The sequence below is a fragment of the Centroberyx gerrardi genome, chromosome 13 (genome assembly GCF_048128805.1).
Source record: "Centroberyx gerrardi isolate f3 chromosome 13, fCenGer3.hap1.cur.20231027, whole genome shotgun sequence".
Taxonomy (NCBI): domain Eukaryota; kingdom Metazoa; phylum Chordata; class Actinopteri; order Beryciformes; family Berycidae; genus Centroberyx; species Centroberyx gerrardi.
Genome location: NC_136009.1, coordinates 27,065,184 through 27,209,362, shown reverse-complemented (window position 1 = coordinate 27,209,362; position 144,179 = coordinate 27,065,184). Strand labels below are relative to the sequence as shown.

At 41.7% G+C, this 144,179-nt stretch overlaps 8 protein-coding genes across 9 annotated transcripts in view; 3 read left to right on the top strand and 5 right to left on the bottom strand.

The window, feature by feature from the left end:
* Positions 1–27,822, top strand: part of LOC139910177 (solute carrier organic anion transporter family member 5A1-like) — a 37,243-nt gene extending 9,421 nt beyond the window's left edge. The window contains exons 2-9 of the mRNA XM_071897399.2: positions 12,202–12,334; positions 12,632–12,852; positions 13,375–13,539; positions 16,788–16,986; positions 20,875–21,034; positions 22,058–22,302; positions 24,054–24,118; positions 27,284–27,822. Coding sequence (XP_071753500.1) covers positions 12,202–12,334; positions 12,632–12,852; positions 13,375–13,539; positions 16,788–16,986; positions 20,875–21,034; positions 22,058–22,302; positions 24,054–24,118; positions 27,284–27,822 — 1,727 coding nt within the window. The remainder of the gene's footprint in view (positions 1–12,201; positions 12,335–12,631; positions 12,853–13,374; positions 13,540–16,787; positions 16,987–20,874; positions 21,035–22,057; positions 22,303–24,053; positions 24,119–27,283) is intronic.
* An 8,227-nt stretch (positions 27,823–36,049) lies between these two features.
* Positions 36,050–50,866, bottom strand: stard3nl (STARD3 N-terminal like). Its single transcript, XM_071897403.2, has 9 exons — positions 50,739–50,866; positions 46,282–46,671; positions 43,440–43,517; positions 42,192–42,269; positions 40,680–40,733; positions 39,986–40,103; positions 38,611–38,709; positions 38,295–38,350; positions 36,050–37,253 (listed from the first exon to the last, which is right to left on the bottom strand). The coding sequence occupies exons 2-8, from the start codon at positions 46,483–46,485 to the stop codon at positions 38,298–38,300; spliced, it is 684 nt and encodes a 227-aa protein (XP_071753504.1). The 5' UTR covers positions 46,486–46,671; positions 50,739–50,866; the 3' UTR covers positions 36,050–37,253; positions 38,295–38,297.
* A 2,199-nt stretch (positions 50,867–53,065) lies between these two features.
* epdr1 (ependymin related 1) lies at positions 53,066–56,722 on the bottom strand. Its single transcript, XM_071897408.2, has 3 exons — positions 56,474–56,722; positions 54,466–54,674; positions 53,066–53,259 (listed from the first exon to the last, which is right to left on the bottom strand). The coding sequence occupies exons 1-3, from the start codon at positions 56,707–56,709 to the stop codon at positions 53,066–53,068; spliced, it is 639 nt and encodes a 212-aa protein (XP_071753509.1). The 5' UTR covers positions 56,710–56,722.
* Positions 56,723–57,830: 1,108 nt separating this feature from the next.
* nol7 (nucleolar protein 7) lies at positions 57,831–64,351 on the top strand. 2 transcript variants are annotated; one of them, XM_078287568.1, is made up of 8 exons: positions 57,831–58,018; positions 58,645–58,705; positions 59,887–59,942; positions 60,039–60,064; positions 60,206–60,314; positions 60,880–61,001; positions 62,502–62,579; positions 63,393–64,351. In XM_078287568.1, the coding sequence occupies exons 1-8, from the start codon at positions 57,834–57,836 to the stop codon at positions 63,464–63,466; spliced, it is 711 nt and encodes a 236-aa protein (XP_078143694.1). In that variant the 5' UTR covers positions 57,831–57,833; the 3' UTR covers positions 63,467–64,351. The 2 variants fall into 2 exon arrangements, with proteins under 2 accessions (XP_078143694.1, XP_071753507.2); XM_071897406.2 differs by lacking the exons at positions 62,502–62,579; positions 63,393–64,351 and adding an exon at positions 61,201–61,332 and having other exon boundaries at positions 60,880–61,013.
* Positions 64,352–64,861: 510 nt separating this feature from the next.
* Positions 64,862–94,116, bottom strand: ranbp9 (RAN binding protein 9). The gene is made up of 14 exons (XM_071897400.2): positions 93,522–94,116; positions 90,391–90,502; positions 87,729–87,781; positions 82,996–83,163; positions 82,348–82,370; positions 78,037–78,221; positions 75,422–75,534; positions 73,900–74,008; positions 72,927–73,081; positions 71,906–72,059; positions 71,429–71,550; positions 70,894–71,045; positions 68,869–68,980; positions 64,862–68,013 (listed from the first exon to the last, which is right to left on the bottom strand). Exons 1-14 carry the CDS (start codon positions 93,736–93,738, stop codon positions 67,883–67,885), a joined length of 1,806 nt encoding a protein of 601 aa, XP_071753501.1. The 5' UTR covers positions 93,739–94,116; the 3' UTR covers positions 64,862–67,882.
* An 8,815-nt stretch (positions 94,117–102,931) lies between these two features.
* rnf182 (ring finger protein 182) lies at positions 102,932–103,816 on the bottom strand. Its single transcript, XM_071897407.2, has one exon. It carries the CDS (start codon positions 103,814–103,816, stop codon positions 102,932–102,934), a length of 885 nt encoding a protein of 294 aa, XP_071753508.2.
* A 4,828-nt stretch (positions 103,817–108,644) lies between these two features.
* retreg1 (reticulophagy regulator 1) lies at positions 108,645–134,231 on the top strand. The gene is made up of 9 exons (XM_071897402.2): positions 108,645–108,841; positions 111,109–111,215; positions 113,041–113,071; positions 129,410–129,527; positions 130,105–130,189; positions 131,345–131,467; positions 131,914–131,984; positions 132,706–132,829; positions 133,705–134,231. The coding sequence occupies exons 1-9, from the start codon at positions 108,645–108,647 to the stop codon at positions 134,229–134,231; spliced, it is 1,383 nt and encodes a 460-aa protein (XP_071753503.2).
* An 8,167-nt stretch (positions 134,232–142,398) lies between these two features.
* LOC139924064 (disco-interacting protein 2 homolog C) overlaps positions 142,399–144,179 on the bottom strand; it is a 241,252-nt gene continuing 239,471 nt past the window's right edge. Inside the window, exons 33-34 of the mRNA XM_078287890.1 lie at positions 143,876–143,999; positions 142,399–142,651 (exon numbers count right to left, since the gene is read on the bottom strand). Of these exons, the coding sequence (XP_078144016.1) occupies positions 142,399–142,651; positions 143,876–143,999 (377 nt within the window). The remainder of the gene's footprint in view (positions 142,652–143,875; positions 144,000–144,179) is intronic.

Genomic DNA, 144,179 nt, shown 5'->3' with positions numbered 1-144,179 from the left:
TTTATGCCTCAGGTTGTCCGTCCGTCCGTCCGTCCGTCCCATTCTCGTGAACGCGATATCTCAGGAACGCCTTGAGGGAATTTCTTCAAATTTGGCACAAACGTCCACTTGGACTCAAGGATGAACTGATTAGATTTTGGTGGTCAAAGGTCAAAGGTCAGGGTCACTGTGACCTCACGTCCGTCCCATTCTCATGAACAACGATATCTCAGGAACGCCTGGAGGTAATTTCATTACATCTGGCACAAACGTCCACTTGGACTCAAGGATGAACTGATTAGAATTTGGTGGTCAAAGGTCAAGGTCAAGGTCACTGTGACCTCACAAAAGACGACAACCAGGACAGGGGGCCTCCTGTTCCTCTGGTAGTCCACCACAAGCTCATTGGTTTTGCTGATCTTGAGCTTCAGGTGATTGTCGTTGCACCATGTGACGAAGCTCTCTATCAGTCCTCTGTACTCCTCTGTAAAAATAGTCTCTAAGTGAAGACAGCATGTTTCTCACTGGAAATTATTCTTCCAACTTCCATTTTGCCAAAAAATACACTTAATACCTTTTTATTAAATTCCTTCAAAGTCTTCACTACATATATTTTATGAGTCTGGACAGACATGGATGTAAACTGCAACTTGACTTGTTGGCGGAGGCATTCAATCGCGAGGCGGTTATTTCTAGTTTGTTTTTTACTCTTTGCTCGTTTTATATTTACTGTGAACACCTCAAATGTGTTACACCACAACCCAAATTTCCCCATGGGGACAGTAAAGTTGCTATTCTAATCTATTCTAAAACCCTAAAAGTGTCTGGTCAATTTTCAGAAAGGGAAAAAAAAAAAAAATCAACCAGCAGCCACTGTGTATAAATAGTCGGTTTCCTGCCCCGCTCCATAGTACCATATTAGTTTCTATTGGTTCTGAAGGTAAAAATGTGTTTAAAAGGAAAGACTGGATGGGTCTGATGTGGTTTGTGATGTTTTTTTACACCTGTACCTCTCTGCCTGTGTCTCGGAGGTCTTGGTGTTTTAGATTTTAGCAGGTCGGGTCGCATCGGGTTTCCTGTTTGTGTGTTGTTGAACAAATAAAGAATTCGCAGCAGCGGCTTACACAGTCATTATGCCCGCTGTTTGCTCATTTGAGTTTATTTTTTCACCGAGATAATGATAGACTGACAGGCGAGCCTAAACCACACACACACACACACGCACACACACACACCACACACTCAGACAGAGACATGAAAACCCATTAGCAAGCTGAAACAGATGCTATATTCTGTCTTTCTGTCTGTTTGTGTTCTGCTTCTTGCTGTTTGTTGTTGGAAATGAACTTTTTCTGGCGTTTATTAGCTGCCATGAACTAGTTATAGGAGACATTTTTCAGGATTTTCAAGGCAATTTCATTAAGCCCGTGGCCTTCTGTATCCATAAAGACACTCACACTTCCATGAATATGTCAGGAGATAATTGTGACGCTCCATTGAACAATCAACAGCAGTCTTTTCTGTCTTTCTCTTATGTGTTAATTTTGTTGTTTTTTTAGTTTTTACCAGCTGTTATTCCTCTTCTGGGGCAAGTTATTAACTTTCATGAACCTATTTCGCCCCGTAGATCCAGCAAATTCCAAACAAACATAACCGCTCAAAAGCCGGGCCAAATAAATATGCACTCGGCGTATAAAATAGCACGGTAATAACAGGGAAACAGACTGAGCAGGTGGATCCAGTGATTTTAAATCCATTTCATAATGAAGCAGCGGAGGTGTGACCAAGTCAACTTCGCTCGAGTCCCAAGTCAGTCTCAAGTCTTGAGGCACAAGTCAAGTCCCAAGTCTAAATGTAGAACACCAAGTCAAGTCAGAACAAATCAGGAGTCCAGTATCAACTTAAGACTTGAGACTTGACTTGACTTGGGTTCTGGTGACTTGGGACTTGACTCTGACTTGTACTTTGATGACTTGAAAAGGTTTCTAAAGTCTTGACTTGAGATCTTGTGTTTGTGTAAATGACTCAGATTGAAAGTGATGAGATTTGTTCCAGCGGACGACTGAATTTAAATTCTGTTTTCTGAATTTGTATGGAATGATTGAATTTATTGAAGTTGAAACTGATTATAGAAATCAAACTCATGATGCTCTTACCAAGTTTTTATCCTATTAAAACATTGAAAAGCATTGAAAAGTCCTAGATATTTAGTTTTATTGAAGATATTAAATTGATACTGGACTCTTGATTTGTTCTGACTTGACTTGCTGTTCTACATTTAGACTTGGGACTTGACTTGAGACTTGTGCCTCAAGACTTTGGACTGAATTGGGACTCGAGCAGAATTGACTTGGTCACACCTCTGGTCTATGACTGTCCAACTATCAACAGTACAACATTGTTTAGCCTATTATCTATAATACATCTATAGTACATTAGTGAGAACATTGACATGGGCTAGGTTGGTTACATAGTAATTGGAAAACAGTGCATAGTCCATGGGAATAGATATCAGAAATATATTGCGATCATCCTAGATATTACTTTGCAGCCTTATAACACTGCTAGTATATTGACAGAACAAGGTAAAGTACACTATTGGTAAAAATATATATATATATTACAGTATAGTATTTTGAAGTGGGAAACATGTAGGAACTCTGTCCACAGAGCGTTGGAGGCAGGAGATATAATGTTGGAGCTGGCAGCTGGTTGGGAAGTTGTAACGAGACAGCGCTGTGTCAGCAGGTTGCCATGGCGATGCTGCCGTCCCATAACGTTTCATTGTGTCCCCCCCCCACCCCCCGTCTCGTCCTGGCCTGCCCTCCACTGCCTCTGTGTCTGGCTCTCTGTGTGTCTGACTGTTTCTCTCTCTCTGTCTCGTCCACCTCAAGGCCGCATGGGGAAAAAAATAACTGCAGTCTCGCATTTTTTAAAAACATCACAAAAAAGGTTTATTTATTTTTATTTTATTTTATCTGTGCAATTTGGAAAAAGGCTAAAAATATGAACAAATACATACAGTAATATAAAATGCACAGGTGGTATAAAAAAAACAACCTTAAGGGCTTATAGTAGAAGCACCCAACATACAGTGCATGCATTATATACATTCACATACATATGTCATACATGTACAAAAACATCCACAGATACAGTGCACTAGGACACACACACAAATACATAAACTACACAAACAGAACTTTAGGAAATTAACAATCAGTAATAATGCATCTTACATAAAAAGATTTAAAAAGAATCAATAGTACTGTACATAACTAGTATAAATAGGTATATATATATAACTATTAAAAACCCCATTGTGTAAATTCAAGCAACCATTCTTTCCTTCCGTCCTGAAACTCATCCTTTCTTTTCCGACAGCGTTTTGCCGGCAGCTGCAGCCGCTCCTCCAACACGCGGCCTCCGTCCGTCTGTTTTACCGGCCGCCGGTCTAGACTCACGTGATCCGGGGTTGTAGAGACCCGGGCTTGGAGATGCAACATTTGTTAGTGCAGCGGTAACACCAGAGAAGCCGTTCTGTGGTGTGATTGTGTGGATGATGGTGATGCAATACTTTGGCAGCACCAGAAGTACCCAGAATCACAGTTAAGGAGCATCCTCATCGCCGTTATGGCTTTTGTACAGCAGCATGAATATAAGTTTCCTCAAAGTAGTATATGTAGATTTTGTTTTTGAGAAAATGAGAAAGATTGCCAATTACCTGCCTGTTTGCCAAGGTTATATTGTGCTTTAAAAAACAAAAAAACAAGTTTGTACCAAAGTGCTTTATAGAAATTGGTTCTAAAAGATGAGAATAAAAATGAAACGAATAAAACAAAACAAGACAAGAATAAAAATGCAGAAGATTAAAAACGCATAAGAGCAGAAAAATAAAATAAGTAGACACACACCACACACACACACACATAAGCACACAGGTATGAGTATACACACCTGAACACCTGATCAATCAAAACAAAAAGCTAATAAAAGCTAGTAAAATCTTATCTGTTATAAAACAGGAAACATATTAAAGGCCCAGTGTGTAACATGTAAAAACTGTCATGCTGAACTTCAGCAAACTGGATGACGATTAGTGAATTGATCAGCAGTTGTTGTAGTTGGCATTATTTGGTGGGGTTGTACATCAGGATTTTCTTAAATACAGCAGTGATTAAATTAGTTGTGTGACACATAGCAAGCAGAGGCAGAATCACTTTATTCACCCTCTGCAATAAATGTCCAGGAGTTTGATTTCTGCGGAGAGATATCGACCGCTGACCGAGAGTTACGGTCCGCACCGGTGTTTCCCCCGGAGGTTTCTTCCTGTCAGCGTGGAAAAAAAGCCTCTGAAACGGCATTTAGACCTCCATGGGACGCTAAAACTCCCCATTGAAGCGACGATGATGTATGGAAAAGTGTTATTTTATCATTTGAAAATTAATTTTACGATAATGAAATGATGATGATGATGTTCCAGCATCCAGCTCCTTCCCCTCCCCACCAATTCAGTGGGGAAACTCTGGTACAGGGATACAGTACAAGGGGACAGTGCAAGACATATGATGGACAGTAGACGATACATATCTCTCTATATATAGACATTTCTCATTCAGTCACAAGTTCATAACCAGCAGATGGAAAAACACTCTTATGATTATTTTCATTATCGATTAATCTTTTTTCGATCAATCATTTAGTCTATAAAATGGCACAAATAATGATAAATGCCCATCACAATTCACCAGAGCCCAAAGCGATTCTTCAAACGTCTCGCTTAGTCTGACCAGCAGCCAAATAAAACCCAAAGTGTTCATTTTATAATGATAGCATAATGAAACAGAAAAGCAAATCTTAGCATTTGTGAAGCCGAAACCAGAAAATGTTTGGTATTTTTACTTGATGAAAGACTAAAACGATTAATCAAAATTATAATCTATTAATTTTCTGTCAGTCGACTAATCGTTTCAGCTAGGTATGCCCCGATAACGTTTTTTGGCCATAGATCGTTTTTTTGTTTTGTTATAGCAGCTGGTATAGCAGTATTATAGGTCAGTTTCCATTTTACATACATTTCATCCATCAAATTGAGTCCTGGTTAAAAAGTATCCACATTTTCTTTTTTTCTACCTCCAATATTTACTTGATCATTATGTAAACAAAACCATGAGCGTTCTAGGTAGCCAACATGATTTAGTGAGATAACCGAAGCACAAGACTCAGACTGTTGCTGCTCGCCTGTGTTGTTGAGTCGAGTTAAATAAATGGAGACGCCCTCCGAAGACATATATCCGTTTCAGTCTTTGTTTTTGTATAAGTGAATGTTCTTAAGAGAGAAATGAGACTTTTCAGTTGCCTCTCCGCTGTTAGGGTCTCCGGACAGCGGTGCAGAGTGCAGACCGTCATGTAAACAAACGCACGTGGCATGCGATGAACTGATGCATTAAATAAGCAGAGAATTAAATGAGGGGAAGTAGCGGGCGTGACGGACTGTGACGTTACCGGTTGTCCATGAAGATTCGTGTTTTTAATTAACTTGTAGCCTAAAGAAATATGAATTCAAGAAGTTCAAGAAGAGAAATGGCTCATGTGTTTTGCGTCATCGATCGGTTTTTGCAATCAGCGTCTATAAAGAATTATCGTAATTCTCCGATCTCATATTTATACTGAATATCGGCCGATTCCGATTGCTGGCCGATCGATCGCGACATCCCTAGTTTCAGCAGTAATTCCTTGTTTTGACGCAGAAGACCATGTACCAAGTGCCATGTAGCGGCAATGTCCTGGGTTCAAACGCGACCCAGACTGTCTCTCTCTCCTTTGAACTATCAAATCAAGGCGAAAATGCCAAAAAAAAAAAAAAAAGATCTTTAGAAGCCATTTGTCTTATCTCCATGTCAGACTGTAACAGGGTTTAGCATCTGGCCTGAAATAAAAATTGGAAGTAATCAAAGAAAAGCTTGGTGTTTTTTTTTTTTGCAAACACGCTGAACTGCAGTGCAGTGACAGACAGGAGTGATGAGGCTTTCCCTCCATCAGCACAAACACTGCTCTCTCTCTCTCTCTCTCTCTCTCTCTCTCTGTCTCTCTCTCCATCTTTTCCCCGTTTCTATTTGCCTTGCTTTCTCTCTCCCTTTCTCTTCCTCTCTCCCCCTCCCTTTTTGCTTTGTCTTTCTCCACATCTTTCCCTTTTTCTGCCTCCCTTACTCTTTTACACTTCTCTCTCTCTCTCTCTCTCTCTCTCTCTCTCTCTCTCTCTCTCTCTCTCTCTCTCACTATCTGTCTCTCTCTCCCCCTGTCTCTTTCTCATTGTCTCTCCACCTCCCTCCCTCTCTCCCCTTCTCCTGTTTCTCTTTCCCCTCTCTCTCTTTCTGCCCCACCCCTTTCTCATTGTTTCTCACCCCGTTTCTCTCTCTCTCTCCATCTCGCTCTGTCTCTCTCCCCCTCTTTCCCATCTCTTCCTCTTCCTCTGTCCCCCTTTGTCTCTCTACCTCACCCTGTCTTTCATTATCTGTACCCCTCTCTCTCTTTCTTTCACTATCTGTCTCTCTCTCCCCCTGTCTCTTTCTCATTGTCTCTCTACCTCCCTCCCTCTCTCCCCTTCTTTTATCTGTTTCTCTTTCCCCCCTTTCTCCTCTCTCTCTTTCTGCCCCACCCCTTTCTCATTGTTTCTCACCCCGTTTCTCTCTCTCTCTCATCTCGCTCTGTCTCTCTCCCCCTCTTTCCCATCTCTTTCTCTTCCTCTGTCCCCCTTTGTCTCTCTACCTCACCCTGTCTTTCATTATCTGTATCTCTCTTTCTTTCACTGTCTCTCTCTCTCCCTGTCTCTTTCTCATTGTCTCTCTACCTCCCTCCCTCTCTCCCCTTCTCCTATCTGTTTCTCTTGCTCCCTCTTTCCCGTCTCTCTCTTTCTGCCCCACCCCTTTCTCATTGTTTCTCACCCCGTTTCTCTCTCTCTCTCCCCCTCTTTCCCATCTCTTTCTCTTCCTCTGTCCCCCTTTATCTCTCTACCTCACCCTGTCTTTCATTATCTGTATCTCTCTCTCTGTCTCTCTCTCCATCTTTTCCCCTGTTTCTATTTGCCTTGCTTTCTCTCTCCCTCTCTCTTTCTCTCTCTCCCCCTCCCCTTTTGCTTTGTCTTTCTCCACATCTTTCCCTTTTTTCTGCCTCCCTTACTCTCTTATACACTTCTCTCTCTCTGTCTCTCTCTCTCCCTGTCTCTTTCTCATTGTCTCTCTACCTCCCTCCCTCTCTCCCCTTCTCCTGTTTCTCTTTCCCCTCTCTCTCTTTCTGCCCCACCCCTTTCTCATTGTTTCTCACCCCGTTTCTCTCTCTCTCTCCATCTCGCTCTGTCTCTCTCCCCCTCTTTCCCATCGCTTTCTCTTCTTCTGTCCCCCTTTGTCTCTCTACCTCACCCTGTCTTTCATTATCTGTACCTTCCTCTCTCTCTCTCTCTCTCTCTCTCTCTCACTATCTGTCTCTCTCTCCCCTGTCTCTTTCTCATTGTCTCTCCACCTCCCTCCCTCTCTCCCCTTCTCCTGTTTCTCTTTCCCCTCTCTCTCTTTCTGCCCCACCCCTTTCTCATTGTATCTCACCCCGTTTCTCTCTCTCTCTCCATCTCGCTGTTTCTCTCCCCCTCTTTCCCATCTCTTTCTCTTCCTCTGTCCCCCTTTGTCTCTCTACCTCACCTTGTCTTTCATTATCTGTATCTCTCTCTCTCTCTCTCACTCTCACTATCTGTCTCTCTCTCTCTCCCTGTCTCTTTCTCATCGTCTCTCTACCTCCCTCCCTCTCTCCCCTTCTCCTATCTGTTTCTCTTTCCCCCTCTTTCCCCTCTCTCTCTTTCTGCCCTACCCCTTTCTCATTGTTTCTCACCCTGTTTCTCTCTCTCTCTCTCTCCATCTCGCTCTGTCTCTCTCCCCCTCTTTCCCATCTCTTTCTCTTCCTCTGTCCTCCTTTGTCTTTCTACCTCACCCTGTCTTTCATTATCTGTACCTCCCTCTCTCTCTCTCGCTCTCTTTCTTTCACTCACTATCTGTCTCTCTCTCCCCCTGTCTCTTTCTCTACCTCTCTCTCCTTCTCCTATCTGTTTCTCTTGCTCCCTCTTTCCCCTCTCTCTCTTTCTGCCCCACCCTTTCTCATTGTTTCTCACCCCGTTTCTCTCTCTCTCTCATCTCGCTCTGTCTCTCTCCCCCTCTTTCCCATCTCTTTCTCTTCCTCTGTCCCCCTTTGTCTCTCTACCTCACCCTGTCTTTCATTATCTGTACCTCCCTCTGTCTCTCTCTCTCTCTTTTTCTTTCACTATCTGTCTCTCTCTCCCCGTCTCTTTCTCATTGTCTCTCTACCTCCCTCCCTCTCTCCCCTTCTCCTGTTTCTCTTTCCCCCTCTTTCCCATCTCTTTCTCTTCCTCTGTCCCCCTTTGTCTATCTACCTCACCCTGTCTTTCATTATCTGTATCTCTCTCTCTCTCTCTCTTTCTTTCACTATCTGTCTCTTTCTCATTGTCTCTCTACCTCCCTCCCTCCCTCCCTCCTTCTCTCCCCTTCTCCTATCTGTTTCTCTTTCCCCTCTCTCTCTCTCTCTCACTATCTGTCTCTCTCTCCCCTGTCTCTTTCTCATTGTCTCTCTACCTCCCTCCCTCTCTCCCCTTCTCCTGTTTCTCTTTCCCCCTCTTTCCCCTCTCTCTCTTTCTGCCCCACCCCTTTCTCATTGTTTCTCACCCCGTTTCTCTCTCTCTCTCCATCTCGCTGTTTCTCTCCCCCTCTTTCCCATCTCTTTCTCTTCCTCTGTCCCCCTTTGTCTCTCTACCTCACCTTGTCTTTCATTATCTGTATCTCTCTCTCTCTCTCTTTCACTATCTGTCTCTCTCTCTCTCCCTGTCTCTTTCTCATTGTCTCTCTACCTCCCTCCCTCTCTCCCCTTCTCCTATCTGTTTCTCTTGCTCCCTCTTTCCCCTCTCTCTCTTTCTGCCCCACCCTTTCTCATTGTTTCTCACCCCGTTTCTCTCTCTCATCTCGCTCTGTCTCTCTCCCCCTCTTTCCCATCTCTTTCTCTTCCTCTGTCCCCCTTTGTCTCTCTACCTCACCCTGTCTTTCATTATCTGTACCTCCCTCTGTCTCTCTCTCTCTCTTTTTCTTTCACTATCTGTCTCTCTCTCCCCCTGTCTCTTTCTCATTGTCTCTCTACCTCCCTCCCTCTCTCCCCTTCTCCTGTTTCTCTTTCCCCCTCTTTCCCGTCTCGTTCTCTTCCTCTGTCCCCTTGTCTATCTACCTCACCCTGTCTTTCATTATCTGTATCTCTCTCTCTCTCTCTCTCTCTCTCTCTCTCTTTCTTTCTTTCACTATCTGTCTCTTTCTCATTGTCTCTCTACCTCCCTCCCTCTCTCCCCTTCTCCTATCTGTTTCTCTTTCCCCTCTCTCTCTTTCTGCCCCACCCCTTTCTCATTGTTTCTCACCCCGTTTCTCTCTCTCTCTCTCTCTCTCTCTCCATCTCACTCTGTCTCTCTCCCCCTTTTCCCATCTCTTTCTCTTCCTCTATCCCCCTTTGTCTCTCTACCTCACCCTCTCTTTCATTACTCTCTTTTACACTTCTCTCTCTCTCTCTCTCTCTCTCTCCCCCCCCCCCCTCCATTCTCAGTGGTGCCCGCACGCCCGTCTTTCCAGCATCCTGCTCGTCTTTTATCCCTGTGCCTCTGGTCTGCACGGTGTTGCGTAACGCGGCAGCCGGCCAGCCGAGGGGTTTTCCTCTCCTCCGGTTAGATACGGGATAATCCACGATGCCGCTGGGCCCCCCGCGGAAAAGCCCAAGCCCTCAATCCCATCCCCATGCTTTATCATCCGAGGCTCTGGCCGTCCCGGGCAGATGATGTAATCGTCATGGGAGGGTGGAGGGAGGGGACACTCAGAAAATGTGCTGTTTTGAAGATGCTGTGTGGTACGATCAATCGATTCCACCGGTCGTGGAATTTCTGTAATATCATGGAGTTTTGGTATTTGGGATTAGAGATAGGTGAAGTCAGGGAATATCAGGGAATTTTAGGAAGGGGTCAATTTATAAGAATATAGCAGAATGGATTTTCCAACTTGTTTCACACACTGATTGCCTTATCTGGTGGTTTTCAGCTGGTTTTTTTTTCCAGACTGTTCAGCCCTTTAGAAAAACAAGACAAGACCGATTATGGAAGTTTCATACTACGATTATCTTGGCCAAAATTGTCTCTATATGATATTATCTTGATAATTATGAATAAGATGAAAACCTTAGGAGTATTTGACTGGGACGGTGACGTTGATTTATGGCTCGCAGCCTGATTATCCCCGGCTTCAGACGTGTTTATGACGCCATTTCCTCTATGACGCTGGTCCTTGCAGTGGTTAATGTGTCCATCAGCAGCCACGTGTCCCAGCAAAGTGTCCCCTGAGCAAGACACTGACCGAACCCGTACTCGCTCCCTTCTAGTAAGTCTAGTTTCCGAGGGGAGTGAAACTGATGTGCCACGGGTCGGTTTTGGCGGGGGAATCTGCTGGATCGCTTTACGGCACAAAACAGGAAGAGGTTCTGTTCTTCCAGAGCAAACGGGGCTACAGCTTTCAGAGTTTCTGGCAGCAGATGGTGGAAGGAGGGAAAGGACCGATGGAAAAAATCACTTCCAACATGTTGATCCTCTTTAATAAACCCAAAGACCCCAGGAAGGCGAAGGGGGAAACAATAGGATTTCTGGGAAAATGTAGTCTTAATATGGAGAAACACAAGCAGCAACAATACCACTGGTGTGAGATGGAGGCGACCAATCGTCTGTTTACTAATTAATTTGGAAAATGCTGCATGTCGAACTTTTAAAACCAACATTGACGTGGACTGAGGTCCTGCTGTGTTCCCATGGCTCGGGCGCTGACGGTACTAAAGCCTTCATTAGATAACACTCGGCCCGGTCCAGTGCCTGGCTGTGCCTGGAGTTTTTAAGTCACGCCACTGGATTTTTGTGTTTGCTTTCTACTTCGGCCAAAGGAATTTAAAATGTTAATCCCCCCTAATTGGAGAAATCTTATTCCCAGCCTCATGTTTGGCCCCTTCATAGTGCGGTCATATGATCCGCACACATAACCCACACATGACCTTTTGTACTCCGTTGTTAATACTAGATTAGTTTGATTTCAAGTAGGGTTAAAGAGTTTAAGCAAATGTTATTTAATTAGGATAATAACATTATCATTTGGGATGGTGGTTGACTGAATAACGTTTTGGTCCAACTTTGTACTTCCCCTGACTGTCAGTATCTGGTGGATTGTGTAATGTCCAGAATTTGACACAGTTTACTATATTTAGCTAAATCAGATGTTGCCAATCACGTGCTTAAGCTGCATAGCTCCATATCAGGACACAAAGGGCTGAATTGTTGAGGAAAAAGGCAGAGAAAGAGTGACTGCCAGGTAGACAGGGTGGGAAATGATCACCCGCTAGATACTGATACTGATTGGCTGGTTGGCTGTTGATCATTCCCCACACTGTCTCTACTGGCTAGTCAGTCTTTCTCCTGTCGTTTTCCTCAAGAATTCAGTCATTTTGTGTTTTTTTTGTGTGACCAGATCCCTGCAGTCTGTGTAGGAAAAAGGCAGGGCAACACAAAAAAGACTGAATTATTCCTGGAAAATGACATAAATATTTGCTGTTGTGGCTCTCAGATTGGCTCAAGCGGCTACTTTGGCAGGTAACCAACCATCATTTGGAGTCCTACTCTATTCTAGTCACCTAGTTGAAATAGTGAAAGTTTGCAGTGGATGAACAAGGTGGTTTCTTGCCCTGAGTATGAATGAGGGTGTTAAAAAGACTAAAATCCTGCAAAATGAGAAAAACTGAAACAAATCTTTCTACTCCTCGTATCCCTGTCAGACATCTGGGTATCTATGAAATGTTGGTAACAAGACAAATATGCTGCTTACCCCCTTGACATTATTGTATTACCTGTAGTGCTATCTATTTCTATATCCTAGATCCTACCTTTGATTTGCTTTTTTGATTTTGTTGCTGCGATGATGCAATTTCCACATGGAGATCATTAAAGTTTCAACTCTCCTCTGCTCTCCTTTGTCCTTTCCTCTTCTTTATTCCTCCTATCCTCCATCTCTTCTGCTCTTCTGCTCTTCATATCTCCTTTTCCTCCTCTCCTTTTCTTCTTCTCCTCCTCCTCCTCTTCTCTTTTCTCCTCCCTTCCCCTCCCAGCCATCATGTATGTGATGGGCGCTCTGGGCCCGGCGGCTGGTTATCTACTGGGAGGAGTTCTCATCGGCTTCTACGTCGACCCGAAGACCGTCGTCAACATCGACCAGAGCGACCCGCGCTTCGTCGGCAACTGGTGAGACCAACCAGCCTGCTTGTGTGTGTGTGTGTGTGTGTGTGTGTTAAGTGTATAATATGCACATTTGCACTTGAGGATATCTTTCTGTACAGATCATATTTCCATCTGTAAATCCGGTAATGTGTGTGAGATGCAATTATTAATCGATACACAGCTCCCAATGATGCCATCCTAAGATATGAGAGTCTTGACAGTGCTGTGATAAAAACAAAATCATTCAGCGCGGTGATAATTGCGTTCGTTAAGCTGTGTATTTAACCCCACCCCACCCCCCCCCCCCTCCTCGTCTGCCAGGTGGAGTGGCTTCCTGCTGTGCGCCGTGGCGATGCTGCTCGTCATCTTCCCCATGTTCACCTTCCCCAAGAAGCTGCCGCCCCGACACAAGAAGAAGAAGAGGAGGAAAAAGGTGAGCCTGGACGACCTGTCGAGCGACGACGACGTCCTGAAGGAGAAGAGCAACAACAACAAGAGCCAGGCGGTCAGCTCGTCCATGGGCTTCGGCAAGGACATCAAAGGTAACGGCTGGCGGTTACTGAGGGATGCTGGGATATTTCAGTTAGGGCTGCAAGGATTAGTCTGTGCCGCTGACGATGTTGACTGTAAATTAAAAGAACAAAAATCCCTTATATCTCTGCACTTAGGTCTCATTTTGTTTCCTTTACTTTAAATAGTAAGTAAGTAATAGGCTTGGTCCGATATTCGGCAATATTGAATATCGCGATATTTCAGGAATATCGCAGTATTTTCCGCAATATCAAATGGTAATTGCAGAATTTAAGCTTAATCTATCTAAGTTGCTCTGGATAAAAGTGTCAGCTAAATGCCTAAAATGTAAATGTAATATGTAAATTTTGGTTTTTCAATTTGCCTATTCACAATTGACAGGTCTTTCTTTCTTTCTTTCTCTTCTTTTACTTTTTTCTTTGCTCTTTTATTGTTGTTTTTCTCTCACCATTTGTCTTTCTTTCTTTGCTCAGCCAACTTTTCTTGGATCAACAGGGTTAAAAACAATAATAAATTCTCTCCCCGTCCTCCAGACTTGCCCAAGGCGGCGGTGAGGATCCTCAGCAACGTGACCTTCCTGTTCGTCAGTCTGTCCTACACGGCGGAGAGCGCCATCGTCACCGCCTTCATCACCTTCATCCCCAAGTTCATCGAGTCGCAGTTCGGCATCCCGGCCTCCAACGCCAGCATCTACACCGGTGAGGCCAGACGCACGCCAGTTACCTCGTCACTCAGTTTAAGGCTCTTATCCTCTCTGAAACCAGTCTGTCTGTAACAGCGGTGTACAGTTCTCTCCACCAATCATCAGTCCCACAGCAAATAAGGTTTATTCAATTCAATTCAATTCAATTCAAAATACTTTATTCATCCCTCAAGGGGCAAGTCAAGGCAGCGAGTTCATAAACAACTAGAGACCACAATATACAATCATTCATACACATAAAGACAAGAAGAAGACAAGATATAAAATAGATAAATGTAAAAACAAAACAAAAAAACGGCTTAGGTAGAGAATTGGGAAAATGCAAGACATTTAGAAAATAAGCAGTCTTTTCATCATTACCAAAAATTGTATTCCATGAAGATTTATGTTTTTTTTACACAGATTGAATAAGGAAAGGGCTCAAGCTAGATACTGCTACTACTATTACTACTACCATTTCTACTGATATTACAATTACCACTACTACCTCTACCACTACTATTAGTACTACTACTACGAGTACTACTGCTACCACAACTACCACCACAACTACTACTACTACTACTAAAACATCTACTACTGATAATAGTAATTCAAGGTTTTATTTTCATGCACAGATACATTTTTCCAGAGTATGTGTTGAATTTTCCCCAAAATACTATGACTGGTACTATGGTTAATATGGTTGAAATCAATATCACAAATAATCAATAATAAGGATTTTTTTCAATATCGATATATATCGCGATATGGCTCACGTATGCAAAATGACGTTAAATATTCAAATTAATGTTCATCCCATTGAACTGAATGGTAATGTTAGGTGTGATGTCAAACAAAACTGACATTTTCAAATAATATTCCTACCATACCTCATTTTTAATCAGAGTTTTTAAACAAAATATGCTTGTTATCATCAGTTTGGACAACAGAATTGCGTGTCACGATATCCCAAAATCACCATATTCCACTGAAAGATGATAAGCAATAATACTGAATTATCGCCCAGCCACACCGCAGACAGGCTCCAGACACCGGAGCATCACACCACACCCAGGCCGTTATTTCTGCCGCTTCAGCTCCGCTCCGCTGGTTTGATCCAGAGCAGCAGAGGCTCAGCCAGCAGCGACGGAGCTGCAAGCCAACACACATTAATAATAAAGAGAACACTGGTCTTCAAATGAAGGGGGCACCTGGGACTCCAAGCCGGAGTGCTGAGTGTGTTACACAAACACACACACACACACACACACAAACATACGCTCTCAAACACATGCTTAAACACATGCAAGCACTCAAGCACACACACGCACACATACACATACATGCACGCACACAAACACACACAAAATGCCAACAGAAGCACATGCACAAACGAACGTAAGTAAACATTCATACACATGCGAGCGCACAAACACACTTGCAAGGCATGCGTGCACGTGCATACTCACACACACACACACACACACGTTGAAACACGTACACGAAATCCACCATTTGAAAAAGTGACACCTGCTCTTGCAAAATGATTGATAGCACACAATCGAAATATATCAGGCACTTTTTAAAGGACAGTAGGTAACCAAAGTACTTGGTTAACAAAATTATAACACTTTTCCAGACTAGCTTATTTGTATGTTATAAATATTGAATGATGAACCTGAGCTGATGATTGTTTTTCCTAAATTGGAATATAATAATAAAACTATTTATAGAGCACTTTTCAAAGTGCTTCACAAAGGATAAGACAATAAAATTCATTAAAAGACAATAAAAGGCATTAAAGTATATTAAAAACACACACACACACACACACACACACGCACACACACACACACACACACACACACACACACACACACACACACACCTCCTCCTCCACTCATTCACAGTGTGATATCTTAAAGATACGGAGCCACTCGGAGCCGTCTCACCGCTGTCACTGATTGGCTGAGCAGCTCAGAGGAATGTGAGGCTCTTCTCACCCTGATGGCTTTTTTTAGTGACACAGGTTATTTTGGTATGAGCCAGTAGCTGCTGATAGCAGAAGTATTTCCAGAATTGGAAGTTACACTGTACCATTTGCTTTTGTTTCTTTTGGTTTGATGGTTATATTTGTTGATATTGCTAAAATAATATGGAAGAGTTTGGTTCCAGAAAGAGGTAGCTACTATTTGGAAAGAAAGTGACGCCTACTCCATTTATTTAAGGCAAATTCAATGTGCTTCACATAAAACACAAAAATAAATCATTTATCTATATAGTAAAAAAGAAAGAAAGCAAGATAAAATAGGTAAGTAAGCATAATGATCAACAATCAACTCATAAAATGACAAAACGAAAGAAAGAAAGATAAAATAGGTAAAACAAATAGCACAAAACCAAAATGAAGAGTAATAAAGTAATGAAGTATTTTGGAAATTTACTCTTCAAATAGAGAGTTTGTTATCCGACCTGAAACATGACGCATCTTTGAGCTTTTTGCCTCTCACACTGCTGCTCACAATGCTTATACATAAATTCAGACCTGAAGAGTTTCATTCCAAAATGAGACGCCCACCATCGGGGAAAAAACAAAATTGACGCCTACTCTGAAAAACAGTGCAGTGCATTATTAGGTACAGTCATGAGTCATAAGACCTTTTCATACAAAATAGCTCAGTTTCTGAGGATTGAATCATAAGATTTTTGAAATACTGAGGTCATTTTCTTTCTGAATTATAAAAATATATATACTGTATATATGTAGTGTTTTGGAAACCCTTACTGGAACTTACTGGAAGTGAGTCGTTCACAAAGGTTTTCATTTCAGTAAGCCCCAAATAGATAGACAGGAGAAATAAAAAGCAGATCACGATAATTATCTGACGTCATCTTTGTTGTTGTTGGGGGAAACGGCCCAGCCTCTCCTTCATCGTGATTGGTTGGCTGAGAAAAAACAGTTCACGTCACTCTGCGCTATTCTGTAAAGTTGGACATTTTTCAACGTCTGAAAGCGCAAAAAAAGCCGCTGGGTGCAGCGCTTTTTCGGGAGCAGCCACTTTTTGTACACTTCCCATTTGTTTTTATGCAAAAAAAACGCTATGTGTGAACGCAGCCTCAGACCAGGGAACTTGTTAACTGTACTGTAAGGTGCTTTGAATAAAAGCCTCCACCAAATGCCTTTATGTTAGATCACCAAAGGGAATACATAAGATAAGAGCGTTCTCTAAATGCTTAAAACGCCCCTCTCTTCCCTCCCAGGTGTGATCATCGTGCCCAGCGCCGGCGTGGGCATCGTCCTGGGCGGCTACATCATCAAGAAGCTGAAGCTGGGGGCGAGGGAGTCGGCCAAGCTGGCCATGATCTGCAGCGGAGTCTCCCTGCTCTGCTTCTCCACGCTCTTCATCGTGGGCTGCGAGAGCATCAACCTGGGAGGCATCAACATCCCCTATACCACCGGGTGAGGAGGGGGGAGGGGTGGGGAGTGTGGGGGTGATGTCACTGCAGTTTTGGTGTTTTTCTGTTATTTGTCTAATCTGAATTGAAAATGTTCAGCGGTGGTTTAGAGTGTTGTGCAGCCGGTGTGCTGTTTCCACAGTGATGTGATCGTGGAGGATGGAGGGAGACAGCTGGTCACATTCAGAGGATGAGAGAGAGAGAGAGGGAGAGAGAGAGAAAGAGAGTAAGACTAGGCAGAGAGGAAAAGAGAAGAGAACAAGCAGACAGACAGAGAGAGAGAGAAACTGAAAGAGAGGCTTGGTAAAGGGAGAGAGAAACGGAGAGGTTTGTACAGCAGGTGGTTCAGGGCAAAGTCATGGAGGGACATTTTGACCTCATTTCCACCTTGTTTTAAAATGAGATCTGCATCTAGATACGCCTTCCAGATAATTAACAATCCGATCACAGCCTTGCATTCACACCTGGCATTTATAAACGTTTCTAAAAGCACGACGTTTCTACCGGCGGTGGGGGGGAAGCCATGATGTTTCTATCCGCTGCGGCAACGCCATGATGTTTCTACTCTGTGTGGCTGTGATGTTGTTTCCACCCACAGCAGTTATGATCTTTGTACCTTGTGGGTGGATACTTTCTCACTAATGCAAACACACTGTACAGATTGAATTTCCACCCGGGTGTCTCTGGCAGAGATACGATCGCCTCCGGAGACGGTCCGGTAGATCCTGTCCCATTCCCGCCCCATCGCAACGTGTCCTGTGTGCTCTTGCACCTTGCATTGAAGCCCCCGGACGTATCTTTTCTTTTCTGACACCACTTGTTCACTCTGCAACACAAGAGTTAAAACAGGAGGACTGGACGACATTCACCTCAGAGATGCCAGGAAACAGGAGCATCCCGGTGGCTTAGTGGTCTAAGATGTGTACCATGTAACCGCGATGTCCTGGATCTGAATCCGGCCCAGGACCTTTGTCGCATGTCATTCCCCTCTCTCTCTCTCTCTCTCTCTCTCTCTCTCTCCTAATCTTTCCTGTCTATCTCTACTGTAAAAACTATCATAATAAAGGCAAAAGTCCAGAAAAATAATCTTTAAAAATCTGTTCCCACAGCAAAATTTAACCGAATTTTGAGCTACGTTAAACTTAACGCCTCTGGTGTACCTGCAGCTAGGGATGCACCGATGCCACTTTTCCAATGCCGATACCGATTACGAGTATGAAAGTTTAAGTATCGGCCGATACAGAGTACCGATCCGATCCATTACTTTTACTGAACAGTGCAGGCTTACTTCCTTAGTTTGGGGTCAATGGACAAAATTATTGAGATAAAATCCTTGTTTTTCCCACTGTTTGAGAAATACAGGCTTCTGTGTGCCACAAATGCATAAAATCAAGACAGTTTGCTTTTATTTCTTACATGTTACTCATGGCTTTCGGTATCAGATTTTAGTCTTGGGTAAAATCTCTGATACCGATATTCCATTTTAGCCTGGTATCAGCACCGATACCGATACCAGTATCCCTACCTGCAGCCACTGAGAACAACTGGATTATTTGACGCTTTCTATCTGTCCAGGGCTTAAGGTCTGTTATGTAGCACATAAATACACAACTACAAACAAACTAGTAGTCGTTTCCAATGTAAACACACACCAACAGCCATCACAGTGGGCAGCAGCGTCTGTTATCTGATCCTGGTGTCTGTGTTCCTCTGTGTGACAGACAGACAGACAGACAGACAGACAGACAGAGAGACAGACAGACAGACAGACGGACAGACAGAGAGACAGACAGAGAGACAGACAGAGAGACAGAGAGACAGACAGACAGACAGACAGACAGACAGACAGACAGACAGACAGACAGACAGACAGACAGACAGACAGACAGACGGACAGACAGAGAGACAGACAGAGAGACAGACAGAGAGACAGACAGAGAGACAGACAGAGAGACAGACAGACAGACAGACAGACAGACAGACAGACTCCACTGGCTCTTGTCAAGGCCGAAGTATTACAATGAAGGAGGTTATCAAATTTTGCTTACATCAGAAAATATCTCTTCATCTAATGGGCAAAAGAGGAGAATAATATTTCCCATCTTTCATTCTCGACCTTTTTAAAGGACGCACGTGCCATCTTTGTTCTTGTAGCGGTGATTGAAGATGTATTTAAGTCGACGTCATTCCGCAGCGGCCATTTTTTAAATCGGGGTCACGCAGCACAGGTCGCATTTTAATAGCGGGCGTGTACCGGGGTCATCGGAAAGCTTTAACTTCTAAAACTCCAGACAGCCGTCAGCCGACTGCAGCTTGGCCTTTCCGGTGTTAAATCGTTTCCCGGCATGACGAGGGAATCGTAGTTTTTTTAATTTATTTTTTTTTTTATCGCTCCATCTGGTCTGTGTCGGGGAGGAAGTGAGTGTTCAGATGGGCGCGGGATAACGGAGCGACGGAGCCGGTGAACGGAGGCGTCTTCTTCTTCTGGACGGCGAGTTCCTGAGAGCGATTACATGGCAACCGTGGAAAATATCCAAGGACAGCTTGGAAGAGAGGATCTGTTGGCCGACCGCCCTCTCTCACTCTCCCCTCTTTTTTTCCTGTCCTCTTTCTCTTGTCTTTTCTCTCTCGCTCTCCTTTCTTTTCTCTCTCTCTTTCTGTCTTGCTGTCACTCTTTTTCTCTCTGTCTCTCTCTCTTTATTTGCTATACAGTGTATTTTCTATCTTGTCTTCTCTGTTTTCTATCTCTTTCTTTCTTACTCTTTTCCTCTTTGTGTCTCTCTTCCCTCTCTCTTCTGTCTCTCTCTCTGTCCTCTCTCTCCCTGACACTTTTTCTCTTTCTTTTTTCCTCGCTCTTATCTCTCTTCTGTCTTTTTCTCATCTTTTTTCTCTTTTTCTCTTACTCTTTTCCTCTTTGTGTCTCTCTTCCCTCTCTCTTCTGTCTCTCTCTCTGTCCTCTCTCTCCCTGACACTTTTTCTCTTTCTTTTTTCCTCGCTCTTATCTCTCTTCCTGCTCTCTTCTGTCTTTTTCTCATCTTCTTTTTTCTCTTTTTCTCTTACTCTTTTCCTCTTTGTGTCTCTCTTCCCCCTCTCTTCTGTCTCTCTCTCTGTCCTCTCTCTCCCTGACACTTTCTCTTTCTTTTTTCCTCGCTCTTATCTCTCTTCTGTCTTTTTCTCATTTTCTTTTTCTCTTACTCTTTTCCTCTTTGTCTCTCTTCCCCCCTCTCTCTCTCTCCTTGTCTCACTCTCTGTCCTCTCTTTCTCTGACACTTTCTCCCTTTTTTCCTCACTCTCATCTCTCTTCCCGTCTTTCTCTCTCTCTCACTCCTTCTCTCCATCCTCCCCACCATCCTTCTCTTCTCCTCTGTTAAGCTGCCCTTCTCCATCGTCCTCTCCTCATTCGGCCCTTTTATCTTCCTTCCTCCCCTCTTTCCCCACCCTGTCTTTTCTCCTCTTCCCCTCATCCTTCTTGCCCCCCCCACACACCCCATTTTCTTTCATAAATATACTGTACATCCAATATATACAGTATATATACAGGTCTTGAGTGTGGATGATTTCCAGGTCTTGAAAAAGTTTGGTTGTTGCACAGAAATGTAGGGAAAAGTATGGAAAAATAAATGTTGTGGTTCAGTTCATATAGCTTTATATAGCTGTAGACTCCACTATCATTTCACATATTGTGATATTAGATGTAATGCAGGTTAGCGTTCAACTATAGAGAAATATGGTTTAGTTGACAGTCATATCGCCCAGCTACCATCAGAAATCTTCAAGAAGTTAAGCTCTGGAATTAAAGTATGGAATTTTAAAATGCAAAACCTGAAGAAACCTTATGTGTATCTCTAACCCTAACATATCTAACCCTGTATATTTCTCTTTCTCTCTGCAGGCCAACCCTGACCATGACCCAGAGGAACCTGACTGGAGGCTGTAATGTGAACTGTGGGTGTAAAATCCACGAGTACGCTCCGGTCTGCGGCTCCGACGGCATCACCTACTTCAACCCCTGCCTGGCCGGCTGCAGCAGCGTGGCCAACGACAGCACCGGGGTGAGATGGAGGGCTTCTGGTTTAAAATAGAGTTGTAAAACGATGATTTCAACACCTAAAAGTCCAAAATACCAGGCTCTTCCAAAAGTTTGCCCATCCAGTGAACACTGGATGGGCAAACTTGAGCTTTGTGCAGGTCTGTAAAAGTCTGTAAAGACTGAAAAAGCATGGAAAATACTTTTGATAATTTGAAAAGTTTGAGATGTTCATCACATCTCTGGGGTAATGCACAGGATTTGTGAAAATGTGGAGAAGTGGGGGTCTTCAGTAGAGTCGAAAAACTGATTTCAAGGCCTGGAGATGTTAAGGAAAATGATATATATTCCAAAATTTGAGTTAAAGTTAAGGCCAGTGAGTGTAGAGGCTGCCAATCTTCTTGGCAATGGTTTCGTTTGTTTACAGAGGTGGGGACTCGAGTCACATGACTTGGACTCGAGTCAGACTCAAGTCACAATTTGTATTGCTTGAGACTTGATTTGATGCATGAAGAGAAGACTTGAGACTTGACTTGACTTGGGTTCTGGTGACTTGGGACTTGACTCTGACTTGTACTCTGATGACTTGAAAAGGTTTCTAAAGTCTTGACTTGAGATCTTGTGTTTGTGTAAATGACTTAGATTGAAAGTGATGAGATTTGTTCCAGCAGACGACTGAATTTAAATTCTGTTTTCTGAATTTGTATGGAATGATTGAATTTATTGAAGTTGAAACTGATTATAGAAATCAAACTCATGATGCTCTTACCAAGTTTTTATCCTATTAAAACCATATTGCATTGAAAAGTCCTAGATATTTAGTTTTCTTTAAGATATTAAATTGATACTGGACTCTTGATTTGTTCTGACTTGACTTGCTGTTCTACATTTAGACTTGAGACTTGACATTAATGACTTGGACTTGACTTGGACTTAGACAAAATACCAACAAATAAATAATTTATTGTTGTTAAAATGCTACATGTAGCAGCTTTAAGAGTGTCAGCTAAAAGCCTAAAATGCGACATCCACCATGTCCGCCCTGCAGATCCGTAACTACTCGGACTGCGCCTGCGTCCAGAGCCGGCAGGTCATCACGCCGTCGTCCAGCGGTCAGGGCAGCAACCAGCTGCAGCTCGTCATCGTCAAGACCTACCTGAACGAGAACGGATACGCCGTGTCGGGGAAGTGCGACCGCACCTGCAGCACGCTCATCCCCTTCCTCATCTTCCTCTTCATCGTCACGCTCATCACCGCCTGCGCCCAGCCCTCCGCCATCATCGTCACCCTCAGGTACAAGCGGCGTAGACTCTGTTGGGGGTTAGCGTGATGTTATGGGTTGAGAGGGTTTTCTTATTTATACACTAAGAAACTATTGGTCCAAATCACGTTTTTGGTGCCTGGGAGGGTTCTCTAGAGCAGTGATGCTCAAACTTTTTCATATCAAGGACCCTAATTTAGTCCACATTAGAGCCACAGACCCCATTTGATGAGATTTTGTCCCTTAAACCCAAATCTGAAAATATTGTTATTGTTAAATACAATTTTGTCCAGACTTCCAAGACTATCTGTATCGTAGGCAGAGAGATAACAGAGAAACTATGATCAAAAATAGTCATTCTTCTACATTTCTCTAATTGTGTTAACATAACGGTGAAGTTTAAGAGTTCATCAATTTGCTGGGGACCCCCTGGAACCCCCTGAAGGACCCCCCGGCGGTCCCCGGACCCCACGCTGAGAACCACTGCTCTAGAGAATCCATCAGCAGCCACAATCATAGATGAAGAGACAGCGGCAGAGAGCTTGAGAAACACAAATTTCAAATCAACCGTACATGAACTGCAGAAGATAGTGCTCGCTTTTTGTCAGTTGAATTAATTGTGTTAGTGTGAATATTTGTGATTAAATTGATTTTTATTACCTTGGACTAGCGACATCGGTGGATTTGCTGCCATGTTTGCTGCCTGTGTTGACACAATTGATGATGCCAAGTGGGAGATGCAGTATCTGAGCCTGCAAAAAAATCCCACGTCCTACTTGTAATTGCCACTAGGAGACTGAATGTGAATGGGTTTCCCCTGTCTGCAGCTTGTATTTACAGTAAATCTGATATGACGTGAACGCGGCATAAAAATCCATGGTTTAGATGAAGCTCCTTTAGCTCCTTCGCTAAAAAACATGTCATCCTGTTTCTTTGTTTCTGAGGTGGTTAAGAAGTTAAGAAACACACTTAAATGTTCTTTGGTGGAGTAACATAAATACTAGGGCTGCCCCCGACCAAAGATTTTCCTAGTCGACTAGTAGTCGTTAGTTCAAGCCATTAGTCGACTAGTCGTCGCACGTTTATGATATTAATTTAATTATTTTTAAAAAAAAATTTTTTTAAAAACACACCCAAGTCGCGGCTTCTCGCGGTCAGAAACACCAGTGAAATACACTCTGGTTCACCCCAAAAAAAGCACACAATAGGCGTAGGCTATCAGTCGCTTGCTTTGAGCCCCGCTGTTTATTCAAAGTTTATTAATATTGAACGTGTTGTGTGTCCAAATTGCACCAAATCCGACACTGCACGTCCTTGGGTCCCCAGCAATACACCCGCCAAGTGCAACCCTGGTCTAATAACTTTTTAACTTTTTAATGACAAGGATGGAGTTTGAGGGTTTTTTTTTTTTTTTTTTTTCCTGCGACTAACTGATCAATGAAAACTTGGTCGACTAAGACTCTTCTCATCGACTAACGTTTGGTCGACTATTAGGGGGCAGCCCTAATAAATACCTTTCTCTTCCTCCATCTTGAAACATGCTAACATAACAAGGGGACTGTAGGCTGGCTTAGAGCTGGAGAGGAAAACATATTGAATCAACTTTCACTTACCCTAAACTTTCTGGCACTCATTTTATTGTCCTATGCGGTAAATCTGACCCACCTGGTACTCTGCACAGTTTAAAACAACAAACTACTATCTGACCCAAATCTGGTTCATATGGTCTTCTAGTATCGTCTTTCTCAGTCTCCACCCGTCTGTGTGATTTCATGTGCTGCAGGTCTGTGGCGGAGCAGGAAAGGCCGTTCGCTCTGGGAATGCAGTTCGTTCTCCTCAGGACTCTCGGTGAGTAGAAAAACTACCGGACAGAACAGAGAAGCGTACCGCCTGGCTCTGATTTCTTTACCTAGCACTCCTCTATCATGTGTGAATACTGTGGAGACAAAGGAGTGTTTGAATGGTGTCATGATGATCCCAAAACACTGTGTATCCATTTTGAGAAAAAAACGTTGGCTGAAATTGATGACGCAGCTCCTCAGTCCTCAATAACATTACTAGTTTTTATATAAATGTAAAAAAAAAAAGAGAATAACTTGAGTTTTCGTGCCAGTAATCACTTTGTCAGAGTAACTGTCTCATTTTTCAAATTTCTGACGTTTCATTTTGGGAAGAAACTTACTGTCAGGGCAGTATGGCTCTGACCTTTGACCTCCTTATTATTGGTTGTAATTTTGGCAATTAAGGAATTTAAGATTATTCTGCTGTTGCAGTGTGATGGATATGATGTACCTTTTGATTACTGTTTATTGTGGATTTGATCAATACTACATTGGTTGTCTATGGGAAGCCCTGAACTGATGGTAGTGCAACATTTTGATCGGATTATGCATGATGATCATGATTATTACTATTATTATTATCCTGGGTTTCAATGGAGAGCTTATAAAATGTACTTTAATACTTAAAATGAACTTTAACTCTTTAATTATTTTTTGCATGAAAAGGTCAGATTTAGAGCCACCTTATCCCAAAATACCGGCGTCGACCTTTAGAAGCCCGTATCAGCGTGACCCTGCGCTGGATAAGAGCGTCAGCTAAACGCCTTCATTGTAAATGGAAATGCTCTGCAGATTCTGTAATTGCCGAGCGACGGCTGATTTAGCGTTGGGAAATGAGATCCGCTCTATCTGGTGGCCGACATCTCTGTTCTCCTGAATAAGGACTAACGAAGCTAATTAGATGTGATAGATGGGACGTCTCGGACATTCGGAAAGCCGCTGTCACTAAGAATCACTCAGTCAGAAAGCAATCAGTCGTCTGTCCGGAGATGGTTTATTAGGTAAGACGCTCCACTCTGGAGCCTCATTTAACCCCGCTGGGCTACGACTTTATTAGCAATTATCAATAATTAGCTTTTTTTGATAGATAAATATCTCACTCTTATATAATTCCTTTTGTTAAACTTGTATATTAACAATAACATGGGATCGGGACCTTTATTATTACATGCTGGTGCTCAACAAATATATTGTGAATGCAAGTAACAATAACTGACTAAACCCAAATCCGTGTAAAGCCTGACATTTAATGATAAAAAGCATGCTACTCAAATTGCCATCTGCTATTGGCTGATCTTTGGTGCCAGGTGATGTCATCTTCTATAGACTACAGCAGGTGGTGACATCACCTGGCACCAAAGATCAGCCAATAGCAGATGTCATATGGAGCCGCCAATGCACCAAGTTGCCTAGTGCAGCTTAAAGTATAATTCTGCTTATTTTCAACCTGGTTGTTATTTTCCTAGTTTATACCATCATGAGTCATGATGATTAATTGTGTTCAAAATGTCATCACTTACTTCACTGTAGAGAAGACGTAGCTTCAGTTAGCAGAGGCAAACACACTCTCCAACAGCTGAACCCAAAAAACGATTAAAACACCAAAGCACAATCGTCATGATGGCAAAAACTGGGAAAATACGGCCATTTTTTCTATTTGAAAATAACCAGATTTATCCTTTAATATAATTACAATTATACACACAGGTTCCTACACAGGTCTAGAAAGTCTGGAAATGTATGGGGAAAGAATTGGGTATTTTCCAGGTCTTGAAAAGTTTGGAAATCGCACAAAAAAGTTAGGAAAATTGTGGAAAAATATTGTTATAATGTCACAAGAACTGTCACATTTTCTGTTGTTTAGACCCCTGTCATCTCAAATATTCTGGTTGTTTGTCACTGTGAAGAATAATCTTCATCATGTGGCAGTCAGTCGGGACAAGAAGACTTTCCACGTGAACTGTATCCAAGACCCAAAATCATCAAATCAAGAAAATCCGGTCTGGATAAAGTGTGGAATTGTGAAACTGAAGTAAAGAAGGAGCTGACTGCACTGCTGACATACATCTATCCTTCTTTTTTTCTTTCTTTCTCCATCTCTTCTTTTTCTCTCTTGCCTCTTTGTCTCTTCTCTTTTTTCTCCGTCTCTTCACCCTCACCTTTCTTCTCTCCCTCTCCTCTTTCCACTCTCTCTCCCTCTTCTCTCCCCTCTCTCTCTTTCTTGTCTCTCTTGTCTCTCTCTCTTTCAACCGTCCATCTCTTTTCTCTCCTCTTCTCTCATCTCTCTCTCCCTCTCTCCTCTTGCTATTTACGTTCTCCGTCTTCTTTCTCCTCTTTCCCTTCACACTCCCTCTTCCCTTTGCTTCTTCCCTTCCTCTCTCTTCTGCCTATTTTCTGTCTTGTCTCTCTTCTCTCCTCTCTGCTCTTTCTTCCCGCTCTCTCTTTTCTCTCTCCTCTTCCTCTTTTTTCTTCCCTTCTTCCTCTTCCCATCCACTCCTACTTTTCTCTCTCCTCTCTTCTTTCTTCTCTCTTCTCCCTCTTTTCTGTCCTGTCTCTCTTCTCTCCCCCCTCTCTCGCCTCTCTCGCTGTCCTGCTTTCTTCCCCCTCTCTCTTCTCCCTCTTTTCATTCCCTTTCTCCTCTTTCCATCCACTCCAACTTTTCTCTCTCCTCCCTCTCTCTTCTTTCTCCTCTCTTCTCCCTCTTTTCTCTGTCCTGTCTCTCTTCTCTCGCCTCTCTCTTCACTCTCCCACTTTCTTCCCCCTCTCTCTTCTCTCCCTCTTTTCCTTCCCTTTCTCCTCTTTCCATCCACTCCTCCTTTTCTCTCTCCTTCCCTTTCTCCTCTTTCCATCCACTCCAACTTTTCTCTCTCCTGCCTCTCTCTTCTTTCTCCTCTCTTCTCCCTCTTTTCTCTGTCCTGTCTCTCTTCTCTCGCCTCTCTCTCCACTCTCCCACTTTCTTCCCCCTCTCTCTTCTCTCCCTCTTTTCCTTCCCTTATCCTCTTTCCATCCACTCCTCCTTCTCTCTCTCCTTCCCTTTCTCCTCTCTCTTCTCTCGCCTCTCTCTTCACTCTCCCACTTTCTTCCCCCTCTCTCTTCTCTCCCTCTTTTCCTTCCCTTATCCTCTTTCCATCCACTCCTCCTTCTCTCTCTCTTCCCTCTCTCCTCTCCTCAGCCTACATCCCGACGCCCATCTACTTCGGCGCGGTGATCGACACGACCTGCATGCTGTGGCAGCAGGACTGCGGCGTGCACGGCTCCTGCTGGGAGTACGACGTCACCTCGCTGCGCTTCGTCTACTTCGGCCTCGCCGCCAGCCTCAAGTTCCTGGGCTTCTTCTTCATCTTCCTCACCTGGTACTCCATCAAGTACAAGGAGGAGCGGGTGGAGCGCTGGCTGAAGCGCCACCTGTCGCCCGCCGACACGGTGGGCAGCCTGGTGTGCCACCCGGGCGGCCACAAGGGCCACGCCCGCACCCGCTCCTGCCCCGTCAACATCCCCTGCACCAACCCCGCCGCCCTCGCCGCCGCCGCCCCGCTGCCCGCCGGCGCCCTCAACCGCGGCGTCAGCACCCAGAGTTGCCCCGGCAACGAGCTGAAAGCAATAACTCCGCCTCCCGCGACCGCGACGGCGCCCGCGCCGCCGCCGCCCGCCGCGCCGCCGCCGGCCCCCGCCCCGGCCCGATCGCTGGAACACGTCACGGTCCGAGCCTGAGCTTCGGAGGGGGGAGACGGACAGAGGCGAGGCCGGGGAGCGACCGCCAGCCGGAACACAAACACTGGGTGTGACTGGTAAGTTCGTCTGCTTTACCAGCCGCCATGATCTGGAGCTGCTCCTCTATTCTGAAACACAGTCGGCTGCGGCTGGTGTGTTAGTCTGCTCTACCGGACGCTTTTCAGCTCCAACCGTCATGTGGAGCTCCCGCTCTCATCTGCTCCTGTTGGCTGGTAAAATAGCGAGACGGCTGGTAAGTTTTGTCAACACCACCAAACACTCTGGGAAGCCACCAACCCTCACCTGGACGTCCCGCTTCATTCTAAACATCTAGTCGACTGGTAAAATAGTTCAAATGGCTGGTAGGTTTGTCTCCTCCGCCAGCCGCCATCTTGAGATCCTCCTCCAACGTGAAAAATCCACTCGGCTGGTGAAAATACGGAAAGCGGCCCGGTGGTTTTTGTGATTTTTACCGGCGGACCGACGCTCAGCTTCCCCGCTCCGGACGAGAGGAGAGTCCACGGCTCATCGACCCCGCCGCCCGCCCCGACCTCGGCAACGTGTGCCTTTTCTCACCACGCTCCTCACGTGTAAAATGTACAGACACACACCGGGACACACACTGGGACGTCCCGCAGACAGACTGCGTCACCCCGTAGAGAATAGATTCACCAGAACAGATACCTCAGCTTAGCCCAATCCTCCTGCTTCCCCTTCACCTCCCGTCTGCGTCTGTGTGTGTCCGCGCATCTTCTTGTTTTTTTTTTATTTCTTCAGCATCATGTGAGTGCTTCTGTTTCCTGACTGACACTGCATATCATCTCTCTCACGGAACAAAAAAAAAGAAAAAAGAAAAAAAAAAAAACCCTATGGAAATGTGATACACTGCAAATAAGTGTTAAGAACTGGAAACCGATGGCATGGTGCTATGTGAAAAATGATGTTAAGCGTTCATTACTTTTTTTTGTCTTTCGTTACGTTTTTTGTCGTGTTTAAAAAAAAAACTGGAAAAGAACCCAACCGGAGAACAGGTCACTGGGCTAAGCAGCTTGGCATGCACAAAACGCATTCCTGTCCCGATGCAAGGCCTTTTGTCGCCCCCCGCCCCCCCCCCGCCCCCCAACACAATGGCACGTAGTATTACCGTTTGGAAGTCCAGCGACCGGATTGTTTGGCCTTTGCCGGCTCCATGCAACGTGTCCCACCCGTTCCCCCCCCCCACACACCGGCACCTTTTTTTTAACAAGTGGTTTACCTATTGGCGTTTTCCTCCTGACCGCATTACCAGGCTAGAGAAGACACCGGGGTTGGAAAAAAGTGTGGTGATGGGGAAAATGAATTTGATCTTTTCCGGGGTCTGCAGAAATGTTGGGATTGGACTTTTAAAGTATTCCGGTCCTCTAAATATGTGATTTTATCAGAGAGAATAGGAATTAGACTACTTACCAGGCTTAACGAGAGATACGGTCAACTAATGAATTAACATTTTCCTTTGTACTTTACACTACCAGTCAAAACTTTGGACACACGCATTTTTCTTTATTTTTTTACTATTTTCCACATTTTAGAATAACAGTAAAGACTTCAAAACTATGAAATAACACAAATGGAATTATGCAGCGACCAAAAAAAGTGTTAAATCAAAACTATCTTATATTTTAGATTCTTTAAAGTAGCCGCCCTTTGCCTTGATGGAAAGACATAGGATCAACTTCACTATTTATATTTGTCTAAAAGACAAATTTCAAGCGTTTAAGCAGAAGCCTTTAGATCAAAATGGCTTTAAGAGAATTAAAAACTTAGAAGATTCAGTCAGGTGTGTCCAGACTTGTGACTGGTAGTGTAAATGTAGGCAGGTGAGTAATCGACCGTCATTTAGGAGTCATAGTCTATTCTAAAAAACCTAGTTGGCTCATAGTGTGGGCAGCGGATAAAAAGTTAGTTTCCTGCCCTGTGTACATGTAGGTAGTGTTTTGAGCGGTAGATTTATGGGGTGCAACAACCTTTTTGCCTTTCTGAAACAAGACGATCTGCAGTTTTCCAGACTAGACAACAGATCAAGTTTCACACACAAGCTTGGAAAAGTATTAAATGTAAAAAAAAAAACAGTTTCCAGGTCCTGAAAAGTTTTGGAATCGGGCAAAATCTCTGGAAAAGTGAGGAAAACATCTGCTGTTCAGTCCCCAAGACACATTTTACACACAGTAGTTGTAGAGCCACTGTCGTTTCATATGTTGTGGTGTTTGCTGTTGTGACGATGAGTCTTCACGGTCTAAGTTAACCGCCATGTTACCGGACCGGTCATCAGAAGATTTCGGTCGGATCTGGTCAAGAAATGAACATCTGGAGGAAGTATTTTGAAATGGAAACTATAGGAATCCGGTGAGAGAGGATCTTTGTTTCGTGTGTTTTCCAGGAGGGACGACACGCAGGGTGGGAAATTAACACCGACCACCAGCCGGTCGGTGCTCAATTTTGGAGATTTGGTGTCTTTATTCTATTTTAAAAAATCTAGTTGGCTGGTAAAATAGTGAGCTGGAGAACTTTGGGATTTAGTTGGATTAAAAAATGAGGTTTAAAGTGTAGTTCCAAGGGATTTCTGAGGTCCGGTGTTTTCCCTGGAAGAACAGGATCGACATTTCTCCGGGGTTAAATCCAGCTCGCATTTCCCAACAGCGCTCCTTGCAGTAGGTGACGTTTTGTCCGGTATTCCCACTTATTTCCTAAAGAGCAAACTTGTTACGATGTGAATCGCCAATGCCGAGATCGTATTATGTTGCCTTTTCTTACAATTCCCTCCTTTTGTTTCTGTTTTTTTTTTTAGCCTAAATCGAATCTTTAGACCTCATGATGACACTGTATATGATTTGTGGACTGTCACGCTGCCTGTGGGGTTCAATGTTTCATGTATATACACATACAAAGATGCAATAGTCATGTCAAGTCACTGGCAGTGCTGTGATGACACCTGCTGGTGAGATGTGGAACAGCGTGTAAAAAGACAAGAAGATAGAGACGGTGATTCAACACAAAGATCTCTCAGGTTCTCGGTTAAGTGGGATCTAAAACAAGAGAAAGAGTAGAACTTGAATTATTTTGCTCCAACACACCTTTTATTTAATAGAAATGAAAATATGTGTGCAGTATGGAAGACCAGCTCTTTAAAACTAGAGTGAAAACAGTGTTAAATGTATACAAAAAGATGCTTTTCTGACAAAAAAAGCAGCCAAAACAGAAAATAAGAAAAGCATGCTGGTTTTTCCACAGGTTTCAAAGCCCCAAGGATCATGAAACTCACTCAACACATAAATGAACATGTCAACTCTCAATTCAAGTAAGAAAAAAAATCTAAACACAAAAATTGCATTAATGAGATTGACAGTGAAAAGGTGTTTTTTTGGAGCAAAATGTTGAGCGTTCTGCGTTTTCTCAAGACAGTGGGAGATGCAAATTTGGCATTTTGTGTTCAGCAAAACTGGAGATTTTGTCGAATTTTGTCTGACCGTAACTAAGCTGAATGTTTTAAGATGAAAGTTAACAGAAAAGTGAGTTGTCAAAGCTTTGAGAGATAAAGGAACCATAGCTTCTCTTTCTTTTCCCCACAAACTGAATGATTGCAGTGAACTTTTCTATATCGGGAGGGGGGGAATTCAGCTGTCGGAAGGCGGGTCGTCTTTTGAGAATAACACACGCAATACACCTGCCGAAAAATATGAGATGAAGAAAACTTGACGCATGGTTTCAGTAGCTAGTCAGTAAACGACACGGTAGAGACAGTAGAGTAGAAATCACGTAACAACATTCCATTTTCATGTATAGGAAAGCGTAGACGACGAGAATAATCAAACAAAATCACATCGAGACACTCAAGAACACTAATGTGTGTTGAACTGAAACACACACACACACACACACACACACACACACACACACACACCGACCTTCTGTTTCTCTGTGCCTGCTGTACGTTTCCCCATTCGTTTAAACTGCTGTTTTAATTTCTCTGTTCACCTGGTGTCGCAATCTCAGATCATTTGCCAAATTCGTGGAAATCGCAAACACTGAGCGTACGAAATGTAAAGACCACCTCGCACTCGTCTTTCTCATCTTCTCGAGGCTTAAAGGAAAAATCCACCCGGAAACTTTCAACTGTTCAAAAAAAAAAACAATCGGCAACAACTAGCTCTGGGTCCATTTAGTCAGCGGTAAACGTCAGGTTTTGGCGTCAGTCCCTCAGAATCAAAGAGCGAGGTGCTTCTTTCTAGAGCCGCCATTTTGCACCGAGAGACGTTCAACAATCATACAGGGAGGAATCCATCGTAGAAGAAGAGAGAGACCAGTTTCTCCACCCACAGGAGCAGGAGAGAGACCAGAATGCACTGCAGCAGAGAGACAGGTTGGGGTTTGAGGAAGAGCCGCGATCATAAGCCGCTTTTCCACCGCATGGTACCGGCTCAACTCGACTCGACTCTACTCACTTTTGATAGTACCACTTGGTTTTCCACTGCAGATAGTACCCCGTCAATGTGCCGCCCCCCCGCCCCCAACTGGTCGTCATAGCGACGCCGCGACGCCACATGAAACTCAACCGCCCCAAAATGCATTGCGTCTCTTCAGGCTGCGGGATGGCGGACTGTCCTGGTCCCAAATCTCCGAAAACGTCGCAGCAGATTTACAAACAGGCGTTATTTGGATAAACTGACCACAGATTGGGAATCTACATGGTTTTCTTTCTCGCCTGAAAGAATATTAAACAGTCGTAGAGCCAAAATTACAACAGCTTTTAGCCTGTTTTAAAATCCCCGCTATCGCTGCCGGCAATGATGACGATTCTCTCTGACCAATCAGGAGTCTGCAGTGTTTTCACGTCACCTTTTGGTATCGCCTCAGCTCGCTTGGAACCTCGACGGAGGTGCTGCCAAAAAAAGTACCAGGTAACATGGGACCAGGTAATATGGGTAATATGGTACCTGGTACCTGGTACTTGCCCAATGGAAAACCTAAAAAGGCGAGTAGAGTCGAGTTGAGCCGGTTCCATGCGGTGGAAAAGCGGCAATAGACTCGCCCCAATGTTCATGAACTATATATCTTTACACCCAAACACCCTCCTTTGATTGAAAGCAACCAGTTCACGTCCTACAAAAGGCATTCTGGGAAACGTAGGAAATCGCTAACTGCAGTAGAAGTAGACGAGGCAGGTTGAGGGAAAAGTGAAAAAAATAACACTTCATCATAAAATAACTCTAGAAATGCTTCACAGATTGATGAGATCTGACTATCTGACGGTGGATTTTTCCTTTAACCCTTCCCTCCCCCCCCTTTCATCCACACCTCCGCTTCACCATTAAAGTGGTTTTAAGTGGTGAAATCAGTGTTTTTTTCACCTGATGTTTCCTACACTCAGTTCATTTTCTCTGTGAATCCACAAAACCTCGTTAGCATTTCTGTTCACCTGCTGTTCACCAGTTCCAGGATTTTACCTCATCTACTTTTTGTCCTCTGGTGTCCCACAAATAAATTCCTCCTCTCTCTCTCTTTTACACCGAGGTTGAGTCCTTTTATCTCCTTTTATGTGTCCTGCTGCACACTGTTCTGCGGCATCATCAGACAAAAACCACACATCTCCAAAAAAAACTACACGTTTTTCAGAAAATTGGGGGGGGGGGGAACGATGCTTATTTGCAAATCGAGGGCCGTTTATTTTTTGAGATTTATTCGTGTTTGCGACCGGTTTCGAGGCCTCGAGCGTCATGACACTAACCCGCCACATAAATAACTGTTTCAACTGTTTAATTGAAAGAAAAAGAAGAAAAAATGACAGTGAGATTTTGGTTTTGGAGGCAGCAGGCGGTGTCGGACAGCGTTCTGGTTTTCTCTAACTTGTTCGTTTGTTCACCTGCTGCCGCCGACTCCAGGATTTCACTGCGTTTGGGTTTCATCCTCCTCGTTTTTCCTCCTCTTTTTGAGTGAAGGATGAGTCTTTCACCTCCGTTACATACAGTACTGTGGCTTCATCTCTGTGACTACACACACACACACAAACTGAACCTGGCTGCTCTCAGTAGAAGCTCCTTCAGGCAGATGTAGATTAGAGTATTTGAGTTTACCTTCTTTCTTTTTTTTTTTTTATCAGTATTGTATTTATTTCAGAAGGACAGTGTTTCTGACTGGTTGAGATGCCACACCGATGAGAAGCAAAATGTAGATTATTTGTGGACACACTGTTTACAAATGCCTTGAATACTTGACTTCTGTCAATAAAAATGTGAAAAATAATAAAACAGTATTACTGAAGCTGGTGGTTGGTTGATTTAATTCTGAATTGTGACTTTTTTATTTTGTTTTTTTCCACCATGTTGCCCTCTGGTGGTGCACAGTACTGTGAGAAAGGTTTCTTCTCCATGGGAATTTATTTAAAAAATTATATTCCAAAGTACATCAAATTTAAATATGAGGGATTCAATTTACATATTTAAAAAAACAAAACCAAACCTTATTATTATACTTGCGGACTGATGAGACTAACTGGAGTTTTCATAATGTTTTACTGGGATGAACTGCATTGCGGGTCGTAGTTTATGATCTGTCCGTTCAAAAACAAATGCTCTGGCAAATTGGAAAATTTGTGAGTTTTCTATTTATTGTTTATCAAAATTAAGAGGGAGAAGAGAGAGAGGGAAGAAAGCAGGACAGTGAGAGAGGGGGGAGAGAAGAGAGACAGGACAGAAAAGAGGGAGAAGAGAGACGAAAGAAGAGAGGAGAGAGAAAAGTAGGAGTGGATGGGAAGAGGAAGAAGGGAAGAAAAAAGGAAGAGGAGAGAAGAGACAAGACAGAGAAAATAGGGAGAAGAGAAGAAAGAAGAGAGAGGAAGGGAAGAAGCAAAGGGAAGAGGGAGTGTGAAGGGAAACAGGAGAAAGAAGATGGAGAATGTAAATAGCAAGAGGAGAGAGATGAGAGAAGAGAGCGACAAGAAAGAGGAGAGAGAAAAGAGATGGACGGTTGAAAGAGAGAGAGAGACAGGGAAGACAGAGAGGGGAGAAGAGGGAGAGAAGAAAGGTGAGGGTGAAGAGATGGAGAAAAAAGAAGAGAAAGAGGCAAGGGCATCTTCTCAGGAATGAACAAAGTGGGCGGGGCTAGCTGTTCTTTCCCTCCCTGCAGCTCAGAATAAGACTGATTACACTCCTGCATTCTGTTTTCTCTGAGCTGAACCGCAGCGGAAAAGTTGACTTTGCTGCAATTTTGTATTTGGTTCGTTTAGGTTCACACACCGTCCAATTACAAGTGAACCAGGGCTTCTAAACAAAAGTCACATGACATTTGGGAAACCTGTCATCCTGCCAGGTTAGAGATTTTAGCGGTGTTGTCAGCTGACAAAGTCAAATTCCTACTGGTCACCAATAGAGGTCAATAAAGATCACAGATGACTTGATGCCTCTTTAAAGGGTAACTCTGGTATTTTTCAACCTGGACCCTATTTTCCCATCTTTTTGTGTCTTAAGTGACTAATGGGGATGTGTGTAACTTCCTGCAACAACCCAACTCTCGCGAGACTTGGTTACACACAGACCGGATCAAGCGAAAGGTAAAGAAAAACGTTTCATTTCTCTGTAGGGTCCTTTCCATAATGTTGTCAGACACTTATAATAACAATCTGAGCCTGTCAGTGGCAAAAACAAGAACTTTTAGTGGACGTACGTTGACGGTGCGATTTGCCCCGTCGGATTACATCGCAGCTCGTTTTCGCGGCTGCCGGCTGAAGCGATCTCGCTCAATACTGGACCGATTTCAAAAAGTGTTGTCCCCTTTAGTCACTTAGACACAAAAAGATGGGAAAATAGGGTCCAGGTTGAAAAATACCGAAGTTACCCTTTAAATTGTAGATGAGGTAAACTCAGTATTTGATCAGCGTTTTCTACACTTGAGCAAGAACCCGGCTAAATACTGGGCTAAAATTAATCGTTTTGGAAAATAACTCAAATTCAAATAAAGCCAACCTATAAAAGTCAGTGATGGAAAAACAGAATAAAAAATAGAAAACAGACAGACTCTTACTAAGAATGATGATGGTCGTCCAAAAACCCGAAGGCTGACTGTATCGATAATTTACAAAATATGGTTAACACACTGAACATGCTACTGGAAACACTTTGAGCAGTTTTTAAAACGCACTGCAACAACGTCCATGAACTGATAACATCTGCAGAGGAAGAGAGACGACCACACTCAGTCAGATTTCACATTTTAATGATTCTATTTTACAGACAAGCTCATCATAAAAACACTTAAATCATCGGGCTTGCGGGTCATGCATTAAGATACTGTACACAGGGGTTTTTTTCTATTCATCTGAAGGTCCAACTGTGTGTTTTCTCCCTCATCAAGCAGCATTTTAAAGCGGTTTACAGGTGAAACGGTGAACAGGGCTCCTACACATTTTAAATTTTACATTTCTTTTACATCTTTATGGGCCGAGAATATCAGATAATACTCCACACTCTTTTAGAAGCGAGCGATTCGCAGTGCGGTGGGTAATTTCTTTTATACTTTTACACAAGACTTTTATATCTTTCCATACTTTTAAAGTAAAGCATGGAAAAAAAATACCATTTTCTCCATGTGCAGGAGCCCTAAGTGTAGTTTGATTCAATAAAGCAGCCCAAGTGCCATTTTCTTAACACAGATCCTTCTTCCCATCTGCTACAAACATGATCCATATTTAATAATACTGGCCAAAATCCTTCCTTTCAGTGTCTTTTTATACAAAGTCCATGGAGCTGGTCCTTTTCCCCCTTGCCAGTTATTTCAATCGCAAGCATGTGAGAGTGAGTGACAAATCTTTTAAAAAAAAAACAAAGTAAACATTGAAAACATTAGACAGCGTGGGTTAAAATGCCATTTAACGCCACAGAGATGGATTATACGACGGTGAAGTTTCTCTAAAATCTTCTTGTACGAACACTTAAACATGCCAAGTGGAGGAATATGAATTAGAGCCCGATAGCTGGGGAAGACTTTTACCACTTTCTGATAAATTTATTGATTCATTTCTGATTTATTCAATGGAATTCTTCCTTATAATCCATCTGTAAACCCAATTCTTCAGACACAATGTGGGATTTTGTGTAGAAACATCCACTAATATGCCCTCAAAGGCCAAAAGTTCAGTAAAGGTGAAATATACTAAAAAAATAATCAGAAGTAATCGCTTTTTTTATTTTTTTATGCGGCACTTTTTCAACACCGGTATATCTGTGAAAGGCCAGTATCAGAGAAGTGATAGATCCGTCTGAATATGTGTTAAACGGAGAGAAAGTTGAAGAACACTGATCTTCTCTGAGAATAATAAAGGATCAGACGGCAGAATACGTAAGGCAGAGTTTTCCTTCATGAAAACACCCGGAGCAGGAGGACGACTTCTAAGACCGGAGATCCTTAGGAGACAAAAAGAAGAAATATAAAATGATTTTGAGGTTCGTGTTTCAACAAGTCTGTGTCATGTGGAATTTAGTTTTTTGGCAAAGGAAGGATTGGATTGAAGGAAACATCAGTGGAGTCCATTTTTTTAACAAGATCAAGGAGAAATATTTGTCAGTAGTGCATTATTTTCGCATAGAACATCTTCAATATGAATACAGATGAGAAAAAATACACCTGCTTTATAGTTTTTCTAGCCTGTTCTGGTATTTGTCATGTCAAATTCAACATATTTGTCTCAGTTTTCAACAGACTGTAAAACGGTAAGAACTGATACTTTTGTAACGATAACAGGCATTAATCATGGGATCAACAGTAGAATCAGGAAGGACAGGGGAAAAGAAAATTAAAGAAAAACATATGGACTCACTCACAATGTGCATCTAAAAGTGGGAGTATTTGTTGTGTTCTTTTATCTTTCTATTTTACTTGATTTGATTGTTTTAATGCAATGCATCTTGCTTGTTCTTTTATATGAATTTTATCTTTTTATCTGTCTCTTATCTGCCTTTTATTGATGTAAAGCACTTTGAGCTGCATGTTGTGTATGAAAGGTGCTATACAAATAAAGGTTATTATTATTATTATTATTAAAAGAAATATACACGCCACATGTTTGCATTCTAGAGACAAGCTTATAATAAAAACACAAAATCATTGGACTTGCAAGACTACATAAGATACTACACACCGATTTTTGTTTTTTTTACTCATTTGATGTCTTTTCCCCTCGTCAAGCAGCATTTTAAAGCAGTTTACAGTCAATTTGTCAGTACTTGTGATCATGATAATACATAACTCTTCACTACTGTATGAATACAGATGGAACATGGTTGCTGAGTGGGAGAAACATGCCTCCTTTCTATTGTTTCTAGTCTAATATGATGTTTTTCATGTCAACTCCAACATATTTGTCTCCACTGTCTGACTGATTTTTGTAATGTTACCAGGCACAAAAGGAATATTATAACGTTTATACACACTGATGTATCTGTTACCTGTTAAATGAGCCCTTTTTCTGGATCGTGTTTATCGTCAAGTTCCTCATCAGAGTCTGAAAATGGAAGAAAAACATAAATCAACATGAAAATAAGAAAACACCAAAAACAGAAAACTATCAAAATCAGGTGAAATATTTTTTTGGAAATATTTCACCTGATTTTGATAGTTTGATTGTATTTATGCTCATGTACGTTATGTGTGTTGTTTTATTTTATTGGTCTGCAACTTTCATGTTTGTCATGATGCTGCTTTCAAAAAGTGACATGTAACAGGATGTAGCCGGTTAAATAAAGATTGATTTGAAGAGCCGACCTGCCACAGACTCGGGCGGAGAGTAGAACTGTCCGTCAGATAAAGGGCCGGGGTGGATGAGAGGAGCTCGCTCTGTGGCGTCCATGAAGGACTGGAACCCTGAAACAAGCACCGCAAACACGGAGGGGACATGAAGGCAGCAGTGGAGGTACACAAACCAAAACATGTGTACTGACTGCAAAGTGCAGCTGACTAAGTGGCAGAATAGAATAAGAATTAGAGGTAGAAGTAATAGTACTAATAGTAGTAGAAGTAGCTATAGTAGCAGTAGTAGTAGTATTAGTAGTAGTAGTAGTAGTAATAGTAGTAGTAGTAGCAGTATTAGTAGTAGTAGTAGTAGTAGCAGTATTAGTAGTAGTAGTAGCAGTATTAGTAGTAGTAGTAGTAGTAGTAGCAGTATTAGTAGCAGCAGTATTAGTAGTAGTAGTAGCAGCAGTAGTAGTAGTAGCAGTATTAGTAGTAGTAGTATTAGTAACAGCAGTATTAGTAGTAGTAGTAGCAGCAGTAGTAGTAGTAGCAGTATTAGTAGTAGTAGTATTAGTAACAGCAGTATTAGTAGTAGTAGTAGTAATAGTAGTAGTAGCAGCAGTATTAGTAGTAGCAGTATTAGTAGTAGTAGTAGTAGTAGCAGTATTAGTAGTAGTAGTATTAGTAACAGCAGTATTAGTAGTAGTAGTAGTAATAGTAGTAGTAGCAGCAGTATTAGTAGTAGCAGTATTAGTAGTAGTAGTAGTAGTAGCAGTATTAGTAGTAGTAGTATTAGTAACAGCAGTATTAGTAGTAGTAGTAGTAATAGTAGTAGTAGCAGCAGTATTAGTAGTAGCAGTATTAGTAGTAGTAGTAGTAGTAGCAGTATTAGTAGTAGTAGTATTAGTAACAGCAGTATTAGTAGTAGTAGTAGTAATAGTAGTAGTAGCAGCAGTATTAGTAGTAGTAGTAGCAGCAGTAGTAGTAGTAGCAGTATTAGTAGTAGTAGTATTAGTAACAGCAGTATTAGTAGTAGTAGTAAGTAGTAGTAGTAGCAGTATTAGTAGCAGCAGTATTAGTAGTAGTAGTATTAGTAGTAGTAGTAGTAGCAGTATTATTAGTAGTTAGTAGCAGCAGTATTAGTAGCAGCAGTAGTAGCAGTAGTAGTAGTAGCAGTATTAGTAGTAGTAGTAGTAGTAGCAGTAGTATTAGTAGTTAGTAGTAGTAGCAGTAGTATTAGTAGTTAGTAGTAGTAGCAGTAGTATTAGTAGTTAGTAGTAGTAGCAGTAGTATTAGTAGTTAGTAGTAGTAGCAGTAGTATTAGTAGTTAGTAGTAGTAGCAGTAGTATTAGTAGTTAGTAGTAGTAGCAGTAGTATTAGCAGTAGAAGAAGAGCTGTGTTGACTCACTGTTGTCGTCTTCGGCCTCCTGAGGCAGAACCTTGAAGTCCAGCAGCCAGGTTTCTATCCAGGCCAGAACGAAGGAGATGATGGGCAGCAGGTACCCAAAGGCCCCCTGGGACAGCAGCTGAGCACACACACACACACACACACACACACACACACACACACACACACACACACACACACACACGAAGTTTCATTTTGCTCTTTTCATTCTGATGAAAGCATGTTTCCTTCATAATTTACTTCATCATTACTAAATACACAATACTGCAGTTTAGAGCAATATTTCACTTGCAACACACTTACTCAGGTTGACTCAGCAGTGGGGTTTTTTTTTCTAAACACCTTTATTGATCATTTCAGATGATTTGCAGATTATGAAAAGGGAAAACCAAATTCATAATTCAGCTAAAGTTGGTGCTTGACTGTTAGAAACTCCTATCAGTGGATGTCAGTTCTCATTTTGAGCAGCAGGTGGCGCAGTGAGGAAGCATCCACCTGCTGCAGTGCTGTAGAGCAACGCAGTGAATCCTGTAGCCACGACCCCTGACCCCTGACCCCTGACCTCTGACCTCTGACAGAAGGAGAACGTCCCTACTGGGATCAATAAAGCCTCCCACTGATTTTATCATCATCACTATCAAAACCAAAGTGAATTATTGCTTTAAATCAAATTAAAGCAGTTTTTGTTTCTTACCTTTGATACAATGACTTTCACGATCAGGAAAGCGCTGCTGACTGCAGTGGTGATCTGTAGAGACGATCAATCAGATCAATCACTCATTACAGATCAAACACTCATTACAGATCAATCACTCATTACAGATCAATCACTCATTACAGATCACTCATTATAGATCAAACACTCATTACAGATCACTCATTATAGATCAATCACTCATTATAGATCAAACACTCATTATAGATCAAACACTCATTACAGATCAATCACTCATTACAGATCACTCATTATAGATCAATCACTCATTACAGATCAATCACTCATTACAGATCACTCATTACAGATCAATCACTCATTACAGATCAATCACTCATTACAGATCACTCATTATAGATCAAACACTCATTACAGATCACTCATTATAGATCAATCACTCATTATAGATCAAACACTCATTATAGATCAAACACTCATTACAGATCAATCACTCATTACAGATCACTCATTATAGATCAATCACTCATTACAGATCAATCACTCATTACAGATCACTCATTACAGATCAATCACTCATTACAGATCAAACACTCATTACAGATCACTCATTATAGATCAATCACTCATTATAGATCAAACACTCATTATAGATCACTCATTACAGATCAAACACTCATTATAGATCACTCATTATAGATCAATCACTCATTATAGATCAAACACTCATTACAGATCACTCATTATAGATCAAACACTCATTACAGATCAATCACTCATTACAGATCACTCATTATAGATCAATCACTCATTACAGATCACTCATTACAGATCAATCACTCATTACAGATCACTCATTACAGATCAATCACTCATCACAGATCACTCATCACAGATCAATCACTCTTTACAGACGCTCACACTGCAGAAGTGAATACAGGATGGAAAACATGTTGTGTGGATACCAGTTTAAACAATATGAACTCCTCTTGTGAATAAAATACATCTCAGTTTATTCAGTATACAGTAGTAGCCGTTGTAGAAGTATCTTTCCTAAATGTATTTATCCCAGTGGCCCTGATGCAATATTCCAGGACTTTTCCAGGACTTTCCATAACCAAGTGAGAGTGAGACTTCATGAGCTAAAGCTGTTCATCCTTCCTGGTTTGTTCATGTTGTTTTTCAGTCTGGTTTCCACTGCAGCTGGGCTGAAAACCAGCTAATGCAGTGAATGTATGAAACAAGTTGAAAAATTAATTCTGGTGTTTTCCTGTAAAGTGACTCATTTATCAAACTCCTGAATTTCCCTGAAAAGACTATTTGAAGAAATGAAGGTGCTCTTTGTTTGGGAAAAACTCTAATGGATCAGGTAACAGACAATCAACAGCGAGGCAATATGGAGGCTGGATATTCTTTTCTTGTCATTGTTTTGGCATTAATTGTCAAAGAAGTGCATGCTGTGATAGTTAGAATGAGCTAAAAGGCAAAAAAAAAAGAGGTAATTTTTCATGTCAGTGTGACTTTAAAACTTACTGCGATGGCCCACCAGTGACGAAGCTTACAGACGGCGTAGGCCAGGATGAGAGCTGCAAACCTGAATACAGCCAGGAGCTGGAGGAGGGAGGGAGGAGAGAGGGAGGGAGGAGGAGAGAGGGAGGAGGGAGGGAGGGAGGGAGGGAGGAGGGAGGTGGGAGGAGAGAGGGAGGAGAGAGGGAGGAGGGAGGGAGGGAGGAGAGAGGGGGGAGGAGGGAGGAGAGAGGGGGGGGGGGAGGAGGGAGGTGGGAGGAGAGAGGGAGGGAGGGAGGGAGGAGGGAGGGAGGGAGGATGGAGGAGGGAGGAGAGAGGAGGGAGGGAGGGAGGGAGGAGGGAGGGAGGGAGGAGAGAGGGGGGAGGAGGGAGGAGAGAGGGGGGGGGGAGGAGGGAGGTGGGAGGAGAGAGGGAGGAGAGAGGGAGGAGGGAGGGAGGGAGGGAGGAGAGAGGGGGGAGGGAGGAGAGGGGGGGAGGAGGGAGGTGGGAGGAGAGAGGGAGGAGGGAGGGAGGAGAGAGGAGAGAGGGGGGAGGGAGGAGGGAGGTGGGAGGAGGGAGGAGAGGAGAGAGGGAGGAGGGAGGGAGGGAGGAGAGAGGGGGGAGGGAGGAGAGGGGGGGGAGGGAGGAGGGGGGGGAGGAGGGAGGTGGGAGGAGAGAGGGAGGAGGGAGGGAGGAGAGAGGAGAGAGGGAGGAGGGAGGGAGGGAGGAGAGAGGGGGGAGGGAGGAGAGAGGGGGGGAGGAGGAGAGAGGAGGGAGGGAGGGAGGGAGGATGGAGGAGGGAGGAGAGAGGGAGGAGGGAGGAGAGAGGGAGGAGGGAGGAGAGAGGGAGGAGGGAGGGAGGGAGGGAGGAGGGAGGGAGGAGAGAGGGAGGGAGGGGGGATGAGGGAGGGAGGAACAAACAAACGAAAGTAACACGGGAACAGAAAGAGAGGAAGGAAAGAAACAAAGGAAGAAATGGAGGAAGGAAGGAAGGAAGGAAGAAAAGGAGACAAGGAAGAGGGAAGGAAGAAAAGAAAGGCAAGAAGCAATGAGGGAGGGAATAAGGAAAGAATGAGAAAGGAGGAAAGGAAGGAAGGAAGGAGTGAAGGACAGAGGGGAATGGAAGAAAGGAGGGAGGAAAGGAAAGAAGGAAGGAAAGGAAGTTAGAATATAAGAGCGAACAAAAGACCAAAACAGAGAAATCAAAGAGCGTCGGTCACATGTGGAACGTGACGGTTCTGCGTGGGAACGGTGAAAAAACAGAGAACTCCTTACAAAGATGTCGAAGAAGGAGGCGCGGTAGTTGTAGTGCAGCACTTCCTGATCCAGCTGCTGCGGGATGCCGCCGTTCACCTGAACACACACACACACACACACACACACACACACACACACAAACACAAACACTCCTCAGTATGGGAAAGAAGAGTTTGGCCTTTTCAAATCTGAAGCCATATGACTAAAATAACCAGAATCACACTACACAACTTCCTCAACAGAGCTTTGTCTTTTATACAGTCATACCAAACCAAAACATGTTTACTGACTGCACAGTTCAACCGCCTAAAATGAAGAAGAAGAAGAACAAAAAGAACTTCTTCCTCAGGGGAATTTTGGCCTTTGTACAAGCAAACCAAACCAAAACACAACATGTGTACTGACTGCAAAGTGCAACTGACTAAACTGAAGAAGAGGTGGTAGTGGAATAGAATAAGTAGTAGAGGTAAAAGTATTAGTAGTAATAGCAATAGTAGTAGTAGTAGTAGTAGTAGTAGTAGTAGTAGCAGTAGTATTAGTAGTAGCAGAAGTAGTAATACCAGTGGTTGCAGTAATAGTAGTAGTAAAAGCAGTAGTAGCAGTAGTAGTAGCAGTCATAGTAGTAATAGTAGTAGTATAGTAGTAGTAGTAGTAATAGTAGTAATAGTAGTAGTATAGTAGTAGTAGTAGTAATAGTAGTAATAGTACTAATGGTAATAGTAGCAGACAGTAGAAGCAGTAGTATCAAAATGACAACCACTCTTACAAAATGATTGATAGTACAACATTTTAACTTATGATGGTACTTTTTAAAGAATAGTAGGTAACTTAAGACTTTATATATTTTACAGATATTGAATAATAAACTTCAGGTGATGATTTGTCAAAATGGATATACAGCATTTTGGCAAAAGAACTCTTCAACTGTTGAAATAAAGCAGCGATGGCTTCGCTGCACTGGGGTCAGTTTTCGGCTCCACTGGAATCATCAGCACGGTTGGAATGAAACGTTGGGCTGAAACCTCCACTGGTAGAAAATGGTGTTGGTGACTCAGCTGTGAATGCAAACCATCACCGCTGGAATTTCCCACTCCAACAGTGATATATTGTGTGATCTGTTAACTCTTTATCTGACGGTTTTATTGATGCAACAGTTATTCTGGCATGGCGAGGCAGGACGGTTATTGTGTTCGTGTTCACAGCTGCAGAACTTTTGAGCAAGAAAACTGCAGGTTTCTTGCAGCACTTAAGCACTTGTAGACTGACTTGAGGTCATTTTAGGGTTAGGGTTACAGTTAGTATTAGCTTAATGCAGAGCTGTAGTCAAGATCACCTTAGTTAAACCCTAGTTCATTTCAAGACCAAGTCAAATCAAGTCCTATTCAAGACCAAAACCAAAAGAGGCAATAAACACTGTACATATTCTTCCAAATGTAAAAATAATGTTTAAGGAGTTTTTTAAGGCTCAACAGAGATGGAGATCAATCTGTAAATCCACTCTGTACTACACCAGCCAACTCATCAATATGTAGGAATTGACTAATCAATGCATACAAGTTGAGGATCATTACATACATAAGTTTGACTTCAGGTTACTTAAGGTTGACTCGACTCACCCTGACTTAATGTTAGAGTGAGAATTCAACTTTACTGGTTATGCAGTGAGTGGATTTAGTGTTTAGGGAGTGGATGTGAGTGAATGCAATGTCCTTCCAAATACAGTAATATAAAAAGTGTGTGGGTGTGTGTGTGAGTGTGTGTGTGTGTCCCTCTGTTTGCACATAGCTATTAGAGTGCTCAAGGGTCACTTTGCCGAAACTGCAGCATTCTGGGAATGTCTCTTATGGTAAAAACACTTCCTCATTCAGGGCGAAGCGTTTTGTTTCTCCATAACCTCGATTCATTCCTGCAGACCTCAGAAAAGCACCTGCCCTGCTTTTCTGGCCTTAACCCAGTTAAAACAAGGCCAGTTTGACAGAGAAATAACTTCTAATCTTAAAGACACCATGCTGGATCAAATGAAACCTGCGGCTCCCAGTTTTACACACATTACATTTACATTTTAGGCATTTAGCTCACAAAATAAAAAACAGCTCAAAACTGCTTGTATGACTTGAACTCTTAACAGTAATTTTCCACCACCAGACACTTCAAAAAGTTACATATTTGGCTTTCAGTTTTCTGTAATAATGGCTTGTTGGCAACAAGCCATTATTCCTCACCGAAACCAAGAGGCACCACAAGCCGCAAGTATTACTGATGCAATATTTTTGCAATATTGAAGTATTGTGAAGCCCCGATAAAGACTGTTTCACAGCATGTGTGCATGCAGAGTTTATATTCTGAATCAACTATGACTTTCTGAAAAGCACTGTGTAAACTTCAAGCTTTTAGATAAGACTTGTATAAAGTTAAGAAGAAGAGGAAGTAGTGGTAGTCATATATATGTAGTAGATAGTAGTAGTAGTAGTAGTAATAGTAGTATTTGTATTAGTAGTAGTAGCAGTAGTAGCAGTAGTAATAGCAGCAGCAGTAGTAGTAGTAATAGTAGTATTTGTATTAGCAGTAGTAGTAGTAGTAGTAGTAGTAATAGTAGTATTTGTATTAGCAGTAGTAGTAGTAGCAGTACTAGTACTAGTAGTAGTAGTAGTAGAAGCTGCAGCAGTAATGGATCAGATCTATCAGTGGTGAAATGATGAATTCTCAGTCAAAAACAGAAATGAACAGAAATGTCTATTCGAGACAAAAGTTGTCAGTTGTTCTCTGCCGCCACAGGAAGCGTTACATCACCTGAACGCTCTGTAAACTCAACACCAAGCACTCAGTGTCTCAACATCCTCAACACACACACACTTCTTACATTGAGCTCTATGATCCAGAGCAAGGTGACGAACAAGAGGTCGAAGGTGACGAAGAGGCAGAAGGTCCTCCGCACGTCCGAGATGCACTTCTTCTCCCCGGCCTCGTACGACTCCACCCTGGCGGAGAAGGGCGTGGCGTTGACAGACCCCGCCCCCCTGCCGGCCAGCCGCGAGTCGGCGCTGCTGCTGCATCGGCTGTCCATCGCTGGCCGCGCCCCCCCCGGGCCGGGCCGGGCCCGCTGCTGCACGCTCACACGCTCCGGCGGGTAGACGGTCCCCTCGCAGTCAAAGGTGGCGGGTCATCTGTCGCTAGGCAGGCAACTGAACGAAGCCCCGCCTCTTTTAACGGATCCAGTGTCGCTCTGCAGAGGCAGGCTGCATCACCGCATCTGCAGAGAGGAGGAGGCACAGGGTCAAAGGTCAAAACATACAGGAAGACAAAATAATCAATAGCAAAACAATTGAAACATATTATGGTACTAATTATGGGTAGGCGATAATTCAATATTATTGTTTATCGTCTTTTAGTGGAATCGTATCGTGATGATATGGTGATTTGGGGATATCGTGACACACAACTGTCTAAACTTATGAAAGCAGGCAAATTTTATTTAAAAACTTTATAAACATTTTAAGGAATATTATTTGAAAATCAGTAGTAAAATCAGTTTTGTTTGACGTCATACCTAACATTACCATTCAGTTCAATGGGATGAACATCAATTTGATTATTCAGTGTAATCTTACATGCATAAGCGATATAGTGATATATATCGTTACAAAAAAAAATCCCCCCAATCTTTCCTGTCTATGTCAACTGTTAACTATCAAATAAAGGCGAAAATGCACAAAAATTAATCCTTAAAAAAAAGACTTAAATTTGAGCAAACAGGGTGAATCCACAGCGTCTAAATTAGCAGAGACGGGACGCTCTTCTCCATCACAGCCTGATCAGACGAGTGTCTTTTCACACAGAAATCCTGCTTAGTGCAGCTTTAAGTTTGTGATTGACAGCAGTAACACTTTCACAGGCTGAACTGTTGTTAACGTACTGTATATCTAAATCTAGTTCTGGATTGAACCAAGCAGAGTAAAACATGAACATCCCAGTGTGACCCAGTAGAGTCTGCACACTTGGAACATCACACACTGGTGTTAATTAAATCATAAAGCCTGGGAGCAGCTGTCAGGGCGTGGGCTCTATTGTTCTATTTATTCGACTGAAGATATTTTTTTCCACTCTGAAATATATTGTCTGTTTGATACGTCGACTGACAGATAAGGTGAACTGGATTCTGAGGCTGTGAAAGGTCGAGTTAGACGTGTGATGTTTGTAAATCAGACCTGTATAACCAGTCACGACAGTTCCCAAAAGCCTATTTTCCATCTTCAAGTCAAACTGTTCAACGTGTGAACATACTCAAAACTTAAATGGTCAAATGAAGGAGGTTTTTTAACTCAATGATGCATTTAGATACTTGAGTTCGAGTGGGAAATTTGCCTTCTAAACAGCTCCATGGCCATAACACCATGTTTTTCACCTTGATAAAATCTTAAATGCAATTAAGAGACAGTTTGCATTAGTTCTTTGAGACATTTCTTCAAACGACTTGGTGTAATTAGATTAGACTGTACTCATAATAAGGAAGTATCTGTGTTGCTTCCAGTAAATCAAACACAGCAGCGCAGTAAAAAGGCTGTTTCCTTATGGCTGCAGCTGATTGTGACTAAACATTAACAGGCTCAGAGCGACTGAAGCCTGACTGAGTGATGCCTTTACACATTCAGCTTATACATTATATATCCATATGATATACAGTATGTTATTGTTACCAGATGTTTATGGCTAAAATATACAAAGATGGAAGAAAAAACGGATTATAACATCTGTTAGAATATGACTTTTACTGTTGAGTCGGTGCACAGCGCCTTAACTTCTGTTTTGAAGGGCGCTTTATAAATAATAATAAATAAAGGTATTATTATCATTTTGTAACAGTTGGTGTCGCATTTTGAAAAAGGTTGGAATCGCATTTTGGTGTGAAACTTCGTATATTCTGATTTTTTTTGTTGTGTGGATCTGTTCACTGTTTCATTTAAAACAAAAAAATCCTCAAAATACACTTATTTTTTCAGCATCACATTACCTTAAATCCATCAAAACAGAACACACAGAGGTTGTAACTAGGAATTTCCGACTTCTGACTTTGAATGGAACGCAGCATTAGTATACATCAGGATTTTAAAATTCAAGCCCGGAGCTGAATTTTGCATATGATTACATAACCCCAAGCTTACTAGTCAATGTCAGTGAAATCTATGCGAAAACAGCTCTTGTTGTTTTTTGTTATTTTATTATTACAACATGGTTCATCATGCAGTTTCCCTTTAACATAAAACATTTCACCCTGTCCAGCTTCCTCTTCACAGTCAGACAGCTGAAGATCACAGCCACAGAGTGCAGAGCTGAACAACTTCTATAACTACAACACAGTTAATATTCAACAACATATAAAGAGACTTGTTCCAAAGTGAGATATTCAACATGTGACAGAAGTGGCAGCTCCTCTCACAAAACAAGTGAAACATAATGCTGGTGCTTTTGATAGGAAAGGAGGTCATTTAAGTTCTTGCTTGACAAAAATGACACTTAAAACACTTTTATAGATCAGCTTCTCTCTGTTTTCAAGATTTTGAATGGACATTAGGGCCGGGCAATAATTCAATATTATCGCTCATTGTCTTCAATAGACTCACATCGTACAAAAAATGATATCAAGTTATCGGGATACACACACACACACACACACACACACACACACACACAGCCATATCTCTCTCCCTCACTCTTTCCTTCTTTTCCTCCCTCCCCTTCTTTGTTCACCATTTTAAACTGTACTGCATTTTATACTTTGTGTTTTTCATATTGCAGCATTATTTTGTTCTGTCTGTCTAACTTTTTGTGCTGCTGTCGTCTTGGCACTAGCCTGGTTAAATATATATTTTTTGGATATTTTTTTCTGAATAAAGACAAAATGCACATCAACAAAGCTGTGGTAAATGTTTTTTTCTGTCTTCACCAAGGAAGAAAGTGAAAGCTGTTTCCCACAGAGTTGTTTTCTTGGTTGTCTGACAGCACTGAGACATTCTGACACAGAAACTCTCCATTGAAACCAACATAAATCCAGTTCTGTTCCTGCTGGAGCGGTGTCAGCTGCAGTAAGAGAGAGAGGCCGGTGAACTGTTCTGGTTTAACTGGTTTACCAGAACAGGAACTGGAATGTCGGGCTTACAGCAGAAACATTAACTGTAACAGCCAGACAGAGCCGGACGGCGAGGAGTTCAAGGTTTACAGGAGGAAGTGGCAGAGCGACGAGTTCATTCTCACATCTAGAGCTGAGGCAGCAATGACCAGCACTCTGAGATATCGTTTCCCTTGTAAAGATAACATGTCTGTAACTGGGGGGTTTTCAGCTACTAGGTGAAATACAAGGCCTACATTTATGATGACTCTGTGCAGCTCCCTGGTTGGGGTTAGTGCTGAAACGATTAGTCAGCTAGTCAGTTATTCAATCGATAGAGATGGGATGATATATATCAAAATTCAATATATTGTGATACAAAAATGTGACAATACGTATCGTGGGGCAGAAAAATGAATCATGATATCAGCTCCATGTTATTCTGCTGTAGTTTTAGTGTCCCATGATGGTCTAAATTCTGTTTCAGAGGCTTTTCCACCCTGACAAGAGTCATTTTATTGCAGAAACACTGAATACTTGGATTTTTTTTGGCATGAAAATGGCAAAATTTGAAGACATTGAACATCAGCACCGGCTTTCAACACAACCATATGGGTCAAAGCCAGTTCACAGTGAATTAAAAGGTGTGTGAGCTCTGCGTGTGTGTGTGTGTGTGTGTGTGTGTGTGTGTGTGTGTGTGTGTGTGTGTGTTGACCTGCAGCTATCTGTCCCACCACGCAGCCATATCAATGCAGCAGATGATGTCACTGATGCTACACTGTAATTGAGTTACATTAGAAACGGGACAGATGCAGCGGAGGCGGCTTCCTTTGCAACATTGTTACAACTTAACAACAATGACCGATCAAACAGAAAGTGAAAGTGTTTGTGTTTAAGGAATAGAGATACAAAGAGAGGCTGCTTTTACAAAATGTCACTGGTTTCCTACGGAGGAGAGGAGGCCAACCACAACAACGTAGGAGCCTTACATGGAATGTGAATTAATTAAAGCGATACCGGCAAATACTTAAGGAACGGGCGTTTTTGCAGCAGTTTTAACAACAAAAATCATGCTGAAATAAACGCAGTGCAGAATTGCAATGGGGGTAATGCACAATTCAGATGTTTACCAGCATCGTTCAGTTCATTTGACAGCTAGTTTTTAGAAAGCCGTGCAGTAAAACCGGGTGTAATGTCTCCATAACCGTCCTTACCTTCCAGAAACACGCGCTCTGTCGGTTTAATCTGCCCCGGGTCTCTGAATCAGTCCTCGGGAAGGCGAACTGCTGCCGCGGCGGTGGTCTGTCGGCGGATTTTAACGCACCAGACAAGTGATCTGTTTTCCCGTCGGACAGGATGGAGGTAACAGGGAAAAAAAACAGACGCAGAGGATTCTGGGATATGTATTTCATGCTCAAGAGGGCTTTCGGATGACACAGCACGCCCTCTGGTGGCCATGTTGGAGGGCAGCAGCTCTTGGGCTTTTTTTTAATCTGTGCATTTCAGACTTTAAAACAGTAAAGTCAGGAGTAGAGCTCGTGTTATGTCTGTGCTGCTTTTGTTCATGTTGTAGTGGGAGACTCGTGCTGCATTCAGGTCGCATGGGAAAGATGGGAGATGCCAGCTTCCACTCAGCTTTCAGATGGTAAATACTGTTTGGCAACTCAATGTTTTGCAGTGGACCCCAATTTCTCAAGAGATACTGAATTCTGACGTCTCATTCAATTTAATTAACAGTTATTTTTTAATTCTGAATGGCCTATAATACTGGTTGACTGAAATCTGTGTTAAGTGTGAAGGCATAAATAAATAAATGAATTACACATTTATGTGAAATGAAATACTCTGCAACAATGTTGATTATTAGATATTTTAGAATTTGACTCCTATTTTAACTCAGTATCTTTGAAGAAAATAGGGAATTTTAAATGTGAAAAATCTGGAGGTAATCATAAGCAAAAAAAAAAAATGCAGGTTCAAATGATACTTTCATGTTGCTTCAGGTAAGTAAATTGTTTCTACAGTAATTCCCACAGGACCTGAATGCAGCATCAGACCAACTGCCTCTGCAGTGAATTTGGTGATGAATTTGGTTACTGATGACCAGAACGTGATGGTTAACATAACAAAACATAATAACATAATACTAACATAACAAAGACGCCAAAAGCAAAGCCTCTTCGCTTCTACATTTATATAATATTGTGATTACGATCTGGAAAAAAACTTTTTTTTTATTTAAGAAATTGATGAATGAAATCCTTTCAGTTTGTCCCAAAAAATGCTGATATCATCATATCAGTAAAGTATTCAAGCTTTATTGATCAGTGTCAGGACTTCAGGACAGTTCTTCACTTAAAATCATCAATACAAAAACAGCCTTCTCTCTCTCTCACACAACCCAAAACAATCACACCATATTCAACCTGAATTTCAGAAGTAACTAAAATTAGTGCAAAATAAATCACAACACTGCTTAAAAAAAACTATCTTAAATGCAGATAATTTTCAAATTAAAAGGAGCGGTGATGTAGTAGTGAATAAAGACGAGGGTTATGACCTCCAGTCGGTGATCATCATAAGGCAAACAACCACCAAAAGCATTCATTTATGCTTTTTTACATTAATGATGACAGTTTGACCCTAAAACTGACAGTTTGACATGACAGAAACAAAGCTGCATTTCCTTAAAAACCACTCATCGCAAAAACTTAAATCTTAGCGCTGAATGTTACTCATATTTGGGCTTGAATGTTGTTTACTCTAAATAAACCTGAGGCCCGCTTCACACTTGGCCTCCTGGGTGACTGGACTGCAATCAGTTACAGCAGAAACACATCAGATCCAGGTAAATGCACCCAAGACTTGAAGATCTGATGTGAAATCACCCAAACCTGCTGAGGTTCAGAGACGCACCTGGACACAGTAAAGGATCCCTGGACCTTTTGAATATTAGTCTGGTATTTTTACTCACCACACACTTGTAAGAAAGTGCGGCAAAAGGTTTCTGTAATCACACTTCAGTGGACTGAAATGAGCTTTAGCTAAGTGGCTATTTATTAGCATTTCTCATTGATACCAATCAGTACCACTTGCTGTAAGCTAGCTAGTAGCTAGCAGTATCCATTGATTGCAATGAGGTACGCTATCACTGTATACAAAAAAACAGTTGAGCATGAAGTTAGCATTCTTCACTGAAACCAACTGGTATCATTAGCTGTAAGCTAGCTTGGTAGCATGCAGGTAGCAGTTCCCATTGGTTGGAATGAGGAAGGCTAACAATGCTAAAAAGTAGTTTTCTCCATGTAGATCGTCAGTTAGCATTCCTAATGAAACTGATACCACTAGCCGTTAGCTAGTTTGTTAGTTTGCAGCTAGCAGGGCTCATTGGTTTCCAATAAGGAATGCTAACAATGCTAACAAAACAGTTTTTAGCAAATGTAGTGACAAACAGATCTAAAACACCAGACTAACAACGTCTAAGAATCCCTTTTAGAAGTCAAGATGGAAGGTCAGAGGTCAGCGGCGGGACGGAGCGGCCTCAGCAGTCGACCTCGGCCATCCTGTCGGGCCGGGCCGACTGACAGGTGTCGGGCGGGGTGAAGACGTTGGGGTCGCTGATGCCCAGCTGCAGGTCGAAGAAGCGGGTGGAGGTGGTGACGCTGCTGTTCCTGGTGTAGGTCTCCTGCACCGGGTAACAGTCCTTCAGGGTGTAGACCCCCACCCAGGTCTCATCTGGGGAGAGACGGGACGTTACACTGGAGCTGGGACGACAAACTGAAGGGTTCGGCTCTAAAGTGAGACGTCAACCAACATCTGCTCTGATAAACTGAGAACATGTCGGGGCTTCGGTCCTCGATTGACAAAATTACACAACTTTTACAGACTTGGATCATGCATATTTTAGAGATACTGAATGATGAAGTTAAAGAGGAACTAAACCCACCCATGTGATGTCACCACCTGCTGTAGTCTATAGAAGGTGACATCACCTGGCACCAAAGATCAGCCAATAGCAGATGGCCATTTCAGCAGCGTGCTTTTTACCATTAGATGTCAGGCTTGACACAGATTTGGGTTCGGGGTTTAGTTCCTCTTTAGGGTAAGTACATTTTTCCCAGTAGATATTGGATTTTGGAATAGAACTCTTACATAAATTAGACAGTAACATACAATCTGCTGGCGTTTTGTGTGTGTAATGGCGAACCCAACTTCTCCTGCAATCTTTCACAGTCTTTCTACTGTTATGCGAGTAATCCATGTGAAGCAGCAGCCTGTTGCTGACCTCAGTTAAATTGTAAGTCAGACTCACAGAGAAGAGATACAAGCATGCATCCTGTAAGACGTCATCCTACAATTACATGAACCTAAAGTTGATCCAGTGCAATTTCTCTTGAATATAGCTATTGAATCATAAGGCGAAATATGCAAGCTGCAGAGTCTAGAAACAAGGGACATATGTAACAGAGTCAGTATAAGTGAACCCAGTCAACCACCTTATAATAATGTGATGAAGGATAAATGACGGTAATAACAGAGATTATTGGACTGGCCGGTGGATGGCAGTAATAGTAAAATAGGCAAAAAAATGTGAGAGACTCATTTTTTTAATATATTATCAGAATCTGCTTTGTCCAAGTCCTGTCTCCCACTTTTTTTCAACTATTTTTTCAACTTACTAAACTGAAAGGTTTAATAAACATAAAAAAAGAGATTCACTTTTAATTCAGCAGCATGACTAGTTTTTTATATATTGTCAGAATCTGCTTTATTTGCGTTTGTTTATGTGCTAGAAGTGATTTTCAGACTGTTCCTCCATACAATGACAGTGAATGGAGAGAAAAAAAACCCACAATTCTCCAGTCTGCTCTACCAGAGCAACAGATTTTGGGGTTTTATCATGGAGGAAGATACACAACCCGAGGTACTACTCAGACTCACGTTGGCGCGCCGGCTTCCTGTCGGACCACTCCTGCACCTCCACCATGTCCCCCGGCCCGCCGATGAAGTACTGGTCCTCGAAGGTGGAGTTGTCGGGGATGTCGAAGGGGTCCCAGGCCTCGGTCAGGGCGATCTTGGAGCACTGCTTGGTCTTCTGGTCGATCTGGAACATCACCATGCTCTGGAACAGGTAGATGTACTCAAAGAACCTGCGGCGGGACGAGAGGGGACAAGATCATGTGAGGCGGGAATGTCCAGCGATGACGGAGCGGTGAAGTCGGCCATCTTTGATAAGGCTGAGTATCGTTCGAAGGTTTTCAGTACCGGTACCCAGAGGTGGGGACTCGAGTAACATGAGTTGGACTCGAGTCACCATTTTAATTGCTTGAGACTCGGCTTGATGCATGAAGAGAAGACTTGAGACTTGACTTGACTTGGGTTCTGGTGACTTGGGACTTGACTCTGACTTGTACTCTGATGACTTGAAAAGGTTTCTAAAGTCTTGACTTGAGATCTTGTGTTTGTGTAAATGACTTAGAATTTCAATTCAGTCGTCTGCTGGAACAAATCTCATCACTTTCAATCTGTTTTCTGAATTTGTATGGAATGATTGAATTTATTGAAGTTGAAACTGATTATAGAAATCAAACTCATGATGCTCTTACCAAGTTTTTATCCTATTAAAACCATATTGCATTGAAAAGTCCTAGATATTTAGTTTTCTTTAAGATATTAAATTGATACTGGACTCTTGATTTGTTCTGACTTGACTTATCTATCTGACTAATCTACATTTAGACTTGAGACTTGACATTAATGACATGGATTTGACTTGGACTTGACTTGTAATCTACATTTAGACTTGGTACTTGACTTGAGACTTGTGCCTCAAGACTTGAGTCACACCTCTGCCGATACCGATATTTTTTTCAGTTTGTTTTCCCAACTAAAAGAAAAAACATTTGAATGCCTATTTTTTAACACTATAAAACAAGCCTTTATGAATAAAGTATTTATATATAATAATGCACTATCAAAGCACACAAAACATTTGCACACAAAAAGATGAATTACTGACTGTATCAGTTTATTTATTAATATTATTCCAATCAATCGTTTGTTTGAAAACTCCTCTTAGCAGGCCTCAAATCTGCTGAGTCATTGATCAGTATATTGGCCTGTGGTATTGTTTATCTAATACTGAATCCCACCTCACACTCTAATATCACACACGCACCTATTCTCCTACTGGTTCATACAGTGTAAGTGAGGTAGACTATGATGGTTCTGTGATAGCCAAAGCCGATAAACAGGCTTCATCTTTGTTTACTGACGACTATTTCCCAACCTCGCTTTTCAGAACTGGCCGTGCCTCTAACGCAGGGTCACTGCGGCATAAATACACTTCATTATGTACAATCAATAGTGGAGGGTCAATCCACCTAAAGGTCACACGCTTTTTTATGCTGATGTAAAACTTTATGAGGGGAATCCACTGTGTACAGCATATTAAGAGGGTATCAAACTGGTTTAAGTTGTAGGTCTTTGAAAAAGGGAAAAGCATAAATTATTTATTTTTCTGACAATACAATTGATTTCTGTTTATAATGATGGTTGAAGGCTATATGCCTTATGATGAAGATAGGGTCTTTTAATGGGGGAAAAGTCATAAACTAATGCTTTTCTGAAAATGTAACTGATTTTGTATATGCTGTAATGAATATAGGGTAATTTAATGGAGGATACAGCATAAATGTATGCTTTTCTGAAAATAGAACTGATTTTTGTATAGTGTATACTTTGATAGGGTATTTTAATGGAAGGTAAGGCATAAATTAATGCTTTTCTGAAAACGTAATTGATTTTTCCTACTGGTTGTTTACCTCATGATAAGGCAGGGCATTGTTTACACCACTGGTTATAATAAATATGAGCAATAATGCAAGGGCAGCAAAGCCTATAAATACATGTATAAATGCACAATACAGACAAACCGAGCACCGCTTACTTCTGACACGGGGTGTGTTTCTTGTTCTGCTGCAGGAGCCGGATCCTCTGGTTCGGGGCGTCGTAGGAAACGGCGGCCCGGCTGTTCCTGCCGGTGCTGTGGTCGTACTGCACCGACCTGCCCTCCCACTGCCGCGGGGCGAGGCACGGCTGCCCGGCCGGGGCGACGCCCGGCCCGGGGAGGCCGAGGACAGGCGCACCGGCCGCGGCGAGGAATATAAACACGAGTCGGTGCATGAGGATGACGGTGGAGAGACTGGATGGAGAAAACTGAACCCCGGGAAGGCCCGTTTGTTGTTGATAACGGGACACACTGGTGGCTATAACGACCAGCGACAAGCTAGCTAGGTTTAAACATGGAAGCACTTCCGGTGATCGTTTTCAAAATATTAGCCGCTCTAACGGAGACGTTGACTCCGGTCAAAATTGCCAGAAATTTTAAACTTGCTGACGAACATATACATTTTAATATTAAAAGCCCTGACATTCACGGCGCTTCTTGACGAACTATCAAAATAAAAGTCTTGTGCTAGAAAGCATAATGTTGAGTCCAGTCACAATTTTCAAAATAAAAGCCTTGGACGAAATTTCAGAATAAAAGCCTTAGCGGAGAACATATTACTTCCCGTCAAGTTTTCAAAATAAAAGCCTTGTTGACGAGCAGATTTTGTTGCAGCTGTTAGAATGAATTAGCGTGAATATAAAGCATTTATTTAAGGAGGAAACTGCAGTGAATTATGTGAAAGTCATGTGATCAGTGTCAAGCCAGCCCGAATGAAAAACTGAAAGGAGTTCCAGTCAAAATTTTCAGAATAAAACCCTTGTTGACAAACGTGTTGCAACGTTTTCGGAGTAATACAAAGCACCAAAGTGAAGATAAAGAATAGTTTTCAGGAAGAATTTGTGGTAAATGAAAACTCATTTGCTGTACTTTTTCCTACAGCTTATGCAGGACGCAATCTCATTATCAGACAGTAGTAGTCAGATAGTCAGATCCACCAGAAACTACAGCTGAGAGACTGAAAGATGAAGAGGTTTGTCCCAAGAAAATATTTTTCTATATGAGCCCACTGGAAGATAAGAATGTACAATTTTTGCATTTTAATTTTGTATAACCCTGACAATCAAATTCAGACATTTTTGTCATACTGTGGAATTCTGGACTCAGTTGTCGTGTAATTATATTGAATTTCACAGCATGGTTCTTCACATCACAATAATCTTATTCTAGTAGTCCGTTATTTGACGAGTGTAACAGGTGCCGCTGTGTTTCATTTCTCTGCCAGTAGATGGCAGACTTTCCCCAACGGTCGCATCCCAAGAGCGTCACGTCGCTAAATAATGACGTCTCACTAGCCAACATGGTGAAGAAACAGCGTGGGAAAGCGTCTTCGTCTTCAAGGACAGCGCGTAGTGAAGAAATGACGGATCATTTTAGCATGGCGCTTGACTCCAGCGACGATGAAGCGCCAGAAGAAGTGACTTTTGAAGACTCGAAGGATTCCGCTCTACGGACTATGAAACAGGCGCTGGAGAGAGCCAGAAGGTAGCTAACACAGCTAGCTAGCCCCGAAACGTGCCGTTCTCACGTAGCTATAGAGCCTCGCTCCAAACTCTATTCAAAAGTCTGTCGTTAAATGTTCTCTTGCTTGTCCGCAACAGTACATACCTCGTAAAATCTGAATCAACACCTTTTTCTGAATGGTTAAGACCCACTCTTCAATTCGGCATACCCATAAACCACCAAGCAGTACTCTTTGGGAAAAAATCTCAATTTGTAGACCTGGTTCTCACCGCTCGCTACCCGCCACAGTGTATTTTTGTTGGGGGAAGCTTGAATGAATCCAGGCGATCCAGTTTCAAAAGTTGAAATTGGTCGATTGTATGGATGCCGATATGAAGTGTGGCTCCTAAATTTTCAGGAAATGCATTGAATCATATTTTGAGGTATATACGCTTGCCTAATACGCAAGGTAACGCTGCAGTGGTAGATTTTTGAATAGAGTTTGGCATGTGGTTCTCTTTATAGGGTACATAGCGGGGGCTGGCAGCTGTTACACAGTACAAGACAACGTTAGTACTGCGGCTAACCAGAGTCAAGTTACCTGTCTTTTAGTCGCTTCTGTAGGTTTGTTGATGAAGGTAATGAAACAACACTCATTTTGTTTGCAGGGAAAAGGAACTGTTGAAAGAAAAGAGGAGGAAGAGGCAGGAGCTGTTTCAGGAACAGAAGGTATGTTTGTGCGTAAAAAATGTGTAATAAGACCATGGACTGTTCTAGACAATCTGGTAACCCCAATACTCTCCATTCTCTCCTGTATGGAGAAAACGGCACGCCAAACTCCATTCCAAAATCTGTCAGTCTACTGCTGCCTTGCTTATTGGCACACGTTGCCTGTCTGGTTTAGCATGACTTACGGCCTTTAACGAATCGTTAGGATGCACTCTTTAATTCGGCACTCATCCAGTACACCAAGCAGCATTTATATCAATAACATTTCACCAGTTACAGTTGATCTGCCAGTTAGTCCCATGATCTTCCACTAAATATAACACCAAGGTGATATATTTAGGTGTAAGTGCTGCTTGGTAGATCAAATGTATGCCAAATTGCTCCAAGTGATTTGTAAAGCGTCTTAAATCCTAAATGTTCTACTGAATTTTTCAAGGCCCAGTCTTTATTTAACCATGAGTCCATTTTTAAAACTTTATGAACTGGTTGGTGTACTTGCAAATGTGCAGTCAATCCAAGTTATCCAAGTTATTTGGAGTGTGAACTTAATACATCACCGGAAAGTGAACAACCTGTACTGTCTTAAACTATGAACGAACACAACACTTCAACTTACTGTCTTCAAGATAAGATTTGGAAACATCACTCCTCTGGAAACCTCACATGGACTCATGGTTATTTGGCTGAGGGCGTCATCTGGTCTAAATACTGTGTGAACCAAGGGTTTTGTTTGTGAAAAATGTCAACAAAATAAAGCGTCTGCAGGCTACACTCTGTGGCAGTAGTCTTCAGGACGATGATCTGTCTCAATTTGAGCTTTGCTACAGTGAAGTCCGTCTCTCCGCTGAGGATTCCTCTCAGCTGGGTCTCTGCTGCGGAGACGACGCCTACATCGCTTTCTGTCTTTTTTTCAAGACCCGATCTGTATTTGCTCATGTTGCAGCCCCTCACTGGATTTGTTTACATAATGATTTATTGTGATTTTCCCACCCTGAAATGTATTGTCTGAGCTTTCAGTGCAACTTTTTCACTTTGAAATTTATCATCTGAACTTTTGATGCAAGGACTGACGCTATGCAGCAGCCAAACCGGGTTTTCCATGTATGTTGAGGCTTGTTGTTTTCTTGGTATAAAGCCACTGTGTGCGGTCTAGCTTCATTACTTTGCTTTTTTTCCCACAGAAAAGACGACTCCTGCCCGCTGACGTCTTGGAGGAAATCGGTACAGCTCCTTCAAAGTAAGTTTACTGGACTGAGTCAGTCTGCAGCCCTTTATTCTCTTCAGTCTCTTCATAAGAACGATTTGTCAGTGTTTTCATTCTGCTTTTTTACAGGAAGCAGAAACTGTCTGAAGACCAAGGTAAAGACGCTTCCCTTCCCTAGTTAATTTTGAACATTGAGCTCAGTAGAATAAGCTTCAGCTCCTAGATAAAGAACATCATATTGATTCAGTTGTCATGGCGCTAATGCTTTTTCCTAAATCAACCCGTTTGTCACGCAGATGAAGAGGCAGGCGGCTCCGAGGAGGAAGAGGAGGAGGAGGGAGCCGGATCAGACGAAGAAGACGATGGGAGGGAGGACAAGACCGGGGAAATGGCGAACGTCCAGAAGTACGTGAATCCACTTTTTCATTTTAGTTTTGCCAGTGAATCATAATCCATAATTCAAACAGGAATTCATCTGGTTGTTTGACCTATGACGATCCAATTGATCAGCCAGCGATCAATATCAGCAAACATTCACTCGAGATATGAAATCTGTCGTCAGCCTGCTGGCAACCGGCCGTCTTCAAAAGTAGAAAATTGCGAGCCTGTTGCATCATCGGTCCATTTCATCTGCAACAAGCCTCACATTCACCGACATACAAGTCAAAGTTTTGATTTATTTACTGACACATTTGGGCATTTTTTTCCCCTGAATGAACTGCAGTACTTTAGTATTAAGATCTTATTTTTGAAGATGCTGACTTGATGTATTTATTATGTGGGGAAAATATTTAAAAACATGCCGTTTGCTTACAAGTCAGTTCAAAATCAGTCTGCTTGAAGGAGTTTAATGCTACATAGTTAACTTGTAAAGTATTTCTGGGCACAAACTACGTCCATTTTCACCCAAATGGTGACTAAACCTCGATGTGAGCCCCTGACTGAACCGTAAACCCGGCTCCTCTGTCAGTCTGAAGGGAAACTACACGGTGACGACGGTGAAGGAGCGGCCGGCGGCTTCCTCCCAGCAGCAGGCGGCCGTGGATTTCCTCCAGTCCAGACTCTACGGGGCGGGAAGCGGCAGAACCACAAGTAAGAAGGACGGTCCGCTCACAGAGGGTCCCACAGGCTGCGTCCACACCGCGGCCCAGAGTGTCCCACAGGCTGCGTCCACACCGCGGCCCAGAGTGTCCCACAGGCGGCGTCCACACCGCGGCTCAGAGTGTCCCACAGGCTGCGTCCACACCGCGGCCCAGAGTGTCCCACAGGCGGCGTCCACACCGCGGCTCAGAGTGTCCCACAGGCTGCGTCCACACCGCGGCCCAGAGTGTCCCGATTCAGAATATTTAAGCGTTCAAATCCGCCTCGATTCGGTCAAAACTGGAAGGCGCATACCGTAACTGAAATATGTTGAAACAAGCAGGAGAAGTGCAGGTACAAAAACAGATAGAAACGGTCATACAAAAAAAAAAAAAAGAGATATGAGCGATAGATATATCTTATTGTCTTCAAGATAAGATTTGGAAACATCCCTCTGGAAACCTAACAGACTGATGGTTCTTTGGCTGAAGGCGAAAACAAGAAAAAGTAATATTATATTACAATATTCTTTATTTGATGACGTTTCCACTTCCATCTTGAAAGAAGGCTGTTGGGCCGAAACGTCATCAAATAAAGAATATTTTCTATAGAGCTAGAGCAGTGATTCTCCACCTTTTTCATATCAGGGACCCCGAATTTAGTCCACATTAGGGCCACAGACCCCCATTTGATGAGATTTTGTCTCTCGGACCCAAATCTGAGAATATTTTTATATCTTTTACTATCTGTACTGTAGGCAGAGAGATAACAGAGAAACTATGATCAAAACAGTCATTCTACATTCTCTAATTGTGTTAACCTCTTGTAAATGAAATAATGGAAGGTGCATACCGTAACTGAAATATGTTGAAACAAGCAGGGGATCAGATATCAGCAGCAGTTCAGAAAAGAGCATGAAGTCGGCGGTGTGAACGGTGCCTCAGATAAGACGCAACATACAGGCAGCCATGTTTTGGTCCTTCATTAGTCACTTTTCGACCAGGCTTCAGTTCCCAGTTGGCACTTCAGCTTATTGTGTTCAAGATAATGAGATTTAGAAACATCGCTCCTCTGGAAACTTCAAGTAGACTTATGGTTCTTTGGCTGACGGTGTAAAAACAAGAAAAAGTAATATTATATCACAATATTCTTTATTTGATGACGTTTCCACTCTTGAGCTTGACCTCGCAAACCTCTCTATTATATCTTTGTCTGAAGGTGTCATCCGGTCTGAATACTGAAAAACATTTTGTTTTTGAAAAATGTCAACAAAATAAAAGCGTCTGCAGGCTACACTCTGTGGCAGTAGTCTTCAGGACGATGATCTGTCTCAATTTGAGCTTTGCTACAGTGAAGTCCGTCTCTCCGCTGAGGATTCCTCTCAGCTGGGTCTCTGCTGCGGAGACGACGCCTACATCGTCACTCTGTCTGTCCCGTAGGAGACGTGGATCTGTTGAACTGTAGTCATCGGGCCGAACAGGAGCCACTGATCATTCTTTCCTCTGCTTTCAGGTAACGAGCTTCTTTCCCTTGACAACAAGAGGGGGAAGAATAAAAGCGCGGCGGTGCAGTTTGTCAAGAAAGACTGGGGTGAGTGAAACGGTTTGAGCTTTCTGACTGGAGACTTTAACTCTGCAGACTGTGGTGTCGCATCCTGGAGTTTATCTGTAAAGGAAAAGACTGGAGTCAAGTTTTTGGGTTCATCTTTAGCATTTCTTCAATGAAAAATGGCCTCTTTTTTGGGGGGCCTTTTTTCTTTTTAGCTCATTCAATACCATACACCTATATGTCAATTTTATGGCAAAGTTTTTAAATGTTATTTTATTGTTTTGATATCCAAATCTCATTACTTTTACTTCCTGGAAAACATCAAATCTTTAGTGGTTACATCATCGTGTACCAGGAGGCGTAAATAAAAACTGATCTCCCATTGGTTTAGACTTTTGAATGATCTCTCCCTGCGTTATGTCCCGCCCCAACATCCTGTTTCAACAGGAAATACATCACATTAAGGAAGAAGGATGCTCCCAGAATGCCATTTTGTTGTGACTTTTAACACTCAGACACCTCCGTTTAAACTACACACCTTTTAAGATGATGTAAAATTAAACACACCTTGTGCCGCATCACAAGGGGAAAACCTGAATATTTGTAAATGTTTGGCACGACAATAGTCAAATTTAAAGATATTGAATATCGGCAGCTTCAATCCAGAAAATATCAGTATCGGCCTTCAAAAATCTAAACCCTAGTTTCTAATATAGCCATACCAGGGGAAACGTCATGGTGTAGCTAATCTAAAACGGATGTGAAATGAAGGAAACGTATCTAGTCTTCTTCTAGTCTTTCTTCATTTGTTACCCGAGTGATTTCCAACGCTGCCTCTGCTGTCCGACCCTCCAGCCTCCAAGGAAAAAGCCAAAGCAGAGAAGCTGAAGAAGAGGTGGATCCACAAACAGCAGATTCCCTCCAGCTGACGGGACGGACAGAAGGGTCCGACTCCGAACCCTCGACCCGGGCCGGTGTGAACGCGGCTCGCTCACAGCTCGGCCTGCACACTGAACTTACATGGAGCGAGTATCAGAAACACGCTGCTTATCTTACCAGGCTGATTTATGGTATCAGGATCGATTGAAAACCTCGAAAATGTTAAGTTTTCTGTAATGGGATCTCAAGCTTTCTGTTCGCTGAAGGGCATTTTCACTAAGATAATCAGTTCAGTGTGGTCAGGGTCTATGTAGAAAAACAAATGTTACACAGAGAAGAATTTCACCTGTTGTTTGATGAAATGTGCTTTGATTCAACTAAGAAAGGTAATTAAAGTACTGGTTTATAATCAGTGCTGTGTAACTTCCACTTATCCAGACCTGGGAGGTTTTTTGGGGATATTTGTCTCATCAGAGGAGAAAGTACGATCTACCTGGACTCTACAGACTGTAAATCTGTTATCAATGATGGTGTAAAAATTAAATATGAATGAAACTTTCCAATGTAAAGTTTCTTACTAACAACCGTACGTGGTTGAATTTACACAAGAACATTTATTTTGATGCCATGTGACTTCGATCAGGGGTTCCCATACGTTTTTCATGACGAAGAGCCCCTAATTCGATTTTTATTGATGCATGTGATGTAATGCAGAGTTTATACTGTAGGTGGGGAGAACAGATATTCTTAGTCATCCATATTCTGGTCTTTCAGATGGCCAACTTCTATTAAATTCAATATAAAGTTTAACCATTACTTTTCTTACTCTGGGACTGCTGACCCAGATCTTTTTAATTGCAGGAAGCAATTTTCTTCTTGTGTAAATCCAGCCGATGAACATTTTATAAACCAGATGCATCTTGGGCCATTAAAGGGCCACTCGTGTTGTTTACTTGGTGAAAGTACTGTATGAATAAATGCTTTTACTGGTACCTCTACTTTGTTTTATCCTCAATTTACTCACAAAAGACTGAGCATGCATGAGCCTTTAGCAGCACTGCTTCAAATATACAGTTAAACACATTCACCTCCTAAACTTTCCTCTCTCTATACTTTGATCTGTTAAAGGCAAAGGTACATCCTCAATATATATATATATATTTTTTTAAACAATGTTAAATGTTTAAGTGTAGATTTTTCCTTTAAAGTTTAAGATGTGCCAAGTTGTTTGGCGTGTTCTGAATGAGAAAGAAAAACACTTTTAGATTAATTAGAATTAAATCTTGTTAAACTCTGTGCTACAGCCTCAGCTGGTTACTGATCGCTTTACAAATTGATAAGCGTGACAAACTTTGCATTGATTCCATATTGTCAGTGGAGTGCGTTCTCTCTGATGGAGGAGACAGATTCAGCCCCAGGCCGTACGCAGCATCCAGACACGTGGCATCATTTGTTGTTTTTAATATAAATCTTTTCACCCTCACACAAATTGCACATCTTTTTTTTTCTCCAAAAAGGACACACAGTCAGCAGTGGACAACTTACTGGTTGACATCTTCCTTATACACCGTGAACTGGCTAAAAGGAAAAAAAAAAAAAAAAAGAAATAAAATAAGAGACATCTAACTTGATCTTACCACCACTTTACTATGGCATGCATAGGTTTCAGACCTTACTCATAAAGAGACAACAGACACTTGTCTAAGAAGTTTTCTAAACGATGCCGTGACTGCTTGTGATCAAAAACCAAAAAGGTACAGAAAAGCTCAGTTCCACCAAGAGACTCCAGACCGCCGGGGAAACTAGAGGAAGATGATCGGCGTCGAGCGTAACGCTTCGCCTCGGCGTTCCTGCTCCTCTGCGAGTGGCAAGCACGAACACACAGGCGTAAAACACACAGCTGCGATGTTGTCTTCCTAAAGTATTTGGTTCTTTATTTTGTAAATGTGGTAGCCACAGTGCAGTTGACAATACTGGATGTTTTTTTGTTTTTTTTAATTCCTTTTCCCCCCCGTCGATGCATTGAGCTCTAAGAAGTAGGAGGCCAGAGAAGGATCCGGTAAACAGAACAGTAACAAGTGAGCGGAGGAGGCCTTCCTCCGCGGGACGCCTTCCTCCGCGGGACGCCGTCGTTTCTTAGCTAGTTAAGGACAAGCAGACTTGAGGACTTTTCATACCTGAATGCCATTTCAACAGCAGCATTAGAAGATAGACAGCAAGATGCTACCAAAGAGCAAAACAGAGTCAAGGCTGGGCTTTAAAGGAGAGCTAGCTTCTGACCCGGGTTCGGGCCAACGTTAATTATACAAGTGTAACCCAAGGCTAGCAATAAATCTGGGTTATGCCACCCAATAATAAATCAAATGCAACACTAATTTAGAGAGGCGTCGCTGGCCTGATGTCAGCTCAACGCCGCCTTGCTATCACTTGTTTCTGGTCCAAGTTCAAGTCTGAAAAGCCCGCCGTTGCGCCACTCAGAAACGCGTTCGCTCGAAAGTCGAGGCCCGGGTTCGGCCGCTCGGTCCGATCTTAGCATTCTAAACCAAAGAGGGGGGGAAAAAAAAGAAGGGACATTTGGCTCCTGAGTTGTTTGTGGATTAAAGATTAGCATAGACATCGATACGAAAATAAAAATAATGTTTGCATCAAACCTGCTGTGCAGCTGGGGGTTTCCAAAGGGGGGGGGGGGGGGGGGGGGGGGGACAAGTAAAACGGGGTCAGAGGTCATCGCAGGGTTCCTACACATTTCCTATTTCAAATTCCAGACTCTTCATTTCTTGACTGGATTTGAAGGTTTTGGTTGGTATTCAACATGATGTCTGCTGACTGGCTGAGCGTCAGCCAGGCCACATCAGGTACAGCTGAGGATTATTCTTCACAGCAAACACCTCGATATGTGAAATGAACGTAGGTCTACAACTACTTCAAATGTGAACTCCTGTGTTTCGGAACTGAAGAACAGTTTTTTTTCCATATTTTTTTTTTACAGACTTGAGAAATTCAAACTGATTTTCCCGTCCTGTGTAGGAACCCTGGAATCAACAGAAAGGGGAACTTAAAAACTTGTACAGACTAAGAACAACCAGCACACATTCGGGGGTCACTGGTGTCGGTACAAAGCATTAAGGATTGGGTTGTTTTTTTGTTTTTTTTTCAATCATTTCCTTTCTTTTGATAACTAAATATCTTGCTCTATTGATATAATTCCTTTTTGTTAAATTCATATATAAACGTTAACATGTACACACACTTGTCACTGGTAATGATCGGTGGGATCGGGACCTTTATTATATGTTGGTGGAACTTGCTCTCGCTGGCGCTCAACAAATATACTGTGAATGCAAGTAACAATAATTAATATAATGATAATTAGAATAATAATAATAATAATAATCATCTGCACCATGCCGTGTAAACCCGGAAAAACTAAAAACAAAAAACAAGAGCCAGGTAACCACCCCTCCCCCTTCCCCCGCTCCCCGCACTCCGCCAAAAAACAAAGATTAAAAACAGGGGAGGAAAAGAAAGACGTTAAGTCGAGACTGTAGATTCTCTCTGGCTTCTTCGAAGTCAGTCCACATGCGTCACACAAAATCTCCGCCGGTGTCCTGAAGTCGGGGGGGGGGTGGGGGGGGCGGGGGGGGCGGGCCGTCTCTTCGCGCCGGGAGTCTTGCGTGGGCCGGAGTTCGCGCGCTCGGCAAGCCTCGGTGGAAATGGACTCAGAATGCGTCGGAAATGTTTGCAATCCTGTTTTCGGTATCAGCCTGCCGCGCGTGTTCGCTTGTCTGGGTGTGTGTGTGTGTGTGTGTGTGTGTGTGTGTGTGTTTACAGGGACCACGTTAAAGGGTGGTCGGCCACGGCGGTCGCTAGGCTTTTTTTTTTTTTTTTTTTGCTTGCTTGACCAGGGTGTCGCCGGTCCATCCGCCCCAAAATGCTTAGGGCTGGGGATTTGTGGCGAGTCCACATGAGTTCTGCGCTCTAAGTTTGGGGGCAAAGTATTTTCAAGTTGGCTACTCTTGGCTCTAGCTTCCCCGCTGTCAATCAGAATGATGCAGAATAGCCTTTACTGGCTGCAGAGGGGGTTTGTGAGACGAGCCAAGGTGGAGGCGTAATCCATGTTTAGGATGGATAGGGAGGTGGGGTGTGTGTGTGTGTGTGTGTATGCTTATGTGGTGTGTGTTTGCACTCTAAGGCTCCACCCAAAAACCGCCCCAAGCCCCCACTACTGCTGTGGGTTTCATGTCGGACTGTAAAAGCTGAACAGTAAACTAGTGAGATAATTAACTTTCTAAATCATCTTTCAGAGAAGCGTCTCCTCAGCTGACATCACCACACACACGGAGCAGGTGGCAGGGCTATTTCTGGGCAGGGCCTAAGAGTGTGAGAGAGTGCGTGTGTGTGTGTGTGTGTGTGTGTGTGTGTGTGTGTGTGTGTGTGTGTGTGTGTGTGTGTGTGTGTACACGGGGCTAGTGCAGGTAATCGTCCACAGAGGCGAAGGCGCAGGAGCCGCTGCCAGATCGAGCCATGATAGCGAGGCACTGGGCGGCCTGGCCCACGGCCTGGGCCAGGGGCGGCTGCTTCGGCAGGTTGTGAGTCTCTGGAGGGGGGGGGGGGGGGGGGGGGGGGGGGGGGGAAGAGGAGGAGCGTCAGGACAGACTGCAGGGACAGGACCCAACCTCTCAATACGTTTCATTTATATTTCACAGTCTACAAACAAACACAATCTGACGACAAAAAGTCTGAGCCAATTATATATTCAGTGTTTCCTCTGGATTCATTCAGCTGTGGCGTGTCACCGCCGCTGCTGCTGGAGAAAAATGATAATTTGAAGGTGCAGCGTGTAGCATTTTTTAACATCAACAGATCATTGTTAAATTAATTGTGATAACTTGGTATAATTACCATAAACAAATGAGACCAACTGTCAGTATGATTGGTCGCCTCTATCTCACACCAGTGGTATTGTTTGTGTGTGTTTCTCCAAATCAAGATCACATTTCCCATTAATCTTATTGCTTGGTTGCACTATTGTGTGTGATATAACTGATTATTGCCAATATTTTGGGCCTGTATTGGACCTTTATTAATTATTACATGACATGGGATTTTATTTTCTTTGCACATTTATTCATGTAATTTTTTGATCATATTTTCTGTAAATGTAAACATCATTTACAGGCTGTAATCTATCCCAGAGTTCCCCCTGCTATCGAATACACATCATGTGTCACCCTGCCTTAAAGAGCTGCTAGCAAAAGAATCTCATCAGTCTGGGTTTCAGTGGAGAGTTTTAATGTCCCATGATGCTCTAAATGCTGTTTCAGAGGCTTTTACACACTGGCAAGAATACAATTCAGAGGGAAACACTGAATATTTGCCTGAAAACGGTCAGATTTAATGAATATCGGCAGCTTCAAAAATCCATATCAGTCAAACCCTACAGCCGACCTACCTAATATTGCACTGTTGAGAGTGGAGCAGACCGGCTCTCTCTGAATGGAGTCCAGCTGGTAGCCGACCGGGCTGCTCCAGGGGTCCGAGTAGGCCAGCAGGCTGAACGCATCCTGCAGCGGGAGAGGAGAACGTCAACACTTACACATGATATCAAGGGTTACTAACGTCACTGCATCTTACATGTTTGCACTGTCCACCTGCACAATGCACTTTCTGGAATCTATGGAGATACTTTGAGGAGATCAGGCATGCCAGTACTGTGTCCTCTTTTAAAAATCTCACTCTTAAAAACTCACTTTTTCAGGATTGCTTTTAATTTGATTGTTTTTAATTTACTTATGATGAATGTCTTTTGCTTGGTGTGTTACAACTTTTTATCATTTATTTTTTTCTTTGCTTTACAAGAAAAGATAAAATCTGTACAGCTCTTTGTAACCTTATTTTGAAAAGTGCTCTATAAATACAACTATTATTATTTCGATATATTTTTATAGGCTCATTCTATTTTTACATGATGTAACCACATTGTTATAAATTGCTCAAGCTCCATACTATATAGTACACTCTGTTATTTGTTTAAGGAGATATGTAATATTTCCTTAATTGCACTCCAACAATATTCTGCAATTAGGGAACGAGAACCCAGGACCACTGCACTATTGTAGACAGTACGATGTCTGCATGTAATGATGCAACACCCACTGTGCACCAACATGTGCACCAACATTACATACTAGATGCACTGTTTAGTATCACTGCATACTAGACAGTCCTGGACTTTTTCTTCTTTGCTCTGCAATGTTAACACAGCCCGACCTCCAGTGGGAACCTCTCCAACATCTGAAGCCAAGGCAGCGTTCCTTCTCTGCTATTTGTAATGGGAAATAATGTCTGCAATGTAAAGACGTGCTCACAGTGAAGCGCAGCCTCGAGGCTTTCAGAGATTTGTGTTGGCACAGAGGAGCAAACTCCTCATTTCTCCTCCGAGCGAGCAGCGGTCAGCAGGGAGGGGGGGAGGAGGGTGGGGTGGGGGGGTGGGGGCTTCTTCCAGTTTCTCTATAAAAACCAGGAGAAACTGCTTCCTCTGTGAGTGTGTGTGTGTGCTGCCATAGTGCTATATAACTATAATGCCAGGATCACACTTAATCTGTAATGCATTTCTGTTGCTGCATCATGAGGAGTTGTACACAAGCATCCTGTGGCTCCAGAGTATTGAGATCAAACTAATTAGGAGTGCGTTTTTTTGTAGTATTGCAACATAAAATTTTTCATTGGAACTTATTTTCATCAATGAAATGTTTTCCATCAAGAAAACAAAGTAAAAAAATGGCAAAACATTAGCTTTACTTAACACATGCATCATCGACATAAAAGTAGAATAAATCTTAACTCAAGGAATGCCTGCATTAGAGCACAATTCATCTGCAGTGGAATGATCGGTTTTTAACAGATTTCCTCATTTGAATTTAATGAACCTCAGAGTTCGGAGAGCGCCGCATCCGAGGTTTTAAGTGTGATCTCGGGGTAATGATTAGATGTGGCCAGAATATGGGCCGTAACACCGCACCCAAAGTGATTCTCAGTAGTATGCATAATTCATTTTGTAATACACCCATCCAAACTCTTATACTGCCCTTCTGACAGCCGCTCTGGAAAATTAATAGCAAAACATTTCTGCAGAGGGACCGGCCTAGACTAATTTACATAATACAGAATCACGCTGCTTACCACTACTGGGGGGGGGGGGAAAGGAGAAACCCTGGTATAATCAATTTACCGTTTATTCTAGTCTTTGTATAGACTATCATCAGAGTTATTATAGAGTTTTAAAGTACAAAAGCCAGGGCAGAAAATTAAGTTTTTCTCCATAAACCACAGTGGCTGGTGGATTCTTAAACTGCGGAAACTGAGACATTTATCTCATTATCTCAGGAATGTCTTCAAAGGGCTTCCGCACTTTTAGGCTGCTGGCTGGTGTTAATGTAGCACAGCATCAGCAGTTAGAGGTCTGGTTGCACGTTACCTTGAGCATTTTCTTGTTGGCCGAGTTCTTGCCACACTCGCGGCGGAGGTGTTCGCTCATGCTCTGCAGCTCCCTGCCGAAGTGGATCATCCTCTCGATGGCCGCCTGGCTCCCTCCGCACAGCTGTCTCTTGGACTGGGCCGACTCCACCTCTGCAGAGCGACAGCCAATCAGATGACAGACAGGTGAACATACCAAATTGGCCCGTCAGAGGGGTTGTTCCCACCATTAACACCTTCAAATCTCGCCTCAAAAACCATTTGTTTTATCCATTTTTTAAATTGTACAGCACTTTGGTCAATGGTAGTTGTTTTTAAATGTGCTTTATAGATAAAGTTGACTTGACATGACTTGTTTTAATGTACTAGGGATGTAAATGACGAGTAATTTAGTACAGAGTACTTTCTTAAAAATATACCTGCAGGTAGTTGGTGGTGATTTGTCACTCTGATAAATGCCCAAATGAACTCACCAGTACTCTCTCTCTCTCACACACACACACACACACACACACACACACACACACACTACCCACCCATGTCTGCATCGCAGTCGTCGGGCTCGGCTGTGTGTTTGGAGCTGCCATTGAGGAAGCCATTGGAGGACGACTCTGTCACTCCGTTGGTGAAGTGGTCCACCTCCATGTCCACATCATTACTGAGGGAAGAGAGAAAATAAAAAAATGAAAAACCTTCACTAATGCCTCCTGGGGGAAACCTGGATCTTCTCCCATGGCGTAGCTATGGTGACACTTTGACACTATCAATGTCAATAAAGCTCATAAATGACTTTATGCCTCTTTAAGGTTGAGTTTACACTTTTGAAGCTATAACTTGTGCTTTGGAGTAGAGGCTAAATATAGGACACTTCTATGTCATATTAAGCTAAATTTAGAAGCAAATCTACATCATCAGACCATCTACTTTCACTGAATTCTCTTTGTATTTACAGCTGATTGAATGTAAAGAAAACAGTGCTTGTGTTAGTGTGGAGCTGGTCAGGTGTTCAGTACCTGGTTATGGGCTGTTGGCTGCGGTTCCCATTGAGGCTGATGTCAGACACTGGGAGGGCGGAGCCAGAGCCAGGGGGGCAGGGCTTATGACTGTGGGGGGAGGAGCTGTGGCTCTTATTGGACGTCACACCATTACAGCAGTTGCTGTCGAACCCTAGAGCAAACACAGCGATAAAAACGTTTTTAAACTGCTGACAAGTGATACACCCAATATGCTAATGCTAGTGCTAGAGTGATCTTCAACTATTATGGTCAATAAAAAGAGCTTCTCTCTCATTCCTATGAAAACGATGTTACTTTCTGGCCAAGCCGCAAAGCCAGAACTCTTAAACTGATTATAACCTCAACTTGACTGGAGATCTGATGCCTAAAAAAAAAAAGGATGTAAAAGCATTTTTGATCTTCAGTTTTTGAAGATACAGCGATTTTTTACTTTGCGGCTTGGCAAGCAAGCAAAAAGCTCATTTAAAGCCCAATCCCTAATAGCAGCATGGCATCTGCAAAAAGTCTGGAGTCACAGGGATTAGTGACACCATATATTGTTTTGTTTTCAAGTATAGATTGATATACGTCATTAACATCAGTTTTGCTTTCCGAGGCTACCTGAAGAAAAAGGTTTATTCTGTGAAAATCCCAAACCAGCACTATCTGCAGCAATGTGATTCAAGACTTACTGGACACCCTACAGAAACACTGCTGCCCTACATTTGGTTTTATTTACACTCAGATTCATCTGACTGAGGATACTTCTTCACTGAAATATATTGTCTCAGGTTTTCATAAAAAGGACTGACAGTATGTGGCAGCTAAACAGCAGTTTTATATATTATGAGGCTGTAAAGAAATCATATTTGTAAAGTCACTGGAGTACAACAGAGCTGTATTTTGAGTTAGGACAGGCTAATAAAGTTCTGAAAAGCGCATTTTCCCATTGGCAGGTCAAAATATTCAAGATGGGAACATGCTAAACATGGATGACTATAGCCTAATTTTAGAGGGTTAAATAATCGGTGGACTGTACCTGTGAGGTAGGGCTGGGAGCCGCTGGCTTTGTGGCTGGGGCTGCTGAAGGGCCGGGGGGAGCCGGGGTAACTGTCCTGAGACTTGGGGCTCCGACCGCCCAGACACCTGACCTCACTGTCCGTCCCGTTCACCATCTCTATGAACTGTCTCACCCTGAGGACAGAGGGAGGGGGGGAGGAGAGACAAGTAAACCTTTATTTATGTGGCACCTTTCAAAACACTGAGTTACAGAGTGCTTCACAAAGTTAAAAGCATAGAAAACAGACAACGACAAGGGTACAAAGTTCGTCGCCAACAGTATAAAACAGATGGATAGAATAACAAACAATGTGCAGTGGAGCCACAAATAAAAGTATAATGACGTAATAACACATATACAAAAATATAGTAAAAGAAAATTAAATGAAAAGGCCAGTGAAAATAAATGAGTTAAAATGTACAAGGAAAAAATAAAGCATGCAAGCAAAGACAGAAAGTAAGGAAAGTAAAACAGCAAGAAAAGGAAAGAAAGGAGGGAAAGAAATCAAGCATGGAAGGAAAGAAAAGAAAGATGGGAAGAAGGGAGACAGAAAAGAAAGAGGGAAGGGAGCAAAGAACATCAGGGAAAGGAAGGGAGGAAGAAAAGAAAAACAAAGAATGGAAGGAAAGAAATACAAAATGAGGCAGACAGGAAGGAATGACAGAAAGAGTAAGAAAGGAAGGAAACAGAAGGAAAAATACAAAAAGGGAAGGAAGGGAGGGAGGGAGGGGTGAGGAACAAAAGAAAGGATGGAAGAAAAACAGAAAGGAGAAGAGACAAAAGTGGAAAAACAAAAGAAAGACGGAAAGAAGATGAGGGAAATAAGAGAGAATGAGGAAGAGAGACAGAAATAAAGCAGGCAAGGAAGAAAGGGGGTTTGGGACGAATAGGGAATGAAGACAAATGAACGGACCGATGAAGAATCCGTCTCCAAACCCGGCCCGGGACTCACTTGAGCATGAAGAGCAGGTCTGGGTTCCTCTCCAGGAGGCTGGGGTAGAGCTGCTGGGTCGTCTCGATGGCCTCGCCCATTCTACCTGACAACACCAGCTTCTGGATCTCTGGAAACACGCCAGTAAAAACATTTCTAAGCAGCACATTTACTGTCATCCATCTGCCAATACCGGATAGGGACTGACACCAATAACACTTTCAACTGTCGATGTTTGTTTCCATACAGACTTGGGACAAACAGTAGCTCCAAGTGACTCTTAGCATTTGTTTGGAGCAATAATGCGCCATATTTTAATATGAATAGATGTTTGTTTTGCTACTCTCTCTATTGATATAACATAATAGCGATTCAATCCATACCCAGTTCATGAAAGCTTTTACATTTGCCGTTCTAAACACCCGGTGGCGGGAAGCTCTTTCCTGGTGTTGTGCCAAAAATTTGTTTCCCCCGAAAAAATGCGTTTCCCCCGCCGGTGCATCTTCGTCTCAATTTCACGCCAGGGAATAATGTAACATAATTTCCATTTTTGTGTATTGTTTTCCTATTGCTGGCTTTTCAAATGGTAAAACGACATTTTAGAAACATTTCATGGGATTAGAAAGAATGAAAGCAGCCTAGGAATATAGTTTCCTCATAATGAATAAGATAATGAAATAATGCTTGTTTGTGATCTTACTATATCAAACCACATGCATCCACTGATTCAACAAAGAAGGTGTCAGACTATACGCTAGTCTACTTATCATTTATTAAGCGCATTTCCCCACAATAATTTCCTGAGTAGACACAAATATCGGCAAAACACTGCCAATATTTGGTGCACTGGAAGTGATGTGTTTTATATTTCCGGTTTGTTTGGAATCAACAGAAGAAGAAGAACTGGGTAGTTAGCATGAGCAGTGATAGCCGCCATGGCTGAACAGACAAAGAAAAGAGAAACTCAAACTGCAGCAACAGAAAATCCAAGCTCCGCCCACACTGTTTGATTGACAGGTGATCTCTGGGAAGTGCAGTGCAGAAACACCACAGCGATGAGCGCTTAGCACCCAAGACGGAAACAAGATTAAAAAAAAAAACTCTCAGATTATCACTTTAAATCTGCTTGGAGTGACAGCCAGCATACATTTCTGTGACTGACACTATCTGAATTGAGATTAACCCCGCCCCTCTGGTACTTCAAGCAGGGTAAAACAAACACTAAGGACTGTTTGCAAATACTATGATTGAGACATAATCAATTCTTCTCCATTAAAAGATCTCTCTCAGTATATTATCTATGTGCAGATAATCAAGTCTTATTGCTTTGATTTCTGCAAGCACAGCGGATGTACACTTACATATGACTTTTGGTATCAGATTTATACTGTTGAGGAAACGCTTTGATACACACCTAATTTTAGCCTGGTATCAGCATATCTCATACCAGTATCAGTAAATTCCTGTTCCTGTATTGAATGAAAAGGATGAGAGACGCAGCATCTTCTTTTAGAAATGTGCCGACCGACACTGAAGTACTCACTCTGTCGGTTTTTGATGGAGGCCAGCTCCTCGTGCACGGCCTGGTCGGTGGATTTGGCAAAAGCTTCAGCCGTGGCGCAGTAGCTGTGGTGCACCAGGTAGGAAGCCACCATCCTGACGAGATGAGACAGAGAAAAACCCACAACACACAGTGATTAGACACAGCAGGAAGAAAGAGTTTTGGAGATCTTCACAATGAGCAGGTGTTAAGAAGTGCTTTCTTTTCATCTGGTCAGATTACGCTCTTTAGCAATCCCAGTAGGAGCCAGAGAACATCAGGCAAAACTGCAAGCTTCTGGCAATCTTTGTCCTATGCCTCAAATCCTGCCCAGCTGACACCTTAGTAAACAATAAAAATATCTGTAAATACCATCTGATCGAGGTATGGTGTAAAATTTGGTCTGAGCGTATTTGAATTTCCCATAGCGGGCTTTCAGGTGATGCAACAAACCCTCTGGCGGCCATATTGGAGGTCTTCAGCTCTTGTGCAACAATGGCTGTGAACAGCTGCACACGTTTCAAAACTCGTCTGTCTCAAGAGAATTAAATAGACCTGATTTCTGTGCTGTTTTTGACTGGGAACTGATCATTTCATCACTGATCCATCTGATTTTGTGTTTAATGTCAGCTTGTTAGCTAGCTTACCATAATATCTGGTCAGCTAACCATCACCGTCTTGTTGGTAACACATGTGAGTTGCACACTAGTTAACATATCTAGTAGAAGTTAGTGTTAGTAGCGGCTAGTAGTAGTAGTAGTAATTAGCCTGCTGGTTATTTAGTTAGCTAACAAAGCCAAAAACCAAATGTTTGTTCATGTTAACTGAGCTGTTAAGTGTTTTGGAGTCGAGACTAGGACTGAAGACAAGACAGTTCACTGTGTCAAACAAATCTACAGCATCAGACTACTCAGTTTTATTTCTAACGTTACTGAAATGACCTACAGCCACAGCACAACAATCTTTTTCAGGTATCTCTCTTATTCGTGCCTGGTTGTTATATATATCTAGAGATTATTTGCAGACAGCCAATTCTCCAATGAACCTCCATGATGGTGCCAGCCGTGGTTGCTGGGAGATTTATGATCCAATTGCAAAGCCTCTGTTCTTGTTTATCATCATGTAACTGGTGCTCTACAAAGACAATCGCACTTCCCATCCACCAATCTGACGTGAGCTTAAAAACTTCCTGCTTTCAATCCCGGGCCATGAGGCGACTTTCTCCGGATAAAGGCAGTAACTCTCTCCCCCCTCAACCCCAATCCCCATCAAATGGAGATTAAATCCATTCAGAACAAGTAATCATAGCAACAGAGAGCTAATCCCATCAGGGCATGGCATGAAGAGAAACCGAGTCCCAGAGCTCTTACTTCTGGATCACGGCTCTGCTCTCTGATGGGGAAGTGCTCCATCTGGGCCTGAAGCCTATTCATATTTTAGCAGCACATTTATTGTCACATATCTTTCAATAGCACCCATTTTGAGCACTAAACTTGGAACTAATGTCTGATACTGCGTACTGATCTGATCTGATAATGAACAATATGAAAAGTTCTACTCCAAAACTCTTAACATCCATTTTGAGATTAAAAAAAAAAAAAAATCTTCACCTGAGGTTCCTTGAATTGTATAATATGACGTATGAAAGGCTGAGATATGGCAGGCGAGGTAGTTATAATATGAAAAGCAAACTGTATTTTTATGAATTACTAAAATTCTAATGAACATAAAATCATTTTACTTAACGCATTTTGCAGCATTTTTGCAATTCTGCGTAGCAACATCACCATAGCAACATGACGCCATGCTTGTGTTGTTGTCATGACATCCTACTCCCTTGCTCCTGTGCCTTTTCCCACAGCCATCCCAAAAATGTTTTGCCATCTGCGGTCTACCATGTCCCATGTGAATGCAGCATTAGTTTTGGGGCAATTGGACAAAAACTGAGATGTCTTCTATTTGTCTTCCTCAGAGAAATCAACCTCCTTCTAGGTGTCAAAGAGGTAGAAAGCAAAGTAGCTGGTACATGGATTTCTGACATGTTACACTTGGTTCCTACCTAATTTTAGCACAGTATGAGCCTGGAAATTGTTGCATTCTCACCATTGTATTAAATTAGCAAGACAAACATTATCTTCAATACATCTTCTATTTTGATTTATATCGTATTCCTTTATCCATAAGGAATATTAAAGTTTCATCTATGTTAAGTTTTCACATTTGAACAGTTTTTCAATCACAGAAAAGTAATAATAGGTGTCAACAAGGTAGAAAAAGTTTCTGGTATATGGATTTCTGATATTACACTTGTGTCTTGGTATCAGATTTCAGTATTGGGGAAATTCTCATTAAAGACCAATTTAGCCCGGTGTAAGCCTGAAATTGGTGCATTCTTACTACTTTATTAAATTAGCCTGACAAACATATTTTGTGTATATATATGTTATATATGTTGTATCATCTTTAACACGTCTATTCTGATCTATATACTATTCCTATATCGACAAGGAGCATTAAAGTTTCATCTAATCTTACAAGGTTACAAATTTGAACAATGCAAAGTTCCAGGTACGTTTTCCGATCACAGAACAGTACGTTAAACCCCCAAATCCTCTTACTTCTGGATCATGGACTGCCACTCGCCCTCGCGCTCTCCGATGGGGAAGCGGTCGATCTGGGCCTGGATCTTGGTCCTCCACTCCCGCATGTAGTCCTCGATGTCAAACACGAAGGGGTGCTGGCCGAAGTTGGCGTCCACCACCTCCCCCGGAGTCTGCAGGCCCACGGTCGGGTACAAGTTGGGCTGGGAGAGAGAAAGAAAAAAAAAAGAGAAGTATTAGGACGATAGAGGAAAGGGAGTTTGGGAATGTAATCTGGACAGTAAATCAAAACAGGAAACAATCAGAGAAAAACAGGAAAACAGAAAATCTCAGGAAATCAGGAAATAAAGCTTTTGTCTTCAAGCCACAGTGGCTGATTACCCCTCAAGATTCATCAGCCGCTTTCACCATTTTACCAGCCGACACGATTTCTGGAACAGAATTGGGGCAGCAGGCTGGCAGGATGATTAGGGAGAGCATCCTTCAACCAGAAAGCCCTGGCTCAATCTCCCATGACATTAAAAGGGGGCAATAAGTAAGATATTTATTGCCCCATAGCACAGAATGAGCATAATATATCTGCAGGGGCTGATGGGGCTGTTGATCAATACCACTGACCCAACGATTTCATTGCCAGGTGCTGAGATTTCTGGCTTTCATGACTCACTTTCTGCCCCATACTCCATACTACAAGAACTGAGTGTCTATTGGAGTTTCACACACTCCCAATCCCCAGCAGCTCCAGCAGGACTACTCTGTATCCAATAGAGATGGGATGATCTGCTTATCTCACGATTCGATACGCAATATGGGATTTACGATTCAACACAACCACGATACGATGTAATAAATAAAAGTTAAATGACAACAAAGTCTGACTGTGCTGAATTATGTTTATTTCTGAGACACAAATTTTTCTAGCGATGCCATTGGCTTGCAAGAATGTAAACAACAACTTAAAAATGGCATTACAAAGTGACAATAATATAATTTGGATGGAGAGCTTGTGAAATTGTGACGGTCAAGCGTCTCATTTGTGATTACTACAGCAGAATAAAACGGAGCTAATGTCATGATTCATTTTTCTGCCGCACAATACGCATTGTCACATTTTTGTATTGCGATATACTGAATTCGATATATTGTCCCATCCCTAGTATCTGACCTGACCTCCCTGTGGAAGTAAAAAGACACATTTCTCCATTAGGGATCAATACAATATCACAAATATGTCTCCAAACTACAATAGGATCTCCAGGCTGGTTACCTGCTATAGTGGATGGTACAGCAGACAAAACAATAAGACTAGTTTTCATTCCCCACCCCTGCCTGCAGCTGCTTAACGCTCCTGAATGCAAAGACGGTGTTTAAAAAAGGTAGGCAGCATCAGACCAAATCCAAAACAAAGCCACTCTGCCTCAGCTAGAGCAGCAGCCAGACTCTTGGTAATAACACCACAATAGAACAAAGACCTGGCACCATCAACTCCAAAACTTTCAAATCCAGGCAGGCGGGCTACAGACTCAGACATTTTGGAACAAAAAAGGGATTGTCTGCACTCTCACATCAAAGAAATACCCAAATTCATTTTCAGGGGCATTTCTGTGACAGATTTAGCGGCAGGCATATTTAGTTGGGACTTTTATCTTCAATTTTTATCATTGATCTCTTTCAGTTAACAATTCACCTTTTGTATTCTTCTGCCTGTTCTTAGAAGTTGTGGTCAATTACAGACTGGACATGAAAAAATATGTAGTACAGGAATTTGATATTGCAGTTGTTTTTTTTCAGGATTTTTTGGACACACTCCTCAAAACTCCCCTTCATTTTCCTTGTTGAGTGTGTAAGTGAGGTCCTGTTGTATCACTATGTACTGCGTTGCTACGCAAGTGTTGTGACACCGACGCCACCAAAACAAATTCATGCCAATTTATTGTGCTTGGCGAACAAGAGATTCTGCTTTCTACCTTTTTGTGTCCCTGATGACATCGCTGACAACAGGATGAGGAGATAAACAGAAAAAAAAATGGAGATAAGGAAGCTCATAGGGGTTTATTGTTTGGTATCCTACAATTCTCATCGCAGTGTGACCAGCCTTGATTTGATCAGGAGGAGAGGTGACAGACACGAGGAGTTCACCCCTGTGGCACTGTGTGTGTGTGTGTGTGTGTGTGTGTGTGTGTGTGTGTGTGTGTGTGTGTGTGTGTGTAGGTGTGTGTGTGTGTGTGTTTGCTCTTGTATTTCTATACTTATGAAGACCAAGTGTCCTCATGAGAAAGAAAGATGAGGAAAATCATGCAGCGTGAGGACATTTTGGTCGGCCCTCACTTCCTCAAGGGGCTAATTTAGGGTTAGGATTTGGGTTTAGGGTTAAAACAATTTGGATTAAATCGGGGTAAGAGTTAAGGTTCAATTCGTTTGGGGCTAAGTTTAGAATTAGGATTAGGTTAGGATTGGGACTAGGTGGGTTATAGTAAGGGTTAATGGTTATTTTGGGGTTAGGGTTTGGGATTAGGAAATTAGGATTAGTTTAGGATTGGGACTATGTTTACGGTTATAGTAAGGGTTAAGGGTTATTTTTGGGTTAGGGTTTGGGATTATGAAATTAGAATTAGGATTAGGTGAAGGCGAGGCATGAAGTGGAGAGGGTTATGGATAGGGTTAGGGATTAGGGAATGAATGTAGTCAATGGAAGTCCTCACAAGTATAATAATACAAATGTGTGTGTGTGTATGAGTGTGTGTGTGTCTGTATCTCGGAGTTGCCTTTGTCACGGCCCAATAACCAGAAAGGTCAGCTGTGCCGAGGTGACGCACTTCACCGCACAACTCTGGAGGAACATAAATGCCTGGCCGACAGCCAAGCCTGCTCCGCTGCTCAATGGATTATTGTTTAGACCAAGACTCTCTTAGCTTCTTCCCCTCCAAAACAGACGGCCCTGTTTTCATTCCCTTTCTCCGCTACCCAGCGAGAGTAACGGTAAAAACAACCGTCTCCCTCACATCTCGGTGCAGTTAATACATGCATGGATTCCATCTGAATTAATGTCCGTTTGGTGGCGCTGCCTGTGGGAGTCGCTCATGTAATTAAGCGTGAGAGCCGACAGGAGCGAGACTCGCCTGACAACGAGCTGAAACGGCACAAATCAACTGTCCTGTCAAAAAGTTTTTTTGTTCTTGAGTGACAGTACAATGGTGGCAATCAAGGCTGAAATGATAGTCACGATTATTTTGTTATATATTGTGATAATTATTATTCCAGTGTCCCATTAACCAACAGTGATTAGCCACAATGTCTAAACTATCACTCCTTAGCTGTAGATTATTCTTAACAACAAAATCACAACACGTGAAATGGCAGCGGGTGTTGAGCAGAAAATGTGTATTGATATGAACAATGGAACTGAGCAATGTTTTCTCATCTGTTTCAGGATGATTTTGTGTCACTCCCAAACTTTTCAAGATCTGGAAATGATCAAACTCATTTTCCCAAACTTTTCTTGGCTTTCCAGACCTGTGGAAGAACTCTGTTGATCACTAATTATTTGTCTTGCTAATTTGAGGAACACAATGTGGGACAAAGAGATCCAAGGCATTCCAAAAATAGTTTAAAAGCCTCTATTCTATTAGGCTAGTCATAATTGCAAGTGAAAAAAACAGAATGAGTAGAATGTGAGCAGGGTATTTGCAGGTTTCAGAAAGCTACCTGAAATTTAATTTAAGACCAATTTAAAAACTAAAATAAAGAAACAAAGCAAAACTAGCCTATTTCTGACTGAACATAGCTAATAAAAGTTGTGAAACTATAAATGGGCAGAATAAGAAAAAAAAGAAATTATTTGTTTAGAGACATGAATCCAACCGTGTTTAGTAAAGCAGATAGGATGCAGATTGTACTGCCAACTGATCTGTGGAAATGCAGCAAACAAGACCTCTAGTAATGGATTTAAGACATTTTAAGGTCTCAAATGTAGGTATTTTAAGACTTAAAGGATCCGCAGCAACCCTGTAAAGACTTTTGAACTGACTTCTGGAGTGCCTTGGAGCTTTCTTTTTTCCCCCTCATGATTACTAGATGACCCATTTTTAATCCAAGGAGCACCCGACCGCACAATCCTTAACATTAGAAACATTCCAGCCTCCAATCACTTTTCCAAAACGTATCATTTTGAATTTTCTCACCAATTTACAGTGGACATTCTAAAAGGAAAAGAAACATTTGAATATTATAGATTTCCAATATGCTACAATGATTAATTATGTAAACTAAAATCAAGATATACGATGACAAGGACACCGGAGAGAACAAAATGTGGATATTGATACTCACCGGTAGGTCTGTGAAGGCAATACCTGGAGAACAACAGAGAATCAGAGAAAATGTCAGCATGGAGGAGAAGAGACTCTGTGTTACAGCACACACCACTCAGCCATGGTGTCCCACAATCCTGTGCTCCGTTTTGATTTTATGCTCTGTTCTCTAATGCAAGCTGCCTTTTTCAGTACACTGAAAAACAATATGCAAATAAAAATTATTAAAAGCTTTTCACAGAACTCACACAGCCCACGGACAAATTACAAGACTGCTCCTTTTACCTCAAAATGGCTTCCCCCCACAATATTCTTCTTATTGGTTTTTCCACTACTACAAACAATACTGTTATGTTTTTATGCAATAAAAATGTACAATGGCCTTTTTCCATGTATTAATCTATGTAATAACATATGTAAAAATACTGCAAGTACACAATAATACTACTTCGTTACTGACATAACGTCAGCACATAGTATGCCAATATAACACATTTAGTTCTCACATTTGGTTGTTACACCCTTGTAAAGACAGATTTTTATGTATCAGGAAGAATTTAATGAAGTACTAATAGAATTACTGTGTAATGACAATACTTTTCCATAGGTCAATACAATAGAATAAGGGCATTGCGAAGTAAAGTTTGACTGTTTCTGGGCTCCTTACCTAGGCTGTGGCCGTTCTTTGTGTAGAAGCAGGTATTGTTGATGAGGTTAACGCAGCAGCCAATCACGTCGCCCGTTGTAAACGTGGGTCCGTAGGGTTGCCCAGTGCCGGACGAGCAGAAGGAGTGGCCGTCGTCTCCGTGGTAACCATACGAGTGCTTGTCCCAACCTGAGGTATGCAAATGCCATAGTGTGTGAATACGACCACGGTGCAGGCAGGGAAAATTTGCAGAAACTCAACAGCTCATTCTTTTCATTCACACACACACACACACACACACACACACACACACACAACGTGAAAACATCTTTTTTGCTGTAGCACAAATGCATAGGAGTCCAAGAGAGAAAGATGGACACAACTTCATTCTAACTGACGCAAGGCGAGACAAGGAGGCTTTTGCTCGAGTTGAAATTTTTCAGCTTGAGCAATAAAATTTCTGATACACTAAAGCAAAAGCCAACCAGCTTCAAGCAGGATTCTATTCCAGCATAAATTTCTTCCCCTACCCAGTATTTACAGTAGAGCAAATGTCCGATGGCCATTTGTGACCACTAACACTGCTAGATTCCCTAAGAAGACTGATTCCCAAAGTGGTGCTGCTGCCAAGCCTGGAGCAAAAAGGATTAAAATGCAGGATGATGGAATAAAAAGAAGAAAAAAAAAAAAAATATATATATATATATATATATAATGTTGATGCAGAGTTTCAATTAATATGCACCGTCTCAACAAAAAAGAATGTCAACCACAACCACTTATCATAATGGCTGGAAGATAGAAAGCTGTCAACAAAGCTCTGTTGTGTCTAGCGGTGTCATCAAACCTGCCTGCATGTCATCACGCTAATTTCGCTTCATACGTTTCAAGCCGAGCTATCAAACTCCTGCATTCCTGCCTCAACCAACCGCATTTTGTACTTCTCAAATTAAAGCTTGCCACGCAATACACACTTTGTTTTCATTATGAGTTGCTGCAACGGCTGCAATTACCAGCAAACCGTGCTTAGTGTTAGGTACAACAACAGACACTGGCACAAACTCCCAAATTACAGCCAACATGCGCCATATGACTTTTTATGATGAGATTAACAATTACTACCAACTTTTCTACTTCCTCCATTTTCACTCTGGTTGTTGTTCTAAGCTGCCAGCTGCCTATAGAGCCCCGCCTCTTCTTCGCTGTGATTGATCAATTCACAAAAAAAAGCGTGTACTGAATGATCTAGAAAGCTGAACTTTTGTGAACTTTAGAAAGTCCTCCATTCTGCCTAAAAAGAAGCCTTTCATGGGGGGGGAATAGGCGCTGGTACAAAATAGTGGGATAATGTGAACATGCCCCAAGTCAGAAATTCATGCTCTGCTTTTTAAAACTTTTAAATATAACCAGCACACTCCAAAACATGGACAAGTTGTGTCATTACTGAGAAGCCACAATAAATGTGTTATGGTGATGAAACCCTCATCAGCAACACGAAGAGGTTGCTTATGAGGGCTGTGGAGCTGAAACATGTTCTTGTTATATATTTTTTGGGGCATTTTAAGCCTCTACCCTAATCCAGAGAACCTTAATACAAGTCAGCAGGTAGCGGGTTCACCGTCTTGCTCAAAGGCCCTTCAGCAGGTTACAGAACAGTCTTCCCAGTCACCAGGAAACCTCGCTGAACGAAATGGCTCATTCAGTTTTTCCCAGCATGTTGGATATAATATTTCCAGGTTTTGCAGATTTCCAAGCATTTTGCACTTTACGGTCGTTCTTTGGTTTTTGAGTTCAGTGCCTCCAGCCTCTGTTTGTGTTGCTGTACTCATTACCAAATCGAACTTAACCTGATTATGAGTTTGTTGTGGCTATATATATCTACACATATTGAATTCTTCCTCTATAAAAGAAGGTATTAGATTCCTAACAGTTGTAATACATTTCAGTGTTGTTGCACAGAAAATATGTATCTGCAAAGAGTATGTTTTTAAAGAATGGAAAATGAATGCCTCCTTTCGTTTTGACGTCTTATGCATTAATGAAATTTTACGACTCCTTTGAAACAGCCTTCAGGCACCCAAAGGTCTTGAAATTCACTCAACAAACAGATCATTCATGGAAACTTTCAATTCAAGTAAACTAAACACACCAATTTCTTGTGTGTGGATTAGGAGCAATTTGCTCCCAACCATTAAAAGGCCTCTGTTTTTATCTATGGGTCTCACGAGGAAGGAGAACCAGCCTCTGCTACAGCAAAACGGCCTGAGGGCTGTTTTAACATTAGAAACCAAGTGGTGTGATCCTGTGAGTTATAGCCGAACCGCATTATTAATCCTGCCGTCGCCGCATCCATCACCGGCGAAAAGCACTCAACTCTGCAGCAGTTTGGCAACGGCCCCTCGCAATTAGCAAATTGTCATTAGCATTTATCCATTAGCTGGGACTTGGCAGTTTGCTCTGAGCCTCCTGTTATCTTTGTAGAGCGAGACTGGGGCTGCTGGGTGGGTCTAATCCTCAGACTGGTGGAGGAGTGTTGGGGAGAGGCCCCCCCCCCTGTGTGGCCTGATAACCCCTGTACAGTGCAGGGGTCGACGTCTGCCAACACCGTCCTACTAGAGTCACGTCACGGCAAAGAGAGCGAGCAGCAGCAGCCATGGATGGCTAGCAAGAGAAATCCTTGCATAATGATACAGAGTTGGATACTAGTTCTTAAACAGTACCTTTCTGCTCTGTTTCTTTATGTAATAGAGTATTTTCTTTGTAATATTCTCCCATATGCTTTCCTAAATAGACTCAGGCCACATTCATTTTGGTAAAAATACTCAAAAACCACAAGAAAATCTGTGTCCACATCATAAGAATTCAACCTTTTCAAACTTTTTGATACCATACCATATCATCAATATCTATCCAAAAAAACCCAAAATGTTACAATAAGCAAAGCAGTGTTTCCCATACAATGTTCATTTAGCAGGGCAGGCCGGCCTAATATTAACAGACCGCCAAGTAAATTTATGTTTTAGATTCATTTTGAGTGCCGTAATACATGAAGCTGATGTAGTTTTCAAACAATCAGGATTTAATGCTACCAAGCGCTGAAAACGCGGTACTGAACTACAACAACCATCATCGCTGCAACTATGATGAAAGAGTGGCTGTGCCAATACAAACTGAATGCAAGTTTGCTCCTATCTGATTCTTCAGTTTGAAATGTAGCCTCAATCAGATGCAAGTATAATAGTCAGCTAATGTTGCAGTGCCATTAGACTTCACTAGATTGAGAGATTTTAGTGCCTGAAAAATTATGAGCTACTGGGCTTGCCAAATTAAACTGACAACCTGTGGGAAACACTGCATAGGCATTTCTGTTTTGATACCGAGCCCTAGTTGCTGGCAGAGCCCTTTTATTTAGGAATACCTCGAAAACTGTGACAGTGTCAGATATTCAACAGACATTATGTAGGGTTCTTAAATATATTTTGATCTCCATCTTCCATACGTTTCGGCCAGACTTTAATCTGTTAGCTGGATTTGAAGATTTTGGTCGGTGTCCAATATGTACAGTATGTTGATAGTGGCAGGGCAATATAACCATCAACTAGGCTGTACTACTCTATAGCTGAAGAATATTCTTCACAAGAGCTCAATACACAAAGTGACAGTTGGTCTACAACCTCAAATATACAATACTGTGTGAAAGTCTTAGGCCACCCAAGAAAATTATGTTTAAAGTTACTTATCTTGGCAGTAAGTGTAATACAACTAGATGGCACTCAGAGCTCATACCTCCACCAACGCTATGCAACTGTCAAGATTTGCCAGTTCCATATGTCGGATTACCTCCGTCCAACTCCGTGGGCAGTTAATAAAAAGTAACGAGAATTTTGTTTTCCAAAAAGTTATTGATATGGTGCGAGATGGCTTGAAGAAGACTTTCAGTAGTGTACATATTTTTATATTTTCTTAGACTTTTTTTGTGCAATTCCCAACCTTGCCAAGTGCCAAATGCTGGTAAAAGTTGTCTTTGGCAGATAAATCAATAAGTGTAACCCTCCACACTGGGTGCAACTTCTCCAGACGATAGCATCTGAATGCCTCAGTTATATATAGCCTAGTCTTTGGTATTTGCCTGTTACCAACATTTCAAACTACACTTCAAAACGCTCTCTTGCAATTACAATTCTGTTGCACTTCATGATGAATTATAAACTTGATCCATTGTATAAGTGAGTGACCAAGTTTTAAATTAACACACAGTAACTGATTCTATACACGAAACAGAGCTGAAAACAGGTAGGGTGACGTCTATGAAAAATGTATGTTAATTATTTTAGCCGGTAAAAATGATTCTTGGCAGGGATTTTTTTTTAGTTTAGCAGCGCTTAGCAGGTGAGCCAAAAGACACTGCATGGAAATTATCAAACTGATTTTCCAGACCTGTGTAGGAACCCTGCTTTTTTAACCACGCTCTAACAACATGCAACAGGCATATGCAATCGGATATTCGACAGACAACACATTCAAATTAATAGTCTTTAGCTCACACCTGCACCAACCTATCCAAGGTACATCTCTCCCAGACAATAAGTGCAAAGACAAAAAGACACCCACACAAAAGCATTTAAAAAATACCTCTATAGACACAGACAGTGGAAAGCACAAACAAAAAAAAAAGTCTTTTCACCACACCCAAAAGGCAGCAGCAGTAAATAGTGACACAAAAACACACAGACACACACACAGTGTCATCTTACCAGGGAGTCTGTTCATGTTTACACCCTGAGCTGAGAGGCCGATACCCATGTACCTGTGGAGCAGACAGTTGATAGTTTATTTATTTTATACAAGTAGAAAGGAAAACAGAATGAAGAGAACTCAAGTTTCACTTAATAAAGAATGGTATAGGAAATAGTAGGAGGCCACCGGTCATAGTTGGACGATAAACGCTGTAAACAGGTCGACGGCGATCGGCCGATCACCATTTCAACTGGCCAATTTAAAAAAGTTGACATTTTTGTATTAGGAAAGCGGTTGAACATGCAGTAAAACGTCTGAGCTAATTTGCGTCAGTCAGCAGAACGTTAGTGGTGTAGGCATGTCGTCCATCTGGCAGTTTTACAAAATATCTGATAGAGATCTCGCTATTTCAGTATCATGTGCTACCAGTACCTAAGACTTATTTACACATAGATAGTCAGCCATAACAACAATCTGTTAAACACAGTGCTATATTATAATTTTGCTAATTATGCTAGCTGTGCACTTTCAAATGATCTGCTGTTAGTAGAAAGTCTGGGAATCGGATTTGGCTCCAGAAAACCTTATTGGTGCATCCCAAGAAAATAGTATTGATTTAGAGCTGTATCAGAATTGAAAAATGTGCCTAACGATACACAATTATGATACAATAAGAAATTACAATGGCTCCAAATGTTGTCATCAGGCTGCACTATCCAGGATGCGTCTTTCAGTAACTGTTTCATGACTCTACATACTCCATTATTAACAGTGTATAGTGTACAGCTAATCAACATTTTATTGTGAAGTAACACTTGAATAAACTGATCTAACTAGGTTTAACTGTGATAAGATAAAATCCTCTTATTTTCTAGTCTGTGCAGACACTGCACCGTGACAGAAATCCAGTAGATCGAAGCAGATCGGAGAGGATCCTCGGAGAGCGCCGGCCCTCTGAGGATCAAAGACAATGTCTGATAACTGGGATTGCATGATTAAGTGGCATGCGGCTTCGCTCTGCCTATCCACTGCTGCACACGGCAGCTAATCACTCAGGTCAGCCCCCCCACCCGCCAAATAAAGATCTTTGCTATGGTCTTTAGCTCATTAGATATTTTAGTTGTTATGCTATGTCTTGATATGAATTTCTAAAAACCTTATTTGCTATACTAGACATGTAATGAAACTTCCTCACTGGGGCTTTGGCTACATTCACACTGCAGCTGAAAGTTTCCCCAATTCAGAAATTTTCCCTCATGTGACTCAGACCTGACGTCTTCTAATCGGTGTGCACAGCAAAAACGGCATGGAGTCACATTTCTGATCCGGACCACATGGATATGTGGAATAAAATAATTTCCCGTGTCATGTGATCTACATGCCTACTTGTATTTGAGTGTTCACATCAGACTGTGTCAAAATCTTGGCGCCTACGGCAGCTTGGCTGGGACAGCATTAGCATGGAGGACAATGAGACACAACAATGAAAGAAAGCCAAACAGACGACTTGACGCCTCCATTCAGTCAAAACCCGACGGCACATACTGTAACTGAAGTGTGATGAAACAAGCGGGAGAAGCCTAGGTACAAAAACAGACTGACATCTTGAGTTACTGTTACTCTGCGCGTGTTATGTCTTTTTGACAAGTTCATATTGGTATCGTATACAGGTTTCATCCTAGAATAGATATAAACAGTCATCTAAAAGGATCAGATACGAGCAGCAATACAGAATTGAGCAAGAAGGCCTGCAGTGTGAACGCAGCCTTTGACCTGGACTTATTTTTCATCAACAACATTTCACAACACAGCGAGGGTATCAGTGTCCTCTGGATGACATGACTGAATTCCACACTCGTCAAAACCTCGAAATAACTATTCAACCTGACCAAGCCGTGCAAGACTGTGCACAGTTTTGGGATCTACACAGTTTGTAATGAATAAAATACATCAGCATTTCGGCAGAAGTGTCCATTGTTAGTAAAAATGGCAAGAACTTGCTGGGATCAGTGTTGGGTTTGGCATGGATGTGAGCAGCTTGAACGAAGACAGCAACCTCAGGTATGAAGAGGAGAAGAATAGGATTGTAAACTCCTGTGGGCATGTAATCTTTGTTTAAAGATTAATCCTAATTCATAACGAATAATAATGAAAGAGTAAGAAGAAAATCGTGACTTTCTAAAACCACAGAGCAGGACTGAACTGCTGTATTTCCACCCCGCCTCACACTAAACGGGGCCAAATCCATGTCTAGTTTTTAAAATCCCACATGATCCGTTGTTTATGAAGAGTGACATTTGGTGTAATGACCGCACTAAATGCTGAACAGCATGTGGATTTACTTAAAAAGCTGATGCAAGTTTATGCCCTTTAGATGAGCTAGCAACGCGGATGAGAGTTACAATGTTTTATGAGTTAAACTGCATGTAAAGACAGATGAGAAGTCAGTTCTGTGGGCATGCTTTGTTGGTATAACATCTAATCAAAGCCCTGAGCGGATCTCTGCTCTTGTTGGCAGCCATTTTGCATCTACTATAACATTACGGGGTCTAGTATATGAGCGTTTTTTATTAGTTAGGGTAGTTGAGTTTGCATAGGCCATTTGTAAAGGAAAAAATAAAGTGTAAATAAAGCACTGTGGTCTATCTCCGAAGGTTGTGCCTTGTGCCATCTCCTTACCCATCTCGGCCTTTGCTGATGATCTTCACCTCAAAGTAGTAGACACCGCAGGCGGCGGGGATGGGATGGGTGGCTCGTACAGACGCTGCGTCTTTAGGGGTCTTGCCATGACCTTTGGGTGGGGGTAAAACAAGAGGACAAGAGCAACAGGGTCTAGTTATTAGGTGTGGATACAGGGTCTGGATATTAACAGAGAGGAGAGAAATCTTGGGTATGACGCTGGGAAGGAAGCCAACTTCTCTGGGGCTCTTGAATCCCAAAATTTGTTATACATCTTCCATTTTGCGAGCACTTTTATCCAAAGCACCTCAAAGCACTATGAATACATCTGTTTTTAGAACAGGTGGCTCCAGAGGGGATCAAACCCCTAACCCTGGCAACATTAGGGCCCGATCACACAGGACATGTCAGAGCAGACTCTGGCCTTTTCTAGTAGTTTTCAATGCGAGTGAAGCGTTTTCTGCGCTCGTTTTGCGTTGCTGAGCGCCTACCGCTTTTCCTCTCTAGGCACCTCGCATTTTTGGAAAAGCACCTTGAACGGCCCGAGTTGAAAAAAGTTCAACTTCCTTAGTCATGGTCAGTTTTTCCACTGTCCAATCGGATCAACAGAGAGGCGGGGCTTCTGCAGTGACTCTTGTAAACAATAAACATGGAGGATCAAGTGGAGCTTCAGGACTTCACAAACCGGAGTTACCACAATTTAATCAGAACAGCCGGCTGGAGCCAAACTAGAGCTGCACTCGAGGTCTCTGAAACCGTTCTCTCATTTTTTTTTTTTACTGTTTATAATAATTGTATAATTTAGCTAAATCATGCTAACTTTACTGTAGCTAGCTCAGCTTATCGTCAGCTGATTCTATGGTCGCCTAGCAACAACATGACAAAACACAGCAGGCTGCTCTGCTTTGTAGCCTTCAACAAAAAAGGCAGTACAGCGCGTCTTGCGTTGTTCAGCTTTCAAAATGCGTCCTGTGTGATCGGCCCTTAGCGCTCTACCTGCTGGGCTACAGATCCATCAGCAGCCACTTTCGCCATTTTGAGAATAGAATAGGTTTTCTAAATGATGGCTGGTTACCTGCAAATGTATCTGCTGGAGTTCACCATCTGAAACTAAAATCTACCAGCATTTGGCTGGCAGTAATTTCCCACCCTGATCTTGAGAGAATTACTGGATGTGGCTTCCATTTGTTTTGTATTTTCTTCCCAGTAGACCAAGACAAACCTTTTCACCTCCATTTCACATTTGTTTCTGTGACAAAATGGATGCCATGCAAATACAACAGCCAGGTGGGGGAAATGCTAGAGAAATGACAGTCACACCCCATATTAAAATCTCTGAGTTCCTTGTAGTGATGATGAAGTGTGATGATTACCGGATTACCGCTTGACTTCCAGTAATAGGGGGTATACATGGGATTAAGGAACATTACTGCCATAACTACCTTTTCCCCAATTTTGTTGTTCAATTTTTTGCTTGCAGGTTGGTGTAAGCCACACCATAAGCCACAAGCATGTGGCTTATGGTGTGTAATAATCTTACTAATAATTATTATTCCTACATTCTGCCATACGCTGTTGAAGTTCTTTTTCAAGGTTTTAGTGATACACTTTAGTTGTTCTTGAGTGGGAGAGGGCTCATTAGTGTACTGGGCCTGTTCTAAAGAGATGTGGATTATTTGACCATGTTCAACTGGTGTCACCTGGCAGCTCTGCAACATCACAGCCAACAACAATGTCACTTTCTGATGAAAAGTTTCAAAATGCAATACTCCAACAGTTCTTCTTATTTATTTATATCATTAAATTTAAAATAGGCCTTAGCATTTGGACACAAGTGACATTTAGTTTTTGAAAAAAAAAAAAAAAAAAAGTGCAACATTTTGTTTCTGATAATGGCACATTTAAATGGTTAATATTGACAGATGAGGCCACCTATTTTCATAATATTCCATTTCCTCCCTGTACTGACAAAACAGACCATTTATTTGAGTGTGATTCAGATTCAATTCAATGAACTCTCTGAAAGACTAATAATGTTTAATAGAGCCAATTATGAAATGACAAGGCCTGTAACGACATTTACTATTAAAACCTGGTTAATCACGGATAGCCTGAAATTCCAGCTCTGATTAATACTGTTGTGGAAATGCAAATCATAATGTGGAGCACTGCAACATGTCAGAAAGTCTGCCTGTCTCAAGTAGGCTAGTTGTGTGTTTGCTGACTAGAGGTTCTTTGAAACGTTTCCACTGTCTGTATGCTTGCTATGCTAAGTTAGTTAACATCTACATACCTGCTAAGAAACATTCAGGTGAATTTGTTTTTAAAGGACAGAAGATTCTAGGTGTAACAAGGAAGAGTGTGTGAAGAGGGCCAGTCAGACTCAGAATAGTAGAACACACCCAGGAAGCACAGTCGCACCTTTTTTACACTAGCCTTTCTTGTAGGCCTGCACCAAAAACCCTCCGGATAGCCGAGCTAAGCAACTAGTCTAACCCGAGTGTCAGAGATGGCACTTGATATTAAACCGTCAGTAGCAAAGTACTGGCTATAATGTCATCTATAACTACTTATGGGAAAGACTGGCACTTCTGTTGATTAACTTGGGCTAATATATATTTGACAATGTGTAATTCTTCGTGTGTAATTAACGTTACCCAATAAAGCTAAATTTCATAAGGGTTGTCTAGCCTAGTCCATTTTGGCTAAACGGCTTGATTATGTTACTTGGCAGATCGAGCCAAACCAGCTCTAGCTCTACTTTGTTTTATGGTGATTTACCTCAAAATATAAATTCCCATATTTTGTCAGCTAGTCTGACAGATTATCCACCTGAGAGCTTGTTGATAACAGTTCATAATGCTGGGAAATTGGACGGCAAAATAGCAGGCAAGCTAGCGAGCTAGTAGGTCAATTTTGGCTGGGGATACACCTCGCCAGCTGGTCGGTTTGCAAGATGTCCTCTGTCTTGTTGTTGATGAAGCTACTAGCCTAGCCTACTTTGTTTTTAGCCACAACGGCAGCTGGCTAGCCCGCTAACAGTCAAGCTAAACTAACGTTAGCAAACTTAGCTCACTGACGTTAGCATGGGGCAGTAAAGTGCTAAACTAAAGTTTATCTTTATGTCATACCTTTATAGTGCACACGAAGATTGTTCTGAGAGAGACCGATGTAGCTAAACTTGTCCTTCGGGCTCCAGGACCGAGGAAGCGGAGTCTCGTTTTCATTTACGGCTGGATAAAGCCGTCGGAGTCGCTGGTTGAGCTCCTTTTCCTGCTCGTTCAGAGCCGAGTCTCCGTGAACAACAACCGACATTAGAAACCCACAGCCCGAAGACTGCCCAGACATAGCTACGGAACGAGTTTTAGTAAAAATGGCTTGTCAGCAACAAGCCAGACCCACTTGTGTCAGTCAGTGTCAAGTTTTAGGGGGATAGCAAAGCTAGCTAGCTAGCAGGCTAGGCTAACTGGCTTCGCTGGTCGCAGGAAAGTAGCCAGAGCTGGTTAGCCGACTAGCTAACCCAGCTAACGCGTTAGCTTTGCCAGCGACAGCAAAGCGATTGCTAAAATGGCTCAGGTTGACATTAGCTGACACAAAGCCGCAAATTGAGCCACCGAAACAACACTGCCTGGCGCATAGGATCCGAAGAAAGTAGTTACAAGACAGAAGAGCTGGTCGATATTTAGAGCAAAGTAACAACTAACGTCAGGCTAGACGGATCGACAAAGTATAATGAGCTCGGCTAGCCTCGATCTTTTGTTTGTTGTCCGAGCGTTATCCGCAAATCTGATTGGCTCAGAGCAACTCCACTCACTTCCTATGGGAATGTGAAGTAAATACACAGAATGAACAGTAAGAAACCTAAAGCATAGCAATACTCTGAACACTGGACACGGACTGACTCATCAGTAGGCTGCCAGTATAGTTAGACACGATGAGAGGAGACATTTAGGGGCATCATCATCACCGTTATTATTATCATAATCCCTATTATCATCATCATCATCATCATCATCATAACCATCATCATAATCATCATCATCTTTCCCATTATCATCACCATAACTTTATTTCTACAGTTCTTTTCTTTACAGTTACAAAGTGCTTGCTTTTCCCAGAGATTTAATGGAGGGTAACCCAGCTAAATTCAGCTAAAATCATTTTTCTTTTCTTTTCTTTTATTTGAATAGTCAACTCATCAATATGTTGCCAACACAACTGTTTAGACATGGACAGAGAGCACATTTCGGGGCATTGTTTGGTTCAGTATTAGCCTATCACCATTACTATTATTATTATTATTATTATTATTATTATCAGTTCTTTATTTATGCAGCACTTTTCTTCAAGTCTCAGCTTACACCTTATAAGATAAGATAAGGGAAACTGGGCTGTTGCAGCACCAAATACTAATAGGATACAATAAAGAAAAATAGAAATAATAAGATAACAAATTGGGATTATATGAACATACACAAGTGACTATTTCAACACAAGAATATGTTTAGTAGAAATGTATGAATGATTGCAGGATGAGTCCAATATGAAAATATATGAGGAAAATATCAAATATATGCAGTATGAAATAAGTGGGGGAATGTGACACTTTTTAGGTGACATAAATCTTTATGCTATAACTTCATGGTATATATCACAGCACTGTAAGTGGCATCAAACTGATCTAAGGATAGGGCCTTTTAACAATAAAATCATAAATTAATGCTTTTCTGAAAATATAATTAATTTTGGTTTATATTGGCTGTTGTTTCCTTCTATTGATCATTACCGGAGGCCACACTGTAGTTCACCCTCCTCTTTATTTACATCTACATCTCTTGTTTAGTTTACAATAAAAACATTGATGTTAATGAGATAATAGGAATAGGAATAGCAATTTCAAATAGGTGAACATTGTATTAGTGACCGATGCTGCTGACTGTTCAGGCCTAGTGATCTGATCAGTGATCAGAGATTTAATCAATCATTTTGAATAGGCCTGGCCTGCCTGAGGATACCAGTCAGCAGGTCAGAAATGACATGAGATCATTAAGAAAATAAAAATGGCGTTATACCACTTATAAAGTCATGAAGAAGACAGAAAGAAACAGATTAGAGATAAACCTTATGAAAAATAACTACAGGAATCCCATAGTAAATTAAGTATACTATATAAATATTACAGCAAAACTTTAAAATATAATGGCCTACCGCTGCTATATCTCAAAAGATTAAACCACAGAAAATCCTATAGTGATACCATAAGAGATAAAACATAAAGTACAAATAAAGTACAAATACCATAAACTCACTATTGAGTACCAAGACTAAGTCCCTATAGGAATATTACAGTATTTTACAGTGTTTTCTTTTCTTTGTTGTTAGGGGAATATCAGCAAATCAAATACCAAGGGTGGACGTAACTAATTACATTTACTCCCGTTACTGTACTTGAGTCGCTTTTTTGTGTACTTTTTTCAGTATTTTTTAAAGTCAGTAATTTTACTTTTACTTAAGTCAATTTTCACTTAAGTATTGTACTTCACTGCATTTTAACTCCATCCATCACAGAACAGATTGTGTCTCTCCATCAGCAGCAGAAACTGGATCAACGTAAACTGACAAACTGTGGATCCATTCACAGTGAGAAGAGGAATCTGACTTTACTTTGTTTCTGCACTTTATTTTGTCATTTCTAATGTTTCCAGTGAAAAGAATCTAGTTTGAACTCTGACCTCTCTCCTTTTAGAATCACATGGAAAAGATCACAGCTAACAACGTTCTCTGTTCTAAAGAGGAACTCAGGAACTTTTACTCTGAGGACATTTTAAATCAGACACTTTTTACTTTTACTTCAGTAGATTTTTACAGCAGTACTTTTACTTCTACTTAAGTAGAACATCAGCAAAGTAACAGTACTTCTACTGGAGCAGGATGTTTTAATACTCTGTCCTCCCCCATCATCATCGTCACCTTGACTTTGTAAACCTTTTTATCCTGATGGCTTCTGGGATATGCTTTCCTGTTACGGACGATTTAAACCCATCGGTTCCAATAGATTCCAGTAGATCTGATGTGAGTTAGGAAGGAGAGAGGGGGCTGATGGGAGTTCTCAGCCTGTGAACGTCCCTCGCACCAACATGTGGGAATGTTCATTGCATCACTAAAAAGGAATCTGAAATGATGTTATGCTCCCTGTAGGGAAGCACTTGCTCGATTCAGACATCAGGTCCGCTGTGAAACACACAGAAGGCCCAGACTGTTTATCACAAGCCTCACTCCTGTTAGAAGCAGAGCTGAGTGGAATCGTGTTAGAAAATAAGTCTCTGTGTTTGTTTTAACCTGCCTGGAGTGCCAGGTGGGTGGGGTTTAGCCACAGGACAGTTCAGCAGTGGTGGAAGACGGATATCCCACGAGTAAAAGTAGAAATACCTTCATGGAGTGTTAGGTGTGGAACTTTTAAATCCCTTCTAAAAGCACTTTTATAGACAGGCTTTTATGTGAATTGCTCCTTATAGTTGTATAACTTCATTTGATTTTTCCCTTTGTAATTGTGTTTCACGTTTTATTACTTGTTTTTATTTATTTACTTATTTATGACTGTCTCTTTGGGGGACGTTCTTGCGGTTAGAGACACACTTTTATGTAAAATGCTCTCAGTGTTTAGCTGCATCTCTGTTTGTTTTCTAGTTGTATCTGTGTATTTCTTGCATTATTTCTACTTTTTATGTTTTCTTTGCCCAGGAGAGGACTTGCATTAATGAAGCTCCTCATTTGTTGTTTGTTTTTTTTTTGTTTGCTTTTTGCTTTTACTTTTTATCCAACTTTATTTTATTTAATTGTTGTACGTTTACATCACTGTCTCTTTGTGTTTTATTGTACGTAAAGCACTTTGTAAACATTGTTTTTGGAAAACTGCTATACAAATAAAGTTATTATTATTATTATTATTATTGAGTATTATTGAGATGCTCAGCACCTCAACATCACTTCAGACACTTTGGACACATGAGACACTTTTTAATAGTTTTATATTGTTTGTCTTTATAGTTTTTATAGAGTTATATTTATCTATATTGCCTTATATCTTTTCTGAACTATTTTTTATTTTTATTTACCTTATTATTTTCATATCCTTCTTACCTTCCTGTACTTTGTTCTTTCTTCCATTGTACTGTACATTGCTGCTGTGACACCCGAATGTCCCCTATGGGATCAATAAAGTCAATCTTATCTTATCTTATCTTATCTTATCTATTAAAAGCATTAATCTTTAAGGACAGTCTCCTATTTGAGTGTTGTGTTCAATTTTCTTTGCATTAACCTGTAAAGATTCTGTTAAAGAAGCTGGTTCATTCCCTCCTTCAACTTTGACAACGTCTCATATTTTAACAACATTACTCTGCAGAGAAACTACAGTAACTTCAGCTGTCAGAGAAATGTAGAGGAGTAAAAGCATAAAGTCTCACAAAATGAAAATACTCGAGTAAAGTAAAGGCACCTCAGTACTTGAGTAAATACACTGAATCACTTTCTTCCACTGCTGTGATTCACACAGCGTCAGGTATGTTGTAATAACAGAAAGTAGAATTTTAAACATTCTTGCAGCGTTTGTATTGTCCTGTGTGGAAAACCCAAAACCCAAAACCCAAAACCACACCCATGTCCCGGTCTGGTCTGGGTTCAGCGGGTCGTTTCAGCTACATGCATAGTTACAGTGACAGAGCAGAGAGGTTTGTTAACAGACTGTTCAGAGTAAACACACAGTTCACTCCAACACTCTGGCATCTGTTCATCACGTCAGGAATTTGTTTTTCAGGAAATAACTGACAACACCAATTTCTTGTGTTTTTTTACTCAAAGACAGGAGTTTTATTGACGGAGAGATATAAAAGGAGAGAATCCGGAGAAGCAGCGGAGGAAGAACAGTCATGATCCGTATCAGCAGATAGTTTCCAGTACTTTAGATTTCACACACACAATCAAGAAACTGGCTATCAGCTCGTCAGTGCAGGAAAACAGCTGGAGGTTTTGCCAGAAAGTCTGAGGAAGTCAACACATCTGACAAAACCCTGTGAGGAGAGCCGCTGTGACGCCCTCTGCTGGTCCAGATCAAAGTTCACTGAGAGACACATTGCAGTGTGGATTTGTAAAACCTCCTTGATTCAACATGACTGGGATTCCATTTCCATATTAGAAACAGTCTGCTTTAATTGACTGTAATTCTTAACAGGCTCCTGCTATCTTTTCTCCCTGTTATTTGTATGTATACATAATAATAATAATGAAAATAATGACAATAATAATGATAATAATACCATTGCAGAAGTTCTACAAATAATTAAAAAAAAAAATTGTAATTCACTTCTACTATTACTACCACTATTATTATTTTTGTTGTTATTATTATTGTATTTGAACATTTATTTTAATTTTAAACATCTAGAACATCTGTAAAGGGCCTGTTCTTTTCTTTTATTTTATTTTTCTCTCCTCTCCCCATCAAGTTCCCCATCAAGAGGCAGTTTGCGTCTTGCCAGGCCATCATTATAAATAACAATTTGATCTAAACTGATTTGCATGGTTAAATAAAAGTTGAATTAAAAAAAAGATAAAATGTGATGGGACGTCCTGGTGGCTCTAGTGGGTTCAAATCCGGCCCACGACGTCATCCGCCTTTCTCTGCCAGTCTCTCATAAAGGCAAAAAAAATGCCAAAAACAAAGAACTCTGGTAAAGTTCATACTGTTAATTCTTCCTGTTGGAGCAGCAGGGGGTCTAGAGAGGGACCCAGGTTCAAACCCCCACCCTGCAGAAACTGAATCCCTACCAGCTCCAGGGTGCTGCTCTGTATCTGACCTCTGACCCCCCTGTGCAGGAGGGCAAGAGAAAGGAGAATTCCCTACAGAGACCAATACTCACTTCATAACATCATTTATGACATTTCTTTAATATTACTCAATGGGGAAATGAATGGGGATTTTCTTCTGGAGTGAAGGCAGCCAGCAGGGGCGCTAGTCATCACTTTCTCTTCCCATGAATTCAGTGAGTCTTTTTAGGGGGCCCCCTGCAGCATGGGGCCCCCTCACTCATTACCACATTTCCTCTACATCTACTGCACTGCTGTCAACAAGACTGAGCATGAAGAGTTTCATTCCAAAATGAGATATCCAGCATCTGAAAATGCTTTGAAAAACCCTTTTCTCTTAGAAATTGCGGGAATTAAAGTATTTAAGTGAGTCAGGAAGTTAGACCATCACTTATAAAATGGTATGAAATCTTACCTATTGATTAAATATGGGCTAAATAATCACATAGCACTTATTATTAAAAATGAATTTGTAGAATATATACACTACCAGTCAAAAATTTGGACCCACCTGATTGAATGTTCTCTTAAAGCCATTTTGATCTAAAGGCTTCTGCTTAAATGCTTGAAATTAGCTTCTTAGACAAATATAAATAGTGAAGTTGATCCTATGTATGAATTTCTTTCCAAAGCCTTTTGCCTTTCCATCAAGGCAAAGGGCGGCTACTTTAAAGAATCTAAAATATAAGATAGTTTTGATTTGTTTAACACTTTTTTTGGTCACTGCATAATTCCATTTGTGTTATTTCATAGTTTTGACGTCTTTACTGTTATTCTAAAATGTGGAAAATAGTAAAAATAAAGAAAAATGTGTGTATCCAAACTTTTGACTGGTAGTGTATGTATTTTACATTACACAAAGGGGAAATTAATGGGGATTTTCTTCTGGAGTGAAAGCAACCAGCAGGGGCGCTAGTCATCACTTTCTCTTCCCATGAATGCAGAGTGTTTTTGGGGCCCCCCCTGCAGCATGGGGCCCCCCTGCAGCATGGGGCCCCCCCTGCAGCATGGGCCCCCCCTGCAGCATGGGGCCCCCTCACTCATTACCACATTTCCTCTACATCTACTGCACTGCTGTCAACAAGACTGAACATGAAGAGTTTTGTTCCAAAATGATATCCAGCATCTGAAAAAGCCGAGAACTTCTCTTAGACTGAAAATAATTGCTGGTAGAAAAGTATGTAAGTAAGTCATGAAGTTATTCAGCAACCTAAGACCATCGCTTATAAAATAGTGCTACATTAGAGCATCAAATCTTACTTATTGATGACTCAATAATCACATAGCACTTATTATTCAAAATGAATATTTTGAATTCTGGCATTAAAACCTTCATATATATAAAACAAATGAAGCTGGTGGGATATACTGGCAACGATGTTAACATTCACATCAATTTCCATAGTTAAAGCTTTCCTTTTGGATGAATGTGAAAATAAATATTTGTATGTATTCCCATTGAGTGTGAACCAAGACATCTGGATTTTCTGTAACTTCTTTTATTTATACATTTCTTATTGTTTGGCCGTTCGTTCTATCCATCAGAAGTCATGTTCCCTGCCGTTTGAGGACTGGAAAGTAAAAACTAGAAGATTTGATAAATTATACAATCCATTTCTTTGCATAGATATTCATTGTGACTACAAAAGCGTTAGAAAAACTTGAAAGTGTGCACATTTATGTTAGTTATAGCAAAATATATTCATCTTTTGATGTTTTCCATATAGAGAGCGATACAATACAGTGAAGAAAAAAAAAGAGGGTTGTTAGCTTTTTAAGCAATAGAAACCCTATAACACTACATGAGGAGACTGATTAATCACACCCATCATTCATGTCTATAATAGATTTGCACTTCATTCAGTTTGGTCAGAAGTGATTTCCATTAATAACAACTGACCCTCTGATAAGTTACAGCAGTAGTTCTCAACCTGGAGCTCAGAAACCCCAACAGCCTGCAGGATGTTGACAGGAATTTGATTTATGGAATCTGAAAAAAACATGTTTCTAAATTACAAATGTATCATCAGTTTTTTAATCTTGGTTATAAATGGGTTTCTCTGTGTAAAGCCTGACATCTAATGGTAAAAAGCATGCTACTGAAATTGCCATCTGCTATTGGCTGATCTTTGGTGCCAGGTGATGTCACCTTCAAAGATCAGCCGATTGGGGTTTATTTACTTTCTAGAATCTCTGCCTGTTAACACCAAAGTGCTGTGTTAGCACAGTGTTGTTGGAACTGAGAGAGAATCGCTGAACAAAATATTTAATTCCTGTGTGGACTTACTCACTACCGTTAGAAACTGAGCAGCTGCTTCCCTGGTGTGTGGACTGCGCACCAACCTACAGCTGGCTCATGCTTGTTTGTCTTCTACCGTACCGCCTGGTGTACGAGAGCACACTGTATTTCCCTTCTGTAGAGCTCTTGGCCTTTAGGCTCTGCAAGGCCTAAAGTGCACATACCGTAATTCCCCTAAGCAGCGGGCATTACAAACCAACAAACACACACAGCCCGGCTCTTGTAGCATAAAATGGCCTGGAAAGGGAAAATAAAAATCACTATTTGTTGTCAAAAGTCAACACAGTTTCACAAAATGTTGAGAAATGAGCAAAAACACTGAAATGCAGAATACGCATTTTGGACAGGAAATAGAATTAAAGATTATGTTCCTCCACCACGAAAAGATTATGTGACTTGACATTTTCACCTGTTTGTCATGTGGAAAATGTTAGCTAACATTTAAGTTCAGGCAACTAAAACTTTGGTTAAAGTTAGGCAACTAAAACAATATGGTTAAGGTTAGGATTTCAAGAAAAACTTTCACTTGAAAATGAAAACTTCACCCACAGTAATGACACTTCTATTGGCTTTCTCCCACTTTCTCATTTACAAGAAGTAACGTGAGCTGTCCAAGCTTGTCTTCTGAAGACAGATTAACTGTAGCGGTGTCCGGATTTCCTACATTGTACGATCCCTTTCTCTTTAACTTCTCTATTTATTATTTTCATACGGTTAGAGTGTTACAGAGTGTAATTACCTGTGCAAAGCATCAAAGTTTCTAGGTGAAGTCTCCTCCACGTAATCCTTTCATGGTGGGGAAACCTATTTCTCTCACTTTTTTTCGTGCACAGAACCCGTTATTTGCATTTTAAGACGTCAGGCTCATTTCATGAAATTTTGTGAGTCCAAGCTGAAAAGGTTGAGAATTACTGTTATGCAGTACATTAGATCCACTGGTGCCAGAGACAGTGATTACTACCTTAAACTCCTTCATGTTTCTCGCAACAAAATAATTCTGGATAATATTAACCAAATTAATCATTTAAGTTTTATCTAAGTCTGGTAGTACAGTTGGTTAGTTTGCTATTTAGCTACAACAACACACAAATTACATTACCTGTTAACAAAACACATGGAAAGCACTGAAAATCCCCAAACTGTGAATTCCATCTGAAATATAAATAATCTGTTCTTGCTCTCCTCTTACATAATCTTCAAGTTATTGCATGACATCAGGAAATGGAGAGAAATGGAACAATTTGTCCATATTTGGGTAACTGTTCCCATTGTCAGTTACAATCTCCCTTCCCCATCCCCATTAGTGAAAATAGAAAATTCTGGAGCTCCATTCTAAAGCGTGTTCAAAGCAAACCATTCCATACTGATGTGGTCCCATTATGGCGGCAAGCAGTCCCAGAACTCGTGGCAAATACACTGGCAGAACCCGTAGACCATGATCATGACCAGGCTGGCAGGAACCAGGCTCACCAGCAGCACCCCGAGGGTCGTCCTCTGCATGATGAGCAGGTAAACCCCCATGGGCAGGGAGCTGAAGTACAGCAGCCCCAGCACCCACACCAGCGCCCGGGCCGAGGTCTGGCACAGGAGCGCCGCGCAGTTCCACACCGTCCACCGCTGCGTGATGGACGCCATGGAGTCCAGGCTGGAGGAGCGGTAGCCCCGGCCCGAGGAAAGCCCCGCAGGGTGAGGGAGACGCGGCTGGCGGTGGAGGTGGAGCTCCTGGCCGGAGACGGGCGGAGGAGGAGGCTCCATGATGGTGATGACCACGAAGTTCGGCGAGCCTCGGATGGAGGAGTAGGCGGTGGTGGTGGTGGAGGAGGAGGAGGCGGAGGAGAAGGAGGAGGAAGGGGACCCCGCGGGGTTGCTGCCCATCAGCGAGCTCAGGTGCCTGGGGCTGAGGAGCAGCTCGGCGGTCGCCTCCTGGTGGAAGTGGAGGTTCCTCTGGTTCCGGCTCTGGAGGGCCAGCGCCGTCACCAGGTTGCAGTCGTCCGGCAGGCTGCTCACCGCCTCCCCCGGCAGACCGGTGATGTAGCGGCAGAACGGGCACACCACGGCGTTGGGAGGCGACTCGCCCAGGTCCAGGATCTTGGCCAGGCATTTGGCGCACAGACGGTGGCAGCACTCGAGAACTTTGGGCCTGCGGCTCCCCAGGCTGTACGGACAGTAGCAGATCTTACACTCCAGCTCCTCGGTGCTCGGCCCGTCCACCGTGCCGCCGCCGCCTCCACCGTCCTCAGTGCCCTGCAGCTGAATCATCATCCTATCCCAAAGGACTATCCCGTCCCTTCTTGCGATTAACAGAAAAATCCAACCGACGGTCCGGGCTGAGCGCTGAGTTTCCCATAGATGGAGAAAGTGACAGAGATCCACTCCACAGAAGGTCTGGGGTTCATCGTGGTTGTCCGACCTGCTCCTGTAGTGTGTGTGTGTGTGTGTGAAAGAGAGAGAGAGAGAGTGACAGGGCAAGAGAGAGAGATTTGGGAATGTGTGTGTGTGTGTGTGTGTGTGGGAAGCCGCTAGCGAGTTCTGGCCCCGGGGTTGCCTGCCTCTCTGAGCAGTTGGGGTAACTGTGCTTCGTGCCGGGCAAAAAACCTTTCATGGGCCGCATGGAGAGAGAGAGAGAGAGAGGGGGGGGTGAGAGAGAGAGAGAGTGGGGGAGAGAGAGAGAGAGAGAGAGAGTGGGGGAGAGAGAGAGAGATAACTGTTAACACAGCATTAGAAGAGAACAAACAGAGGCGAAGGGACAACAAAGCAGAGCCTGTACAAACCAGAGCTGGAATTTTCGAGCCTGCTCTTTTGTTACTCAGTGAAATTCAGTCCAATTAGTGGCTCACCCTCCCCGAGACACACACACACACACACACACACACACACACATTACCTCTTTGGCTTTTCTGGTACACTGTTAATAGTGTATGTGTGTGTGTGTGTGTGTGTGTGTGAGAGAGAGAGACTGTGTATGTACTGTATATGTATGAGAAAACATGAATTTGTGTGTTTGCATGAGAATATCTGTGTGTGCACCTGTGTGTGCATTTTGTGTGTATGTGTGTCCAATGAAGCGTGTGCATATGTACATGCAAATGTGTGCTTGTCATGAGTATTTGTATGTGTGTGTATGTGCGCGTTTGTGTGTGTGTGTACATGTGCTTGCAAACATACAGTATGTGTGTGTCTACTTGAGAATTTGTATGTGTGTGTGCGCGCGCATTTGTGTGTGTGTGTGTACATGTGGTTGCAAACATATGAGTGAGCATGCATGTTTGCATGAGAATGTGTCTGTGTATACGTGTGTGCATATATTTGTGTGTGTGTGAGCATGACTGACTGTGTGTACATGTGCTGCAAACATGCGAGTATGTGTGTATGTTTGCATGAGAATGTGTTAGTGTGTGTGTGTGGTTGAGCCTGTGTTTGTGAGTGTCTGTGTGTGCTCGTCTGTGTGTCCTTCACAACAACAAATATCACAATATATGAATTAACAGCGGACCTGCAACCAAACGCATCATTATTTTTCCATACATTTTTAAGACCTGGAAATCGTGAAATTCATCTCCAATACTTTCCCTGCCCTGTGTGGAAACGCTGGATGTAAAACACACTGGATTGTCAAAAGAAAGATGACAAACTCTCCTGCAGGCTGCTGGCAAATCCAGTGACTTTGAAAACATGGAGGAAGGAAAAACTCTCTTCTCTCTCCTGAAGATCTGAGCTTTACAAATAGAATATTTTGCATTGCAAAGTACTATAAATATACAGGAATTTGTCTTGGTGAAATTTGTTTTTGACAGCTTACACAGCACATACTGACACATGGGACAGGGACAGCAGGACCGTATACACACACACACACACACACACACACACACAGTGCAATCCTCCTTGCACTGCTGCCATCAAGTCCTGAACTGTGTGTAGTGCGATACTGGAGCTTTCTTCAAGAAGAAAAGACTCCAGATCTTTGAGAGATGGAGGTGGAAATCTGCTTCACATAAAAGGATCAACTGATTGGTGAGATGGAAGGAGTTTGACTTCATCCTGCTGGTCAAGAAACCGCTCTTGAATTTGTTTAGTGTTTTTGTAAAATACAGCACATTTTTCTTTATTTTTACGATTTTCCACATTTTAGAATAACAGTAAAGACATCAAAACTATGAAATAACACAAATGGAATTATGCAGCGACCAAAAAAGTGTTAAACAAATCAAAACTATCTTATATTTTAGATTCTTTAAAGCAGCCGCCCTTTGCCTTGATGGAAAGGAAAAGGCTTCGGAAAGAAATTCATACATAGGATCAACTTCACTGTTTATATTTGTCTAAGAAACTAATTTCAAGCGTTTAAGCAGAAGCCTTTAGATCAAAATGGCTTTAAGAGAATGAAAAACACAGAACATTCAGTCAGGTGGGTCCAGACTGTTGACTGGTAGTGTGATTTAGTTCAAAGTCCATTTTCATGCCTGTACATTCAGCATTTGATGTGTGTGTGTGTGTGTGTGTGTGTGTGTGGAGTGAAATCTGGGCTGCTCAGGAGAAAGTGGAGCAGGACATTGTTGGGATCACGGTTTGTCCCTGAACTGGGCTCTTGATCCCCGGCCAGAACAGACCAGCAGGGATAATGGGAGGAAAATGGGTCATTATCTCTTTGTAGTCCACATTTCCCCCATTACTCTGCAAGATGAACTCACTCTGACTCCATCATCAGTCCACTGTCATCCCTGTATCGTCATCAGCCCCACACTCTCCTTCTGCACTGCTTGTGAGCTCCTGCTGCCCCTTCTGTCACGTCAGCACTGTGTTACTACAGAGGCTTTGCAGTTGCATCACAAATCTCCCAGCAGCAATTCAATTAAAAAAAACTGTATTTATCCCAGAGGAAGCAATTATGAAGCCAACATAGTAAAAAATAAATAAATACATAAATAAATAATAACATCAAGGATCCAAGCAATAAAAATGGACAAGACAATCAGTAGATGACTATCCTATGACTCATTTTGTAAGAGTAGGCGTCGCTTTTTTCAAACGGTGCATATCAACTTTGAAACCAATTTTTTTTCTTTTTTTTCCTATAGTCCTAAAGACAAGCTCAAAGGTGAAGTTTAATAGACTTCAAAACAAAACCTCCTGTAGTATTAATGTGTTGTGTAAACTGTTAACCCAAATAAAGCGCTAAAAAGACCTTTATTCAATAACTGTCAACACTGAAAGTTACTCAGGTTGTTATGCTGTTATTATATATGCTAATATCACTTTTGATTTAAGCAACAATGTTATATTGTCAGCCTCATAACCTGCTGATGGTGGAGTAAGACAGTTTGTGGGTAAATTCGTAATGCATAAATACATCAATTAGTATTCTTCCCATATAGAAAGGAAAACAAGCGACAGTTCAGTTCCTTTACAGTCTCGTCAGGCCAGATGTAATGAGATGTAATGAGATGTAATGAGATGTAATGAGATGCAAAGGGTGATGTCATGATGATGAAAGCAAGTTAGCTATGGAAGAGCTCTACTTGGAATCATACAACAGCATCCGACGACATAGTATAGTATCACATGGTATAATACAGAATAAATAATGTTTAATAATAGTGTAACAATACTTTATAGTGTATACTCATTGTATGTACATGGTGAGGGAGCATTAATCTTGACTACACAGCTACAAAACCAGAGGATGACTTAACCCAGAACGAGCTACAATCCTCCTGCAATATAGTTTAGAAGGATGTTATACAAATATCATAGCAAAACTATAAGCCCCAATTGGAATACTATAGGAATATTATAGAGATAGGAGATAAAACACCATGAAGCACAATAAACTCACTATTGAACACCGCAGACACTATAAGGCCCGATAGGATATTATAGTGATTTTTCTAAGGGGAGCAGACGAGCGCTTCATAATGACGTCATACCCCAACAATCACCACCCTTCACGCACACGCGCGCGCGCACACACACACACACACACACAGACACACACGCACACGCACAAACCTGACGTCAACAACCTCAACCACAACAAAACAAGCAGCAGTTGTCTGGAGCTGCGTCAAACTACACAGAGTTAGACAGGATGAGACAGGAAGTTTGGCGATTTTGTCTTCAAAATAAAAGCAGTATGGCATAAAGGACAACTGTATTTTCATTTATTACAAATTCCTCCTTAAGTATATGGTTTATTTTCATGAGTGTTAATTGGGCATGACTAGGTGTGGCAGTCTCCATTTCTTGGCCTAAGCGAGTCCAAATTTGACTTTGTATTTTTTTATAGAAAGTAAAGATCAAGCAAAAATCACCAGAAATTTATTTGGAAGCCAAACTGAACATAATCACATCAGGATATTCATCTGATAGTTTGGTGACCTACATCTAATCATTTATCACATTTACTAACATTAATATCTCATCAATCATTAGTCATTGTTCTAATTTGTGCCCAAAAGTGAAGTCTATTTATACATGCAGGGTTTGGAAGTTGAAAAAAAGTGAAGAGTTTGACATTTTTTTCTGTTTGTGTGAATGCTGGTCATGTAAATATGACACGTTTTGCATATTCTGTGGAAATTTGTTTTTCTTCATATTTTTCTCATTTGATATATATATATATATATATATATATATATAGGCCTACTGTATATATATATTTTGATATTTGTAACATTTTTCTTTGATTTACATACTGAAAACATTTCATATTTTTTGTATACCTTCTTATCATGCCTACTTTTCATTTATTTCTTTATGGTCTGCTGCTATTCTGCACACCCTGCATACATTTCATATTTTTCATTCTTGTAGTTTCACTTAACACATTTTAATTTTGAAATTGTAGGTTTCATTATGTTTAAATAGCCTTCCAGTTGCTCTAGTCCTATTTATATTCTATTTTTCTTATTACCATTTGCTGCTGCATCATTTTAAAGTTATTAAAGTCTCATCTCATGTTAAAACTGGTGATTACGCTATTCGGGCTTTTATTTTGAAAAGCCGAACAGGAAGTGGTATTGCATATCCCGGCGAACTTGACACTGGAGTCTGGAGCGGCAGAGCGGAGGGCCCCCCGGTCGTTTTTTCCATGGATAGCCGGGACGCAGGAACCGACGGCGGGCAGGCTGCTGCCGGGCTGCCGGGGCCGGTGAGCCGGGCAGACCGCGGGGCGAAGCCGCCGGGGATGATGGGAAGCCTGGAGCAGTGTCGCATCCCCAGCCTTATCAACTGGAAGAGACCGTGCAGGACTTCAGCCCTGTTCGCTGCAGCCAATACAGTGTTCTGGTAAGCATCATGACGCAGGGATACTGGAGTCACATCTCAATAAGCCTGAGCTCCTGTAAATAATAATTATAATGATAATATGATGTTACTGACCCCCAAAAATCAAGATAATATTCCTATAATGACTTACAGTGTGTCTGTGGTGCTAAATACTGAGTTGCTATGATATTTTTTTTATTATCTCCTATGGCATCACTATAATAAAAAGGACATATAGTGTGTCTGTGGTTCCCAATAGAGTTTACAATGATCAATATTGTACTTTTGTTTTTGTTTTTAAAATCTCCAATGGTTTTCCAATATTGAAAAATCACTTAATAATATTCCTATAATATTGCTATTGGGACTTACAATGGGTTTATAGTGACCTTATCCTAGTTTATGGTATTTTTTACCTCCTATGGTATCACTATAATACTCATATAGGGACCTATGGTGTGTCACTGGTAGCCTACTCAATAGTGAGTTTAGAGTGACCTTATTGTACTTTCACTTGCATTTTTATCCTCTATGGTGTCACTATAATATTCTTATATTCCTATAATAATGAAAAATCACTATAATATTCCTATAGGGATTTATAGTGTGTGCAGTACTCAATATTGAGTTTATAGTGACCCTATCATACTTAATGGTGCTTTTAACTGCTATGGTGTCACTATAATATTCCTATAATATCGAAAAAAATCACAAAAATATTCCTATAATGATCCTATAGTGTATCTGTGGTATTCAACAGAGATTATTATGACTTTACTGTAATTTATGGCATTTTAATTTTTTGCTGTGATATTTGTGTCATATCCTTCTAACATTAATCCTATTATAGGATTAGTACCACTCTCTAATAATCATCTCATTATAAGGGCAGAAGTTTCTAAACATATGATGGGTCTTTGTAATCTGTTAATTAAAATAATTTTGGATCTGTTCCTTCATACAATATTCCTCAAGCAAAATGGTCTGGACCTCTTGATTCTGTTTCATCAACATCAAGAAACAATTAGTCTAATATAGCATTCATGATCAGAGAATAATAATACTGGTAAATATAAGTAATCAAGTAAATAAAAGTGGTAAAGTGGTAAATAAAAGTGGTAAATAAAATGATGGGTAAACTTCGACCTCCAGTCCGCGATCACAACTACCAGTATCAACAAAATCATTCAGAAAAAAAACCTAAACATTAATATATGCTTTTATTAACTTAGAAGACCCTGTCCTTGTATATTTGCATCAGTTTGATAGTACGTCTTATGATGTTTACTATGAATTTACACTGATTAATATCAGTGTAAAAAAGGTGGTGAACTGGTTTTAGGTGGGTTAAGGTAAACCTGCTGTCAGTCGGACCGACCCAGGCTTTAAGGTAAATAGTATAAGCTCCTGTATTTGGGTCAGCAGCTGTTTAATGCATTCCTCTACAACAGGCTCTGGTCCGCTCACTAACTGGCTGTAAACAGGTCTAGTCTGTTGGTTCGGCCACATTTACAATATAAACACTGAGCTGGGTCGCTTAGCCCGAGAAACTCACAGTGGGGTCAGAACAACAGAATAAGCTTGAGTGCCTAGATCAGTATTACAAGCAACCAATAGTTAGGAGGTCAAGGGTCAGAGCCACAACACATGCACCAATTGTTAATCCAAAATAAGATATCCACCACTTGAGGAAAAAGTGCTAGATAAGTCCTCTGTTGACAAAAGGACACTTTTACTGACTGGATCCTATAGAGATACTGGATGATGAAGCTCAGGGAAGGATTTGTTTTCCCAAAATGGACACATAGCATTTTGGAATTGAGATTATTTTTCCTGAACACATAGAGGAAAGTGGCAGAGATTGTTGGTCTTCCTGGTTTATCATGTTACCTGAAGTAGCATCAAATATTTCAGCTACAGTAGTAGTAGTAGTAGTATTTGATGCTGTTGTAGTAGTAGTAGTGGTGATATTAGTAGTTGGACTATTAGTCTGGGTTTCAATGGAGAGTTTTAGTGTCCCATGGTCTACATGCTGTTTCAGAGGCTTTTCCTCCCTGGCAAGAATAAAATTATGGGGGAAACACTGAATACTTCTGACTTTTTACTGTTTGGGAATTTCCAGAATGACAATTTCCAAATTTCTACTGAAAATTGGCACAAATATTGGCCTTCAAAAAGCCATATCAGCCAAACCCTGCCATAGTTAGTAACATGCGACCACAACATGAAATATGCAGTGAGTGGTGAAAAGCTGCACAGATGTGAGGTGTGGTTTTGTGTCCCTGCAGGTTTGTGGCCTTCAGCTCCTTTCGGGCGTACAGTCTGCTGGCCGCCCTGCTGGCTCTGCTGGTCGTCACTCTGACCGCCAGAGACATCGCTCTGTCCAGATCCACAGGTAACAATCCACAGCTTTCATTTGTCCTCCATGCTAATAAAGTCTTGGGGATGGGAGTAGGACGATGCATCTGTTTCCGTCCCTGCGTTTGTGGTGTGATATCGAATCCAAATCAAAAATCAAATCCATTGTTCAACTTCTGCGTAGCTCGTCTCGCAATTGTACACCTGCATTGGCTGCATCTATGAAAGATAAAGCATATCTTTAGTTACTATTAGTATACCATAAGGCAAAGAGATACCTTTAGTATCCATGGCGGGTGAGCTAAGGTCAACCCTAGCAGAGTTAAGTTCTAGTGTGAGCTAGAGTTCAACAACAATAGCAGCAGCTAAGCCCTTTGTCCAAACTGCTGGCTCTGATTCCAGATCAGGGTTTGGGATTATCTCAGCCTAATGACGCCTCGTTAGCCCGGTGGAGCGGCTGAGTCGGTGTATGAGCCGTAAGGATGAGGCAAGACACTGGCTGATGATCAATACGCATTGTTGTGCGTTCTTGTGTCCTCCGTGACGCGTTTTACGTAATATCTAACTGCCAAAGTACGATTCCAAAACAAAAGAACAACAGGATGGAGGACGGATAGAAATCCCGGAAGTTTCCTTGCCAACCTCAAAATATCGAGGATGCACCGGATGGTGACTTGACCGACGAGAATGAATTGAAAGCCCCAAGATTCATTGCGACAACGGCAAGCAGCGCTGTAGTCTACAGGACAGAGCCGGTTAACAGCTGGGAAAATTAACAGGCGTGTCTTAATTAATCAAGCGCGCGATGTGAAGCACACAGTCCATCTCAAATTGCAAGGAAGCTTCTCTGTGCTTACTTTGATGAGAAGATCGTTCTCGCCAAGACAACTTGGGAAGAACATTCTCCACAAGGACACAAGTAACGACTTGGCGTTCTTGGTTTTGATAATCAGCCACTGTCCTTTATGCTAACAGGAGGGGGATGCTCACTCTGGATAAGAGCGTCAGTTAAAGGAAAAGCCCATCATAAAACATCCTAACACTGTAAAAGGGCTATCGGTGATGTATCTTGGATTTCTGGGTCCATTTTATTGTTTGGTGTATTTCTCTTCTTCTTCATGGATAACTGGCCAATCATAGACGAGGTGACGTCATCTCCAGATATTTCCAGCAGCTACAATGGAGTTTGATATCAGAAAATGTTTCAGGGATCTAAAACATCAGCGGTAAACGTCAGGTTTTGGTGTCAGTCCCTCAGAATCAAAGAGCGAGGGCTTCTTTCTAGAGCCGCCATTTTGCACCGAGAGACGTTCAACAATCATACAGGGAGAAATCCATCGTAGAAAAGGAGAGAGACCAGTTTCTCCACCCACAGGAGCAGGAGAGAGACCAGAATGCAAAGCAGCTGCAGCTTGCATCTTTGTGGATTTGCCATCAGTAGTTGTCATCTACAGCGTCTCAGTTATTGAGGATGGGACGCTCTTCTCTGTTGCAGCCCCACTTTGTGGTTTAGTCCAATAAGATGTCTTTTTACAAAAATCTTGCCTGGTGCAGCTTTACATGTAAAATATAACTTGAACTTGGACCACTGAAGCCATAGGACACTCTCAGATGCAAGCCTGTCGGTAGCTGTCAAAATGAAAAACAAAAAAAATGTTTCAACTTTTCCTCCACAATGTTGCACAATGTTGTCCTATGAAGAAAAATAACCAACTAAAATCCAAAATGTTGGTCTCCCCTCTCCTGAGGTAAAATGTCCATGTTGCATTAGCCACTTTACACTTAAGATGATGCATTTTCCAGCTGTATGTAACCATCTAGTACTTAATGATGATGAATAATAGATTTCCTCTTTTCCACAGGAGCTCACTTATGGCGCAGCATGACTGGAAGGTAGGATCTTGAAGTGCATGTGTGTGTTTATACTGTGTATATATAATTATATATATATATATATATATATATGGGTAACAGGGTCAGACTCCTCACGTTACCTCTTATACCTTGTAGACACACTTAGACATTCAAAGGAAACACACGTGTTCTCAAATACATTCTTGCAGATTGGAGCTCTATAAATATTTCTCGGAGGCAGAAACAATCTGATTGGTTGAGTTTAACCTCAATGAGCGGAACGGCCAAAGAACTTTTTCATAGCATGAGTTAGCTAAGTGGCAAACTTGAATGGTAAAGAAGGAACTCAAAAATACAAATATAATATAAAAGATGTATAAAAATATAAATAAAAAATATAAATGGCAATGACTTTGTTCTTAATTCATTCATGACCTTGGCATTCATGATGGTGGAAGGTCAGCAGCTAGCTAACTAGCGTACCTAGATAGCTATAGGCTAATATGTCTAGCTTGAACTTGGGAGGTCAGCTAGCTAACTAGCTAACCTTCATAACTTAGTATGACTAGATCGTATTTTCTCAGTTAGTTTAGAGCACTAGGCTTCATAATATTAACTTCCTCCTCTCTTCTTGCCTTTTACACAGGGCTTCAGTCTAGTGTTACTTAGCCAGAAAAACTGGTTATTTGGCTCCGCCCACCTAAGTTTACCTCAACCAATGAGATTATTTCTACCTCCAAGAATTGTATGTATAGCTAAAACTGCAATCTGATACATACTTGTGACCTAAAATGGTTTCTGTAATTTGAATAATGCACTGCTGACATACAGTATGTTGTGTTGAAAAGCAACAGAAATGTGTGATGACCCAAACCAGACGCACAGATTCTTTTTACAGTCAGAGTGTACAAGGTCTCGTCTCTGAGTCTCCACTGGATGGTTTCCAGTATCATGTGTTACAGATCTGTAGAGCTGATGGATCACACATGGCTAACTAATCCAATCCCAACACTAATATCCAATCACTGAGACTGTGGCATGCAATGCGTGGCTGGTCTCAATGTAGTATGTTGCAGAATCAGATACTGTGATACACAAGCGTGTACATGTATACCGCGTACAGCGCTATATTTGTGATCTTGACAAAGCTCCAAAAAGATTTCATCCTCCACACATAGTGTAGAAAATGTTTAATAGTTGGATGGATAGATGTGTGCATAGCCAAGTGTGTTTTGCATTTTTTCATCATGTCAATACTTGTTTCTGACATACTAATTAATTTCAGCAATCCCTTAATCACTTCTGATTTGATTTAATTTAATGTAGAGGCAGACTGCAATGGCTTGTAAACAACTGGTTCTCAGTAAGATGATTCAGTTTTTTTTAGAGTTACTTTTCAATAATAATCTCGTGGATAACTTGTCTACAGGAGTCTATGACAGATTCATGCCAGGAGCTTTCAAAATGTTGGTTAAAGAAAATTTCCAGATTTTCCTTCAATTCTTTTATCCATGCAGAACATATAAACCATCCTAAAAAAGTCTGCAGGATGGCCTAAGTACTGAAAAGTCTGTATTATGTGAGTTGTTTTTAATCTTTTGTGTCTATAACATGAATGAAAAATGGCAAATTTTGGAAATGAAGTAAGCCTACACAGGATTTTATGAGTGTGGACGATGTTTCTTGTGTGATCTGCCTGGAGTTACACACCAGGATACTTTCTCTTACTGGGTGAGAGCGGTGGGTTTTTCACTTAGAGCTTTCCAAACCTCCAAATGTCAACTTTTACCACTTGGTGGAGCCTCGTCTTCATTCAGTTTGATAGAGAAGCTTTGTTCAGGTGACAATATGGACGTTCAGAATCCACCATATAGCCTTAAACATCACACAATATATCTTAGCTTGATGTTAGAACCTGCGCATTTATTGTTTTAGTTTAACCTCAAGCATCAACTTTGACATTTTCAAAGTCATAAAAATGTGACACCAGTCAGCTGACCTACATGCTTCTGCTAGCTGCTTGCAGAGTGAACACATTGATTATAGGGTGATACAAGATCAAAACACTAGAGTCACTAACTAAATTGCAGGCATGGAAAGATTATGAACTATCAAGCAGAAGTATTGTTAATTTGCTGAAATTGTAGTCAGGTAGAAATACAAAATCTACCTAAAAAGTGAAATGTAGTTAATTTATAATGTACTCGTAAAAGTTATCCAGTTACTTAAAAAAAAAAAAAAGGAATGGAATAAAATGTGATCTTTCCCATGCAATGCAAAAAGGATGAGAGGACAGAGTTCCAATTAGGTTGTTTTAGTTGAACACATTAGTGTAAATTGAACTCTAAATCGAAACAGGCCAAAGCCATGGGTTTGGATGTAATGACATTCACTGACTTTCATTACCATGTTTCCTTTCACTTATCACCTGTAACTTGTCCAGTTTATGTTGCAATGCCTACAAAATTTGTACTCTGCAATGGATGCAATTTAAAATCATTGTTGCACTGCTCTCTGTGGGTTGAAACTTTTAAGCATGTTGCACTTCTGGCCACACCTTAATCACTGATGTCTAATCAGGTATTTTGCCTTTTTGACAGCTGATACAATAGACCTGTTGACATCAATAATTGGGGTGCAACATGCTTTACAGTTTCAACCTATAGAGAGCAGTAGAACAATGATTTTCTGCCCTATGATTTAGTGTTGACTTGCTCTTTAAGAAAACATAAAAAAAATCAATGACAGATAGATAGATTCTTTATTGTCCTCTTAGAGGAAATTTGTTTCCACAGCCTGTACACAGGCAAAAGTTGAAAACAACATCCAGCAAATACAGAGAGGGAGGCACAGAGCCAGTCACAAAAACAAAGAAAGCCCCACAGAGGGGGGACACAGGAAACGAGAGCATAGATCACAAGAGCATAAGTCCATTATAGGTTGCTGGGGGCAGTGATGGCAGAGGGCACAAAACTCCTGCTAAAACTAGACTTCAAAAGAATACTTAAAAAAAGCGACTCAATTACAGCAACGAGAGTAAATATACTTTGTTGCTTCCACCCTTGCTAACTTGTGTGCGTACCATCCATACTGGGGAATTCCTGACCCATTTGGCTGACCCGGACTGGTTTCCCTTCGAGCCGCCAGTTCCTCTGTAAGTCCAGAGATTACTGTAGGCGGCTGGGGGGTGAGGGTGAGGATGAGGGTGGGGGTGAGGGGGTCGTGCGGGTTGCTACCGGCCCTCAGTTTGCCCGCCTGGCCTCCCGCCCTCATTTGGAAAGGTGGCGATCTGTTACTTGATGCTGCTGCCGGTGTCGCTGCCCAGGTGGGGGTTCAACGGAGGTGACAAGGATTTGTGGGCGCCAGCGTGGATACAATACATCTGTGTTATATAACTGACAGGAGAATCACAAGTCAGGGCCGGTCCAGAGAGGCTGGGGGCATGCAGACACAGATACCTCAGGCTGGGTTTCCATCTGAGGATAATTATAATGTATGGGATTAGAAAGGCTGAATGGAAGTGGAACATGTGATCAAATGTTGATCAAATCAAAGTTTTTACACGGGGAAGGAGCTTTTGTTTCTAAAGAAATAATGTGATACATTCATGGACATGCATTTGTCAAAGAAATTTATTATTATAATTATTATTATTACGACTGTTCTGTAATGGAAAGGTCACAGTTGATTGCCTTGGCAGCCACATTGTGTCCATTAATAGCTGTGCATCCTGTCAGCGTGTCCTTGAGCAAAACACTGAGCCCTTACCTGCTCACTGGATAAAAACTTCTAAATGTAAACGGTTAGGTTCACCAATACCCGTTTTACACCAAAATTAGCGCGTATATGCAGGTTTTTAAACGCGGGCAAACCCGCTAAAAATAGGCGATTGACTCGAGTCAACACGAGTTTGCCTTTCTGTTTTTTTTTCTGGTGTGTCACGTAACGTTCAACGTCACGAACGCGCCAGAAAACAGGTCTTAGCAAACAGTAGAAAGCAGCATGGAGGCCAGTGACAATGTTACGGTGGTTACTTTTTTATATCTTTTACTTCAGTCTCTCTTTCAAACTCAACGCCGACTGAACGGTGCCATGCCATTGTTACGACGGCCCATTATTCCGAATTTTCTCCCCTCGTTTCTCAAACAAACAGAAGCACATGGCTAATTATTACGTAGAATGACATCGTCGGACCGGGTGCAACGGAGGAAGCTGGGTGTCGGACCTCGCGGTCGGATATTTACTCTAACAACACTTCCCTGGTTGGAATTATGCAGGATCCATGCAGCAGTGATATTACGATGGTAGTGAGGGCTTAATCCCCTAAGAACAAGCTACTCACGTTTTCTTCATGGACGCACATGGTCTGATGTTTGGAGCAGCCGAGAGGTGTAGTTGGTAAGTTACCGGACGTCAGTTCCGACAGCCATATATATAAAAAAATAAAATAAATAACAATAAATAATGTTCCTGCCTGGCTATTTACGCGCCAACGTCCGGAACTTCAACGCGTGTCATAGCGTCGCGCCGGAAAAGGGGTGAAAATGAGCGTGTCCACCCGGGTGTCATGTTTCCATCACTGCCGATCGGAGCTGGAGCCGATAAATACCCGTGACTACTGCAGAGTCATTTGACCCGGGAATGCCGATTGTACCCTTTCACACTGAAGACAAAAGCCAGATGTTAGTGGGTGTTAGTGGGTTTTTTGTCCAGTGTGAAAGGGGCTCTACAGTATGATCCACTCCCTACTTATTCAAACCTGGATCTCACACAAATACGTGAAATGAACACCACTTGTCAACACCATATTATATGTTGGTGGCAGGTAAAGTGTTAAAATTCTGTTTTCCCAGCACAAAATGGTTACGTGAAGGAGGCACGACTATAAACAGGAAGTAGTCCCACATTGAAGTAGCGCAGTGGAAAGTAACATTAACCAAAGTTGTTTTATTTGCCTAAACTTAACTGAAATTTTTGTGTCCAATTTGTATTATTGTCACAGAATTCAATTTGTGGTGGAGGAACCTAATTTTCACATAATTCTTACATTAATATCTATCTATCTACCTATCTGCATGCTTCTCTGCATATCTACCTATATCTATCTTTCTCCTGTCTGATCTGTCCTCTCTTTCTCTTCACCCCCCCCCTCTCTCTCTCTCTGTCTCTGTTTATCTTTGTCTCTCTCTCTCACCCCAGCAGGGTGGGATTGTGTTGTTGTCATCTGCCGTTGTCTGTCAGAGGTGTCTTGTGGGTAATTGTGAGTCAGGCTCAGGGCAACTCTCGTGGCGAGGGCTTGTGGGAGATTATCGCACGACCCAGAATGCAAGCTGACAGCTGGGGCGTCTGAACCAACAGGGAGGGTGTGTGTGTGTGTGTGTGTGTTGGGTGGGGGGGTATAAGGTAAGGGCTGGTTTGGGATCAGGGAAACCAATTTAAATCCCTACATGTGGCATGAAGGTGATTGATGTAAAGCTGAGGTCAGATCAGTTACTTTATTTTATTTTAGATTTAGTTTATTGCGGATTATCACTAATTATTTTATATTAGACAGCATACAGTAGAGAGTAACAGGAAAAAATGGAGCGAGAAGGGATGACATGCGACAAAGGTTGTGAGTCAGACTGTGAATTCAAACTCACATTTCCAGTGCATGGTATGTACCTTTGCTCTCTGCTGCAGCACTACACTGTAGGCTACAGGACGTCCGAAACATCCTGAATCATATGAAAGTCACTGATGAGTCACTCTACTCTGACAGATTGTGGACGGGGCCAGAAGCTCCGATTGCATCTATGTAGCTATAAAGTTTTGAAAAGGCTTTGGTGTTGCCTTTCATAATGTTACATTGTTTTGATGAGTTAACATAGCTAGCTGGCGAGTGGTAATTTGGTAGCATTAACCGAAAATAAGCAGAAAAACCAAAATAGGTCAGAGTTTACCATCGACCCCAACAACTGATGCAGTCGTTCTCTCTTTTTGGGGGGGTATTTTCGCCTTTATTAGACAGTTCAAAGTAGAGAGAGACAGGAAAGATTGGGAGAGAGAGGGGGATGACATGCGACACGTCAGCTTTGCTCAGCTCTATAGGAAATTAATGAATTTCCGATGACTTGTTGATCGTGTTGCTCGCAGTGTGAATGCGGTCAGACCGTCCTGATGACTGGTGTCCACAACAAAAACAAGTGCAACAACAACAACAACAAATACTTGGTGTTACTTCTCCCTGTAATTCCAGACTCTTCACACCCTGTGGATTCTTCTCCGATCACCTGTCCTGAGGTGACCGGCAGAACTCACCTGATATGCACTGTGTAGAAATGTGTATTGTGAGTCCAACACCTGCCTGCTGTTGTTTTTTTTGCATTGTTTATGGATTTATGTCCGCAAACAACTCAGTCTTTGTTCTGTGAATTTTTCCAATGAGGTCGGATGCCAGGGTCGAAATCCCTGCAGCTCGCCGTTTATGAGAACTAGACCAGGTAAAATCCTGCTGGTAGAGAGAGGGCCGAGTGAACTCTCTCTCTCTTTCTTCCTCAATTCAACAACTTAGCTCACATCGCTGTTTATCAAAAACAATATTGCCAAAGCAGGATACAAAATAAAATTTTCATAAAAGCCAACATTTTTTATACATCTTTCTCTCCCTCCCCTCCACACATGCACAAACACACACACACACGCTTACATGTGCAAACACACACACACATCCAATACATATGCACATGAATGCCTATACACGCACACGTGTACTCATGTGCAAACACTCTCACTCACTTGTACACATACACAAGCAATCATATGCAAACACATCCACAAATGCTCATGCACTCTCACTCTCACACACACACACACACACACACACACACAGCAGACAGGGATGAGCAAACTCTCTCCCTTTCTTTCTCTTTTGCTTTTTTTCTTACTCTCTTTCCCTTCCCACACACACACACAACATTTGTCTTCACACACTTCAGTGCCCCTCTTATAGTAATAAACAATTAGACTTTCAAAGAAACACCACTATGGATAAGCCAATACAACTTAATTTTGGCATATTTCTAAATATGTCTTGCTGGTTGTCAACCTAGCTGGTTTGAAGATAAATAATATTAACAACTTGAAGTAGCTGACTGCTAACATTAGCTAAAGCTATCAACATCGTCCAGCACTGCTAATTTCTTCACTATATTGAGTAAATTTTGGCGGGTATTTTTAAGTTTTTGTCTAACAAGTTGAGTTTGCTTCTGTTTCCATCTGCTTTGTTGTCTTCTGGGTAGCGTTTGCTACCCCGAGTATGATGTAAATCAAATATGTCCGCCATGTGAATAAAGCAAATTGATAGCACTGTTAGATTTCCTAATGGAAACAAATGTGTAATGCTAGTTGCAAGCTAACAACCTAGTTGTGGCTAGCAGTCCTCATTGGTTTTAATGAGAAACGCTAACATGTCTTTTTTTGGATAACGTAAAGCCATTCCAGATTTTTTTGTAAAACTGACTGATTAAAAATAACAGACTAGAAGTTCAAATGTTAAGGTATCCCTTAAAGCACAGATAAAGTACATGAGTTAAATAAGAGAATTTTGTACCGTTAAATACCATAAAATATAAAGGCTTTCATTTCAACATGCTATATATCCATTTTGAATCAGTCAACTTCTCCAAAACACAGACGATTGTATCTTGCAAACCACATCAATTTTGCAAGTAAAGATCTTAAGACGTTTCATAGCTTGTAACTCCATAATGTGCTTCACTTTCACGCCGGTTACAATTTTTCAGAGTAGGCGTCCATTTTTTTCAAATGGTGGAGATATGATTTTGGAAAGTGACATATCTTCATATACTAGTTCAAACCACATCCATGAAAACACAGATATGATGTGATTATTATCTTCGACTATTACTACTTAGTTATTTGTTATGGACAAACATGACACTGTATGTTTTGTTTATTTGGTGTGTCGGCTTTGAGTAAACACTAGCAGGTTGTGAAACCTGAGAGCAGTTTGTGTGAGTGTGTGTGTGTGAGTGAGAGATACAAATAGTTATGTATGTGTGTATGAGGGAGTTTAGTTGTATATGTGTGTGTTAGAGAGACGAGACTGAGTGTGTACGTGCGTAAGATAGTGAGAGTAAGAAATAGGGAGAGAGGGAGTGTGTGTGTGTGTATCTGTATAGCAGCTAGGATGACACAGCTATTTTCCCCACTGCCGGAACTGATTATTCCAAAGAGGCGTGACATCAAGGCATTGAGCCAATTAAATCTCTCGAAACAGGGGAGGGCGGGGGGTGTGTCTAAGAAGGCGAACTCTGATTGGAGCAGCTGGATGTTGGAAAACAAACCAACAAACCGGCCATGAGTGCTTCATCACAGTCAACTGATGTGATGAAGTCATTCCGATTAAAAATATAAGTGGAGGGCAGCGTCATGGTGTAAAAATCTTCTTGTGCTTTTTGTTTTATCAGCTCACAATCACACTTTCCTATTATAGAGTTAGACAAACTACACTCAGAGGCTTTAAATAATTGTTTGCATGGTTGTGAAGTTCAAACTGATTGGCCAAGCGTATATATTTTTTAAATATTTGTTAATATGGCACTTACTCTTGTTGTTCTCTCCTGACTAGATCCTTGCTTGTGTTGTATTAAAATCTCATATGTACGTCGCTTTGGATAAAAGTGTCTGCCAAATGGGAAATTGTAAATTGTACGGTGAACAATTACAGAACTTGATCAAAGATGTAGTGGAGGGTGAACCCATCTAAACTCAATTTACACAGCTTTGGCTCACATAAATGTTTATTATAAATAAAATTCATACTATACATCATAGTAACTAGTAACAAACTGATGTAAGGCATATAAGGGTAATGTCTTTTAAAGGAAAACTAACTGGAGGCCATAGTTTACGCTCCTTTTTATTTACCACTACATGACTGTATTGTCTTGTTTATAGAACATTATGTTTACCATATGACTATGGACCAACTGTGTAGCAACCAAACCGGTGCAGCACCTGAGAGATCACGTTTGCACAACTTCTAAGAAAGCGTGTAGTCGTGTCCACCTGATAGGCCGTCAACATGCTGTGAAGAAAGAGTAACGGATACAACCTGGTACTCAAAGAGAAATATCACTGGCAGAAGATGAGGGAGACATATTGCAGGCACATGACGTAAGCAACCAACATCACAGCAGGGATGCTGCGACGTACAAGGAGACACACACACACACACACACACACACACCTTGAGGATAAATATCCCCCCTCCCCGCCCTCCCACATTGGTTCCCTTTCCTTTATTTTTAACAGTGATATGAAATAATATAATAACATAATAGCAATTACTGACTTCACAAGAAACTCAGGGATAAAAGTGGATTTCTTGACTGCTGGCCGATCTATAGGAACATATATAGTCATTTCACAATCAGCTCATGGTGAATCTATAATCTAGATTATATACAATACTGGTACAGAATGTAGACAGTATAGACAGCAGATAATGAATGAAGATAATGTAGTATTTTTTCTCAGTTTCATTGTCTTGATCTTATCAGTCAGTTACTGGCCTGTTTCAATACTTATGATTTTTTAGCCAACAAGAAACATAAAAAAAAAAGAAAAAAAAAAGACATTGTTGTTTAAGATTTGCTTTGTTTGAATACAGTGAAAGTTCTTTTTACAATGTGCAATTTAATTTATAAGCCAGAAATTGGGCTCAGCACCAGAATACCATGTTTAGGAGTTCATTTTGAGCACCTATCACTCTGATAAAATAATTGCAGCCTCTTGAGATTCATATGCGATTTTTTATTTTTTAGATTAATTGTGTAGCCCTAATTAGCTGCATGTTATATTTGGGGTCTAGTGTTTCTGACGCCCCCAAACCCCCCAAACCCCCCCGCCCAGTCCCTCTGTCCTCCTGATGGCTGCCTGTTGGAATGTAGTGTGACCAGGTTATTTTTAGACGAGCCTGCTTGAAATACTCAAACCCGGGCTTCATTGAAGATAAACACAAGCTGCTCTCGCACCGTGTGGTACGTAAAACCTGAGTTTGGCTTGACCCTAAGTTTGTGTTGGAGATTTTGCTGCTGGGACGGACCACTTCTAGTTATCTCTCGCTTCCTCCTTCAAAAAAAACTACCATCATCACCATCAGGCTGCCTTTAGTAGCATCGGCAAATCATCCTAAGGTACCCGAAGCTCTCGAGATGTCTCCTGACGACCGCGGGGCAGGACTGAGGTACGACAGCACCTCTGGGTGCATTCTGTTGAACAAACTAGAAAAGACTGGCTTGTTTCTCTGTCTCTTTGTTGCTTTTGACAACAGTTACAAATCTATAGTAGATGGGATGCGATCCTTTTTCATTGTTGTTTGTGTTTTGATTGTTTGATCAGTGATTGACCCTCTTCTCATTTTTTTTACCCCGTCTGAAGAAGTTAGCTCACACATTTGACCAAAATGGCCAGATTTTTGGCTCGATTAACTCTCAGCTTCAACCCAAACAAATCAACATCAACAACATGGTATGAATCTTCTTGGAAAGCAGTATACATCATTGCGTAATGCTCCATTTGCGTAAATAACATTGGCATCTTATCACTTGGAGCTTTTGCACGTAGACTGGTCTTTTGCTAAGCAGTAGACTTAGCTGTAAACTAGATCAGCTAGGACTTTGGTTTCTTACTTTACTGATATCAGCTGTCACTGTGAAGCTGCTCATACACAGAACGTAAACAGGTATTAGCTGCATGGGAGTTCGGATTTCTGTATCATATGGACACACAGACAGGAGGGTAAACATATTTACCATCTCCCCAATCACAAGTGAACAGCCTGGATGTTTTTGACGCCATTCCTTGCATTGTTTGTCTCGCTCTATTTTTAAAGCGCCATCACTGGGCTTGTTAGAAGCTCAGACACGCTGCTCCCTGTGTTGTTTCAGAGATTACTGATTGGATGAAATGCGATGGCTGTCCAACAGCTGCTTGTATGGCAACCCCCCCCTCCCCTCCCCCCCCTTTCCCTGCCTCTAGTCGTTTGGTGTGGTTGTTGTCAACGAGGCCATCGGCTTAGGACATTCAAGGACTGAAGTCTCCAGACTCCCGTGAAAAAGAATCGTCAGGTGGATGAATGGAGGCACAGATGGATGGACAGACGGATGGATAGATAGATAGGCAAGAGCGGTGGTCTACACTGATCTGGAGTAATAAAATGTGATATAATCTCTTCCTGGTATCCAAACTCTTATTGGTATACAGACAGGAACAAACAATGCAAGGAATGGCAGCAAAAACATCCGTGCTGTTCACTTGCAATGCAAATAACTTCTGAAATAGTCACTATAAGACTCTTTGAGCACATACAGCATGTGACAGTAGGATTGAAGAATTTCAGGCTTGGCAACCTATGTGTATTAGGTCAACAGTTATTTCTCACAAGCCGTGCAAACGCTTCTGGATTAAACTTGACACCAAAAACTAGCTAGGCGTAATTCGTAGAAGATCCCCGAGGACAGAGGCTGTAAGAGAGACAGAGGGAAAATAAATCCATCCTGAAGCAAAATTTGTGTTATTCCTATGGTCTTACATACATCAGTAAAAACTCTGTTTTAATTTGAAGAAATTTGAAAATTCAAAATTTTGAAAAAAATCATTACCTGAAGTTCATTATTTAGTATCTCTAAAATATAAAGGATTCAGTCAGCCAACTCATTACCTCCGCCAAGGAGGTTATGTTTTCGGTGCCGTTTGTTTGTTTGTTAGCAGGATTACGGCCCGATTTTCATGAAACTTTGTGGAAGGGTGTAGCATGGGCCAAGGAAGAACCCATTAAATTTTGGAGCGGATCCGGATCTGACTCACGAACAAGCAATAATAGCACGAACCTTGGCGGAGGTCTGCGCTCTCTGAGTGCCCTTCTAGTTCTGTAAGAGTAGGTGTAACTTTTTCCAAATGGTGGATGTCTAATTTTGGAACCAAACCTTCACTTAATATGAGCAACTGTTGTCCAAAGCAAACATCTAATGAGAAAAGAGATTCTTTCCGCACTGGAACTTCCCTGATTTTTCCAAAGGGAAACAGTGGTGCCAAGAGGTTTACCCAGGCAGCATCTTTAATAAACCACTGTCCCACATACCAGTCGATCTGGGACTCGGAGAAACCTTTCAGTCTGTTATCCAAGAATGTTTACAGCTCTTTCCAAGGAGAGGTGTGCCTTTCGTGGAATGGAGAAACTCTTATCCTTTCCGGTCCTCACCGATTGCCTTGCGTTAACGCCGTCACATGTTCGGTCCGTCGAGTTTCCCTGGAAACCCGTCTCCAAGGGAAGCATGTGCCTGGAAGGCGAGAGGGGAGCAGCGAGTTGACCTTTCGTCACGAGGGTTATGTGAGACAACGCTGGGTGTTTGGGTCTGGTGGGAGGGAGGGGTGGGTGTATGTGAGATACTGTAGCTTCCCTTGGCCTCTTGCTCTTGTTCCGAGCAACCTAGCTGATGATTGATGGGGGTGGGGGGGGGGGGGGGTAGGGTTGCGGGGGAGTCTGGGGGAGGAAGGGTAACAGGTTCAGGAGGGAAATATAGGGATGGAGCTTTGCCAAGCAGAGTGGGATGCCAGCCATCAGCAATAATGATGGTAAACTTTGGCTTTGGCTGGTTTAGTTTGTCTCATAGATTTTTAATTGATAGGACAGTCATTCCCATTCAAATCTACATTCTTGAATGGTCATTTGGCCGGTACACTTAGGCTGTGTTCACATTTAGCGCTTTTTTGTGTGGAAAAAGCGCTGCCTACAGTGCTTCTAGTGAGGAGAAAAGAAAAGCGCATCACAATAACGTTATCTGACGTTAGCTGAGCAGCTGGTTAGCACTTCTAGCAGACAATACAGTGTTGTGCGACAAGCAAAGGCTTACCAGATATTCCCAATACACGTCCAGTATGATTCCACACTGGTAAGATAATTCACTTGTTCTGCTAAGGTATTGAAAGTGGCTTTTGCATTTTGGGATGCTGGAACCACTGTGGCTGGTGGACAAAATAGTTTCCTGTCCTGTTTACAAGTCAGTGCGATGAAGGTGAATGTGGAGTTGAACAGCTGTGTGTGGGCGGGAGAGTCAACTTGGGAAAAGGGCATCGCTTAACAGGATTTCCATTAACAGTGTCTGCCAACAAACGCTAATTTGCGCCACTTTGAAAGCCAAAACTTTTCCTTAAGAGCTGCCAGCTAGAGGGATAAATTTGGAATCTGTTACAAACAACCACATTAAATTGAAGCTTTTTCTGAAATGTAAATAACGTAGTTTTTCAGTCAAAGTCAGTTCTCTACCTGGTACACTCATTACATGTTAGCTAGCACTCTTATCCAGAGTGACTCACAAGGAATGAACAGGTAGGGGTTTGTTGTTTTACTCAAGGACATTTTGACAGGACACCTGGCTGCTGATAGACACTTTGGCCGGAATTGAACCTGTGGCCTCCAGTTACAGGACGGCCTCCCTCACTACCAGGCCACCCTGCCGTCCACTCTAAAGTCATAAATGGTGGGCTAAGAAGTTATAAAGGGTGATACAGTTGTCAGTCATCCCAGTGTCACATGGGGGGATTTTGTTACGAGCGGCTCGTAAAGGCTGACCTGCTCACCTGTCATTTTGAAAACAGCAGATTAAATGGGTGGAGAGTTGTTAAGAGCCATGTTGTGTTCCTGAAGCTCACCTGTCAACACAGTGGGTGTTTAAAAGCGCCGTACTGGGGTCACTGAGGTCAAATCACTTTAGTACCTGAGGCTCACTCAATGTATTACATGGCTACTTTGATGTTCGCCATCTAGGAATTGAAATTTGGTTTGATTGTAAGTCACTCTGGATAAGTCAGGTATCAGCTAAATCCCTACATTTGCCAGATAGTTCATGGACTGTGTATGCAAAACATTTTTTAAAAATTGCTCTTTCTGCTCTTCCCCTGAAATAAACTGACCAGGTGAATGCCGGCAACAAAAAAAAAGTTATTTGGCTTTATATGGAAGGTTTCAGCTTTGCAAAAAAAGCCACATTTGTGGCCATAATGCAATTACAGACTAATCAACAACTGATGAGCTCTAGAGATACTAGAGATGCATTTTGGGGAAAAATACATCAGTTGAAGTTAATCATCATCTGGAAAAGTGTTATCATTACGTCAAGGACTCAGGTTACCCACTATCCTTTAACAAATACTGTAATTTGTTTTCATGTTTTTCTATCACTCATTTTGTAAGAGTTGATTTTCTCAAATGGTGGATATCTCATTTCGGAACAAAACTGTTCACATACAGACCTACAGACAGTTTTAAAATGTAATAATCACATCCCTTTTGATGAAGATACCGTGTTTCCCATCATTTATTTGACTGCTGCCTCTTCGCTATGTTAAATCTCCCTTATGGAACAAGACCAGCCACTTTTCAATAAACACTGGAAGCTCACAGCTCTGTTAACTGGCGGGAACCTGATTAGCTGTCGCGGTAACCAGATCTCCATGGTGATTTCACACCACTAGTGTCCCGGACAGCTGCTTTCACAAGACATGTGGTCTCCATCCTCACTTGGACTTAAATTTAGCCATTGTCATTTAATCTGACAAACCCCTTTGTGGCCCTCTTCCCACTGTCACACCTACTGTTTGTTTTCTTTGTTTCCTTTGTTGCATGTTTAGGTTCACACTGCCCAATTACAAGTGAACCAGGGCTTGTAAACAAAAGTCAGATGGACTCAAAAGTAGCTTATTTATTGGACATTTATTGAAGTTTTGGTAACCTGTCATCCCACCAGGTTAGAGACAATTGTATTGTCAAAATTCTTACTTTAAGGAATACATTTATTTGTGCCATTTTTGCCATTAAGGAATCCACATCCACGCAAAATAAATAGAAAAGTTTTGGCGTCTCTAACCAGGTTCGCTCTGCTGCGTTACTGCAGTGGCTCCTGTTACTTCCTTCTCACACAAACCAGCTAAAGCTGCAGTTGCTTTGTCTTGCCCTGAATCCATTCCTATTCCTATATATCCAGAAGGTATTCCTATTGGCTGGTCAGGCAGTTGCTCTCAATCCAGAAGGTATTCCTATTGGCTGGAGTTGTCTTAATGCCTATCTGAAAGAGCCACAGATTACCTGTGGCAGATCTCTTGACGGAAACCAACAACAAATATTGCTGAGGGTTAATTTGCATTCGCTGAGAGGCGATTTGTGGCTGATTGCATCGCTTAAAAGAAGTGTAAAAAGTGGTGGGGACAGAATGGGACATTTCAAAAAGTGATGGAGACATGTCCCCAGTGTCCCCTGTAAATGTAAATGTCACCTATGCCAACAAACGTACAAAATAGACTTTAGATTTGGTTTACCAATCATCTAAAAATACCCGGTGAGCAGGGTTGTGTACCTTTTTTCCACATAGCCCACATAGAGTTTATTTTGTACACGGTGCTATTGATAGCACCTGACCTATGCCATCATGCAAATGAGGAGATGTTGGAGCCCCCTTACTGTCAGTGTGAGACCAGCAGCTGTACCATTTGTTAATGCATGACTTTCATCTCGTGCTCACCTTTAATTTATGAGTCTGCCCTTATCCTGAATTGCCTCCCACACTCATATCTTTGCTGCACGTGAACTCCACACGGGCCAGACATGTGCCTTCTACAGCTGTTTTATGTGAAGCAGGCAGGGGGGCTGCTAGCGGGGTTTAAAGTAGAGGTAATTTCAGGGGACCCCTAAGCTGGAGGGGGGTCTTCAAATTGGTGATGTAATGTTGTACTAAGTTAGACGCAAAAGGGCAGGGGTCATGTTTCATACCTCATCAGGTGGCCCAGAATTCCTAGCAGCGCCCTTGCATGTAAGGCACTTTTAGCCCATCTGCCACCTGTCTGTATAACGATCTTGCCAATTTAAGTGTCGGGTCAGTTTCATAGATATAGATTAAACCTTGACTTAGATGATGACATTTCTCTCAACTCTCAGATTCTCTCAACTCCCACCAATTTCATCTGCTGTTTTTTATTTTTTATTTTCTTATTTTTTTATATTTTAACCCTAACCCTTCAAGCCTCCAAACAAACCTCTTCAATTGAAGAGGGTAAAAATAATATCCATATTTATATCTCTATCTCTGTAATATTTATTTAATAATGCATTTTGGTGGTATTAGAAGAGCTGTCCATCTTGAAATTGTAATAAAGACAATCATTGGCATTTTGACTGTGGGGAGGTTGGCGCTGTGTCATTTATTTCAGTTCAATAAAAGTTCAACTGGAGCCTGGTAATTGGTTTAAGAGGTCGTACTGTCATTGTGACTCATTTTGAACTTGACTGATGATGCCTCTGTGTTTGTTTTCCTGTAGCTGGGAGATCATCGACTCTGGCCAGCAGAGCAGGTCTGGGATCGGACCGCAGCTCAGCGACTCCTTCAGACTTTTCCTGCAGGAGACGTCGTCTTTCAAACAGCAAAACCCCGGCAAGGTGAGGCAGAGACGGCCGACGACTCCAGACTGACTGACTGAACCCTTCACTCACTTACCACGACTGAACAGAGAAGTCATGTGGTTGTCTTGCTCTCTGGAGGTATTTGGGCCATTCATTTCATAGCATACAGACTTCATCATAGACGGCGATTTTACATGGTTTCATGCATTCAGTTGGTAGAGACAAGAAATGGTCAAATGATCCGCAACTGCATTTTCAGAATTTCGAAAAGTATCAGTACTGATTTGTTTTAAAATTTGGAAATTGTTTTAAAATTTGGAAATTCTTAAAATGCAATTTCATGCCATTTGACCATTTGCATCAACTTATCAAATGTGTGGAAACATGCAGAGTTGAGGATAAGATGAAATCTGTATTCAATAAAACACACGGCCACTTCCAAAACCAGGGGAACCATGTGAAAATGATTGATTCATGGATTGAGAACGTTATTGAGAAAAGCACTGATCTGTATAGATTGCCTTGTTTTCTAAAACATTGACACTGGAGAAGCACTATATCAATCTCAGATTATTTTGTGTCATTTTCATTTTTTGTTTTCTCTCCATTCTAGTTTTGCTTGCTGGTTTGCAGTTTGTGCACCTTCTTTGCCGTCTTAGGACGCTACATTCCAGGGATTGTTATCTCTTATATTCTCGGTGAGTCGACTGAACAACTTCCACGAATAGACCTTTTCATCACAACGAGGAACAGTGATTTTGTATGCTCTTAGCGTGCCACAATTGCATACAATGAAATTTCACATTGGGCTCCACAAATGAGAGACTTCGTAATATATCATCCAATACTGCTGAATGATGGTTGTATAACATTTGTGTATTTGTTACCCGGTGCCTGAACAGCCACTTTTAATGGAAAAACTCACAGTCAATAGTGACAAGTTTGGTTTTGGTTTGGTTTTGTTATGATGGGAACCAAATGACAAAACCCTAATTGTCTGTGCCGCTATGCAACCTTGGAAACATTTGCCTCAGTGTTTTTCTTGCAGTTTCCTTTTGGTCAGCAGCAGTGATGTAGTGGTAAATAATAAGGTGGGAGAACTGTGATCTATAGTAGGCGATCATCAGGCAAACAACCACCAACTTAAGCAAGAATCAATTATATTTTCAAAAAAGTAGAAATGTATGTGTTTCCCCCTTACAAGACCCTATCAGTTTGATGCCAACATCCTATGATGTATGATATGAAATTACATCATGAAGATACTGTAGCTCAGCCTAAAAATGGTTGGTAAACCGGTCCCACCAGGATTTCACAGAGTTTTTTTTGTGATTATTGCGGCCAAAAATGCTTGATTCTGCAGCGGCTTTTCTCAAAAATTGTGATACAATTTGCGGGGTTTTATGTGCTCTTTTTGCAGTAAAATTGTGGGAATTGGGAAAAATTGCAAGCAAAGGAAAAAAAATATTTTCTCTCTCTCTCTCACACACACTCTCACACACACACACACACATGTGGCAGTAATTTTTGTTGGCAGGTGAGTTTTGTTCATCTTCCACCTGAATGCGCGCTGCGATGACGTAAGTTACCACGACACAAAATGCGAAAATTGGTCCAAATCACAAGTGGTCTGTTGATTTGGCCATTTCATGCGGAAAAGTTGCGTCAATTTTGCAAAACTGCAAGCTCTCGCAAATATTTCGTGAATTTGCGTTAATTATTGCCATCGCAAAATCACAATTTCCTGGAGGGACTGGTAAACTCAATAAGCCACTAACATGCATGTTAGTGGTTTTTCTGGACACACATCCCATAACTTCCCTCTTATTTTCTCTCCTGACCTTGCTCTGCAGTGCTGGGCATCTTCCTGTGGCCTCTGATCTCATCTCATGATCTTGGGTTGTGGCTGGAGCCAGTTCTGCAGAAGCTGGACTTCGGCATCGGGGAGTTCCTTCAGAAAATCAAAGAGAATCACGGTAACTTATCAGAAATATGTGACATATATGAGATGTAATATGTCTTCATCTTTGGCGCTAACCGCTTATTGCTGTGGTGTTTCTGCACTGCACTTCCCAGAGATCACCTGTCAATCAAACAGTGTGGGCGGAGCTTGGATTTTCTGTTGATGCATTTTGAGTTTCTCTTTTCTTTGTCTGTTCAGCCATGGTGGCTATCACTGCTCATGCTAACTACCCAGTTCTTCTTCTTCTGTTTATTCCAAACAAACCAGAACATAAAACACATCACTTCCTTGTTAGGGTTGATGTTGAACTTGGCCTCCTCCTGCGCATTGCCGTCCGTCAAATACTTGCTTAATTTGTTTATATCATACCCAACCAGACCTACAGCTACCACTTAAAATGTATTAGATTCAGTATTGGACTAGAAAACAAAATCAACATCTCTGTTTTCTTCATTTCAGAGAAGAGACTCGTCCAGGCTCAGGCTGAGAATGAGAGCATCGAGGCTGACCTCTCTTCCATGTTTCCCAAGGTTGGGAATCTCATCTCCCCTCAATCTAATTATGCCTCTGTTGACAGTCAGAGTCCAGGGAAAACCACTTCAAATTCAATATGCATGATCCACATCTGCATCAAGCCCTTTACCGAACTGTACGCCAAAGGATGCTTTGTAAATGTTGCCCTTCCAGCCAAACATACAGCGACTGATTAAATCCACTGAGTGTACAAAATATCAACACTAGCCTCCTAGTACTGTCTCAATAGTCTCAAGGCTTGAAAATCCATCTTGTACCCACAAATAAAGTGAATTCAATAGGTGAAATCAATATGGAATCAGAGATTTCACCTGGATTCAGCTGGTCAGTCTGTTTCATGAAAAGAGCAGGGAGTTCCAAAAAATTTCACAAAATGTTGATTGGCTGTATTGATCCCAAAGTTGCATTTACATGAGTGACACCTCATCAGACTCGGGAGAGAGTTTCCTGTTGATCGGTGATGTAATTTAACCTCTTTTCCCTTTCCTGATTGGCTGTGTTTTGATTAGCACCTTATTAGCACACATCAAAACAGCTATGCAGGGGAGGTGTAGTTGGTTTCGACCAGAGTTTCTTCTTTGCTGTTGAAGTTTGCCAGTTAGCTAACTTGCGCTCCGGAAAACTAACTCCACCAGTGAGATTATTTCTGCCTCCAGAGCGGCTCTCTCTGTATTTTGGAAACTACATCTAACGTCTCGATCCGTTTCCCTCGAACAGCTGGACTCCACAGCGTGTAAGGAAATGTCTGTATCTGACACAGAGGTGTCCGATGTGACGTGGACAGACAACGGCACATTCAACCTGTCAGAAGGACATACGCCACAGACCGAGAACTCAGAGGGTAGGTGTGACAGCTCCATACCCTCCTACACATGCTCACACATAAGTCTGAGTCGAACATGTAGGTTTCTGACAGGGAGACTCAGAAACTAAGAAGCACACCTGATTGAGCAACATGGTACAGCAATGTACTAACACCACCAAGGGGGTTTGTTTTTAGTATTCTCAACAATATTATATACATTTTCAACATTTTACCTACATGTTATGCTTTGCACGTCACTCTTTTGTCCAATGGCCAATAATTATATATCACATAATATAATCTAGATTCACTTTCCATGTATACTGTTAGAAATGCTGTTTCAAATGCACTCAAGATACACTGAAGATGGATAACAATCTACACTCACATGCAGTTTTCCAATTCTCACAAACACCTACAGATGCAGAAACTCAGACAAACACATTACAGCAAAAAATTTGATGTTGGATAGTGATATGACAGCCTGCAACAATGTTGAAAACCCGTATAAATATAGCGCCAAAAAGAAAGTTGAAACGTTTGTAGTCATCCATAGCTGCGTCCGTAGATTTCTAAAGCTGTTTTAATATGAATTTTAACTGTGCCGTAATATATTGTGAAAATGTTGGGCTTATTTTCACACAATCAGCACTACATAAATCAAAGTACAAAATTACTACACATTCATTTGTTTTTAATCACACCCAACCGAACACAGCTACTACTTTACATGTTTACATTCAATGTCGAAGATACAACAAATTCAACAACATCCCTGTTTCCACTGGTCTGTTTGTGCTTGTTTTGGGTTGATGTTGAACTCGGCCACTTCCTGTCCACCAAATGTTCACTGGGTTTGAATATTAACTTGCACCAATCTTTCTGCTCACTTTCTCTCTCCAACCTCACAGACCTCGACAGAGAAGAAGCATTTACCGGCGGCCTCCCAGAATTCCCCTCACTTGACAACGGCATAACGACCAACGGCGACGACGATGACGACCTCAGCATCGGCCTCCCCACGCCTCCCCCTCATCCACAGCAGCCAATCAAATCCAAGCATACACGGCCTCCGTACAAAGACCAACCCGCCGACAAGGCCCTCGAATTGGTCAACCAGATGGCGGGCGACGTCATCGCCGCGGCGGTCACAGCCGCCATCCAGGAGAGAATAGAAGCCGCCGTCGGCTTCGCGGCAAACGAAGACCCGGGCCGGTCGAGACTCCCAGAATCCTCCAGGCTGCTGCCGCTGGAGCTGGCCGAGGAGTCGGACAGCGAGGTGGAGGACTTTGAGCTGCTGGACCAGTCGGAGCTGGAGCAACTGGAAGGGGAGCTGGGGCTGGGAGAGGAGAAGGCCCAGGCCAAAGAGGAGGCTCAGGCCAAGAGCAGCAAGCCGCCCTCCGCCGGATTCCTCTCCAAACTCCTCGGGCGCCACTGATTGAGGAAGAGAACGGTGGGCGAGATGCAGGAGGAGACGCAGCGGGTTACAGAGGACAAGTGGAGGGGTGATGGGGGGAGATGGGGGAGGGGGGGTCTGTTCAGAGAGGACTGTTGGGGTTGTGAGAAAACAGCGTTTCCATTCTTCTTTTTCCTGTAGAGCTAACAACACCCATGTGAGAAGTGATCAGTCTATGAAATGTGGAAGTGATGTTGGTGTAACGTCAGAATCATCCTAGCCAGATAGTTTGTAGATTGGTTGAGGAGTGGTAAAACAATTGCTGTGTCTATATTTGTCTTTTCAATTGAACTTTTATCACCTGATCAGGAAGCATTAAGTGGTCAGATCCAAAACTCAGACCGCAGGTAAAACCCATGTTTTTAAAATCTGATCCTTAAAGCTGACTCTCCACATTTAAAATGTACAAGTGACCAGATCAGATTTGTGTGTATCCTCGTTTGCCATTATTACGACAGTGGTTGTCATAGTAACGACACAGGCGTGCACACGCTGACTAAAAGTCCATTTCTGATCTTTGCGATGTGCAGAGGGTCCGCACCGAGCTCCGCACTCCTCTCATGAAACTGCAGCGGCCTCCACAAACACCGCAGTCGGTTCAGAGGTTATGATTGGTTAATGGTTACTATGTTGGTTACTAGCGGAGGTGGTGCAGCTGCGAAAAGTAGCGCAGAGGCACAGATGCGGTTGTCATTAGCAACAGCATCACGAGCCAGAGGAGATTCTGTGCTCTCTGCGAACACAGCGCTGCTACCACATTTACCATTAAACGCATCACTCTGCGGAGACAACGATCTCGCCATGAACACCCTGAATGCCGCACGTCGCAGAAACCATTAATTTGCCTTTAGGCGGATGCGTTTTCTGTCCAACAACAACATTAGCTAGTAACATGGAAGTTGAAAAGACAAGTGTAACCACAGCAAATGCCCTTTTCTTCCATCCACCTGAAGTGACATTTTGGGTAGAGCTAGTGCAGAGTTTTCCGGTTTTGCTGCCAAAATTACGTCGGCCGCAATCCAGGTGACCTACATTGCAGCCCAGCAGGGTGCAGCACCTGATGGCACCGACCGTGCTACCAGATCTCAACCTGATGTATTATGACTGATTGGCGGTAGTTTCAAAAACCCCTTCAGGCACGGTGGCTGCAATGTAGACGGCCTGGAACGCTCCCAATACACACTTAGATGCTGATTTTATTCATCCAACTACATCACCCAGAATTCCACGCCTTATTTGACTAGACATCAAACCAAATGACAATCATCTTTGCTAGCAATTGAATCATTCTGTTTGCTCGAAACAAAATTATTGGTTGGTCAGTTAACTATAACGATGACAAAGTAGAAAACATATTTTGTATTATTTCCTTTTTTTAAATTTTGTATGTTATTTTTCAAGAAACCATTATGTAGGCTAGTCGAGGGACTTGATGTTTTATCACAACATGCAGCAGGTCTCACAATATTATGCATGGAAATCTCATTTTGAGACATAAATACATTAAGTAACGTTTTACTTCCAGTGCTTTGCATAAGACCCACACTCAAAAACACATTTTAGCTCTTTCATGCGTTCCACGGAAAAATTCAGATCGACGCGTTTAGTGGATTGTAGTGTAACTGAAAGATATCATGAACTGACTATAACACACACAACTCTGGTTTTACAACTTAAGATTTCTTTCCTATGGCTCTTCACGCCATAGGATGAAACGAAACTAAGTTTGAAATGAAGTAAAATGTAGCTTTAGTGCACTGAAAGTAAAATGTTACAAAGATGCCGTATTTTCATTTGCACCGTAATTATTATTTAACCATGCACCTAGGACAGTCTGTGGTTTCAGGCATCAGCTGTGGGTTCACTGAATGGAGATAAATGACTAAACTTTCTTTAATGTGCCTCGTACATTATAAGGCATTGTTTTTATGATAAAGACACACTGCAATGTATAACTTATCCTCTTTAATTCATATTGTAATGCCTTGTATTAACATAAATCTAAAGATGATGATAGGATTATTTGTTCATCAATGCCTAAGAGGACTTTAGTGCCTGCATTTCATTTATAGCTCACATGTAATGACTGTATAAAACAAGGAACTAGGCTTGTTCCATCTACCTGAATCACAATATAAGGCAGATTCAGGCTTCCCTAATGAGAAGCTCTTTTAAAAAATAATGTCATTCAATTAGTAAAATTATTCATTCACCGTTTGCCATCCTGTCATATCATGGCGGCCTCCATGCGTTTGCCTTACAGTGACAAATCCACTGAACCTGTTTCAAAAAGCCGTTTGTGAGTCGGAACCAAAATGCATAAGAAAAATGTAGTTGTATGTAACTGAACTCAAGAATGTCAATAAAATATTCAAACGCAAAACTGGAGTCCTTATGATTTGTCCTCAGTGCATGTTTGTTTGTTGTTTGTGTGTCGGCTGCTGTGTGTGCTTTCTGTTCCTCACATGACAAAAAAATTACATTGATTGGCCTAATGGAGGCGCTATAATTAAAAGTTTAATTACAGTTTAATTAGGCTAGGTATAGAAGATTCACAGATTACTTAATGCATCTTCAAGTTTTCTTTTCAGTTTACTTTTCAGCTTTCAGAAGTTACAAGGATCTAGCTGGTTGACAGAAGGCTTCCTCCTACACTGAAGGACAATTTTGCAGACCAGCTTACTGCAAACACAAGTGCAGCTACATCGGCGGGAAATCTGTCGGCTACATAAGTGGTTCTCAAAGTGGGGTCCGGGGACCACCAGGGGTCCTTGAGGAGGTTCCAGGGGGTCCCCAGCAAACTGATGAATTGTTAAACTTCATTATTTCATTTACAAGAAGTTAACACAATTAGAGAATGTAGAAGTATGGCTATATTGGTCATAGGTTCGCTGTTATCTATCTACCTACAATACAGACAGTCATGGAATTCTGGACAAAATCAAATCTAACAATAAAAATATTCTCAGATTTGGGTCCTACAGACAAAATCTCGTCAAATGGGGGTCGTGGCCCTGATGTGGACTTAATTAGGGGTCCTTGATGTGAAAAAGGTTGAGAATCACTGGGCTACATAAAGTCAATTTAGCTAGCTAAGTTACATCAAAAGCTACCAACCCCCTCCCTAAGGATAAAAACTGGAAAAATAGAGAAGGGGTCCTAAAAATAGCCAAAAGTTCAGAGGATTGATGCGATTGATGTACGGGAAAACTGCTTTGCCACACGAATACGGGCGTGTTTGTTTTTCCACTAACTTATGTAACAAGCTAGGTTAAAACAGCTAGCAAATACAAAAACCAGCTAGCTATATCGAAAAAAAACACAATTTAGCCTCTATCTCATCTCATAAATACGGACTGCTAACGGTGAAAACACGTCTTCCAAAATTACATTTTTGTTTTAAATCAAAGTGCCTTTTGTTAACTCACCTGTGCCAAGTTTAAACCGGCACCCGACGTCCTAACGCCCAACTGATCACACCGGCGGCGCATGCATTAGAGGCCGAAGGGATTCCTTTGAGTGGTGTTGATGCGCAAGGAAAAATAGTTCTTAATAAAAGCAACTTCAGGAAATGCTGGAATAAAAGATAAAACAACTTTCTTCAATGTTTATTCGGTTATACAATGATAAAACAACTTCCTAAAGATAAAAAAAAAAAACCAAAACCTTCATCATTCCCCTATGATATCATATCGGCAAAGGTCCTTGAAATAGGTTGTGCAAATGTTTGCTAGGTGCTTTTACTTCTACTTAAGTAAAATATCAGGAAAGTAGCAGTACTTCTACTTGAGTACTCTTTCCATCACATGTGGAAAATAGATGCTCAAAATTTTGATGTTGTTAAAATCCATTTTGACTGTCTCAGAAACGAGAAAGAGAACAATGGCATTAAGCACCTGAGAGCTGAAAAAATAGACTAGAAAAACATTTGACAGCAGCTCAACACCATAAAAGCGTAGCAGTAGAAAGTGTTTGATTTTGTCTGTCTGTTCTCTTACACAGCTCTCACTTTCAGCTCTCACTGGATTCAACTGATTTGTCATTAATGCATTTGGTTTTATTACACCGTTTCCTCACTGATTGTGCTATCCAGCTCAGTCATGTCTTTACTGTCATGTTGATTTGTTTTTTTTTCTACCACACCTTCACTCTGCCAGTCTCAGCTCATTTTCACAGCAGGTCACAGTCACAGTTCATCTCTCATACTCCTCCACACTGGGATCTTGTTAACACTAATATAAACCTCCTGTGTTCCTTTGAGGGTTTTGCTTAAGCAACTTCTATTGAATCTGTATATCAAGCTTCTGAACACATACATGTATCACCCACATGCTGCTGCACTCACCCACTGAAACAGAGAGCCTGCAGCTGCTTTCCACAAACCAGCTGGCAAATAGTGGCAGATAGCGCCATCTGGTGGCTGAAGTCGTGTATTACAAGAGTGCACAGTGAGCTATTCAATGAAAACAGTAGCCTATAATTGAGTATAAACATGACAGGTAAATTCTGAGGACAAAATACAAACATTGTAAGAAGATTATTGTGGGGGTTGGAAGGAGAAGTGAGGAATGTGAGAAAATATATTATTAAAATATATTTCAAAAATACAGGTTGTGTTTTTTTCTTTTTTTCTTTTTTTTTTTTACATTTGAAATAATAAGCCTTTGTAGCCATTATGTTTCCCTCCAATAACTGATGAAGTAAAATGATGTAGCTTCATCTCCTTGTGTCTGACGCTCTTGATCCGCTGTTTTGAATGCCCAGATAACTCTCCCATTTTATACTGAAACCTAGAAAATCATGGAAAAGTTATGGAATTTTACATCAGGGCCATGGTGGGAACTCTGTGTAAAGTATAATATGAAATTTGTGTGAATCTGAAGTATAATCTGAAACACTGTTAACATGGTGTGAAGACCTAGTAGGACACAGAAAATGAATTTCAAGCATATTTAATACCTATTTGATCTAACATTTCCAAAAACCTGAGGAAATAAACAAGCCAACATCTCATTTTTTATTGTCAAAATCATTGAAATATTTATTTAATTGAAAGACTTATGCCAACTCAAATAAGACATTTTTAAAACCTTTAAAAAAAAAATTATCGGGGACATAGGCCTACTTTGCCCATAAAAGAAAGAGAGAAACAAACGGTGAAGAAAGTGCTTTTTTAAAAAAAAAACAAAAAAAAAATCCTCATGTGTTGAAACTAGAACATTCTCGGCCAAGAAGCGTCGACCTCAAATCACGTTTCACAGATTGCAGGTCGTGTTTCCCCCGCTCCTCCCGCCTCACCACCGCTCTCTCATTGGTTAAAGGGTCTCTGGTAAAACGCCTCCACCTTGTCAGTCTTTACTCCCTGTCGTGACATCACTGTATGAGCCCTGATTGATCTCTCCATGTAAAAATATGAAGGACTTGACTTTTATATTTACAACACTAGCGCCCGCTGCCTACCTGCCGTCTGAGGGATTCACCTTTCCCCAAGCAGAAGTGTTAAAAGTCCAGAAATGCTATTTGATCTGCTTGAAGACGATGGGCTTGAATAAATTGAGGAGTTTCATTCCAGTATTGAGAAAATATGACACTGACTCTGACAAGAAGATTGCTTACACTGAAGTACAACTCACTGTTGAGCGTTACTGACGTTATTGGCTATCTTGAGACCTTTTCTTACAAAGGAGCAATAGCCAAAAGGACACAAATACCTGCATTTCTGACGTATTGATCAATGAACATCAGGAAATCTGGTTTTTCCCTGATAAAAAGAATACATGAACAGTTTTGTTCCAAAGTGAGATATCCACCATGTGACTAACAGAACAAAGTTAAAGGGGCAATAAGTGAACACCCGACGCCATGAGACATTCCAGCTGGGAAGACTCAAAAGCCTCGTTCTCAAGACAAAAAGCAGTTTTATTATTCCAGTGTTTAGCATGGTGATATATCACCTGTTCACTAGATGCTGCTGTTGGATCTCTGCTCTAATTAGTTAGCTTACTCCTCTGTTTTAATTACAGCTCACTGTAGGGCTGGGCGATAATTCAATATCGTTTATCGTCTTTCAGTGGAATCATATCGTGATGATATGAAGATATTTTAATATCGTGACACACATTTCTGCTGTCTAAATTGATGACGACAAGCAAATTTTACTTAAAAACTCTGATAAAATGAGGTATGGTAGGAATATTATTTGAAAATTTCAGTTTTGTTTGACATCACACCTAACACTACCATTCGGTTCAATGAGATGAACATTAATTTGATTATTTAACGTGATTTTGCACACATGAACCATATCGTGATATATATTGATATCGGGAAAAATCCTTATGATTATCATGATATTGATTTCAACCATATCGCCCAGCCCTAGCTCACTGTCACTGGGTGGGAAGCTGTGCCAGAGACTTGTGTTGGAGGAGAGAAGTTCTGTCAATGTTGCTGCAGTTCCTCCTGGTCACCAGTAGAGGTCAGTAGGGGTCCGCTCACATGAGTGTTTGTGATACGTCAAAAAACTGACAATATCCCATGTGTTTCAATGAGACCTACGCGCTGAAACATGACGTGGATTGACGGAGCGCAGTGCGTGAAAATATCACAACCCAGTCCGTCCAAAAAGTTGAAACTAGTCAAACTTTTGCCGGAGCGCAGGTTCACATCATCTGCTAACGGACTTCATCAGCCAATGAAATTTGTACAGAATGCTTCAAAAGGTTTGAGACTCGCAGGTGGCTCCGAGAATCTGGTGGATGCCAAAACAGGAACGCTGCCTAAAAGGCTCAAGATGACTTAATGCCCCTTTAAAGCAAAGAATATTATTTAACTTAAGTCCTCGGTTGACAGAAAAAAAAAAAACACTTTTACAGATTGAATCCTAACTGATGAACTTTAAGGTCATGATTTTTTCCCCAAAATGGATAGACAGCGATTTGGTGCAGAACTCTTCATGTTGCAGTTTGGAATGAAACCCTTCAACTCTTCATCTCGTTAAATGCAGTTTGAACAACGCAGACGCTTCGGTTCGGTCTGCAGCTCCAGACTCCATGCAAGTGAGAAGTGCTGCGTCTCAAACGGCTTCGTCGGGGGGGGAATCCTAGTCTCCCCTTTAATATAAACTATATTCATATATTTCTATTTTCCATATACTTGACGTGATACTATTTCACCCAAGATAATACAATGCTTTTCGTTTTTTTTTTTTTATATTAGCAAATATTCAAGAGCAAAACATTCTTGAATGTCTCCTCATATACTTCTAAAAGAGAAACAAAATAAATTAAATCAGTTTTTTTGTACATACTTACATGATATGAATTTATGTATTGTTTTCCTTCAGTCGAAGCTTGATTTTTTTATGGAACAAAAATTGGAGTAAAAGGCTGCAGCTGTTCGGTTATGAAATTAGCACACTGGTTTCCCTTGGCGACGGGACGGTTGGTACAGGAAATAAACGTTGAATTAAAAAAAAAACAAAAAAAAACGTAACACTTGTTTACAAAAAAACAAGCTAACACGAACATGAAACGAGCACATCGTACCTCTTCGTAAAGTTGAAGGACAACTGCGATTTTAACCCCCCCCCCCCCCCCTGTCCCCCCCCCGTATCAAAACATATCTCAGACTTTGTAATGGTTGATATCGTAAAAACGGTAAACGTAAAATATCATTTTTGCCACCATTTTTTTGTTTGTGTAAATATTCTTTTTAAAAAATAGCCTAACCTCTTTAGAGGACACGTTTAAAAAAAAAACAAAAAAACAAAACAAAAAAAAAAAACAAGCGACTTCAGCAATACTTAACATGAAAATATATAGTGAGCCACACGTAGTTCAAAAGCAATAAGCAAGAATCTTCGCTAGGTTAGGATTGTCCTCTACCGCTTCCCGTCCGCACGATTGACACTTGTCAGTAAACCGTCTGCTGCACTTCACAAGCCCGGGTGCGTTTGTTTTACATCTCCCCTCGTCCCACAAACCCTGCCTCGGACTCCGGCAGTCCTTCAGTCTCAGGAGCAGACTGTTGCATTGCTGTCATTGCATGTAGTTCCATCCATCCCGTCCCGTCCCGTCCCGTCCCGTCCCAGTCCTCCAAAATAACTCTCCACTCCCTCGTCCTCCTCCGTAGCGGCAGCCAGGGGGCGCTACATGTTGTAAGCCACGTAGATGGGGTCCAGCTGGTCGGCCAGGAAGCCGTCGCGCAGGTGCATCCGCTGCTTCTCGCCGCGGGAGTTGATGGGGATGACGCCGATGTCGACCACCACCACCACGCCCACGATCAGGTAGTGCTCCTCCAGAACCACGTTGGTGACCAGGGGGACCAGGTCCAGGGCCTCCTGCTCCGAGCCGTCCAGCTCCACCACCACCACCAGCAGGTTGGTCCATGTGAACACCGCGCTGCAGGCAGAGAAGAAGAAGTACCGCTCAAATTCACATTTCACTTTTTTTTTTTTTTATGAAGCAATATGTGTGGTATTCAGGGTCGTCCAGCGGTTAGAGACCATAAGCCACCAGAAGATGTTAACATTTCCCTTACAAAATAGTCAAAATATGTGAAAACTCTCTTGCTTTTTGGACAGACGTCGGTTTCCATATGTGAATTATGTTTTCACATGTCAAACAAACAAATATTGTCATATGTAATGGAAAAAATGTTTAACCTTAACCTACTAAATGAAAATTTCACATCTTCAGTAAAAACTGTCACATGGGATGTCACAATACAGTATAAAAAAAATATTGTTCACATACGTACATGTGACCGAAGAAGAAAAGATGTTTTTTTGCTTCAGGAAGCAACAGGGTTTCTGGGAAATGTAGTCTCAATACCACTGGCGTGAGATAGAAGCTACCAATCGTCTCCACCATGTTCTCATTTGATTATGGTTAATTATACCAAGATATCACAATCAATTTGACTTATGATATATAGATGTTTGAAATGCTATATGCAGCACCTTTAACCATCTTGGATGAGGAATTCGGTAGAGCTGCAACGATTAATCGATTAGTTGTCAACTATTAAATTAATCGCCAACTATTTTGATAATCGATTAATCGGTTTGAGTAATTTTTTAAGAAAAATAAGTCAAAATTCTCTGATTCCAGCTTCTTAAATGTGAATATTTTCTGGTTTCTTTACTCCTCTATGACAGTAAACTGAATATCTTTGGGTTGTGGACAAAACAAAACATTTGAGGACGTCATCTTGGGCTTTGGGAAACACTGATCGACATTTTTCACCATTTTCTGACATTTTATAGACCAAACAACTAATCGATTAATCGAGAAAATAATCGGCAGATTAATTGACAATGAAAATAATCGTTAGTTGCAGCCCTAGAATTCGGTGACATCATACAGGGACTCGCTTATTAAGTATTATCTTTTGAACACACACACAGACTTTTTAATCTTGTGTAGTTTCTTATGTTTAGCCTTGTCAGAGGGTTAGAAAGGTTGTTAGGGGGAGTCAGGCTTCGCTCACAGACATCTACAGCAGATAAATAAGTCAAAAGGAATCTGCCATCCCAGTCTGTCCCGGATCCCGGCCGAACGTGACCTGAATTTCCCCCGCCGGGACACGGCGGCGGCGAGGTCGGTGTGAGTCAAGCTGCTCACCACTCTGTGATGCTCTTGTGCGTCCTGATGACGGACGTCTCGATGTCGATGGGGTGGTAACGCATCCCCCGCAGCTCCATGGCCTCGTCCAGAGCGCCCACCACGTACAGGGCGTCGTGTCGCTCTGCATGTACACACACACACACACACACACACACACAAGCAAGGTTAACTAATCTTCGACTTGTGACTGTTCCTTCATGACAAATCTACTCTCAAGTAGGGCTGAACGATTTTGAAAAAATATCTAATTGCGATTATTTTGACTGATATTGCAATTGCGATATGATTTGCGATATTAGAG

Coding starts and splice junctions, on each gene's coding strand:
- epdr1 (XM_071897408.2), bottom strand. CDS start 56,709: ATGCACCGACTCGTGTTTATATTCCTCGCCGCGGCCGGTGCGCCTGTC. Junction 54,675..56,473: donor AAACACACCCCGTGTCAGAA/GTAAGCGGTGCT, acceptor GTCCCGCCGCAG/GTTCTTTGAGTACATCTACC. Junction 53,260..54,465: donor CAGGAAGCCGGCGCGCCAAC/GTGAGTCTGAGT, acceptor GTCTCTCCCCAG/ATGAGACCTGGGTGGGGGTC.
- retreg1 (XM_071897402.2), top strand. CDS start 108,645: ATGGATAGCCGGGACGCAGGAACCGACGGCGGGCAGGCTGCTGCCGGG. Junction 111,216..113,040: donor CGCTCTGTCCAGATCCACAG/GTAACAATCCAC, acceptor TCTTTTCCACAG/GAGCTCACTTATGGCGCAGC. Junction 132,830..133,704: donor ACAGACCGAGAACTCAGAGG/GTAGGTGTGACA, acceptor CCAACCTCACAG/ACCTCGACAGAGAAGAAGCA.
- nol7 (XM_078287568.1), top strand. CDS start 57,834: ATGGTGAAGAAACAGCGTGGGAAAGCGTCTTCGTCTTCAAGGACAGCG. Junction 58,019..58,644: donor GCGCTGGAGAGAGCCAGAAG/GTAGCTAACACA, acceptor TTTTGTTTGCAG/GGAAAAGGAACTGTTGAAAG. Junction 61,002..62,501: donor GGGAAGCGGCAGAACCACAA/GTAAGAAGGACG, acceptor CTCTGCTTTCAG/GTAACGAGCTTCTTTCCCTT.
- rnf182 (XM_071897407.2), bottom strand. CDS start 103,816: ATGATGATTCAGCTGCAGGGCACTGAGGACGGTGGAGGCGGCGGCGGC.
- ranbp9 (XM_071897400.2), bottom strand. CDS start 93,738: ATGTCTGGGCAGTCTTCGGGCTGTGGGTTTCTAATGTCGGTTGTTGTT. Junction 75,535..78,036: donor TGGCAGTCCATGATCCAGAA/GTAAGAGGATTT, acceptor TCATCTCGTCAG/GATGGTGGCTTCCTACCTGG. Junction 74,009..75,421: donor CTCCATCAAAAACCGACAGA/GTGAGTACTTCA, acceptor GCGTGTTTCCAG/AGATCCAGAAGCTGGTGTTG.
- stard3nl (XM_071897403.2), bottom strand. CDS start 46,485: ATGGACAGCCGATGCAGCAGCAGCGCCGACTCGCGGCTGGCCGGCAGG. Junction 43,518..46,281: donor TCTGGATCATAGAGCTCAAT/GTAAGAAGTGTG, acceptor GTGTGTGTTCAG/GTGAACGGCGGCATCCCGCA. Junction 40,104..40,679: donor TGAAAGTCATTGTATCAAAG/GTAAGAAACAAA, acceptor GTGTGTGCTCAG/CTGCTGTCCCAGGGGGCCTT.